Raw genomic sequence first — 143,236 nt, 5'->3', positions numbered from 1 at the left:
GCGTCTGTCACTAACGCCCCGCCTTCAGGAGTTTGAAGCACGTCACAGTCATTCAATCATTGAATCCTACTCAGAATACCACAGACAAGGTTAGACCTTCCAGATTCTCTTGAATGCCGCCATCAGTTCTTGCCTATACCACGAAGACTCTGATCTCACGGAATGGCTGGCTCGTTTGTCAGGCGAGCGCTCGGTTGTCAGGCGATCAACCATGCATCGTGTATCAGGAATCCAAGAGATATTCACCCAATCTAAGGTAGAACGAAGGTGGTTGTCAGTCACACGTTCATAGGTGAGAATGATGATGAGTGTCACGGATCATCACATTCATCAAGTTGAAGAACAAGTGATATCTTGGACAAAGAACAAGCGGAATTGAATAGAAGAACAATAGTAATTGCATTAATACTCGAGGTACAGCAGAGCTCCACACCTTAATCTATGGTGTGTAGAAACTCCACCGTTGAAAATACATAAGAACAAGGTCTAGGCATGGCCGAATGGCCAGCCTCCCAAAGAGGGTTCAATCATAAAAACATGATCAAAAGATCCTAAGATTGAAAGATTAAAATACAATAGTAAAAGGTCCTACTTATAGGGAACTAGTAGCCTAAGGATTACAAAGATGAGTAAATGACATAAAAATCCACTTCCGGGCCCACTTGGTGTGTGCTTGGGCTGAGCAATGAAGCATTTTTCGTGTAGAGACTCTTCTTGGAGTTAAACGCCAGCTTTGGTGCTAGTTTGGGCGTTTAACTCCCATTCTTGTGCCAGTTCCGGCGTTTAACGCTGGGAATTCTGAGGGTGACTTTGAACGCCGGTTTGGGCCATCAAATATTGGGCAAAGTATGGACTATCATATATTGCTGGAAAGCCCAGGATGTCTACTTTCCAACGCCGTTGAGAGCGCACCAATTGGGCTTTCGTAGCTCCAGAAAATCTACTTCGAGTGCAGGGAGGTCAGAATCCAACAGCATCTGCAGTCCTTTTCAGTCTCTGAATCAGATTTTTGCTCAGGTCCCTCAATTTCAGCCAGAAAATACCTGAAATCACAGAAAAACACACAAACTCATAGTAAAGTCTAGAAAAGTGAATTTTAACTAAAAACTAATAAAAATATACTAAAAACTAATCCAAACATACTAAAAACATACTAAAAACAATGCCAAAAAGCGTACAAATTATCCGCTCATCAAGTATAGATTTACTTTTATTGCAATCTTATTATGCTTTCCTTTTATGCCTTCCAAGTGTTTGATAAAATGCTTGGAAGGATGTCGAAGTAGATTTTAGTGCTCTTGGCTTGGGAAGGTAACTTAGAAATTCTTGAGTCACTAATATCCAAGTGATTGATAATTGGTAGCCATTGACTCTAGCTTTGATTAATTCAATTAGTGAGTGGCTAGAACTTATGGACTTGGATTGACATAGCTCATTTGACTTTTCTTTACTTGTTAGAGGATGACTTGATGGGATTGATCCTTGTAATTATCATGTTATGGTTAGTGATAAGGATAGAGATCCTTGACCACAAACCTTGCCAAGACCTCTTTTTGTCATTCGATTTCCTTTGCCATTTATATTTCGTGTCTATTATCTCAAAACCCCAAAACATACCTCATAGCCAATAACAATAACACTTTATTGCAATTCCTAGGGAGAACGACCCGAGGTTTGAATACTTCGGTTATTAATTTTAACGGTTTGTTACTTGTGACAAACAATTTTTTGTATGAAAGGATTATTGTTGGTTTAGAGATTATACTTGCAACGAGATTTCATTTGTGAAATTCTATACCATCAATTTTCCATTCATCAATAGGATTGAATGATGGTTGTGTATGATTAATTATATGTGCAATTATGTTTGATAATGAAGAGGATGATATAGAGTGTTGGAATGTGTGATATATGAAATATGATGAATATTGATGTTGAATATGATTATGATGAGTGGTGATCAATATTGATGATGATATTGGGTGTTGAATGTTGTGGTTAGTGTTAATATTGAATGGTGGTGAATGAGGTTTATCAAGAGTTAAATTATGTGAAAATTGTTAAGGTTGAGATATTGAATCATGAATCATGGATTTTTTTTTTTAATTATGGTGAAAAGATTAAGTGAAATGGGTGTTGAGTTGATTGAAGTATAATGGAATGGTAAAGTGTAGTATGTGGTAGTATTTTGTAATGAAATTGGGTATGTTTTGGTTTAGTTTGGTTATGGAATTTGGAAACTAGAGAACTTTGATATTTTTGTGTAAAACTTGATTTTTGGTAAACTTTGGCGTATCATAACTTGAGCCTCAGACATTGAAATTGAATGATTTTTTTAATTAAAGATGATTTTAAGAGCTTTAAAACGATATAAAGTTTGAAGAAAATGAAATTTTGTAAAGGAAGTTATGAACGTCGGAAATTCAGTATAAAAATCTGATTTCTGCAACTAAAAAAAATTTCACAAGTTTACGAGTGCATGCATACGCGGACACCTTCGTACGCGGACGTGCGTCTCTGCCAAGCTTTTCGTGTACGCGACACATACATGCGTACGCAGAATGGTCCAATTTTACTTGGATGCGTACGCGAAGCCTTGGCACGCGTACGCATAGTCACTTTCTTCATAGGGGTGTGCAATGCTTGCAAGGCAACTCGCTAACCTCTTAACAATTAAAGCAAGAGCCTCTTTGAATCAGAAAGCGTTGTCAACTGTGAGAAGTTATAAGTTATTTCTAACATCAAATCATAAATGCAATTGGAACTCCTGAATACCATATCTTTTTCATTTCTTGTTTATTTTTGTGCAAGTCCACATAAGCAGAGCTATGTAAAATGATATAGTTGCAAGCTTGTACTTAGTTTAGAAAATAGATCATGTGCATAATTCCATATACCTTTGAGCTTTGACCATATAGTTCAAGTTCTTCCATAGCACCATAATTAACCCCTGACTCAAGCCTGATCTGCAATCTTTTTTTGCAACGTGGAGACTCTACAAATAGTATTCCCTCCACAAGATTTTATTGGGTATATTGTAATTGATTTAAGATAATAACCAGTATTCAGGGAACCTTCTCAACACTTGCACGTGATAGTAAATCCTTTAAAAAACTAAAAATAAATATATTTGGAAATATTATATAGTTTATCTTGGAAGCGGGGACAGACCTTCGAATTGATTCCCATGGTCAATGTCATTTTGAGATGAGATGAAGGAACTTGCTACAAAATCATTAAATTTCTGTAGTTCACAAGACAAAGGGAAAACTATATTAAAACAGAAAAGAAGTGAGATTTAGATTTGTTAAGAAGTCAACAAAATCTTGACACGAAGCATAATATAAAACCAAACAGAACAAGAAATTAACAACGATTGTAGTAGCCTAGCAAGAAAACTAGTGAGCATTGGCAATTACAGAAATTACCAAAAACTAAAGGAAAAAAATCCCAAGGATACAATCAAAAATGGCGTTGAGCCCTCGCAACCTGGTCCCTATATAACAGATGCTCCTTTAAAACAACTTACCTGACCTCCAAAGCAAAGAGAAGCGGACAGAGGTGGACTGGAACAGCCGGAGGGCAATGGCCGCCGTGCAACCATGACCCTGTTGATGTTGTGAGCTTTGTTTTGATCATGCTAGGCTCTTCATGCCCTCCTTTTGTTGGCGACCAGGGTGGGCCGTCACTTTGAAGTGGTACCAACACATCGTTGTACACGACTCCACTTCGACATTATAGTTACCCAACCCGCCATTTTAGAAATTTATGTCATTGGGTTTAACTGATTGAATGGGTATTTTGTTTGCATGCGTTTCCACCGTTTCATGCCATGAACCACCGCTTTTTTTTGTAAAATACTTGATTACCGTGCACTTAATGTTAAATTAGCACGGATTAAATTTTATCTTCCTTTTCGTATGTAATTCAATGGAGTATGCAATATAGTACACTGCCTTTATTATCATTCCCTAAACAAAGCCCCTTGTGGATTGTTTTTTTTTCCTTCCCAATGGATAGTGCCATACTCTTAGTACCAGGAAAGCCTAAGCCATCAACGAAACACAGTTTCAAAGTTATAGGCATTTTCGACTCAAACTCTGACATCCCTAAGCCATATAGCTCTCCAACGCAATGAAAACTTTCATTTGGCAACAATATCTTGTTATAATTCCTTGCGTCCCACCCGCCAACCACATGACTCAGTTTATATTAACATGCCATTTCTAATTTAATTAATCAATCACAAATGCAACTATTGTTACAATACAGACCAACACATTTAGGAGGCACATTCTCACAAGCTGCATTACATAATCCATCATTTTAAATGCAAGCAATATAACCAGAACTAAAGCGTAACTCACATAACCTATGCATACGCCCCTTCGGATGTCACCTCAACAAGTAGAACGCATAGCAGCCAGCCATATTCAATCCAGCACGATGCGTAATCTCCAACAAGAACAGTTCAGCCAACTCACTCAAATTCGTAGTAGTCCTCGTGCCCCTGTCCTGCTTCCATGCTATCGTAAGCCGCGCCCGCCTCAAAACTAGGTTCTCCCCCATACTTGATTGTTGACACTTGCGAGAATTGTGTCCGCCCTTTCCATACAGTCGACACCTCTGAACACGGCAGAACTTACCCGGGAGGTGACAACTCTTCGATCGCATCCTTTGTACCTTGCCAGCAACGGGTCCCGAACAGACACCCTACTGGCCTCCTCAGCAACACCCGACCTTTGGCGATGTTTGTCCCGCAGGGACTGGCGCTCCTTTGCCAATCTTGTTTTCACATCCACGTAGTCCTCGAAGAATCGGCAAGACAAGCTTACCAGCTCCCTGCAATCATCCAGCATCGCCGCGTGCATGCTTATGTATGCCGCATCTGGGATCTCCCCAACACGTACTCCGTCGCTGTGTGCACACGGCTGCTTTGCCCTCTTTGTCCACCCTTCAAGTATTAGGCTTCTGGGGTAAGATGTCATGTTCAGATAAACCACAACCCCAACCAAGTGGACACAAGGAAGCCCAAAGGACTCCATTCGCTGACAAGAATAGCTGAATTCGTCGTCTTCCTCACCCCACGACACAGCCCATGATCTCTACTTGCAATACATTCAACCTCGAACAAAACACAAGCGCTCGTCCTCTTGGTGGACACAACTCTAACATTGCTGGCTAGCATCAGCACCTCCAGAAAACAGTTCAAAAACCTCTCTTGTATAAACCGTCACAGCGAACTGCTCAATGGCCTCGAGTTTCGTCTTTACAACAGGCTCGTCGTACGCAAACTTGTAGTGTGCCACTAGTTCTCTCCTCCTCATGAATTCCAAATAGTGTTGGAAGTGTTCAACAAACTCCCTCAGATTGTAGCCGTTGTGTATAAATTTTCCAAGCTGCATATTCAAAGCCTCGCACCTCGATGTCGTCTTTAGTCCCGCGAAGAATTTCCCCCAGATATGGGCATTAGACCATGAATGCTTCTTTGCATACATGTCCACTATCCAGGGATGATCCTCCAACATGTGGTCTGCCACGCTATCCGTCCATATTCTCTCAAATTCGTCAATCTCTAGACTCCCATGAGGCATAGACGGAATTTCCTAAGAAAATCCGGCCGTCCAACTCTAGCAGTGGCGTTCCTTAACAAATGCCAGCTACACAATCTGTGATGTACACCGGGAAAAACTGTGCTAACCGCACTCTTTATGGCGAGGTACCCGTCCGTGATGACAGACTTTGGTTATTTTCCTTTCATTGCCTCAAGAAATGACCGCAACAACCACACATAGCTTCCTTCACTCTCGTTGCTCAAGATGGCGCAGCCAAACACCACCGTCCTCTATAATGGTCCACCCCTGAGAATATTACCAAAGGGCACTTGTATTTGTTACGACCGTACATTGCATCAAAATCCAGGACATCCCCGAACACGCTGTAGTCATAAAGACTTGTATCATCGCACCAGAAGAGATTTTCCAGCCTCTTGTCAACATCCAGTGAGTACTTCTAAAACATCCCAGAATCAGTGGTCCTTAAAGTTCCCAAGAACTTCAACGCGGCCTCAGCATCTATTGCGCCAGCCCGCCTTTGCTTCTCTATCGCAGTATATATGTCCTTTATCTCGAACCCAACAATCTCGAATCCTCTTGACTGATTGGCAAAGGCGTGGAAAATTGTTGGCACCCGCAACCCAGATTTCCTCATGAAATTGATTTGGTGCAATCGCTTTCCTTGACTGCTCTGTGTGACCGCGACAGACCCCTGAACCTCACATCCAGCATGGGATGATTATGGTTATCGCAGAATTGTTCAACAAACCATTGTTCGCTGGCATCATCAACGTGGACCTTAATCCGTGCTTCACACCCGCACCGCGTGATCGGTCGAGGATCCATCTTTCTGTCTTTCCGCTGCATGTGTTTCTCGTCTCGCTCTCCTTCCCTCGAGTACACAAATATCTGCCAAATGATTTCGCCCTCTTCCCCCTGTTTTGTGCTGCGACCCACCTTGGACCTCCTGATCGAGAATACCTTGATGCGACCGTATTCGTTGTAATAGTCATAAGCTCCCTGTAGGCTTGTGAACTCTGTCGTAAGGACGTCCTTGGCTGTCAGGGAAGAAAATTCAATTGCGCCAAAGGACCCTATCTCGTCAACAATCCTCACTGCTGCTTTTGCATCTAGGTCCGCATCTGCGGCAAACGAATCCATCGCTTCTGCTTCCTCTACCGGCACGGTTTCGTCGTTCATTCCATCATCAGCATCCTGCAACAAACAACATGCGGCATGTGTGACAACAGGCGGTGGGCCATATCAACATAAACCAGTCAACAAAAACTCATAAAATGAGCAACAAACACACCTGAGATGCATGGACTCGGTCAAAATTGGATGAAAACTCATACCTAGGCTCCACAAACCCATTCGGCTGTCACAGTTTAAAAAATCGCAGTGAGCGAACAGAATATCGGCGTTATCAACCATAACTACGAACACGCAGCCATAATTCTAGACACCCTAAAATAATCAAACTAAAACTCATTCAACTGTAAGGACCAACCCTGATTTTCGGTACAAAATTTAAAAAGTAACAAATCTAATTCGTCTATGTGCCATAATAAACGGTTAAAACTGTTGGGGACACAGGGAGGCACAGCCACCCCAATTGAAATCAATTTCTGCGCATACCTCTCCCGACATTATCGGACGGTGTAAAAACCTCAGTGACACCAATAAAACGTACCTGCAAATCTCGTTGTCCTGTGTGGTCCACTTCCTTTTTTTATTGTGAACCTCGAGACAGCCAGATCTTGATCTATGCTTCCGCGCCGTTCAATCCCGCGTTCTCCTCCGTCGTGGACTGCCGTCTCCGCACAGGTCGACCAAACAAAGCTAAGCTTTACACTGAACCCAACACAGCTTTCACCTACCTATTAATAGAGTTCGAGACTTTGATTTAATACTGGATTCTCGTCTCCTCCCTCTCTTTTTCTTTTTTTTTTTAATTTCATCCCTAATCGCTACTTTTGATTATTTGTGAACTAACTCCAATCTTTTTCGAAAATTGATTTTATTACCTGGTCCATTAAAATCTTAAATATACTTTCCCCATCAAAGAAACGTCCAATAAACATTAATTAAAAAAAAAAAACAAGTTATAGAAGAAAAGCATCCAACAAAGTCAGCGAATCTTTAAGGATGAGGTCACAACAGATTTAGTCGCCTTTAACCGGTGTTGTCTCTTCCTAATAATCACCCATGTGAAAGCTAAGTGACACTTTCAACATTATAAACTTTGCTTTATGTTCATATGTGTTTGACATTACACTACTTAATACAAGCTTTTTTCACCTAAACAAAAATGATTTCTTAGCATTCAAATCAAGGGAAGAGAAAGATGATGATCCATGTGTCAAATATCCCTGTTAATAAACTAATTTTTTTATTGTTATTGTTAGGATAAAAGCATTAAAAGATAATATTATGGTTGAAAAATCAGAATGTTAGAGACAATCAGAATTAATTATTATTTGTTATTATGAGTTAAAGTATGTTGTTGAATTAGTAAACTAAAAGAATTATGTTAATAATTAAAAATAATGACAAAAAATAATAAATTTTGATGATCTTCTAATATTTCTTACCGAATTAATGTTCTTCTAAGTGCTAATCTACTAGCTTTGCCACCTCTGCTTACCAAAATAATTTAGGAATAAATAATATATTAACACTTTTCTTTTAGTAGAGATATCTTAATCTACTATCTATGATATTGTCTGAATTAATAAAATTAATAAGTATTACATCAGATTGGCCCATTAGTTATTTTAGATAAATGATATTCATTTTTTACTATAACCACTTAATTATAATAATAATGATGAAAGTACTTAATTAATCAGCTTATGGATCATCATATAAACGACCTTCATTGTTTATTTTCGGCAGCTACCACTAATCCACTATTATGAACTATGACGAGATAATTACGTCAAAGATGTATTATCTGCCATAAAAGGAACTTAGCTTTATTATTTGTTTTTTTGATCAATTATTGTGTTGGTTGCATGGAAGATCCCAAAAAGGATTATTATAGTATATACACTTTTTTACTCAATAAAATTTTTTGGTGTTTGCTACGGTACGATGATAAATTCATATGTACAGATACGTTTAAAATATGGACAAATAACAATAAGACATGTAAAATTTATTTTCTACGTCAGCATTTAATTTTTTCTTTTTTAAATATATAGTATATCACCATTTTTACTAAAATATCCTTTTAATTAAATAAAAATAAAAAATATTTATTTATTTAATTTTACAAAAAGACTTAAACATCCTTCCTTTATTTGATTAGACAAAAATATCCTTTTAAATTAATCAAATTTTAGAATTCAATTAACCCTAATTTTATATTTTCAAATAATTGAAGCAACAAAACAAAAACATATTAAAAAAACAAAAAATCAAAATTATTCTTCATCTGAGTTAAACATATTAAAAAAACAAAAAACAAATTATTCTTCGTCTGGGTTCAAAAACCCTCTCGTTCACGCCTCTAAAGATTTCAGTATTCTTCATCTTCTTCTCTCCTTTTCCCCTTTTGCTCTTGATATAGCACTGGGAATTCTTCATTGCTGCAGCCAAAGCTCCTTCCATCATCACAATCCTTATTGTGTTCTTCGAATCTTCTATCGGCGTGTTCGGCTTTTATGCTCAACTTTGATGGATCATCATCATCATCATGGAACAATGCACGGCAATTGAGTTCATCAAGTCCTAGTGTTAGGTTCCAAATTCCTTCAAGGAAAAGGCAAAGGCATCAATGAGCTTAATTAATTTCTATTTTTAAGAGTTTCATTCCCAAAGTCCTAATTTTTTCACTATGTAAATGAAGTTAACAGCAATCAATGTAAATGTCATATCTTGCATTTGATTATTGGCAATAGATTTTGGTTTTAGTTTAAGAAAGGTTCCTTTTTTGTGTTCTGTTTACCAAAAATAATTAGTCTTTGGATGCTAAATTTTGTTTATTGTTAACAACAGAAACACCATTGTGCCTGTCACAAACACAATACTAATTAGTATTTAATTATGATATTCTGCTGTTGGCTCTCTTCCAATGCATCAGTTCAAGGTAAATGAAGGAGGAGAACACAAGGAGATTAACACAGATTGTGCCATCTGTCTTGGAGAGTTCGAAGAAGGGGAGTGGTTGAAACATCTTCCAAATTGCTCCCATGGCTTCCATGTTCGGTGCGTGGACGAGTGGTAGTGGTTTCGGTCTCATTCAAGTTGTCCTCTATATAGAACCTCTCTCTCTTTTTTTAATATGTTTAATCTAGACGAAGAACAATTTTGATTTTTTGTTCTTGTAATATGTTTTTGTTTTGTTGTTTCAATTATTTGAAACTATAAAATTATGGTTAATTGAATTTTAAAATTTGATTAATTTAAAAGGATATTTTTGTCTAATCAAATAAAGGAAGGATGTTTAAGTCTTTTTGTAAAATTAAATAAATAAATATTTTTATTTTTATTTAATTAAAAAGGTATTTTAGTAAAAGTGGTGATATACTATATATTTAAAAAAGAAAAAATTAAATGCTGACGTGGAAAATAAATTTCACATGTCTTATTGTTATTTGTTCATATTTTAAACGTATCGATACGTATGAATTTATCATCGTATCGTAACAAACACCAAATTTTTTAACATAACCCGATTATAGCAACTACTTCTTCAAGAAGATTTGGATTATAGCCAGCTCCACATATATATTCATAATCGCTTGATAATTTTCATTAATTAAACTGGTTTTTAGGCTTAAGTTAGTTTAATTTAATTGAAAATATATTATATGTGTATTATTAGCTAGGCCAGTCATAGGTAAATATTTAATAATTTTGTAAACCCTAAAGGTAACTCCAATAATGGTTGTTGGAAAACACTTAACCACATGGTTTTAAATAATGTCTGTGATACATATGAGCAATATTTTAATTTGTGAATTTTTTTTTTCTTATACATATATATGATTGAGTTGTCATATTTATCATCCTTAAATAATATGTGAAATATATAGAAAAAACTGTATGTGAACTTAACATATGAGCCAAAAGAATATAATAAATCATTTATATAGTATTTCCACATGAAACTCCTTAGTCTCAAAGCTACATGGTTTATACATGTGATCCATCCTTTATAATTAGTAATTAACTAATTATCAATATATTCCCATTATATCAATCGTCATCTAATTAATTAATGAAAAATATGACACTAATTTTTATTAATCAACATTAATAATCAATTTTTTAATTATAATTTTTTTTAATGATTTAGAATTTATAATTTAATTTGGGTCTAAAGTTTTATGATTTGAAATCTAAAATATAAGATAAACAAAATAATTTTAAAAAATTAATTCATATTAATTAAAAAAAAAGGTTGAATTCCGAATATTACTACTCTTAGTTACTTGGCAAGAAGAAACAATTCATCCACTAACTAAAATTAACTACAAATATTTTTGAGTTTGAATTACAAGTCCCATTTTCCTAATATATTGGGGACATGCACACAATGGGTGAAACGCTAGATACCCACCACAATGACTTAAAATTCCAATGAGAATTTCCCCCTCCTCCAAAATTCTATTGATTCTTCATATATATTTTTTCCACTTCCTTGTGGCATATGAAGAACATGGATGGATAAATTAATTTTGGGGGAAAATATATAAACAAATTACAAAGCCTATAGGGACTACCACATCAATAATTGTTCCACAAGTTGGGCATGCCAACCTCAGATAAGTAACTCTCAGAACTACCTTCTCCTAAACTTGGTGACCCTTTTATACTATTTGTATTGTTGTTATTATTATTAGGTATGTTTCTTTCCATATTTGTGAGCTGACTCAAAACAGCTTTCAATACTTTCCTATCACATGAAAAAGGGTCTAAGCAAGAACCCAAATTGGGTGTTGTAGTAGTTCCTCCTCCACCATATAAAGTTGCATTATTGTTGTTGTTGTTGGTAGGGAATAACTTAGGCTCCATTATGTGGTTGAAAATAGGGCTTGTTTGGGTGTGAGAGAAAATGGAGAAGCAGGGCACTTGCTCATACTCATCAGCATGAAGATGGGTTTGAGGTTGTTGTTGTTGGTCAAAGCTGATGTAAGAATCCATTAATGCTGGAAGAGATGAAGAGCCTGTGTCATCATAGCAGCTTCCCATGCTATTAGGTTTGCCACCAACTTCTCTGTTCTTGTAGAACACCCTACACAACACCCAATCTTCCTGTATGGGAAAAAAAACACAAAAAAAAACACATTGAGGAAATGGGAGGAAAGAAATATGGAGTGTAATGGTGGAATAAATTAAAGTATAAACATATAGTATAGATACTAAATTTTAGTAATAGCCTTAAGGAGTATTAATATTTCTTAGATCAATAAATCTAGGAGAATTAGGTGCTTTCATATTGCTTACATATGGCATTTAATAAAAAATTCAAAGAGAATCTTAGGTCAGCTACCCCATATCTTTCTGAAGTCACATTCTAGCCAATAAGCATGTGAGACAAATTTGGTTTCGGTAGAGCTAGCAAAAACTGATTGCAAAAAGTCAAAATCCTTGAAAAGAAATTAATTACGTTATCACAAGCTAAGTTTCTTCCATGAATCATGCAATTGTGCAAAGAAAATAATACAAAATAAAATATAATAATACCGTTTGCTATTACTCTATACGTGTTATATATTATAAAGAAAATTACTTTAATGAAATAATATTTTTGTTTAAAAAATATCACTTATTTGTTTAGTTATATTTTAAATAAAAGCAATCTTTTTAATAACATATAAAAATCAAATTTTACAATTTATCATTCAATAATTAAAATAAAATATCTTCACACGATGATAATTATAAAATCTTCATTCGAGTAGCCACTTGTTATATAAATGGTAGCCGATAAAAAAATTAACCAAAAATGCGTACCACTAATGAAATAATATCATACAAAATAATTTAGACAAATGCATATAATTTAAATATTTTATTTTTGTATAAAAAACTAAATTAAAAATTAACCTTAATATACTAACCAAATCAATTAACTAATATATTAACAATTTTTTTTAAGAGTATTTTCAATTTGATAGACCAAAGAATAATTTAATACAGATTTAAATTTTATTTAAGAATTTATTATTAGACAAATTACTACATATATAAAATAAGATTCAAACTTTTAATACTTACTTAAATAATAAGTAAAATAATTACTGGAACCAATCTAAATTGATTAATGTAATAAATAATATTATATATATAATTGAATAATATCAGAGAAAAATTTTAGATAAAATTAATAACTTAAACAGAATATATAATATCAAAATATGCATGTATATATATTAAAGTGTCTTATTATTGGATAAGCTAAATCTTAATTCGGATAATGATAGAAAAATTGAATTCATTTTTGGAAAATATTAAAAAAATAAAATAAAAAATGTTGTATTTAGAAAAATAAAAGAAGAAGCAGTTACAAAGAGTAAAAAAAAAAAGAGAGAGTTGAAGTGAGGGGATACCTTAGAAGAAGTGTTGGGGGGAGGAAGAGGAGGTTCAACGCGAAACTCATGCATGACCCACTCAGTCTTACGGCCTTTGGGAGCGCGACCTTGATAGAAGACAAGAGTCTTTCGCATACCAACAAGGCTGCCCTTCCTAAGGATAGGCCTGTCCTTGCCAGTGGCCTTCCAATATCCTGATGCCGTTGCTCTGTTTGTACGCAGACCCGTTGCATACTTTCTGTCTCTCTGTGTGTAGAAGTACCACTCCTTCCCTCCCACACATGCTGTTTCTGCCCAAACCAAATTTTCCTTCCATCAATCAAAAATCCAACTTCTAATAATGCTATTTATAAAAATTTTAATATTACGTTATAAAATTACTTTTTTTAATATAAACTGATAATTATATTTTTGACAGAATTTTAACTACAAATATTTTTTTAGTTATATAAATTTTTAAACTATAAAAGTCTATTTACGTATCAGTAGAACAAACATAATAACTTTTTTTTTTCCAAGTTATTAAACCTTTAACGTAGTCTATGATGTTCGGTAAGATTGAGGAACATGTCCCGTTTGAACATAAGGTGTGAATTGAATTTTTTTTTTCTTTTTAATTTCAACTATATGAGTGGCGACTTGAATAATTTTTTACATTAACAATATTATCCTCTCTTGCTTATAATATAACCCTTTAATCAAATTCTCTTATACTTTCTCTTCTTTTGTCTTATTAGAATTGATAATATTGACTGGAACAGAAGGGAGAAAATAAATATTAAAAGTCACGCGCGCTCGTTCAGTCAATTGACTTATAATAAGACTTTCATTGTTTCATATTTATCTTTAGAAAATTACATACTTCTACATTATTATTATTATTATTATTATTATTATTATTATTATTATTATTATTATAAATGCGGGCAAATTAGTTACTATCTATATAGGTCCCATATATAACTGTAGCTTCGTGCATTGATTGGAATTGTTTCTTCGGATTATGCCCACCCTTGTCAGTTTCTTTTCATTGATGACATGCGTGTGTTAACATACAAAAACTAATTATGGTGCTTTCACAATCAAACAGTTGGTATTTTTCTCCAAAATAATATGTAAACTTGTATAAATTAAAGTAGGAACACATGGCCTATCACAAACCAAAGCATTAATGTTGACCCATCATATCATGCCCTAGAAATCTCTTTTGTCATGCTACATGAAAATTTTACTTAAGACAAGTAATACTTCTTAATTAGGAAAGTACTCACTTCAACCTATCCAATTAATAAGGATTAAAAAAGGATCTATTAAAGTCAAAAACAAGTTGCAAATTAATTTAACCGTCTTATTACTTTAACTACACTTTCCTTTTGCTTTGAAACTTCAATAATAGACTAGGTGGTGGGATACAGCTACAATAATCGTAAGACTTCATAGAGTTTAAAGTTTAAACAATTAATTAAATTATGATATGGAAGTTAATCATGCATGTTCATGAACATGCGTATGGTTGAAATGAATTAATGTTAGCACTATATGAATGAATAATGAATAATGAATCATGAAAATCACTGTCAAGCACTTTAGAATAGGACAATGGCAATGCGTCATTTCACCTAAAAAATTTTGAAGGTGATACAATACATATACATGCATTTGCCTATACCGTTTAGATGCAATTACAATATTACCCCCCATATATATGTATGATATTTTTGAACTTCCCATTCAAAGCTTCTAACCAGAAATAATTAGATTCCTTTCATTCTCGGGTGTATGAGTTTGAGCATGTGTGTACGTGTTATCCATAAAAAATTTTATAGCAAAATGATGTTTAAGTATAAAACTGAAAATTAATCACTATCATGGTGTATATGTATGGAATCTTCGGTGGACAAAATTTATTATTTCTGTTATTCAATGAAAGAAAATAAATATATTAAATTTATTTATAACTTTTATGGATTAATTTTATAGCTTAATATAAAATAGGTTATATTGATAAACCAATTAGAAGTTTTCTCTATATATAAAAAACATTTGAGTAGCTAATATGTCAATAATCAATAACCAGCTTCTAAAATTAGATATATAATCAAATAATTGTATAAATTATTGATAATATATTTAAAAAAAATCTAATTTTTGATATATAAAATATTTTAAATTATTTTATATGTGAAAATGTATTATACTTTTACTATGTGGGCAAGTAAACTTAATTAATTATATTTTCAGTTCGATCTTCATAATATTGAATATGATTGGTTGCAGCCACCTATATATCTATATCTATGTGAAAGTGGCTTGGATTGAATGAAACTTATGACTTATATGACCCGCTTGAATATGGATAGAGGCTTATGTCAACGGGTATCACATGGAGGAATATTCACTTAACGTGATTTCTTTTTTTCCCATTTCATAAAAAATGTCCTTTTGATTAAATTAATACATCAAAAGATCAGATTTATTCAAGCATAATTGCATCGAAATACATTAACTTTTGAATGTATTACTTAGTCAAAATTAAATTTAACAGTTACTTTTTTTGTTTATCTTATTATATTTAAATTATTTTTTATTTTTAAAGAATGAAAATAATAAAAATTAAATTATAAACCCTATGATTATAAAATTAAAGTTCTATTATATCATATATATCATAAAAACATTTATTCTAAAAATTTATACTGTTAGATATATATATATTCAATGCACTGTATTATTGTTGAATATAATTAGTCTAATAAATTCAATGTTAATTATTTTCTAATGAATTATTGATTTGAACAATAATCAAAGCTTGTGATGTGTTACAATTATCTAAGTCACACAGTTGGCAGGTATCATTTCCCCATCAAAGAACACACACATAATAAGTGGTCTTATAGAATTGGAATCTATTATAGCCATTCCAGTTGCTATCATTATGAACCTCACTCTCAAAGCCAAAGAAAGAAAAAGAAAACTTTATCCTTATCATCATAATTTTGAAACTATAGCACACAAGAATACAATACAGGTTGAAAGTAACAACTCTTTTGTACTTTACCAACCAAAATAGCAAACTCAAACCGATCAAACACTTTCATTATTAGTATGTATCATGTGATGGGTGTCCCTAACGAGACTCATCAAGAAAAAGAGAAAACTATAGGGAATTTTATTTCCGATTAAATAATAATAGTTTCATATGCACCCATGCCATTGCCCTCAAACTAAGTTTTTTTTTTCTTCTTTAGTTAATTTAAAAAATTAAATCCACATGAATTACATATCCAAAACACTAATTTATGAGTTTTGCATAGAAATTGATCGCTCTTTCTAAGAGAGTAGCTATTTTTATGTGAATATAATGTTAAAAATCGTTAGATAGTTCATCAATTAAATATATTCAGTCTAACATATCAAATCATCTAAAATTTCATAATATTTTTATACAAAGATCTCTTCACAAAATAGCCACTTTTTAAGAAATATGCAATCATATATATGATGAGGCAACAACAACAAGAATGACAATAATAAGAATAATTATGTATTGCTAGAGAATAATGCATGATATAAAATGGAGAGAAAATTATTAGTGACTAACCAGGAATATCCCATGGCTCACACTTGTTGAGGTCGACATCAATCATGAGAAGGGATTCATTGTGCGTGAACTTCTTCATCAAGTAATCACACACAAGCTCTTCATCTTTTGGATGAAATCTGAACCCTGGTGGAAGCCTTGCCTCTACCAAGCTTATGTTGCTCATTATTCTTTTTTCTATTTAATTTCAACAAATTAAATTAATATATAGTGAGAGCCTGCTTGCTAGGAAGAAGGGGAGAAGAGAGAAAAGAATAGGTCTGAGAGAAAGATGTTGCAAACTCCCAAGGTTTGATTGAATTATTGATGATTAGGTTTGAGAGATATTAGAAAAGGAAGAGGTGCTAAGGTGTATATATAAATGGGAGAAGGAACTCACAAGTGGCTAAGTCAACTTGTTATTAAATGCAACAATGGAGGGTAATATTGTAATTCTATAAGGAGAGAATGGGCATGATGACGTGGACAAACCAATTCCTGCCAACTTGCTGACATGTATCTATATAATTCTAGCTAGGGATCATTTGCTTCTTTTCTTTCCATCTTTTTAAACAATTTTTGTGCATTGCATTAATTTAGTATGGAGATAATGCTAAGTAAATAATTTCCAAAATAACAATAATATAAGACATTTTATCATTATTATTTTCAAATATAAAATTAAGCAAATTATATGATAATAATAATTAGAGAGTTGGCACACAAAGCCCTAGTGATGATGACATAGTCTCATTCGTTTGAATTTTGGCCATTTCTACTTTATATACCCATATCTATTATCTTCCCTATTAATTTATTATTTCTGATTCATGATTTATCTTCGTCATAAATTGATGGGTTTTTGTGCATCTGCCTGGTCTGAAAATTGTGATAAATAATCTCCATATGAAGAATTATTATTATTATTATTATTATTTAAATTAATTAGTTGTGTTCATCAAATTGGTTGTTGATAAGCTGGCATCCACAGGAATTTTCTTGAATAGCCTTTTTATTTAAAACAATAATATGTAAGTCGTTATTTATCAATTTTATGCTCGTAGGTCATATGGTGAATAATTTTTATATCTAATGGCATGGAGACAAATTAAGGAAGCGGATATATTGGCTGAAGAGTATTTTGTGCTGAAATCTGATAGGAGGACATGGGAGTTAGGTGATCAATTTCAATTCGTCAAAATAATATATTATATATTAAAAAATTGTAAAAACTAATTGGTGGGTTGATCAAAAGATTAACTTACTCATCTGCTGAAATAAGTGTCGAGAATTTCAATCTCACAATAATTTATTAAATAATAATAAATTTTAAATAAAATTTTGATCACAATAAATTAATTTTTATCTTGTCAAACTAAAAGATGCCATAAGAGATGAGAGAAAAAAAAATTGCAAAGACATATAGAGAAAATATTTAAACTCAATTTGGGTAAATAATTTAATTAAGTTTTTTCTGAAAAAATAGTTTAAATAATAAATAATTATATTAAAAATAGTTTATAAATAAATTATTTTGTGTTGGAACTTTTAGTTCTAATAAAAATACTTATTTTATAAAAATGTAAAAAAAAAGTAGTAATATTATAGAAGAAGTTATTTTTTTAATTTCTCTATAAACTCTTAAATAATTTTTTAAAAAAGTACAATTTGATTTTAAAAATTACACCAAACATTAATATTACTATTTTTATAAATCAAAAACTTAAAAAAATTATTTTTAAAACTTTTTAAACGGGTCTTTAGCCATAATTTAGCTTGAGTAATAATTGAAGTGACGGTATAAATTAATCCAACAGTTAAATAAAAGAGGTTGCTCCTCCGAAACTTCTATTTAAGCATATAGGTTAGTGAATATTAATTAGTTAATGAATTATATAATACCGCTTAATTATGAAACTGAAACCTAGAGTTTGGGCAACTCTTGGCAATGATGAGAGAGAAGTCAATCCTCGTGGTTAATTCTTTTTACCTAAATTAAACAAGACCTTCAATTTGCTGAACTATTCACTCAACAAGGAGGTTGAATTGAAGATATTTTCTTTCCATTTAAAAGTTCAAAAAGATGAAGTGAGATTTCGTGATTAGTATAAGGTTATCAAGTATAATTTTCAAAAATATTTAGAAGACACTAAAAAAAATAGTAAAAAACAATTTAAAATAAATTTATTTTATATTTTAATTATTGTTAGAATAATTAGATAATATTATCTATAATAATATGTAATTATAACTATTATATATATAAAATTATAGATATTAAGTTAAATAAAATTACTTTAAGTTATTGTTTCCACAAAATTATTTTATTTTGTAAAATTACCTTATTTTCTTTATATCTTATGAAAATTCAACAAAACGGCTAATTTTGTACAAGAATTTCTTCAATAAAATAATGGATCTTTATGTGTAAGGAATCTATTAATTAACTAACTTAACCTGGTGTATGTTTATCATCTTCCAATTTATTATATTTAAAACGTCAATGTCTTTATATTTTATATTTATTCAAAATGTTTGACTAAATTAATGTATAAATTGAATATTATTTTTAGCCCCATATTAATTTCAAATAAATGCATGACCACTTTATAAAATTTTCAATTAAAATGTTAGTCTTAATTAATTTTGTTTGATGATATAATAATATAATCATTCACGTAATTTTTTTTATTAATTTGAACTTTTAGGACAAATAATTTTATAATATTGTGTCACCTTTTATACCCATTTGCTAAAAATTACTCATGTGTTTAGAATTTTATGGAATTAAAATTAATAGATAATAAAAAACGGTGAATTAGTTTATAAATCTTACATATTTATAATATAACTAAATTCAAATTCTTCTATTTTAAAAAAAATGATTAAAATCGAAATGATTTGATGTCCTAAAATATAAAAAAATATTTTTATCAGGTATTAATGTAACTTGAACCGTTCAGATATATCGTCCAATCACTCAAGATTACCAGAACAAATTATCTCTATTATTCGAGATAATTGATAAAAAATTAATTAAACTTTTTGCAGCAATCGTTCAATTGATTGTGGTTATTAGTAATAATAAAAAATTGTGTAGTAAATAAAAAATAAAAATATAAAATTAGATTATTATATATTTTTAATCAAATCAATTCTTTATGTTACATCATTAATTTCAAACATAATAATTCATCTCCAATTTAATTCATTTAAGGTCAAATTAAATCTATTCATTTTTGTTCTAAACACATCCATGGTTACCAAGTAATTCTCGAAGAAACAGACATAGTCATTTATATAACTTTACTTAAAAAAAGAGGATAAAGATTTGATTATTAGCCAACAAAGTTATTTGGATTTTATCTTTACATTTTGTTGTTGTTGGATATTTCTGTAGTTTCATAATTAAGTATTCTTCAACACTGAATACTGTTGTCGGTGGTCTTATAACTAATTTCCTAACAATGCATTTTAAATTAATTAGATATCATCAAAAGACTTACTATAGTAAATTGTAATAAAATAAAAACAATAATGTATCAATTGAACGGATAGAGAGCATTCAAAAGCTCAACCGTTTACTTATATTAATTTATTTTTAAGAAAACAAGAACTTGCCAAATGTAAACAGTTTAGGGTAATACATGCATAAGAGCCTTTTATTTGCAGTTAAAAATCTTCTGTACGTAGAATATTGTATAGGTTAAGGAAGGAAGAATACTTATTATAATACAAAAGTTTCTTTAATTTTTCTTTTTTAATTTCCAGAATATCAGCATCTCATCAAAACTCTAAAAGGGAATGAAGCTAGTTAAAACCCCAATCAGAACAAGAACATAGAGATAAGATCTAGTTTTTGTTTTACAAATTTTTCACAGATCAGTGCATTTATATTTTAATTATTACAAAAATATTTGGATTGGTTCAATATCTAATTTCTGAAAACAAAAGTGCAAAACCTACTTTTTTTTTTTTTGTAAATATCAATTTTATCATTGCATGCATCAAAGTCATTTCCTTTTTCAGGATGAAAAAGTAAAGATCTTTAATATATATTTTTTTAAATGACGAACTAAGATATCAAAAATGACCTAAGTCCTTTGGTCGTCACTTCATTTATAAGCACCTCTTACCAATTCTGTTATTACATGTCGATCTAATACTGACTTTTAAAAATAACCGTTCCCATTATTAAGTACCACTTGATAATTGTCTCCTAAGTAAGTAAGTCACGTTTCACCAAATTTAAAAACGAAAAAGGTTAGAAATCAGTAAATTTTGTGAGTTGTTGTCATTAATTAATTATCAATAGTGATTTTAATAATATTATATTTTATCTAATAGTTAAAAATTATTTATTTATTTTTTATTAGTTAACTATTGACTAAATTTTAATAAAAATGTTAATCCATAGACTTTCTCTATAAAAACTACTTTACCATTTAGTTGAAAATAATTCAGTCAAATCTCTTCAAACACGATGATATCTACACCAATTTGGGTTTTGGACAAAAACGACAATGCACACAACAATGTTAAATTCTCTTCCACATCCCTTTGTATAGAATCTTCCTTCGATTTTGGAAACTATATAATCATTCTCCATTTATCATTATCAACATTTCTCCAGTCGATTAACAGATTTATATGCTTGCTTGCCATAATTGCTTAAGACATTATTAAATGACTATATATAAATACAAGAAAAATATTAAATACTATTGAATTTATCATCGAATTTAGCGTTGAATATTAGAAGCAAATTTAAGGAAAAATTTGACAATAAATTCATCAGATAAAAAAGTTATTGTCGAATTTTATTTTTTGATGGTAAATTTATTGGTAATATTTGAAAAAAAAATTGACACAATTATTACTGGCGGATTTATCCGCAGATAAAAGTCAACTAATGAAAAGCTGTGTTTTGGTCACACACAATGCATTACCATTGAATTTATCTGCCGATAAAGCTCACAGTAGATTTGTCCTAAATTGGAATCGCATGCTCCCTCTCCTTATTTCGAAAGACTCTCTCTCTCTCTCTCTCTCTCTCTCTCTCTCTCTCTCTCTCTCTCTCCCCCAAACCACATCCGACAGCCTCTCTGTTAACATTGGTGCCACCAACAGCTTCTAGAGACTGTATGAACTCCCTACGTCGTGTTAGCCATTCTGTCTCTGCTATTTTTGTCGCTCTTGTCACTGCTGCTGAAACCGTTGCTGATCCTTGTGTCGCCAAAACTCCCTTATTCTTCCTTTCAAGTAGGTTGTATGTCCTCCTTCTCTCTCTTTCTATTATTTTTTTGTAATTTACTTAAAAAAACTTAATGTAGTTTGTCGGTTGGTCATTGTCGCTGCCATTGCGCCGTCCGTGCTACCACTATGCCAAAAAAGTTTCTGTGCCACTGCTATTTCCGGGTAACTCATTCAAGTTAGTTTAGAGTATAGTTACATTCTAAACCCTAATTTATGGTGTATGCCTGCGTTTCTATTTTATTTTAATTTTGTTATATTTTTATTGAATTGTAGGATTTGTTTTAATTTTGTTCTTTTTTTTATTTATTCTGATTTGGATTTTAGAATTTATTCTTGGTTCATTATTTTATTTTAATTTTAGAATTTATAATTTTTGAATTTGTTATTTTTTGTTCTAATTTATTCTTAATTTTTTTTGTTCTTGATTTTTGTTATAATTTTAATCTGTTCTTGATTCTTGGTTGAGATTTTTTTACAATTTTCTAGTATTCTCCTATTATTACTTGTTGTTCTTGGTTCTTAATTTTAATTATACTTTGTCATTGCTAGAGTTTTTTCTTATAATTTTTTTGTAATATTTCTGTAGTCTGAATGTGAGAACATTAGCGAAAAGTATTATTTGTCAATAAGATGCTGATGAGACTTATAATTATTTGTATAGTTTTAATCTGTTTCTGTTTAGAATTAACATCCATGTCGGCTTGGCAGTGGAAGTTGATGTCCGTTGATGGCTGATTTTTGTTCTAGAGCAGTGGTAGCGGCTTTAGGTTTAATTCAATTCTCTGAGTTAATCTTAGCTTGTTAATTTTTTGAGTTAATTATTGTCTTATTGTTGATTGTTATTAATTTTCTGAGTTTCTTGTTGTCTAAATTAATTGTTTCTTGATTTAATTAGTTGGTTTTTGTTAATTTTTTGAGTTAATCTTAACTTGTTAATTTTTTAGTTAATTGTTGTCTTATCGTTGATTGTTGTTCATTTTTTGAGTTAATTCTTGTTAATCTTCTGAGTTAATTCTTGTTAATTTTCTGAGTTTAATGTTGTTTAAGTTAATTATTTTCTGAGTTAATTAGTTAATTGTTGTTAATTCTCTGATTTAATCTTAACTTGTTTATTTTCTAAGTTAATTATTAACTTATTCTTTATTGTTGTTAATTTTTTAAATTTATTATTATATGATTTAATTATTTTCTAAGTTAACTAGTGTTATACTTTTTGACTTATTAGTTTAGAAATTATTGAATTTAAATATTTAAAATTATATATTAAATTTTTAAACAAATTTTTAAAAAAGTTTAAAATTAAAGTTTATCGTCAGATTTACCGTAAGTTAAATCTGCTGGTAATTATTAATTTAATTATTAATTAATAATATATATACCGTCGGATTTACCGAGGAATAAATCTAACGGATGAAAAAAGTTACCGGTAGAGATTTTCGATGGTAGTTAGCAACAAACAAAAAATATTTTGATAAATAATTACTGACGAGATTTATACCGTCGAATTTTTTCTAATGATAAACCCAATGATATTTAGAAACAGTTAAACCAATCATCAATCGATTTGGTTAATCGAAAATCGATCATCCTATCAGTTCATTTCATGATAAAAATAGTTGGTACAGAATTAGTTAAAAATTGAAAAATTAATAAAAGAAATTGATTAACTAATTGTACTGTATGTACGGATGCATTTTTTAGTGGTTAATCAATTTAAAATAATAAAAAAAATCAATATAATTATATCCATCTCAATTTTGTTTGAACCTCGATTAAACTTTTTAAATATTTGAATCTTTAACTCTATCAATTTAATAACTGATTTGATTTTCAGAACCTTGCATAATAAATAAGTAATATAATTATATTTCTTTACCTCGCTTAAATTTTTGAGATAAAATTATAATAAAATTTTTATAATTTAAAAATTTAGAATTTAGTGTTTTTTATTTTAAAAAAATAATAAAATAAATAAAAAGATTATGCAAAAATTCACATGGACAAAAAAGAAAATTGTTTTATTAGCTTCACCCCCAACGACCTCATACTAATCCAAAATGACATTGGAACTCAGAAGTCGGACGAAAGAAAACTAGCAGCAAATTGGAAAGGACCTCACAAAATTGTTGAAGTTTTAGAAAAAAGTTATTACAAAGTGTCCGACCTTCAAAGACGAGAGCTCCCTAGGTTGTGGCATGCGTATAATCTAAGGAAATACTACAGCTAGAAAGTAAGCCTTGTTCAATGGTGTACACTTTTTCAACCTTAAGTTTTTTTTCTAAAAAGGATTTTTTTCTAAAAAGGAGTTTTAATGAGGCACCAAAGTAAAGGCTAAGGGTACTCAAGCCCTTAGTAAATAGGCTTATGTAAAGAAAATTTTCATTTATTTATGAAATTCTCATTTTTCTTCAAAAGGTTTCCTATTAAAACGCATTAATAATTTAAGCTAAAAAAACTGCAAAAATTATTGTTCGACCTAAAATGGTGGGAAAGATGAAGCGACGAGGTACAAATTAATGTAAGAAGTTATATAAATAACTCGTAAAAACCGACCTTAATTGTAAGGCGGAATAAAAACGAAATGTAGAAATAACTTAGCAAAGTCTGACTACACGAAGTCAGAACTCGAAAAAAGGAACCCCTATAGAAAAGCTAATTACTTAAAACTAAGCAAAAGGACAACATCAGAAAAAAATTGCTAAGGTAAAAAATCAAGTCAAGCAACTACCTTGCTTCTTAAAAAGATCTAGCTCCAGTTAGCATAAAGGTTCATTAAAGATACTTGAATACGAGAAAGTTGTTAAAAAAACTACAAAAGTATACGGAAGAACTAATAACTATTACGAAAAATGGAATCGTCTAAAGACCCACAAGTTGAGCCATCTCAAAACACAAGAAAATCACAAAGTGGAACCAAACATAGTGTTGAAGTCTTCTCCAGTCTTGACATCCTTATCCCGGACGAGAGAGGTCGGAGGATGGACCAAGACCGGGATGGCAAGGATAGGACAAGGAAGTGAAGAAGGGGCTTCAGCGTTAACAACTTCAGGCTGGACCCTGGGGTTCCGAGAAGCCTCGCCTCCCTGAGTCTTCGGGTCGGGCAGAGGCTCCTCCTCCTCATCCTCAGGAGCCAAGACGATCATGCCATCGAAGACGACGTTGTCTTGGCTTAACAAAGAGAGGTCGAGGTCGGGGGCAAGGACTTGAACTTGAGCCTTCAAATTATTGAACATTTTGTCCATCCCCTCAACCACGGACTCTTGAAGAGAAGCATATTCCTCCTTGACATTTTTCAACCCTTCTTGGAGGTCAAGCTTCTCCCCATAGACTTGGGTATAGCTCTCCTCTTTCCTCTTCTTAATCCCCTCTGCCATGGTTGCAATAGCCTCCACTATCTTTACCCGAGCCCGAGCCTTCTTCAGGCTAGAATTAAGACTAACCTTCTCCTCCTTCAACTCCTCTTTCAACCCGTTTAATCTTTCTATCTCGGCTCGGGCAACCTCAAGGGAGCTATGTGTGGCATTAAGGGGAGCCTTTTTCAACTCCTTGGACAAGGCCATGCACATCCCAACTATCCGGATCCCATTCTGGGCTATAAACTAAAGATGGTTTTGGATGACCACATCATCCATGCTGATGCGGCTGTGAGGAAGAATGTTTATTTTTGCCCCAGGCAATCCTGTCAAAGTCTTTATCATAAATACTCATACTTTCAACAGTTTTTTGCTTTTTGGAAGGCGGCTCTCATGACGAGGGAGAAGGAAGAACAACAGAACTCTATTGAAGAGGGTCAGAAGGGATTAGCTGACTTACTGAAGTTGGGATGAACTTCTTCTGAGCTGTGGGGCCAGAATCCGACTTCTTCGGGAAAGATCGAGAGGAAGTGTCCCCGGCCTCTTTATCTTGAAGACACCAGGATGCTACAGTCTTTCAAGTCTGATGTAAATATTTCATAGCAGTAGTCTTAGGGGTCATGGAATCTATAAAACAAGAATAAAAGCTCATTAGAAAAACAAAATACAACTAACAAGTCATAAAAGTTAAAGGTCAGGAGGCTACCTAGCTCGGACCAAAGCTGACCAGGCTTTCCTAAGAATCTTTTTGTGTCCAAATGAGGAGGATGGCCCTAGCACTCTTGCAACACGTCGACAAAACATTTTTCGACCTCATCTAGATTATTTATACTGTACTTAGCTATCGTGGGCTCTTCTTGCCAGTACAAGGGAAAGGAAGACTCATCATTCTCATCTAAATAGAAAGGTCAGGCACCCTCTACAGCTCAGATTTTAAAGAAATAATTCTTGAACTCATGAAAAGATTTATCAAAAATGGAGAAATTTTCTAACCTTGAACAACGCGAAAGAAAAACCAATAAGCCTTCCCTTTCAATGACTTGGGTTTAGTTAAAACAAACAAGTAAAAGAAGACCTTAGCAGAAGGTCGAACCCTAAGCTCTTGACATAGAAGTTGGAAAATTTTTAAGAAAGTCCAGGAATTCGGGTGAAGTTGATAAGGGACAACGTTGCAAACCCAAAGAATGTGTTTGACTCAAAATCAGTAAAGGGGAATAAAATGCCTAATTTTGAAAAAATGCAATCATAGGCATAAAAGAAAAGACGTTCCGACCTATCTAAGGGAGGAAAACATACCCTCTCCTCGAGATCGGGTACTACTAACTCGTAATTACACCCATCCTCTCTGTTCTCACATATTTTACGATGTCTATGGAACACCTTACAGTATTTCTTATCAACTACGGGGACACAAGAGAGGACAGAAGTATCTACCCAATTTAAGAGGCTAAGGGTAACTCTAGTCAACATATTGATAATAATAGAGTGCACTATAAAGGCTACACCTACAAATACAAAATAAAGGAGTCGTTACTAAAAGATTTGGGACGTCGTCCAAAAGAAGTCGGTCAAAAGAAAGCAACACTAAGGAATGCAGTTTCAAAAGTTTTCATATACAAAAAGCGACAAAAATGGCGCCACTACCGTCATTAGTGATACCATTAGGGGCAGTACGAATACAACCAAATAAACAACATAAACGGCTATAGTTTTAAAAAATTTCAGAAATCCTCATATGATTCAAAACGTCAAAAAGCAGTTTCAAACAATTACAGTTCTGTAAAAATGACAGAAACACAACCAAACACTTTACATCAATCTCAATCGGTAAAAATGGTTCAAAAGGATTTTCTCAGCAAAAGTAGGCATGGCAAAAATCTCTGGCGGGACGGGTATCCGCAGAGATTTACCCGCCGGGGGGGGTAGGTATGAGGGCTGATTTTACCCACGGGGACGGGGGATGGAGCCCGGTATAATAAATGGGGTGGGAGCTGGGGTAGAGTTTCCCATCCCGTGGAGACTCGTTTAATCTCAATTTATATGAAAAGACTAAAATACCCCCATATATATATATATATATATATATATATATATATATATATACACGTGACATTGAAGAAGAACCCTAGCTGTCAAAAATTCAAAGCTCCAGTGCTTCACTGCTTTAGAGAGTCTCTTCACCTCTCATCTCCTCGTCAAACCCTCAACCTCTCCTCTCCTAAACACCACCGACCGTCGACCGTCACCTCCCACCCCCTCGGTCCCTCAGCGCCACCTCCCACCCCCGAGTGGCTCAGTCGCTCACCGCACCTCTCAAGCTCACCGTCACGCTCACCTCGTCTTCTTTTTCTTGTCGCGTCGTCGCCAGTCATCGTCTTCTCCTCGTCGCGGCAGAGTAGCGTCTTCTCCTTGTCGCGTCATCACCAGTCATCATCTTCTCCTCACCGCGGCAGAGCAGCGTTTTCTCCTCGTCGTCGCATCTTTGGAATGAGCTTGGAACCACAGCTAACATAGGGTTTGAGTGCTACACAATTAATAGCATTGAAGCAGATGTTGATGTAAGGAAATTACTAAATTATATACCATACTATTTTTTTCATATTCTTGATTTATTTTAAGATTTTAACTTTTAATTTTATTCTTTTTTTTATGTAGGATTCCAACATATCAGAATCTACCATCACTACTATTACATCATGAAAAAAGGCTTGAGGATTCTACAATGTGATGAATTATACTTTGTAGTTTTTGGATATGTGATAAACCACTATTTTATGGTATATTTTGGATTGAATTGAGTAGATTTTGTCAAATTACTTAAGAATGAAAACATGCTTCCTAGGTTGTAAAATTGCTAATTTTTATTCCTCTCTTATTACCATTCGATGCCGTGATATGTTTGTCAAGTAATTTCATGGATTATAGGGTAGGAATGACATAGAGGATGAAAAGGAAGCATGCAAAAGTAGAAGAAACACAAGAATTAAAGGTTTAAGAAGTTGGTCCCGACGCGTACGCGTGGCTGATGTGTGCACGTAACCAGAAGCATCGTCCATCGACGTGTACGCGTGACTGAAGCGTACGCGTGACCTTGCACAAAGTTCGATGACACGTACACGTGATTGATGCGTACGCGTGACAAGCAATATGTTTGATACTTTGGTTGTTTTATGGATATGTTTAATATTAAATGTTTGTTGTTGTTAATGTCTTTGGAGACTATGAACATGTTAATGTCTTTGTTGGTGTTAATGTTGTTAATGTCTTTGGAGACAAGAAACATGATGTTTGATATGATTTTGTCATTTTTTTAATTTTTGTAATTTTTTGAAAATCCGCAGATATTCGTGGAGTCTCTGGTCCCCTACGGTTACGGGGTCCTCGTTATCCGTTGCGGGGACGGGACGAGGACGGGGACTGGATATGGAGGCGGGGGGCATGTCCTCGCCTCCATGGGTATCCTTGCCATGCCTAACTAAAAGTAACAACAACGACAGTGACTTAGAGCCAATCAAGAAAATCTAAGAATCAAATACAACATACCAGTATTAACGTCATTTTTTGGGGACTACTTAGAACAATCTCATGGAAACAAAACCACGAATGATCCTCGCCACACTAGCAAGACAAAACCTTCAGAGAACTCGAGATGAAAAAATCTTGGAAGCAAGAGTGATCGAAAAGTTAGAATAGAAAGAGAAGGTTCTTTATGAAGAATGGAAGAAATGGAAAAGCTTTCAGAAATGTGGAAAAGAAGAAGAAGGAGAACCAAAGCGCTTTATAAGAGAGAAGGGGCAAAAAAGTCCTCTCAAACCTCTCTTAAAGACGTGCACATATCTTAAGGAAACTTCTGCGCAAAGTTAGCCCCTTATTTAAAGGGGGGTAACGTTCAAAATTTGAAAACACGTCGAGTACTCAACTTCTAGAAAGACGGCGTACCCAACATCAAAATAAAGACTACAAATTGCTTGAGTCCGACCTCTTGAAAGCTTAGAACTCAAGGAGGGGCACTGTTCATATCCTGACCCAACAACCAAAGCCAGACCCAATAAAAATAAAAGGCCCAATCCATAAAGGAGGTCTCCAACTCATACCCGACCTTTTTGAAGAGGCCTGCCGGCATCGCAAAGGAGCCCTGTTCTGCTTGTCCAAGCAAGTAATTGCCTTTGCAAATCTCTTCCACTATTTCTATCTTTTCTAAAAAATAGGTACCAACAAATTTCTAAGATAAAGGGAACGGTTATCCATCAATAAAGATGAAACTACTCCAACAAAGGTGGTTATTGACTCTACTATAAGTACACTAACACCCCTCATGTATAATTTACGTTCTAATCTACTAAAAACTTGCAAAAAGTCCTTGTTAATTTAAGTATCGGTGTCTCTTACAGGTACCACCCCTTCATCACGAGAAACTCGGACGGCGGCACCTCGACACCAAACAAGTCGGACGCTGCCTCAGAACGATTTTGAATCTCACGTCCAGACCCAAATCAATATTTTAGGTAACTCTCGGAACAATAATGATGTTTAATTTTTCATCATCATGCATAATAGTAGGTTTTGGTAATCCTATTTTTGATTTACTTGTGTCCATTGGATTTATAATATTTTTTTAGGAAATCAATATTGTGAGATACTAATTTTAACATATTTCTTAATATATACAATATAAAAATTAAATTATTTAGGACAAACTAAATTTTATTTATTTTAGTCACAAAAAAAAATAAAATTTATTTTCTTAAGGTTTGGAAAACTTGATTTAACTCTCCTAAAATTACATGCCCAACAATGTATTTGATATATATACAACAACGATGTTAAGTATACACAATAAATTAGCTACCGAATTAATTATAATACAGAATATATATTAAGATATAAAATATATACACAATAAAAATAAATTAAATAATATATATTTATATATAAATATATAATAATTTATTTGATGATTAATTTTTAGAATGTATATAATATTTTTATATAACCAATTGTATTAACTATAAAACACAATAGTAATAAATATAAATATAAATATGAGAATGTTAACATCCTCTAAAAAAAAAATCAATATCACTTGATGAATATACAATACAAAAAAAAGTCACGAATTTCACCAAAGATTAGAGAGATTATATAATTTATCTTATTATTTATACATATTCATCATCACATCAACTTGCTCGTGTAAGCTACATTGATCCAGCTTTCTCCTACTATGCATGAAAAGAAAAAGTATTCATGATGATGGATTATAATCTATTGGAAGTGACATGCATGTTGAAAATATTGGGTATAGGTTACAATCTATCTATGGAATTATGACGAACATTTTGTATATGGCTGCCAGATGGATCGATATATATAATACAGCCACACCCACACGTGAATTATTATTTGATTGTCAATGCAACTTTTATCTCTCTCACTCTTTCATGAGTTCCAAAGTCAACGTAACGTAATTGACAATTTCCTCCTACCCTGACTTCAAATTCAATACATTAACAGAAATAGAGGAGAAAAACTGTTTCTTTTTTTTTTAATAAAAAAAGTCATCAAAAAAACAGGATTGGGGTGGTGTGTGGATATTATTATTATAACTATAGTTTGAAAATTAGACACATATGTAATGTTGATTATTTGATTGAACTTAAAATAGACTAAAAAATCGTGTGTATTTTGATATGATCATCAACATATAAAAAAAAAGAGTAGAAACTAATAATCATGCACAAATCGTACATCAAATTCAGGAAAATGAGTTTTGTGTATATATAGATATTATTATATCTCTCGCTATTAATTTTGTATCGCATACGTATCTTATTATTGAAGGGGTTTGGAACCAGTGGCGAAACTTGAAGATAAAATTGGATTGATATATATAGCGTAGGATATGACCAATTCTATTAATCAAACTCTTTGAGATAGTTCTACAGTATTTCTATAAAAATTGGGGTCATGGTTTCTTATTATCCATGAGAAGTTCTGTCACGTGATTTTAAAATTATAGGTTTAAACCAGAGAATTAATTACTGATCTAATTATTAGGTTAGTCTGTATATATTATATTCTTTGTGTATAGTTCTTTTTCAAATTTTACATTAATATAGAATGGTTGTGTACCAGATTGCAAAATTAATTTGTTTACGGGTTTATGTCTCATTATTGTATAAAAACAAGAATGAATAGTGGAGAATTGGAGAATTTGATGATGGGTTTGGCAGATGAGACCCATGTGGTAGCAAATTAAATTGACTATTAATTTCCATATCTTTATTTTTATTATTTTATTTGGTTAGGTAGTTATAGGTTCCCCATTATTTTTAGGTATTGAATTTAGGTGAAGAGGGGTCACGTGTGCCACAAAATGTCTTCATGGTAAGGTACAGTGGATTCATATTGTGGCGGCAAGTGTAGTTTTCTTGGCATTTTGGTTTTTGATTGAAGAAGAAAAAAAAAACTTTAGATATGATTGAGTTCTTTGAGCGAATGAATTTCTCAATTCAAAGTCTTAACTAACATACATCAAATTGAACTGTTTTTCATTGCAATAGTGATCATGCATGCTTGCTTATTAATGCTACATATTAATAGGATTCAGATGCACGTGTGTGATGTGAATCAAAGAATAAATGTTATGAAAACATGACAACGAATATTAAGTCAGTTTTGAGGTGCCATTTCAAGCTAATTGGAATTTCTTTTACCAGTTGATACTGTTTCTGTTACTTGTAATGTTTAATTTCTATACCCTTTATTTTAGAAATATTTTTTTTAAGTTTATGTTTTAGATTTGAAATTAAACAGGTTTATACTATTAAGTATAGACACTTCGCTGAATTGTCGTGTTTGCATGTCAGACATATTTTGAATACGATGCTACCTTCACTCGTCCAACACACGTGTCTGCTATGTCCAAACCGTGTCTTAATGAAAAATAAAAAATTCTTTTTCGGACACATTTGAACACACTTAAAAACCATAACATGTCAGCGTGTTCAGTCTTGTTCTTAACATATATTCTTAAAATAAATTAAGATATAGTATATATTATTATTTATTATAATAAAAAATATTTTAAATACTTGATATAATTAAAATAATACATTAAAAATAATTAAAAAATTAATTTATAATTTACTATTAATAAAATATTAAAATATTATTACGATTTATCTAAAAAATATTTTATATTTTATATGTATGCGTGTCCCGTGTTTTATAAAATTTTAAAATTTGTGTGTCTATATATTCTGTATCGTATCGTGTCCTGTATTCGTGTTAATGTCGGTACATCATAGGATTTATGGGACTTTTTTAATTAAGTTATGCTTAATAATTATACGAAACACATACATATTAAACAAGTGTCACAAAAAACGCAGACTTCCGTTGGAATTACTTCCGTCAAATTTATCGTAAAAAATCGCAATGAAGTTTTTTTTCTTTTTTAGTTTTATATACATAAATCAATCGTAGTAACTTATTGCCATTTATAGCCAAAGATAATTTGCATAAGTTTGTCTATAAATTGCATTGATATATAGGTAGATTTTAGTACTCCTTATAAACTTTCTAAACATTGTTGCAATTTATTAACTATTTAAAATGTGTTAAATCAACTCTCTTTAATTTTGTGCGATTTACTTGTTACTTAGTAAAAATACAATTTTGATGTGATTTTACAAAGAAAAATATTAGAGAGCTATCATAATTTATTATTTTTGTCATTAATTTTAGTCATTAACCAAATTTTTTTTAGTCTGGTCAAATAATCAAACAACATATTTTAATTTATACTTTTAAATATTGATAGTTAATTACGATAAAAAAATAATAAATTTTAATGTCCTCTAATATTCTTCTTTTACAAATAATAAAAATAAGACATTTATATAAAAAAATATTATGATAGAACAAACACATTATTAAGTAATTTTTTAGTTAATATTAGTAAAAAGAAAAACCTTATCAAATTGTGAATTCATTTCAGATTACTTAGAGGTTCGGGATTTAGATCTTAAAAGTAAAAATAATATCTCAAGGATTATTTTTGTCCCAAACTTTGGGAATAAGTTTTAAAATTGTCTCTAACATTTAAGTTGTCTTATTTAAATCTTTAACGTTTCAAAATCGACTCAATATTATTCTATTAGGGAAAGTCTTGGGGGCCAGCAGTTTTTTGAAAACTTGGCCAGCATTTAACCATCAAGAGAAAATTGAATGATCCCACACCATTGGATTTAATCTCACACCATTAAAAACATTCTTGATGGCTACTTGATGGTTAAAAAACACAAAAAATGCTGGCCCCCTAGCATTGCTCATTCTATTATTAGTAATCTGTTAATATAAGTTAGAGTGATGACGGTAAGACGCTATTAAAAGAATTTTGAAACGTTAGAGTTTTAAATAAGACGAAAAATATTAGAAACTTAAATAATACAAAAATATTAGAAACAAAAATGAAACATTATTCTTAAAAGAATGATCAAATCTAAGTAGAATATAGTGAATTTTAGTGAAATAAATTACATTATAAATTCAAGATTTTTACTCACGTTTGTAGAATAATTAGTGGATAAACTTTCAAGAAAGAAAAAAAAAAGCATGGTACATATATATAATAATAATGTATAAATTATACGTTTTTGTCTCTAATATATCGAACTTCTTTAATATTTAATTTAATTAAACTTTAGTTTTAATTTTAAAATAAATTTAATTTTATTCTTTAATAACATCAAATTTTTATGATAGATAATTATTCAATTTATTTTTTATTTTACTTTTAATAAAAAATAAATTTACTTAGATAGAAATAATGTGATTAAAATTAAAAATTAAATTTATTTAAAATAAAAATAATGTGATTAAGAGTAATTTACTTAGATGTGATTAAAAAATAATTAAATAATTATTTACTTTAAAAAATTGATATTATTGAAGGATAAAATTAAAAATTATTTTAAAATTAAAAATAGAATTTAATTTAATTAAAGATTAAAACATTTAGTACATCAAACATAAAAATATATAATTTATACTTTATTATATTATATATATATATATATGCTATTTTTCCTCTGTCATAAATTTATATTATCTATTAGTGATTTTATAAGTATTTTATGATGAGAAAAAAAGTTTTAAGAGTAAAATTTAAAAAATAAATTTATTAAAAATAAAATTAATGTAATTAAAATTTATTTATTTAGATGTAATTATAAAATAATTAAATAATTTTATTAAAAGATAAAATTAAATTATTTTAAAATTAAAAATTATATAAATTAAATATTATTAAAGAAGTTCAGTAGGTTAGGGATAAATAAAAATATGTAATTAATACTTTATTATATATATATATATATATATATAATTCTTTTTTTTCTTCTTAAAAATTTATTTGTTAGTCATTCTAAAAAAATTTTATGATAGATAAAAATTTTGAATTTGTGATACAATTTATTTCATTAAACTTTATTTTTATTTTACTTAATGTATTAATTTTTTTAAGAATAATAATATTTTATTTTTATCTTTAATATTTTTATCTTATTTAAATTTTAACATTTTAAAATTGATTTAATATTGTTTTACCATCAACTTTAATTATCAACAAGTCATTAACAACAAAATAATATTAAAATAATTTTAAAACGTTAAAAATTTCAATAAAATAATTTAAACATTACCTTTAAAATTTACTCTAAACGTTAGATAACATAAAAAAAATATATACGTTACTCTCCCATCATAAATTATCGACATCTAATAATTTTCGCGTCGTATAAACACTATGAAAAGGTGAATAATGCTTTTAGGCTTATCTATATAAGTACCCTTTTCCACCTTCTACCGTTGGTGTCAGAAAGTTTAGAACTTTTTGTATTAATAGGCAAGTAGTTTTATTAGCTTTGGTTTCTTAAGTAATTTTTTCTTTAGCAGTTCGCTACAAAAGTTTGTTTTCTTTGAAAGAATTGTTTGAATTTTGATGTACTATTTGATTATTTGACAATCAAATGTTTCTTAATTATCGGAAAAATAAATAGTTAGGTTTTAATCAAAAGCATGCATTGTCCTTGAGCAAGCTAGATAGGTTGCAAACTGATTTGCACTGTGTGAACAAACTCAACATCAACGTCTGATCAGTCTTAATTATTCCACTACCTACCATTTTGCATGCATGCCACCATTATTAAGAAGGGATCAAGTTTTTTCAAAGTAGGCCATAGCTTGTTCCATCACATTCTTTTTTGTGTATATAAAATATCCATATACTTATATATATTGGGAGCTATATCTATGGGAGAAAACTAGAAAACTGAGTTTATGAGACTAACATAAATAATTAAATTTAGGCCTTATTGTTTAAACACACTAGAAAAAAAAAATTAGCATATTCGGCAAAGACCATTAGTATAGAGAAAAATAATTATTATCTTATAAGCATATTTTGACAATCAATAACTATAAAAAAATGTTCGAATGTAATATTTTAATGTTCATTAATTGTCATAAAAAGTCTATAATATTGTTATAGATCAATAGCCCAACAAACTATAACTCAAATGATATAATCTTTTCATACTCATTTGGAGATTGCGAATTCAAATCTCCCTATCTTTGATTAAAAAAAAAACAATTATTCACGATCAATAATTGTCAACAAAAAAAGTATTTGTATATATATATACATATATTAGGGGTGTTCATGAGCCGAGTTTGATGTGACCCAAACCCGATTCAAAAAATATATAAGGTCTATTTGTTAGACCCGAACCCGACTCTAAACCCGATGAAACCTACACACTTTCGGGGCACGATTATACTGGGTAAAAACCAGGTGAAAATCGGGCCGTTAACAATACCTTCTTGTAAGCTAGCATGTGAAAATATCAAAATTTTCAAAACTCTAACCATTATTTGACATGGTGAAATTCATTTAGAAAAATATAACAAGAACCAACCATTCTCTAAAATTAAACCATAACCATAATCAATACTAATATTGTCTAATAACACCAAATATTTAAATCAATACAAATAAGTGAATAACATAATATTATGCATTAGTCTAGTTAGTCTTATGTATTTTGAACATAAAATATTAATTTATAATCTTATAATGATTAATAACACAAAATATTAAGGTTTACAATACTTAAATTCCACCTAAGAATAGTCATCATCTATATCACTAATAACACAAAATATTAATTGTGTATGATGACCGGGCTACAGGTCGAGTTTAGGTGACCCGAGCTATGATTTGGATCCAATCCGAAATAATAACTAGATATATTTTTGAAATTCGTACCCAACTCTAAACCCGATAAAATCACACCAAATTAGTCCCTAAAATATTTAGAATTGGACCGACTTTTCCGGCCGAACCGAACCATGTACACCTCTATTATATATATACATTTTAATGATCACTTCATTATTGAAAATTTCTTTGTTAACGTTTGGTTATTATTGATCGTAAAAAAAAGTGTTAATAAAAGTATTGTCCATAGAACCTTTTGGATAATTGAATAGCCGTTAAAATTAATTTTATACCCTTTTTTGTCTAACAATACTGAATATTTTATACAATTAGTAACTGTAAAAAATACCCTATCAAAATAACTAGTTTTATTGCCCATCCTAATGGCTTATTTTTCTTGTACAAATGAATTATCAGAATTAAAAAAAAATCATATTATTTTTTTTAAAATGTTAGTCATTTGTATACAACATCTTATTATTATGACGCTGGGTTGCTCCTATTATTGTTATATAAACTCACTTCTCTTACTAGATAGTAGATACCTCTTATTTGAATTCCAACTATAAGTACTTAGTTTTATATTGGTAAATTTTAATTAAGTAAATAATATATTTATTTAAAATAAACATATGTAGACATTTTCACAAATTAAACTTTTTTTAATCAATATAATGTCTATCTTACCTATTTTAAAGTAATTAATAGAACAATTATATCGTTAAAGAAATTAGTCACAAAAAAAAAATACCACATAATTTCCTGAAAAATCGAAAAGATAGATTTATAGATTCCTAATAAAGCCTTGTCTGTTTGACACAATTCATCCTTCTATAAAAGGACTTATAAATTTAATGCTACGTACTATTTTCAAAATCTCACTACTTTTTCTATGGCCTATAAATTTAATGTAATTTCTTTTCAATAATTTATTTAATTTTTTTTCTGGACTTATAAGTCTGAATCATTGCAAATGTTTTTTTGTTAAGAACCTATTTATCTTATTATGATTTTTCATTAAATTAATGAGTTCGACTAAGGAGTTAATCTTTTTGTTCAACAATATTAACTAATTTTTTTATTTTAAATTTTAAATCCAAAATTTTAAAGTTTAAACTTTAAATTCTATCTCTAAGCCTTATATCTCTGAAAATAAAAGGTTAAAAGAATAATTTTATAATAAAGAGAAAAGGTTGACTAATATTATCTATTTAAATATTAGTTCCCAATTATTTTTTTTAATTAATTAATATATTCTATGATTTTAATTTGGGCTTCTTCTGATCATCATGGAATCCAAGATATAGTTAGTGAAAGATTGCCCTACCACTAGTTAAAGTAACACGCATGCATATATTTCATGCATTTTCTGGTACTTGCTGGGAACGCTGCACCAATAATACATGAACTAAAAGAACAAATCAAAAGTTATTACCAATCATGAAAATGTGGTAGAAACTAGCTAGAATCCACTAATTACATGAAAGTAAAGCAAGAAAAAAATAAAGGGGGAATCGATTGTTATCGAAGTCAAATTAAACTTGAAACAAAGCTTAGGAATATGAGTGTTAAGCCAATCATATTAAGGCATCTGACACAAATAAAGGATCATGCTTTTGAGCCAAAAGAATCTAAAATTGATCCATTGTGTAAATCTATGGTGATATATATCTAGAATGTGACAACTAAAGGCATATATATATAGCAGTAAGTGACAAATTAAACCAAATTTCTACAATAATAATAATTACTTAGTTAAGAAGCTATTTGGAGAAGAGTCAATGCAGTATTTATGTAGCCAACCAAAGAAATGGTAATCATTAAGGATTACAACATTGAGTCTAATTTTGGAGAATAAATTAATGCACACACATTTATATAAGAAATCATAAGATTTTTGGTCATGTGTCTATATTCAATTATCCTTTTCTCGTTAAATATAGTATAGAATTTAATTTTTATAGATAACTATATTTACATTTGAGGAAAATAATAAAATTACTCCATATATAATTTTTTAATATAAATTTATTAAAAAAAAAAAACATTATATCCATTCCCATATTTAAGTATATGCTATCACATAAATACAAAAATTAATTGTTATAACTATTCAAAATATATCAAGAATACAAAACCGAATATCACTATAAAATTTTTAAATTATATGTTATATTTTCAGTAGAAATGAATAGACGAGGCTCTTAAAGGTTTGAAAAGTCTAGCCACTCACCTAGCTGATGCAACTTATAATAAATGATCAATATCCAATGTCTGCATAACATGTACGGTTAGTTTCCATTCAAACTAAAATGGTGAAATTTTTTGACTAATTTCATGCTAATGAGAGTGATGTTGTGCCTATCTGAAACCACTAAAGTGCATACATTATATAAGCTTTTTAATTAATTTTTCAAGTCTGATTAAAACAAGAGGGTATGCATCAATGCAACTGTACCTTAAGTCATTCTTCTTTTGGTTGATAGCAACAATTCGTGTCATTTTGCTAAGAAATCACCATCAAATTTGGAAGGAAGAACCATGCACTATATATGAATCTAAAAAACGACAAATTAAAGTCATTTTGATAATACCAAGTTCACGTGGCATGCCTTATTTATATAGTTTGGTGCCACGTGTAACTAATGAAGCCGCCCACAATCCAAAAGGTAACAAATTAGAAGGTTTCTGTTCATCAAAATGGTTAGACGTTTAGACTTAAAAACTTGGTGAAATGCCAAAAATATAGGGCTTACTCACACTTGCCATTCTAACATTACTACCCACCAATGACAAGGATAAAGGTTACTAGCACTCAAAATGTGACTTTTGATAGGGAAATTACACACTGCAAAACCCAAATGTGGAACAGATTAGATGTTTTTTAATTGGTTTGGAGCACTTAAACACGAATGTAACCACACATGTGGTAGTTAATCAACATGTGAAGATCAAATTCATATTTGACCGGACATTTCAGTCTTCGGAGTAGTTGGGAAAACTCTTAATTGGTATCTTGATTTATGAATAGAATATAATCCAATATACATATATTTTTATAAAGATAAGACTAAACATGGATAGAAATCAATTTAGTCTCTTCAATTTTATAGATATGGATGCATGGCCAGTTTAATTACTCTATTAAAGGACTATATTAAGTTTCACACATTTAGTGCAATGTTAGCTGTTAACTACGTACACAAATATTTTGTTAATTAGATTTGTGACAATTAGATATTGACTACCGAATGGTTAGTTCACTCGTCTACTTAAGTAAATGTCAAAGAGTTTAAATTTTGTTTTATGCATATAATAATTTATGGCTAACAACAAATTTTAAATGAGACTTTAATTTACGAAGAATTAGTCTTTAATTTATCATATTAGAAAATACTATAAAAACTAAAATTAAAAAAACAAAAATAGATTTGTGACTAAAAGACTACTTTAATTCATGGTTATAAAACTTAATAACCAAATTTAATATATTTAAACCTCATGGATCAAATTAATCGAATAAACAATACCAAAAAGAAAAAAAATAATCGGATAAAAATTTAAAGACCAAATTAAACCTTGTGTCATAATTCATCTATGCTCTAACAAATTAATTATTACGATTATTGCAATATACGAAGCAAACCAAAATATGATTACCAAAATAAAATCAATTTTGATGGCTTTTATTTTGATAGAGGGAATTGGCGAGAGACCTGTTGAATGAAACGAGAGATATACCCTTATTATTTAAGGGGTCTATGGTTGAGAGAATTATAAAGTATTTTTAGAAATATTAAAATAAAAATATTATATTTATGTTTGATTCAAGGTATAAAAATTATTTTTAGATAAGTTTAATTTTTGGGAATTAAAATTAGGGTTAATAATAGGTAGGATAGGGTAGAATTTAGACTCTACTCTAATTTTACTCACGGGTTAAAAACTTTTTTAAAATTGTATCGTATTCTACTTATGGGTTGAAAATCTCTCAACTCTAGTCCTACTCGCATCCTAAAGTTCTAAATCCTATCCTACTCGACTATATCCGCAGAAAAATAAAAAATTTTTAAACAAATATAAAATTCAACCATTCCAAATTTCATACATATTAATAAAATAAAAAATAAAAAACTAAGTTCAAATTAAAATTAAAAATAATAAAATCTTAAGGAAATCCAATATAAAATTACAAATTATATGATCATCAACTAGTTTAGTGGTTATTTCAAGTTTTTATAAGAGGAAGATTGTGAGTTCAATCCTCACTTTTTTCACTACATACATAACTTTTACATATATATTATATAATATATTAGGAATGCGAGTAGGGTAGGATAAGGTATATCCTGAACTCGTACCCTACCCTACTCGCAGGCAAACTCACACCGTACCCTACCCTACTTGCACCGGGTTGGCTAGACAACCTGTAATACCCGGTCTAACCGAAATTAATTAAATAATGAGTAAGTAGGAGCGAATATGGTTGGAAGATTTGGCAATTGGAATTTGATGATTTCAATATGATATTTGGATTCAGTGAATTTTTCCGAGTCGGAAGACATAGTTTTCTGCGTAAAAGTGCGCAGTGGAATTTTGACCGGCAGTACCAGCTGAGACCTGTCTGGTACTGCAACTGAGAAAGTTGATTATGAGTAAATAAGATTAAGAAATGAGGAATTATAATTAGGGGAGGTAGAAATATTTGAAGTGCGATTTAGAGCGCTAATGTTAAAGGTTTTGGTCCAAAATTGGGCCAACGGACAAAAATAAGTGAATTGGGCCTAAGTGGGCCCAAGATCCAACATATATAAACATTAGTTATGAGCATTTCAGCTCATTTTTACCCTAAAAGAGAGGTTGGGGCGCTGAAATAGTGAAGAGAGGAGAGAAGAGAGAAAACCTAACTCTCTTTGATCTTCAAATCACCATAACTTGAGCTACGGAGCTCCGATTGACGAGCCGTTTGCGGCCACGTGTCGCTCTTCTCATCCTCTACAATTCTATCTAAGTTTTGTGGTGAGTATTTCATTCATCTCTGCCCAGTTTTCGAAATTTCCCACTGTTACACATTTTTGGGAAGTTAGTGTTGAAATCTTGTGATTTTGGGTGTTTAGGGATACTCCAACATGGATTCTAAGTGGGTTCTATCCCTACTTCATATGGGCTGAGGTAAGAAGTGCTCAAACTCTTGTGATTTATCATCTTTATGAGCCCTAGGTTGATGTATGTATGTGATATTGGTTATGTTAGTGTATTTGGTGATTTTGATGCACAATTGGGGAGGTTGGTATTGCTTGTGGAGCTTTGGTGAGGCTTGGAGCTAAGGGTTGGTGGAGACTTCCATAGAAGAGCTCAATTGATTTGGCTACAAGAGGTACGGTTTAAGTTTCATTTAAGTACCGTGTGGTGTGATGAGAATTCCTAGGCTAGATGCCCCTAGGATTAAGTTTGGATTGTGTAAATGGTTGGTGCTAATATGCATAGTTGGTATGTAATGTGAAATTAATGATTGGATTGAGAATTGTGTGGCCTTGTATGTTTGGTGTATTGAAAATTTGATGTATTGGGTAATGAGTATTAATTTGTGGTTTATGCATTTAAATTGTGAAATTGGGCCGGAGGCCGTAAATTTTGGGCCGGAGGCCGGAAAGAGGTAAGGGAGGTAAGTTGATGTGTGCATTGTATGATGACACAAGTGATTGGATGAATTTCATATAATGAATATATGAATGATTGGGTTGGTTATTGGATAATGAGGTTTGAGGAGTTGAAGCGTGGAAATTGGTAATTTTGGGTGAAATTGTATAGATGAGGTATGTTTGATTTTGGTTGAGATATATTATGTGGTCATATATGTGAGTATGATTATTGATGCCTTGATGGTATGATAATGCATGAGAGATATGTATGTTGTGATATATGCTTGAGAAATGATTAAGGTTGATTTGGGGGTGAAACCACGTGATAGTGAGTGATATTGGTTATGAATAATGGTTGATTGGAAATAGTATTGTTGGAAATTGGGATGAGGAAGAATGTATGACATGTTGATATGTTTGTAATTTAGCCATTTGTTTGAAATGGGTAAAGATGGTTATATGGCGGTTTTGTGAATTGTGGTAAGGTGTTAATGTATGAGTTGAGGAGGCTTGATGTTAATTTTGATATATTTTGAATGGTTTCAAAAAGGGTTGAAATTGGCATGTTTTGGTTGATTTTGAAAAGAGTTGAAAATGGCTTGTTTTGAAAATGGCACTTTGTGGTTTTATATGAAAACATGGTTTTTGGGCATACTTTGACTGGATATAACTTGGACTACGGATCTCTGTTTTGTGCCAAGTCTGTTTAGAAATGAAATTGGATCCGGGATGTCCATGCCGTTCGAAGAACGGGTGAAAAACGATTTAAAATGAGGAAGTTATGTCTGTCGGAAGATTGGGGGTTGAATTTGTGAATTCTGCAGCTTTTAACTTAGAAAATTTTTAGCAGAATGACCCTCCACGCGTAGGCGCACTTGGCGCGTACGCGTCGTTCTTCAAGAAGGCACCATCCACGCGTGCGCGTGGTGTGCACGTGCGCGTCGATGCGCTGCACCCATTGCCCAGCCATTTTCCCGAGAGTTGTGCCAGAGTTGTGCCAGTCTTGTGCTTGGGGCGCAAGTGTACCCACGCGTACGCGTGGCTGACGCGTACGCGTCGTTGTCCATTTTTCAATACCGCGCGTCCGCGTGAATGGCGCGTATGCGCCGATGAGTTTTGTGGCCATCCACGCGTGCGCGTGGAGTACGCGTACGCGTGACCCTGCTTTCATGCCAAAGTTGATTTTTGAGTTCTAAAAGCCAAATCTCATACTTTTAAGCCTCCGATCTCACCCCTTATGTATTAAATCATTATGATATGCTTAGTAATGAGAAAGGAACTAGGGGATGTGGTAACTTGCGAGTGAAGCAAGGGGAAAAAGTTATGATCAATGGCGATCAACGATGATTATATGAGATATGGAGGATGATGGTAGGAGTACCGTGTATGCCATGAGCCGAAGGGCTATATTTATTGATAAATGGCTGGTTCCTGATTGGACCATGAGCCGGATGGCTGAGTTATTGCCGGGTCACGGCAAAGCCATTATTGATTATGGCTGAGAATAATTGCATACATGATTAATGAATGAATGTGTTAAATGGATAATAATGGAAGATGTTGAAATGTGATGTGTAACCCCGGGTAGTAGGCAGTGGCGTTGTCCACTTGCTCCGGGTGTGAGACGGAAAAGGATGTTTATGATAAATGGGTTTAATTATGGAGTTTTGAATGAATGTATTTGCGATACCTGGGTAGTAGTAAGGGTTGTGGTTCGTCTCACTTGCTCCAGGTTAATGTTTGAGATTTGATAACAATGAGGATTGATAATATGAATTGAGATTGAATGAATATATGTTTGAGATACCTGGACAGTAGTAAGGGTTGTGGCTCGTCCCACTTGCTCCGGGTTAATGTTTAAGATACCTGGGCAGTAGCAAGGGTTGTGGCTCGTCCCACTTGCTCCGGGTTAATGCTTAAGATACCTGGGCAGTAGCAAGGGTTGTGGTTCGTCCCACTTGCTCCAGGTCAGAGATTGTGACGCCTGGGTAGTAGCCGCAGTAGTGGTTGTTCCACTGGCTCCAGGTTGAGCTGTTAAACACCCGCCTGGGTAGTAGCCGCAGTAGTGGTTGTTCCACTGGCTCTGGGCTGAGCGGGTAGTAGCAAGGGGGTTGTAGCTCAAACCTACTTGCTCCGCAAGGGGTGTTTCTGTCCATGGTTAGCTACCAGGACGTGTCGGGTTGGCTATATAACCGACAGATGATATCATCAGCCATAGGGCAGGCATACATCATTTGCATATGTTTGAATTGTTTGGGTTTGCCTATTTGTTTTGGATTTCTATATCATATATGCTATGTTACCTGATTACATGCTACTTGTTCTACTTGTACCTTATTTGTGTATTACTTGTCTGTATTGCTTGTGTTTGTACAACTGAGAGATCCCTCATGATGGTGTTGGTGGATGTTGGAGGCTGTTCTTAATGAGATGAATTGATAATGCGATTGCATAATGATGATGATTTTTGAATGAGATCATTTGAGCCCCCTGGGTAGACGCAGTGATGTGATTTCACTAGCTCCAGGCGAGGGTATGATGTATTGATATAGAGTTGCTGAGGCAGAACAACTGGTAATGGTTTTGCTTATGATTCTGAGTCTGATTCGTGAAAGAATCAGCGAATTGGGAAACATGTGTAATATGAACTAGATTTAGTATCCCCTTACGTCAGATGCCTATTTATGGATTAGTGAGGATCTAGGCTGGATACTTGGTGAAAAGGAGTTTAGGATGCTTAGTGAGTTTTTATTGCAGTGCATTGTATTTATTTGGCACTTTTACCGTACTGGGAACCCATGGGCCCGGGGGGTTCTCATTCCGTATATATCTTGTTTTTCAGATACAGGTCCAAGTGCTCAGAAGTGAGCTGTGTAGAGACGGCGAAGATCTTTATTTTCTCTACTTTGTGTTTTGCTTAGAATCTCTCCACCTTTGTTTTGAAAAGATTATATTATGTTGAACTCTTTGGAACTTGCCTATAGAGGCTTTATTTCCTTTGGGAGAGATTAGGATGTACTGTTGTCTACTTTCATACTGTACCCTAGCCGGCCTAAACTTCGCGGGTCGCGACTAGCGGCTATTACTTATGTTATATATATCTCCGTTATCTATCTCTTAATCTCCTTTATGCCTTGTTCGTTTATCGCTTTCGCCTTCACAGTTTAACCTTTCGTTGTCGAAACGTGAGTGATACGTCTTCGCGTTTTATTTCTACTCTTTTCAGGCTTCTCGATTAATACTCCTTTCGAAATTACCTATATTTATATTAAAAATCCACCTGAGAGTCGTACCACCGTATCATTGACTTATGACTCGAGCATAAGAATTTGTTAGGGTTTACATTATGGTATCAGTTCGTCCTCGTGAGCGGGGATGGCTGCTTATGCTTCAATGCATACTCTGAGTCTGTGCCTGTGCTAGTTAGGGTATCTAACCGATCATCTAGCATGAAGTCCATAAGTGTACCTTTGGTACTTTGAAGCACTATACTTCCGATATTGAGACTGATCAACTTGATTCGATTGTTGGTGTGTATAAGAACCAGATGGCGCCCGTGGACCCGGTCGGAGACATGAGAGAGATTGTACTAGTACAGGAACCGGAAATCAACTCGAATAACCCGGCCTTATGGCGGCGTTGGAGAATATGGCTGCTATGCAGCCACTGCGGAGGCTCTTGGGCAACAGATAATGGCAATGGCAGAAGGGAAGCTCAGGGCCCGATGACTGGCAACTTTCTTAAAGGTTAATCCCTAAGTTCAAGGGCACCCGACTGAAGCTGATACTTGGTTTCAGGCCATGGAGCGAGCACTGCAAGTGCAGTTGGTGCCTGAAGAGCAGCGTGTTGAATTTGCTACCTATCTGCTCACAGGGGAGGCATCGCATTGGTGGCAAGGGGCTCGACGTCCTCCGGGATCCTATCACTTGGGATGCCTTCCAGGTGGAATTCTATAAGAAGTACTTTCCAAATTCCGCCAGGACAGCCAAGGAATTGGAGTTACTACAGTTGAAGCAAGGTGCTATGTCCGTATCTGAGTATACAATTTGAGAGCTTTAGGTTTTCCCGCATGTGTCAGGGAGTTCCGGGAGACTTCGAGGAATGGAAATGCATTAAGTTGAAGGAGGGCTCCGAAGCGACATCTTGAGTTCAGTGGGACCAATGGAGATCCGAACTTTTTCAGAGTTGGTGAAAGAGCAGAATTGCTGAAGAGTGTGTGAAAAGGAGGGTTACAGAGGAAGGAAGTCATGAGAGGGATTTGCACCAAGGGGTCGAGAGTTTAAGGATAGAGGATACATGCAACACTTTCCCCAAGGACGGAATAACTTTGCGACGAGTGAGGAGTCCCAAAGAAATGGTAAGGGAAAGCGGACATCGACTTCTTCTGATGTTTCGAGCTGTCAAAGATGTGGAAGTCATCACCCAAATAGGCCGTGCCGATTGGGATTAGGTGTATGTTATAAGTGCGGGTTATCAGGGCATGTATCAAGAAATTGCCAACAAGGAGAGAGTCAGGATGCGGGCCGATTGCAACAGTAAGATTGAGGTAATTATTATCATCAAGCTTAAAGGACAGTGCGTGATTTTATAATACCGCCTATACAGTAAAATTGGGAATGTCAAGCTTAATATTAGACTGAGAAGCAAACCGGATGGTCCGAGTAAGGAATTGCCTTAATACAAATGGATAAATGCCTATGATGTAAATGATTTTCTGTTGAGAATGATGTGTCGTGTTTGTTATGTAGTTGGTTGAATTCTAAATTTTTGGTAAAACGGATTGACCTGTGACTTTTAGTTCCTTGATTTAAATAGATAAGAAATGGTCCTAAATGATGGATTTAGAAACGTTGATTTGAAATGCTAGTCATACTAAGTTGTGGTTGGGTACTTGAGGAAATAAGTGATGGAGCTAATACTTGACGAGAAATTAAAGTGGCATAGCGGAAGCTTGCTAAAAGCGTTAGCATAGTATGGTAATAATAAGGAAAAGTGGGATATGATTAAAAATGCTTTATGCTTTGAGTACTTAAAAGTTTACTGAGCTTATACAGATACTGATTCTCGATAATTGGAATTAATTGCGACGGTGAGCCTTAATGGTTCTGAAATGGATGAGGAAATTATCATTTATGCGTAGTCGGATTTAGATGATGATTGAGTGCAAGTTGTCGTGTTCGAGAGATGGGTGCTATGATGTTTGGTCATGGTGACCTTGGATTTAGATTGAGGTTTATAATGATCGGTTTTGAAAGACGAATGTGAAAACCATTAAATTGCAATACTAATGCGGTACTGAGATTGGTTTGAGGGAACCCGTGACGGGTGGTAAACTCCAATTTTTAGGGAGGTGCTGTTGAAAATTCTCCCAAGAATTTGAAGGAGTGTTGGTTATATTTTTGAAAATGATTTTTGATCTGAGTAACTTCAACAAAAGAGATGTGTCTTGAAAGCTTTTATAGATTAGAGGAAAGCGGATTCTTAAGAATTTGTCAGCTTATTAGTCCAAACTCATTGAATTCTAAAAACGAAGAAAGCTTTGATTGATTATAGTGATGTGGGATGATGGCTATGATTAACGATGATGACAATATTATTGATGACATGATTTGAGATTTAATAGGGTGTGAGTTGATGAGACGATAAAAGTAAGGAACGAATGACCGAGATCCTCAAAGATAGAGAAATCAGAGCGCGGCAACGGAAGCGCGCAGAGTAAAAGGACCTTGGAACTGTTATGCGTTGGATATAACGGCAGACTACGCTCGCGTACTCGTAGTGATGGATGGAATTTTCGAGGGCGAAAATTTCTGTTAAGGGGGTAGAATGTAATACCCGGTCTAACCGAAATTAATTAAATAATGAGTAAGTAGGAGCGAATATGGTTGGAAGATTTGGCAATTGGAATTTGATGATTTCAATATGATATTTGGATTCAGTGAATTTTTCCGAGTCGGAAGACATAGTTTTCTGCGTAAAAGTGCGCAGTGGAATTTTGACCGGCAGTACCAGCTGAGACCTGTCTGGTACTGCAGCTGAGAAAGTTGATTATGAGTAAATAAGGTTAAGAAATGAGGAATTATAATTAGGGGAGGTAGAAATATTTGAAGTGATTTAGAGCGCTAATGTTAAAGGTTTTGGTCCAAAATTGGGCCAACGGACAAAAATAAGTGAATTGGGCCTAAATGGGCCCAACCCAACATATAAATTAGTTATGAGCATTTCAGCTCATTTTTACCCTAAAGAGAGGTTGGGGCGCTGAAATAGTGAAGAGAGAGAGAGAGAGAAAACCTAACTCTCTTTGATCACTGTACACGTTTTTGGGAAGTTTGTTGAAATCTGTGATTTTGGTGTTTAGGGATACTCCAACATGGATTCTAAGTGGGTTCTATCCCTACTTCATATGGGCTGAGGTAAGAAGTGCTCAAACCCTTGTGATTTATCATCTTTATGAGCCCTAGGTTGATGTATGTATATGATATGGTTATGTTAGTGTATTTGGTGATTTTGAGCACAATTGGAGGTTGGTATTGCTTGTGGAGCTTGGTGAGCTTGGAGCTAAGGGTTGGTGGAGACTATAGAAGAGGCTCAATTGATTTGGCTACAAGAGGTACGGTTTAAGTTTCATTTAAGTACCGTGTGGTTGATGAGAATTCCTAGGCTAGATGCCCCTAGGATTAAGTTTGGATTGTGTAAATGGTTGGTGCTAATATGCATAGTTGGTATGTAATGTGAAATTAATGATTGGATTGAGAATTGTGTTGCCTTGTATGTTTGGTGTATTGAAAATTGATGTATTGGGTAATGAGTATTAATTGTGGTTTATGCATTTAAATTGTGAAATTGGGCCGGAGGCCGTAAATTTTGGGCCGGAGGCAGGAAAGAGGTAAGGGAGGTAAGTTGATGTGTGCATTGTATGATGACACAAGTGATTGGATGAATTTCATATAATGAATATATGAATGATGGTTGTTATTGGATAATGAGGTTTGAGGAGTTGAAGCGTGGAAATTGGTAATTTGGGTGAAATTGTATAGATGAGGTATGTTGATTTTGGTTGAGATATTTATGTGGTATATGAGTATGATTATTGATGCCTTGATGGTATGATAATGCATGAGAGATATGTATTGTGATATATGCTTGAGAAATGATTAAGGTTGATTTGGGGGTGAAACCACGTGATAGTGAGTATGATATTGGTTATGAATAATGATGGTGATTGGAAATAGTATTGTTGAATTGGGATGAGGAAGTATGACAGTTGATATGTTTGTAATTTAGCCATTTGTTTGAAATGGGTAAGATGGTTATACGGTTTTGTGAATTGTGGTAAGTTAATGTATGAGTTGAGGAGGCTTGATGTTAATTTTGATATATTTTGACTGGTTTCAAAAGGGTAAATTGGCATGTTTGGTTGATTTTGAAAAGAGTTGAAAATGGCTTGTTTTGAAAATGGCACTTTGTGGTTTTATATGAAAACATGGTTTTTGGGTATACTTTGACTGGACATAACATGGACTACGGATCTCTGTTTTGTGCCAAGTCTGTTTAGAAATGAAATTGGATCCGGGATGTCCATGCCGTTCGAAGAACGGGTGAAAAACGATTTAAAATGAGGAAGTTATGTCCGTCGGAAGATTGGGGGTTGAATCTGTGAATTCTGCAGCTTTTAACTTAGAAAATTTTTAGCAGAATGACCCTCCACGCGTAGGCGCACTTGGCGCGTACGCGTCGTTCTTCAAGAAGGCACCATCCACGCGTGCGCGTGGTGTGCGCGTGCGCGTCGATGCGCTGCAACCATTGCCCAGCCATTTTCCCGAGAGTTGTGCCAGAGTTGTGCCAGTCTTGTGCTTGGGGCGCAAGTGTACCCACGCGTACGCGTGGCTGACGCGTACGCGTCATTGTCCATTTTTCAATACCGCGCGTCCGTGTGAATGGCGCGTATGCGCCGATGAGTTTTGTGGCCATCCACGCGTGTGCGTGGAGTACGCGTACGCGTGGCCCTGCTTTCATGCCAAAGTTGATTTTTGAGTTCTAAAAGCCAAATCTCATACTTTTAAGCCTCCGATCTCACCCCTTATGTATTAAAATCATTATGATATGCTTAGTAATGAGAAAGGAACTAGGGGATGTGGTAACTTGCGAGTGAAGCAAGGGGAAAAAGTTATGATCAATGGCGATCAACGATGATTATATGAGATATGGAGGATGACGGTAGGAGTACCGTGTATGCCATGAGCCGAAGGGCTATATTTATTGATAAATGGCTGGTTCCTGATTGGACCATGAGCCGGATGGCTGAGTTATTGCCGGGTCACGGCAAAGCCATTATTGATTATAGCTGAGAATAATTGCATACATGATTAATGAATGAATGTGTTAAATGGATAATAATGGAAGATGTTGAAATGTGATGTGTAACCCCGGGTAGTAGGCAGTGGCGTTGTCCACATGTGTAATATGAACTAGATTTAGTATCCCCTTACGTCAGATGCCTATTTATGGATTAGTGAGGATCTAGGCTGGATACTTGGTGAAAAGGAGTTTAGGATGCTTAGTGAGTTTTTATTGCAGTGCATTGTATTTATTTGGCACTTTTACCGTACTGGGAACCCATGGGCCCGGGGTTCTCATTCCGTATATATCTCTTGTTTTTCAGATACAGGTCCAAGTGCTCAGAAGTGAGCTGTGGTACGTCTGAGAGACGGCGAAGATCTTTATTTTCTCTACTTTGTGTTTTGCTTAGAATCTCTCCACCTTTGTTTTGAAAAGATTATATTATGTGTTGAACTCTTTTGGAACTTGCCTATAGAGGCTCTTATGTTTCCTTTGGGAGAGATTAGGATGTACTGTTGTCAACTACTTTCATACTGTACCCTAGCCGGCCTAAACTTCGCGGGTCGCGACTAGTGGCTATTACTTATGTTATATATATCTATCCGTTATCTATCTCTTAATCTCCTTTATGCCTTGTCCGTTTATCGCTTTCGGCTTCACAGTTTAACCTTTGGTTGTCGAAACGTGAGTGATACGTCTTCGCGATTTTATTTTCTACTCTTTTCAGGCTTCTCGATTAATACTCCTTTCGAAATTACCTATATTTATATATTAAAAATCCACCTGAGAGTCGTACCACCGTAATATCATTGACTTATGACTCGAGCATAAGGATTTGAATATTAGGGTGTTACACAACCCTACCTGAACGGATTGATCCGGGTTAGGTACGGTATATATTGCCAGCCCTAATTAAAATACCATCATTTTAATTTTCACCTTTTCTTGAATATATTTGATCCACATGAGAATAAAATTTGAGTAACAAAGTAAAAAGATTAAATTATCCTTACTCAACTAATCCTAATCTCCTTTTTCACTTTTCTCTCTTCCTCATTTCAAATTCAAACTAAACCCTAGTAGAAACACTTTCTCTACCCCTTCTCCAAATCTTATTGGTGTGTTTAACATGTTATGCCTTCTGTCTTTTTCCTTCACCAACTCTTTCTGTCCACTCCTATTATTGCAACCTGCTCATTGTGTGTCGTTAAACATGGAATTATACCTGCTAGATATGCTTATTGACACTGCTTTATTATGGCATTGGGGGAGCGGGTGTGTCTTTCAACTGGGTTTGTCAAGTTATTTGCCTTTACTTTCTGCTGTGTTAGGAAAAAAGGGACTGCCTTAAATAGAATGCCAGACACCAATAAAGTTATTTACTGGGATGCTATCTAACATTCTCCCTTGATCGGTTTACCTCTCATGTGCTCCTTCTGTAATCTTTTCGGTACGCAGTTCTTCTAACTCTTAAAGAATAAATAAAGAACATTTTTCTCTTACTTAATTACATATTAAATATTATTATTTATATAATACATCTCTATACAAACAATTATTTTTAAAGGAAAATTCTAGGGGGTTAGCAATTTTATTTAATTTCGGCCAGCATGTAATCCGTAGAGAGCGGTGAGTCATTTGATGAAATCTCACACCAATCTACCACCATTAAATCATCATTGATGATTATTTGATGCTGCCAATCATAAACATTGCTGGGCGCAAGCATTGTTTATTTTTAAATAATTTAATTCGTTTTCTTATTGAATAATATTTATTTACAATTATAATTTTGATGCCTGTGCTTGGCACGGGAGATAAAACTAGTTCAAACTAAACCCTAGTAGAGACACTTTCTCTACCTCTTCTCCAAATTCATGGAGGTTTCACCGGCATTGGCGCTGCTTCGCCGTCGATTCGAGTTTGCACGACTACCGCGCACGTCATTCTAGAGGAAAGATTCATTTCGATCTCTTTTTTGTTCATGTTCGTGTTCCATCATCTCGGTTCTCACCACCACGGCATGCTCACCGCCGTCACCGTGCCTTTGGTTGAATCCTTCTCATCGTGTGCTCGCGTCTGGACTCTCTCCTCTGTTTGTGATCGGCTGCTCGTACGTCCCTCGCCTTTGTGTCTGCTCGTGTCGTCGTTGCGCCTCTCTCCCCTCTCTCTCCTCGTGTCTCAGCAATAACCATCAAAGAGAGTTTAATTTATTTTTTGCAACTTTATTCATCTTTTTCAAGTACAGAATCTTCTTCTTCAACTAAAAATTTTAAACTGTTAGTACTGTAATTGGATTTTTGCTAGAATTTGTGGTTTGACAATGTTTATATTTAAATTTTTATTTTTATTTGTTATTTATTTATTTTTTATTGAACTCTATTTGTGCTATGATTTATTGATATGAGAATTTGTGTTAGGTTTAAAACATTTTGTCAAATAGTTGATTCATCGCTGTTAATTTTATTGTTGATTGATTTGTGATACTGAATAGAATATGTGGTTATATTAGATGCAAATGAAGTGTTTGAGCATAAATTCTGTATAATATTAGTCTATTTATATTGCTGTTAGTTTGCAGGATTCTTTTTTCTTTTTTGTACATTCAGGCATTTAATTCAAAGGTATAGCTGAGAGATTGGTATGTATATTATACATTATTGGATTAGTGACTTCCTTATCAATTTTCTTGTTCTGTTATAACTAGACTGGTATCTATATTGCTGATTTTTTGTTTCTATGAATGAGCTTTAAGATTGGTTATTTTTTGTTGATTGTTTTGCTTGCTGAATAAATCGAAGATTGAAAAATTTTTACTCGTAATTTTCATTACTTCGATTTTTTTGAATTAGCTCAATTTTACTGACAATGAAAAAAAAACATAGGAAATGATAGCTGAAATGTTTTTTTTTTATCTGCAATTGTTGTGCTTTTGACTGATTTGTTTATATTTGAGTTAAAAGCTTGTGTGTATTATGCATGAGCAATCATTTTGGTTTTTCAATGATTTATAGTTTTCACATTGGTGCCAAAAAATACCTCTTGGCCAAATAATCCTGTGGCATTAATTGTGTATTTGGTTCTTGTTTCTTCACACTTAAATAGGTTATTTATCTGCATAGTTGAGCGGATTGTAGCCTCTTTTGATTTTTTATTCTTTAATTTGTTGTATGAATGCATGTTGTTTTTACTTTGTCTAAAATATTTGATACATATAAACAACATTATTATTGTAAGAACTACTTTGTTTTCTTGTTACTTACAAAGGTATGTATTTTACACACGTGTGAAGTTGTGGAGCCCTCACCTAACTCTATGCAATGTTTTCCCTCAAACCTTCGAATTAAAATATTTGAACAACATTGTAACTTCTGTGTGAATGATGAAGAGTTTGTTTATTTTTGTTCTGATTTTTCTAATGGCCTCTTTTTCATACTTCAAATTGTCTTATTTGTGTTTTTTTTTTTTTATTAAACGGTAGAAAATAAAAGGAAATTCTCGACCTAATTCAAAGCAATCTAAGCATTGATGGACACCACACAAAAATGCAAAACTAATTGAATATTTGGTAGAGCTTCTAACTACTTCTTAGAAGTGTGATAATGGCACATTTAAATCTGGTTATGGAAAATATTTGAAAAAAATAATTCATCAAAAGATTTTTGGATGTGATCTTAACAACAACAACAACAAAGTCTTGTCCCACTAGGTAGGGTTGGCTACATGAATCAAACGACGTCATTGAGTTCTGTCATGTATCATGTCTACAAAGAAACTGTTTACATGTAGATCTCGTTTGACCACCTCATGGATTGTCTTCTTAGGTCTTCCTCTGTCTCTCACCCCTTGTCCATCTTCCATCTCATCCACCCTCCTGACTGTGTGTTCTGTCAGTCTTTTTCACACATGTCCAAACCACTTGAGACGCGATTCTACCATCTTTTTCACAATGGATGTTATTCCAACTCTCTCTCTTATATCCTCGTTCTTTATTTTATCCAATCGCGTATAACCACTCATCCATCTCAACATCTTCATCTCTGTCATACTCAACTTATGTTCGTGCTCCCCTTTGGCCGCCCGCACTCCATACCATAAAGCATAGCCGGTTTTATAACAGTGCGATAGAATATACCTTTAAGTTTTAAAGGTACTTTTTTGTCGCATATAAAACCAAATGCACTCCGCCATTTTGACCAACCTGCTTGGATATTATGATTTACATCCTGTTCAATCTCTCCATTATCCTGTATGATGCACCCAAGATACTTAAAACTTTTAACTTTTCGTATGATGTTTTCTCCAATCTTCACCTCTATATTAGGGTTTTCCCTTCTCAAACCGAGCTTACATTCCATATATTCTGTCTTGCTATGACTTATGCGCAGACCATACACTTTTAGAGTTTTTCTCTATAAGTCTAACTTCTTATTTAGGTCTTTTCTTGACTCTCCCATAAAGACGATATTATCAGCAAAAAGTATGCACCTTGGCACAGGCTCTTGGATGTACTCTGTGAGTACTTCCAAGACTAATGTAAAAATGTATGGACTTAAGGATGATTCCTGGTGTAATCTTATACCAATAAAAAATTTCTCTGTCACACCACCTTAAGTTTTTACACTAATTTTAGCACAATAATATTTTTGATTCATGTCATGGGGATTCAACTATTTATGTTAATTGTCGAAAATCTAATATAATCTTCTTCCTTTATCCGGGTTTAGAATCTTAATAAGATATAATTTTTTTAACATAATACTTGTTTCTTTTTTCATTTATAATTATATAGGTATGTTATAATTGTATAATTTGTTAATTAGACATTCTGATTCTATTTATTATTAGACTAAACGAAATATTGTTTTGTATATATCTATATTACTAACTTACTGCATCATGTTATGGTTAATTACAAGGTAACTAGTCACTACTATTGTGTCATGTGGTCGGCTTTTTGGTATTGGTAAATTAATTATTGGCTTCATTTTGGGTCTGACAACATAGTAACTAGAGTTTGCCCTGTAATGATTTCCATGAAACTTTAGAATGTCAGTACAATTCGGCTTAGAAAAATGTTACTCTGTATATTATATATATAGAATGGAATATAGAATATTATATTAATTACTTATCCGATAAATCCTTTGAATTAAATAAACAATTTGTTGCTTTAAACATGTAAATTTTGTTTATCTATCAAATTTTTAGAATAATAAATTATTTATAAGGAGAGAGTGTAAATACTAAATAGAAAGATAATCATTATTGCATAAGACATTAGATAGATAGGTTATTTTTCAACCGCAACTCAAGCAGTTGCTATTATGAAAGTTAAGTGCGAAGTAAATTTGAGTGATCAGTGAATGAAAATATTCAAGTAAATTTGGAAGAAATATTGAATATTATAGTATCTTATCACTCAAAATTTTACGCTTAAGTCGTAAATCAAATGTGGTGAGATGCTATAACTTCTAAAAATTAAATACATACATATATAATAAGGATGATATATCTAAGAACCTTAAAAGAAAAAGATACGATCAAAACAAATCAAAGATTTGTATCGCTCACAAAAAATGATAAGATAAAAAGTTTATACAAAAAGGTAAAAGATATATATATAAATATAGAGTTCTAACGGATAATATAATCAAGTTATAGACTTGACCTGCGAAGACAAGGCCGGCTAGAATATATAGATACAACCCAACTTAAATCAAAAGACAAAATACCAAACCTAATTCTCCAAAATCAACCTCTGGGAGGGATAAAACATGTTCTTATACAAAATCGAAGAAAAAGCTCATATATATCTATATACATAGTATAAAAAGCCCCAAAAAGATAAATCTTTGCTTCCAAGAAGCAAATCCAGCACGCTCAGCGAGGCGCGTCATGTCCTGCATCTGAAAAACAATAATATGTATGGAATGAGAACCAGAAGTTCTCAACATGGTAAAGGTGCCCACATATATAATATATAAGGTCCCAAGAAAGCCAAATGTATTTTTAGAACTCCAACTCTCAGATTATAAAACGTAAAGATTTAAAACGAAAAAAAATCATAAGTGGGGTGGTCCTCTAAGGTTCTAAACTTAACCAAAACTTTATTCTAACCCTCCATCATCTACTTTCCTCCAAAACCTCTAACTCTGGTGGAACTGCACAAACAAACAAGAAGACAATGACAAACACAATTAGAATACAAATAATGCAGATAGCACGAATAACAGTTAAGCATATTAAAGTCATATAGGCATTCCCAATTAGAGCAAAAGCAAGCAATTCAAACATATGCATATGATGCATGTCTGTTCTATGACTGATGAGTCTCATCTGTCGGTTATCAAGTCAACCCAACAAGTCCAGCTGCTAAACCCTAGATTGTCCCCCGTCGTGCATCTATCCCCAAGAGTCTATGCATAAATTTTTCTCATATATTAAAAATCTGCTCATTGGGGGTATCCTTCCCAGGAATTTATACGTACCCGGTCACCCTTACAACATAGGGTCAATAGAGTATCGAGTCTCAACTTGGAATACGTGGTGGCAAGCCACTGCTCTTTACCCAGAGAATCTCGTATCCTAAATAAAATAAGTGCAAAAGCCTCATTATCATTCATATTCATTCATAATCATTCATTTTAGCTATAACAACACATATAAATCATATATTTTAACTTTTTATACATAATTCATCATAACCCAGAGCAAGTGGGACAAACCACACTCATGCAACTACTCGAGGAGCCTCTATACTAACCAACCTAGAGCAAGTGGGGCGAAACCACAACCCTTGCGTCTACCCAGGAGGTACGTTCTCATATGCCCAAGAGAAATAAAGGAGGGGATCCTAACCTCCCACCATCTTGTTGGAAGCAATTTTACAAAACCAAGAGGAACAAAGAAGGGGATCCTCACCTTCTACCATCTCCTGGGGTCGAACTTTCAAGAAAGAGTGCTCAGATGAAACATTTATTCCTTTCTTTAATTCGTTTTATAATATATATATATAATGCAAAACTCTCACTAAACCACCCTAGTTAACCTACTCATAGTACTTTGTAATCATAAGTCACCGGCCGTAAATATTAAACAGAAATAACCTCTTTTATCCTATCGATTATACCCTTACTCATCCTAAAGCTTAAATACTAACTATCATACCTTAAAAGCAATTATAGAGGTTTGAAAAGTTATAGGAATGGTTCAAAAATTCAAAAATTCACCTTTTAGAAAATAGGAGTTCTGCGTACGTGTCACTCTATCTGCGTATGTGGAAGTGCAACTTTGGACTGTCTCGCGTACGCGTCACTGGTCCGCGTACGCGAGCCTCTCAAACAGCAAGCTCTCCCCGCGTCGCATGCCATATGGTCGCATACGCGACTTTGAAAATGGGCATCCCGCGTACTTGTCACCACTCCGCGTACACGAACTACACAGAATAGGTAAAAAGCTATTAAGTCCATAAATTCAGTTTTTTGCGCCTAACTTCTGACATTCATAACCTCTTCTACAAAACTCCAATTCCCATGCAATTTATACCATTTCAAAGCTTTTGAAATGTTCTTTAATCTGAAACAAATTTCATTCAAAACCTAAATCCGAGGTTAAAGTTATAGACTGTCGAAGTTGGTTAAAAAGAAAGCTTTACAAAATATCACCAAACCACAAGTTTTTCAAATTCTCAATTCCAAAACCCTTATTTCCTAATCAAAACAGCACCAAACATGTCCAAATTCATATCTTTTTTAACTGTTTCACAACATACCAATTATCCAATTTTAGCAATTCCAACCCAAATGATTCTTAATCAATACCACACAATTCATTATTCATCAACATACATATATCATTATCACCACTCAAAATCATCATCAATCCTCATAATCATCATCCACATCAATCATCATCTCATGCTCATAATAAATTAACTTTTTCACCAAAATTACTAAACCTTAACAAGTTCACATAATTCAATCTATCCTATGGTCAACTAACCTAAATTTTAATGCAATATTATATCTTAACTATGAGAAACCAAAACCATATCTTGGTCAATTTCTTCCTAAGTTCAAAAACACCAAAATTTAAGTTCCAAGATTCTCAATTAACTCCAATAATTCCGGCCACCAAGGGTTTGTTCCAAGAGCTCCAATTCACCAATTCAAATTCCAATTTAACATAAATTCAATCTAATTCATACAATTCACTAAATTGGCACTAGGGTACACAAAATTGGACAAACCACAAGTGTTTAAAATTTTTTTACCTTATCAATTGATGATTAGAGTATAATCCAATAATATCCAATGTTAAATTGCACCGAAACCACCAAAATCATCAAAATCACTAAAAGCTCAAACCAATTTGTTGAGAAAAAGGGAACAGAGAACTGGGAGCGAATTATAGAGAGACTTACCATTTAGGTTAAATAAAATTAAAGAGGACTCCGAGATGAGCGCGTGGTTACAAACAACTCGTCAATTAGAGTTTCGAATTGAAAATTATGGACAAATGAGTTGGGAGTGAATAGTGCTCTTCCAAGGGTTTTGCTTCCCTTCAACCCACCGTGCTTCTCACTCTCTTCAATGTTTAATGAGCTGAAAGCTCATTGTGGGTGATTAAATGGGTTGGGCTTAGGCCCAATATAGGTCCGGTTTCAATTGGTTTAGTTCGTTAGCCTAATTTTGGGTCAAAATTTTTAAAATTAGTGTCAAAATTTGTATTTTAATTATTTCTACCTCCTTAAACTGTAAATTTTTTATTTTTTAATTAATTATTAATTTATAAATTATTTATTTATTAATTTCGTGGATTTTACAAATATGAAGGTGATTTTTAAATACGTAAGCAATTGACTCTAATTCATGTACATAATTCACTTATTGTTGATTCTACTGTTGTGTACAAAAATAAATAGTCTTTTATTGAATTGTTTATTATATTTTAGGAGCCTCCAACTCTTAGTGTTTCTGTTGTTCCTGGTATTTTTACTGCTTCTAGTGTTTCTGCTGCTCTTAGTTTTTCATTTATTAGAAAAAGAAATAAAAGAAAAAGAGAGAGCAAAAGTAACGCTTAACATAGTAGCAAAATCAATTAGAAATATGAGAAAGAAGAAGTTGTGCACAGAATGAAGCTAATGGCACTGTTGAGAGATGTTCCTGATTTGGGTGTTGAAGATAAAATGAAGGCTTTCTTATCATTGTAAGGGACAATAATCTGATCGACATAATGTTCTAATTTCAACTAGAAAAATTTTTATCATTTCTGAATAAATTGATTTAAATTTTGCTATTTTTGAATTTTTATGGATTATATTAGATTATCAATTTTAAGTTCTTAACACATGTTTAAAAATGTTGAGATTTGTTTTGTATAAGTTCAAATATGAATTATGAGACGAATTAAGGATTATGAAATTTTTGAAAATTTAGATAAGTATTTTATGTTAATTTAATTGTGATATTTTTTATTAAGGATATTTTAGTAAATTTAATTGTGATAATGTTAATTTTAATTAAACATATTTGTTAACAGCGTATTTTTGTAAATTTATTATTAGAGATATTTTTGTAAATTCAAAAAAAAATTCAATGTAAAAAATAATAATATTTAATTAGATTTATATTTAATTTTTTAAGAAAAATAAAAAAATTTGATATTAGGGATATTTTTGAAAAAAAATAAATTTTTTATCTAAAAATGATTATATTAAATTTATCTTAAAATATATTTATATGTAAATTTTTTATGTATTTATTAAGTTTAGTCATTAATTTTTTTTAATTTGAATAAGTAAGGGTAATTTTGATATATTATATAATATAACCAAAAAATTTAAATCTAATCAAACAAAAAATTATTCATTTCCATAAATATTATACAAGATTTTAAAGTATTAGATTTTGTAAACCAAATATAGAAATGTTACATGCCAAGTAACCTCATTCTTAGACATTGTATATTTTTAAGAATGAAAACTAATATTGAGATTTACTTTTTAAATGAGATAAATATAATAAAAAAATATTTATAAAAAATAATTATTTATTTAAATAAATAGGATCGGACTACTTATATATTAAACAGAAATGAGAGGACTACTTTTTTTAATAGACTTTAACTCTTTTTTTTTTTTGACCTGATCAAAATTCTATAAACAACTAATATTTAAACTAAACACATCCTAAAAATATACTACATGGAGAAAAGGAAAACAGATTCAAATATTTTTGAGAAATCCAAGCCAAAAAAAACTATATAAGTAGGTGTTAGAGTGAAAGCCAAACGATGAAGTCTAAAAATGAGCAGAGTATGCTAACATAAAAGTATTTTGTATATTTATCAAAGCGGAGAAGAATTCGGTGGAATTTAAAATTACGTACATGACATATTTTTAAAAATTTTGTTAGATAAACAATAATTTTGTAAATAATATAAATAATAAATTTTAAAATTAATTTAATAAAATAAAAATATACGGCATTTCAAATTATCTATCTAAATTTTAATATTAAGATAATTATCTTATATATCTATTATTTACATTATTTAATATTTTTATTATCTACCTATATTTTTTTATTTTTAAATATAATAGCCAATAGTAACTGTGGTTATCTAATATCTACTTCAAAGTTGAACCATCAACCATCTAATCGGTGGAAAAATATGAAAGCCTAGTAGGAATATACCCCATGCCATACGGCAATTAACAATTCCCCAGTGCGTAGATTCTACTTTAGCATACCTACTTACACACGTCTTAGCATCATTTTTGTAATCGTAATTAAGTTATAAGACGCATAATCACGTCAACACTATTACACGACAAAATCTTTCATTCTTATCAACTTTACTTGATAAAATTATTTCTTCTAATTGCCACTTAATCGTTAAATAAATGTCTTGTTTGAAATTTGTCATGTGTCGGCAAAGAAATACACGGTGCGAGGAACCATTGAAGGGGTTAAATATTATAGTAACCGAATAATGCAAATTACGTTGGCCAATAAACTCTATAAGCTTGCATTATTTAGGTCAGTCTCCCAAATAACTACTAAGGAGTTTGGACTATCCTGTTTCTGCCAGTACGTGTATCTAAACTCTTATCTCAATCCCTAGAACTTGTTTTGTGTCTTTATACAATGACAAATCTAAAAAATTTTGATAGTAAAAATAAAATATATATGATAATTTTTATAATAAAAATATTATATTTATATAAAAAAATTAGTTATTAAATTTATATATAAATATATATTATTTAATTTATTTTTAATATGTATTTTATATAAGTAATTATTTTTTATGTATATATAACATAATTATTGGTACAATTATATTTTGTTATTATAAAATATGATTAATTTTTAAAATATCTAATTACAAATTAAAAAATTAAAATAGTAGTTTAAATAATAACATATAATTTAGAATTTTATTTTTTTATATTTTAAAAAGATTGAATAATTTTTCATCGATAATATAATTAAAATATCTCTTTTTTTATATATATGTTGTTAAACAATTATTTAAAAACATTTAAAACCCACCTTTTATACAATAGCTCTAATTTTAATGATATTTATAGTTGAAAAAGTTCATTCAATTAGTGTAATCGTTATGAAAAAAAATTAAAACTAATTTGAAAAGGAAAAAAATACTAATGGATAGATAATATTCTTTCAAGTCGATTTGTAAGAAAGAATACCAATGCCATTTAAATTTGAGAATTTATAATTATAATGCATATCTAATATAAAAATTTTTAAATTGACTATCAAATGTCAAATATTGAATAAAAAATTATTATAGAATCAAATTTAATAATTTAATGGGGATAAATAAATATTATTATGATGTACTATTCAAAAAAATTTCAAATTGTAGTTGGGGCGCTTACTCCCACTGCAATATAATTAGATCCGTCCCTACTGTCTTATAAATTTCTATTTCAGATGTTCAAATAATAATTGAAAATCAAGTTAATTTAAAACCACAAGTCAAATCTCAGCATATTTTCTCCTCCCCTGCTTCACTTTCTCTTCGTGTGTTATTTCATTATAATTTGTGTTAGTTTTTTTGAATTTCTGTGTTGATTTTAAAAAATTTTGTATATTGTTTTCGCAGAATGTTTATATTAATTCTAAATTTTTGTTGTGTTGAGTTGAATTTTCTTTTAAAAATAACCTTTTTGGAACTTAAAGACTTGGTCACACAAATTTGTTTACCTGATCATATAAATGGTTGAAAATGAAGCAGCCACTTTGTTCTCTCAAATTCTAAGCTTACCTTCTGAAAAGCATATAGATCTTACATTGTCACGTACAGGAAATTTTGATTAGCGAATGATAAAAAAAAAACGACAGAAACAAGAACAGAATATTCGCTCAAATTATAAAACATGCTCAGAACAAGTGTCAACCACAATAATAACTCGTCATATTCTTCAAGTTCCCATGAATCTTGTAATTGGTAACATGAAGGACCATGAGACTTGCTGTAATGTCAACCAACTTCCTTAGCGATCCATGTCCCAAAAAGGCAAAAAATCCATAAAGATAGATTATAGCCATTTTAATTATTTTTAGCTGGGAATTTCTTGGTAGAATCAAGATTGGATACCATTCTAGCAACCTTGGTGAATATTTTCCGGAATTCGGCAAAACAATGAAGTTCCAGAGATAATTTGGGAATTGAACAGTATTCTATTCATAATTCGTATTCCACAATTGCACAAACATTGAAAGGGGGTGTGTCAGCTCAGTGGAATAAAACCACTAGCATAACAAACTAATCTGTTTAATCTCTAGGATTACTAGCTACTACTTGGTAAGGGGCAGCAATCAATACATGCTTATCAACAAGAATAACAACATGGAAGCCCATCTTGTACAATGAGTAACAGACATCTGCAGATTCTTTCTCTTTTACAATGTTTTTGACTAGTTAATATGGGAAACCATAAAATAAAAAAGTCCGGTCTAGTACAAAGCATCTCACGTTAAGCCACGTCCAGAGGGTGTGTAATGTAGGCAGTTTAATCTGATATAAGTATCCATGGCTGAATCCATAACCTGAACCCATGACTTTATATCACATAGAGACAATTCAACCATTGATCCAAGGGTACCCTTCAAACCACAAAATTCAAAATAGCTTTAAAATATAGGAAATGTACCATCTCATTCCAGGTAGTCACCTCTCTTGTGAATTTCTAAGGACTATCTCTCAGAAGGATGCACCAATAAACAAATGAAGCTAAGCCCGACAAATCATAAATGTCTACAAATACGGTAACAAGATCTTTCATGGAAGAAGCATACAAAGAAGAGCAAAATATCTGGAATGGTCGAAGTGTGTTATTGTGACTCTACTATCATTTCATTCATAAACCTTTAAGTTAAAAGGATATTTGGACTGAAGAGTGAAGACACTTGTTTAAGCTCAAGTATAGGATATTTGGATTAGCAAGTGATAAAATGACCAACAGAAGAGAACACAATTATAGAATGCTGATAACAAAATCTGCTAGATAACTCAACAAGCAGTGAATTCTTCCTATTCGAAAAATAAAAGAGAATCAGTGAATTCCAGCAAAATCCTCTTGAGCATCAAAAAATATTTAATGCTTTACTTTCTTTGCCATATCTGCTCCATTCCACTGAACTAACCCGCGTTTCTTCGTCTCTCGCTTGACATTACTCAACCCACTCAAAGCCCCATTTTTCACTTGATCTCCTTTCTTCATCTTCAAACTCACCAAGTCACGACCGTTATCATTATCCGCATGCTCAAAATCATCACTACCTAACTCATCTTTGCTATGATCCTCGCCAAGGTCACTATCCATATACCTCCCCTTTTTCTTCTTCCTCTTCTTCTTCAATTCCTCCTTCTCCATAGCCTCTCCTTCACTGTCTCCTCCCTCAATCCTCAACCTCACATCCGGAACAGCCTGATAAACCGGCAGTGCCAGCGACTCCAACAGCTTCACATGAAACGACCTCACATTCTTCCACTTCCTCGGCACAGCATCCACAATTCCCTCAATTGCGGCGGTCACATTCGCCACGACCTCCTCCCTCGCCATCGCCACCTTAGCGACCCTGACAACGCAACAAGTCCCATTCCCAACAGAAAACAACGCCGAGGAATACGCCTTATCAACCTGCTCCTTCCAATTCCCCTTCTTCAAATCCAAGGGCACCGGAACCTTCTTCTTCTTCAAGAATTGCTTCCCCAACAGCCTCGGAAGAAGAGGAACCACCCTCCTATCCGCGAAGAACAAGTCGTATGAGTCGCATAGCTTCCGCTTTGCCTCAAATGGCTTGTAATCGGAGGCGAGCTTCGAGAGCTTGAGGACCTTCGAAACGGCGACCTTCTCAGCCTGGATCTTAGATTGGGCTTGGGCCTTCGTGAGGCCCGATTTGGGCCTGTCGTCGACGATGAGGCAGGTTTCAGAGGAAGGGGAGATGAGCGTATAGGGTAGAGGAATCTTGAGTGGGGTTACGTTAGTGTGATCCTTTTGGGGTATCTTCTTGAGGGTGAGTACGAGGTAGATAAATTCCTCGTCGTTGTCGAAGAGTTTTTGGGGTTTGGCGGTGGAATTGGATTTGCGCCATTTGAAGAGTGCGTCGATTGCTTTCTGAATGGTTTCGGTTGATACCATGCTTTGAGTTGGAGGGTTTGCCGGAGAAGCCATTGATGGCGGAACAGTGAGAATTGGGGTTTAAACCTGCACAAGAGGGGTGGAGAAGGGTTTTTGTTTTCACTAGGGTTTTTTGAACAAGAAGAGGTGGAATTCTGGAATATTAAAAGAACCTGAACGACGTCGTTTTGATTTGTGAACGTATACTTAAACTCGAATCAAATAGGTTAACGTACTGTTGTAAAATAAAAGATATATAAAATAAAAATGTATAAATAGAAGACTCTAATATTAAAATAATTAGCTCAATAATAATTTATATATATATATAATAATATTATATGTTGTAATATATATATAGAGAAAGGAGTATAAAAAGTAAATAAAAAGAGAATTGCATAAGTATATATATATAAAGATAGAAAGGAATATAAAAAGTAAAGAGAGATAGAATAGCATTTGCTTTTGTTTTATTATTATTTTTTTCTTGTGTATAATACTCAGAGGCGAGTAGCTTTTCAAGATCATATTAAATAGTAGTCATCCTTGAGAAACTACACCTTATAGAAAATGGGCATCCACGTAAGGTGTGATAGTATCCTTATCACAACACTCCATTTTGGATGACCATTTAGGATTATTGCCTCGTTAAAAGAAAAACCCAGTGGAAAAAAACCTTAGTGAAGGAAAAAGAGTACAATATCCTTTAGTGATGCGGACTGCCTCATTAAAAACCTTGTCAAGAAAAACCCAAAGGGAAAAAACCTGACCAAGGAAAAAAGAGTACAGTCTCCCCCTCTTGCCGACATCATTTAATGTCTTGAAAACGACGCATTCCAATCTCATGTACCAATCTTTCAAAGGAAGATTTTGGGAGTGACTTTGTAAATAAATCTGCCAGATTGTCACTTGAGCGGATCTGTTGGACATCAATTGTCCCTTGATTTTGAAGATCATGAGTGAAGAAGAATTTGGGAGAAATATGCTTTGTTCTATCACCTTTGATGTATCCACCCTTAAGTTGAGCAATGCATGCTGTATTATCTTCAAACAGGACAGTTGGAGATATCTTATGATCAATCAGTCCACATGATAACAGAATATATTGAATCAGACTCCTCAGCCAAAAACACTCGCGACTAGCTTCATGAATTGCTAGTATTTCAGCATGATTAGAGGAGGTTGCTGCTATAGTCTGTTTCGTGGACCTCCATGATATAGCTGTACCCCCATATGTAAACAAGTATCCTGTTTGAGATCTCCCTTTATGTGGATCAGACAAGTATCCGACATCTGCATAGCCAACTAGTTGTGACTTGGATCCATAGGGATAAAACAACCCCATATCAATCGTTCCATGAAGATATCGAAAGATCTGTTTGATTCCACTCCAATGTCTTCTGGTTGGAGAGGAACTATATTGATGAGCGGATAATTTATACGCTTTTTTGCATTGTTTTTAGTATGATTTAGTTAGTTTTTAGTATATTTTTTATTAGTTTTTAGTCAAAATTCACTTTTCTGGACTTTACTATGAGTTTGTGTGTTTTTCTGTGATTTCAGGTATTTTCTGGCTGAAATTGAGGGTCCTGAGCAAAAATCTGATTTAGAGACTGAAAAGGACTGCAGATGCTGTTGGATTCTGACCTCCCTGCACTCGAAGTAGATTTTCTGGAGCTACAAAAGCCCAATTGGCGCGCTCTCAATGGCGTTGGAAAGTAGACATCCTGGGCTTTCCAGCAATGTATAATAGTCCATACTTTGCTTGAGATTTGATGGCCCAAACCGGCGTTGCAAATCAGCTTCAGAATTCCCAGCGTTTAACGCTGGAACTGGCATAGAAATTGGAGTTAAACGCCCAAACTGGCATAAAAGCTGGCGTTTAACTCCAGAAAGAGTCTCTACACGAAAATGCTTCAATGCTCAGCCCAAGCACACACCAAGTGGGCCCGGAAGTGGATTTTTCTGTCATTTACTCATTTCTGTAAACCTTAGGTCACTAGTTCACTATTAATAGGATCTTTTGACATTGTATCTGTACCTGATGACACTTTACACGTTTCTTTGTGTAACTTCCATGGCATGAGTCTCTAAACCCCATGGTTGGGGGTGAGGAGCTCTGCTGTGTCTTGATGGATTGATGCAATTACTACTGTTTCTTATTCAATCGTGCTTGCTTCCGTTCTAAGATATCACTTGTTCTTAACCCGGATGAATGTGATGATCCGTGACACTCATCATATTCTCAACTATGAACGCGTACCTGACAACCACCTCCGTTCTACTTTAGATTGAGTAGATATCTCTTGGATTTCTTAATCAGAATCTTCGTGGTATAAGCTAGAACTGATGGCAGCATTCAAGAGAATCCGGAAGGTCTAAACCTTGTCTGTGGTATTCTGAGTAGGATTCAATGATTGAATGACTGTGACGAGCTTCAAACTCCTGAGGGCGGGGCGTTAGTGACAGACACAAAAGAATCATTGGATTCTATTCCGGCCTGATTGAGAACCGACAGATGGATAGCCGTGCCGTGACAGGGTGCGTTGAACATTTCCACTGAGAGGATGGGAGGTAGCCACTGACAACGGTGAAACCCTTGCATACAGCTTGCCATGGAAGGAGTCTTGCGTGCTTGAAGAAGGAGACAGTAGGAAAGCAGAGATTCAGAAGATGAAGCATCTCCAAAACCTCAACCTGTTCCCCATTACTGCAAAACAAGTACTTATTTCATGATCTTTTGCTTTTCACAATCAACCCTGATAATTATTGATATCCTGACTAAGATTTACAAGATAACCATAGCTTGCTTCAAGCCGACAATCTCCGTGGGATCGACCCTTACTCATGTAAGGTATTACTTGGACGACCCAGTGCACTTGCTGGTTAGTTGTGCGGGGTTGCAAAAGTGTGATTGCAATTTCGTGCACCAAGTTTTTGGCGCCGTTGCTGGGGATTGTTCGAGTTTGGACAACTGACGGCTTATCTTGTTGCTTAGATTAGGACTGTTTTATTTTTGTTGGTTTAGAGTCTTTTAGTTGAGTCTAGTTTCATATTTTAAGTTTGGTGTCAATTGCATGCTTTTGCTTTTCTTTTAATTTTCGAATTTGCATGTCCCTAGTCCCTTTTTGATCCTTAAAAATTCTAAGTTTGGTGTCCTCTTTGTGTTTTTCCCTTAAAAATTTTCGAAAATTAGTATTTGATTTTCTAAAAATTTTAAGTTTGGTGTCATTTTGTTATTTTTCTCTCTCCTCATTTCAAAAATCAAATCTTTTTCAAAATCTTTCTAATTGACTAATTGATTCAGTTTTCAATTTGCTTTGATCTTATTTTCTTTTAGTTTTCGAAATTTGATTTTATTTTCCATTTATTTTATTTTATTATTTTCGGTCAAAAAAAAAATAATAATAATATTTATCTACTTGCAATCCATATCATATTCCCTTTATCCATCATGGACCTAAGTGGAATTGAGCAGTCCAGAAGGACTCTGGGGTCATATGCTAACCCCATTACAGCTGCATATGGGAGTAGCATCTGTACACCTCCCATCAAAGCAAGCAGCTTTGAGCTAAATCCTCAACTCATTATCATAGTGCAGCAAAATTGCCAGTATTCCGGTCTTCCACAGGAAGAACCTACTGAGTTTCTGGCACAGTTCTTACAAATTGCTGACACAGTACGTGATAAAGAGGTGGATCAGGATGTCTACAAACTATTACTGTTTCCATTTGCTGTAAAAGATCAAGCTAAGAGGGGGTTGAATAACCAACCTACAGCAAGCATAAAGACATGGAAACAGTTTTCAGACAAATTCCTGAATCACTTCTACCCTCCAAGGAGGATGACACAGCTAAGGCTGGACATCCAAGCCTTTAAACAAGAGGATAATGAATTCCTTTATAATACCTGGGAGAGGTACAGAGGTATGCTAAGAAAATTCCCCTCTGAAATGTTTTCAGAGTGGGTGCAGTTAGACATCTTCTACTATGGGCTTACAGAAAAGGCTCAGATGTCTTTAGACCACTCAGCTGGTGGATCTATACACATGAGGAAGACAATTGAAGAGGCTCAAGAGCTTATAGACACTGTTGCTAGAAATTAATATTTGTATTCTAGCAATGAGTTCTCTCCAAAAGAGGAAGTCCTGGCAGTAGCCACTGATCCTAATCCTCAAGAACAGATGATAGAGCTTAATCAACAATTACACCTGATGACAAAATAGTTAGCAGAATTTAAAGAGATGCTCCATGAAACTAAAATTGCTAACAAGAACATAGAACTGCAGTTGAATCAAGCAAAACAGCAGATATCTAAACAGATAACAGAAGAATGTCAAGCAGTTCAACTGAGGAGTGGGAAGACATTGAATAACACTGCTCAAAGCAGCAAAAAGCCAAATAAGGAACAATTGACAGAGGATAACCAAACCACTGTCTAAAATCCCTCTGAGGACAGCAAGAGCCCAGAGAGGAGTACTGTTGGCGTTCAAACGCCAGAAAGGGGAGGAAAACTGGCGTTAAACGCCCATTCCCTACCCAGTTCTGGCGTTCAAACGCCAGAAAAGGGAGAGAAGTTGGCGTTAAACGCCCAATCTTCACCCATTCCTGGCGTTCAGACGTCAAGGGAGGATCAGACACCTGAGAGTGCTGACAGTAATCCCTCCAAAAAGGCTTCTTCAACCACTTCTGTGAGGAATAAACCTGCAGCAACTAAGGTTGAAGAATATAAAGCCAAGATGCCTTATCCTCAGAAACTCCGCCAAGCGGAACAGGATAAGCAATTTGTCCGCTTTGCAGACTATCTAAGGACTCTTGAAATAAAGATTCCGTTTGCAGAGGCACTTGAGCAAATACCTTCTTATGCTAAGTTCATGAAAGAGATCTTAAGTCATAAGAAGGATTGGAGAGAAACTGAAAAAGTGTTTCTCACTGAAGAATGCAGTGCAGTCATTCTGAAAAGCTTACCAGAAAAGCTTCAAGATCCAGGGAGCTTTATGATACCATGCACATTAGAAGGTGCCTGCACCAAGACAGCCCTATGTGATCTTGGAGCAAGCATCAATCTAATACCTGCATCCACTATCAGAAAGCTTGGGTTGACTGAAGAAGTCAAACCAACCCGGATATGCCTCCAACTTGCTGATGGCTCCATTAAATATCCATCAGGCATAATTGAGGACATGATTGTCAAGGTTGGGCCATTTGCCTTTCCAACTGACTTTGTGGTGCTGGAAATGGAGCAGCACAAGAGTGCAACTCTCATTCTAGGAAGACCTTTCCTAGCAACTGGGCGAACTCTCATTGATGTACAAAAAGGGAAAGTAACCCTGAGAGTCAATGAGAATGAGTTCAAGTTGAATGCTGTAAAAGCTATGCAGCATCCAGACACACCAAATGACTGCATGGGCGCTGACATTATTGACTCTTTGGTGGAAGAGATCAATATGACTGAAAGCCTAGAATCAGAGCTTGAGGACATCTTCAAGGATGCTCAACCTGATCAAGAAGAACCACAGGAAACAAAGGAATTTTCGAAAATTCCTCAGGAGGAGGATAAACCTCCCAAACTTAAACTCAAACCACTACCACCATCCCTGAAGTATGCATTTCTGGGAGAGGGTGACACTTTTCCAGTGATTATAAGCTCTGCTTTAAATCCACAGGAAGAGGAAGCACTGATTCAAGTGCTAAGGACACACAAGACAGCTCTTGGGTGGTCCATAAGTGATCTTAAGGGCATTAGCCCAGCTAGATGCATGCACAAGATCCTGTTGGAGGATAATGCCAAACCAGTGGTCCAACCACAGAGGAGGCTAAATCCAGCCATGAAGGAGGTGGTGCAGAAAGAGGTCACTAAATTACTAGAGGCTGGGATTATTTATCCTATTTCTGATAGCCCCTGGGTGAGCCCTGTACAAGTTGTCCCCAAAAAGGGAGGCATGACAGTGGTTCATAATGAAAAAAATGAACTGGTTCCTACAAGAACAGTCACAGGGTGGCGTATGTGTATTGACTACAGAAGGCTCAATACAGCCACCAGAAAGGATCATTTTTCTTTACCATTCATAGACCAAATGCTAGAAAGACTAGCTGGTCATGATTATTACTGCTTTTTGGATGGCTATTCAGGTTACAACCAAATTGCAGTAGATCCTCAAGACCAAGAGAAAACAGCATTTACTTGCCCTTCTGGCGTGTTTGCCTACAGGAGGATGCCTTTTGGTCTGTGTAATGCTCCTGCAACCTTTCAGAGATGCATGTTATCCATCTTCTCTGATATGGTGGAGAAATTCCTGGAAGTCTTCATGGATGACTTCTTAGTATATGGAGACTCATTCAGCTCCTGTCTTGACCACCTAGCACTTGTCCTGAAAAGGTGCTAAGAGACTAACCTGGTTTTAAACTGGGAGAAATGTCACTTTATGGTGACTGAGGGAATTGTCCTTGGGCACAAAATTTCAAGCAGGGGAATAGAGGTGGATAAGGCAAAGGTAGAGGTAATTGAAAAATTACCACCACCTACCAATGTTAAGGCAATCAGAAGCTTTCTGGGGCATGCAGGATTCTATAGAAGGTTTATAAAGGATTTTTCGAAAATTGCAAAACCTTTGAGCAACCTGCTAGCTGCTGACACACCATTTGTATTTGACACACAGTGTCTGCAGGCATTTGAGACCCTGAAAGCCAAGCTGGTCACAGCACCAGTCATCTCTGCACCAGACTGGACATTGCCATTTGAACTAATGTGTGATGCCAGTGACCATGCCATTGGTGCAGTGTTGAGACAGAGGCATAACAAGCTTCTGCACGTCATTTATTATGCCAGCTGTGTTCTAAATGATGCACAGAAGAATTACACAACCACAGAAAAAGAGTTACTTGCAGTGGTCTATGCCATTGACAAGTTTAGATCCTATCTAGTGGGATCCAAAGTGATTATGTACACTGACCATGCTGCTCTTAAATACTTACTCACAAAGCAGGATTCAAAACCCAGGCTTATAAGATGGGTGTTGCTTCTGCAAGAGTTTGATATAGAAATAAGAGACAGAAAAGGGACAGAGAACCAAGTAGCCGATCATCTGTCCCGAATAGAACCAGTAGCTGGGGCGTCCCTCCCTTCTACTGAGATCTCTGAGACTTTCCCAGATGAGCAACTCTTTGCCATTCAGGAAGCTCCATGGTTTGCAGATATTGCAAATTATAAAGCTGTGAGGTTCATACCCCAGGAGTACAGCAGAGTGCAAAGAAAGAAATTAATTTCAGATGCTAAGTACTACATATGGGATGAGCCGTATCTCTTTAAGAGATGTGCAGACGAAATGATCCGCAGATGTGTACCCAGAGAAGAAGCACAAAGGATCCTATGGCACTACCATGGATCACAGTATGGAGGACATTTTGGAAGTGAGCGAACAGCCACTAAAGTCCTCCAATGTGGCTTCTACTGGCCTACTCTCTATAGAGATGCCCGAGAGTTTGTGCGTAACTGTGACAGTTGCCAAAGAGCTGGTAACTTGCCTCACGGATATGCCATGCCTCAACAGGGGATATTAGAGATTGAATTGTTTGACGTATGGGGGATTGACTTCATGGGTCCATTCCCACCATCATACTCAAACACTTACATTCTGGTGGCAGTGGACTATGTGTCTAAGTGGGTGGAAGCAATTGCTACACCCACTAATGATACCAAAACCGTGCTGAAATTCCTCCAGAAACACATCTTCAGCAGGTTTGGTGTTCCCAGAGTACTAATCAGTGACGGGGGCACTCATTTCTGCAATAAACAGCTATACTCTGCTATGGTCAGATATGGAATTAGCCACAAAGTGGCAACTCCGTATCACCCACAGACAAATGGGCAAGCTGAAGTCTCTAACAGAGAGCTAAAAAGAATCCTAGAACGGACTGTGATAGCCCGAAGAAAGGATTGGGCAAAGAGTTTGGATGATGCTCTGTGGGCATACAGAACAGCATTCAAGACTCCTATAGGAACCTCTCCATACCAACTGGTGTATGGGAAGGCCTGTCATCTGCCCGTGGAACTGGAACATAAAGCCTACTGGGAAACCAGGTTCCTAAACATGAATGCTCAATTAGCTGGTGAAAAAAGATTGCTCCAACTAAATAAGCTAGAGGAGTTCAGACTCAATGCCTTTGAAAATGCAAAAATTTATAAGGAAAAGGCAAAGAAGTGGCATGACAAGAAGTTGTCATCCAGAGTCTTTGAGCAAGGACAAAAAGTTTTGCTATTCAACTCTAGGCTCAGATTGTTCCCAGGAAAGCTTAAATCTCGTTGGAGAGGTCCGTATGTGATTACAGGAGTATCACCATATGGATATGTTGAGCTCCAGGATGCTGAGTCTGACAAAAAGTTCATTGTTAATGGACAGAGGATCAAGCATTATCTTGAAAACAATTTTGAGCAAGAATGCTCAAAACTGAGACTTGAGTGATTCTCAGTGAAGGTCTAGCTAAAGACAGTAAAGAAGCGCTTGCTGGAAGGCAACCCAGTCATTAGCAGGTTATATGTTTTGTTTCTACAAGGGCAAATATCAAAAATGAAGGAATTCACAGAGTTACAGAAGGATTCGGTGCAAAAAGCAGAGAAAAAGAGCTTACTGGCGAAAAAACGCCAGTAAGGGGTACTTTGGGCGTTAAACGCCAGAATGGGCACCATTCTGGGCGTTTAACGCCAGTAAAGGTGCCATTTTGGGCGTTAAACGCCAGAATAGGCACCATTCTGGGCGTTTAACGCCAGGTGTGCAGCATCCTGGGCGTTTAGCAAAAACGCCCAGTGACAAAGGGGATTCTGGCGTTTAACGCCAGCCAGGGCACCTGGCTGGGCGTTAAACGCCCATAATGGCTAGCAAATGGGCGTTAAACGCCAGAATGGATGCCATTCTGGGCGTTTAACGCCAGAAAGGTGGGGGACCAAGATTTTGCTTTCCGATCAAATTTTTTTCAAACTTTCCTTTTTTTACCCATACTTTTCTACATAAACACACTTCAACCTTTCATCATTCACCTTCAAATCTTCAAAAATCAAAATCATTCTTCAAATCTCTCTCAAATCAATCTCAAATCTTGTTCAAAAACTCACCCTTTTCTCAAATTCTCTCCATATTTTCTCAAATCTCCTTCCAATTTTTTTCAAAAGCTCCTTCCCCCCCCCCTATAAAAGCACGTTCGGCCTCCTTATTCCCCCACACCATTCGAATTTGCTCTTCTCTTCTCTCTCTCTTCTTTCCTTTCTTTTGCTTGAGGACAAGCAAACCTCTAAGTTTGGTGTGCTTTTCCGTGATCACTAAGCCAAGACTCATCAAGATCATGGCTCCTAAAGGAAAACAAACCAATGTAAGAGGAAAGAAAGAGAATAATCCAAAGAATCTTTGGAATCAAGAGAAGTTCTTAACCAAAGAACATGAAGACCATTATCACAAAATAATGGGTCTGAGGTCAGTGATCCCGGAAGTTAAATTTGATCTGAAAGAAGATGAATATCCGGGGATCCAAGAGAAAATTCGAAACAGGGGATGGGAAGTTCTAACCAACCCTGAGATAAAGGTTGGAAGAAATATGGTTCAGGAATTCTACTCAAATCTGTGGCTGACAGATAAGCAGAGAATGACTGGAACTGCTTTCCATACTTATAGAACCATGGTCAGAGGGAAAGTTATCTACTTCCATCTGGACAAAATAAGAGAAATCTTCAAATTGCCTCAACTGCAAGATGATCCTGAATCCTTTAATAGGAGAATGGTGAGAGCAGATAAAGGGTTGGATCAAGTTCTAGAGGACATATGCCTCCCTGGAACTAAGTGGATAACCAATTCAAAGGGTGTCCCAAACCAACTCAAGAGGGGAGACCTCAAACCAATTGCAAGAGGTTGGCTAGACTTTATTGGGCGTTCCATATTGCCCACTAGCAACCGTTCTGAGGTCACTATCAAGAGAGCAGTGATGATTCATTGCATCATGCTTGGAAAAGAAGTGGAGGTTCATCATCTGATTGCTTGTGAGATCTACACAATTGCAAATAAGAATTCCACTGAAGCCAAACTGGCCTACCCAAGCTTGATCTCCTTGCTCTGTAAAGAGGCTGGGGTAAAGATGGGAGTAGATGAATTCATACCCATTGAACATCCAATCACCAAGAAGTCAATGGAAGGACAAATGCAAGACAACTCTATCAAAAAGAGGGCGCAGGAGTTCCTCCCTGAATTTCCTGAAATTGGCTACTGGGCCAGCCTAGAAGCATCTATCACCAAGTTGCAAGAAACTATGGAGCAACTTAAGGAAGAACAGCAGAATCAGAACTGCATGCTCTGCAAATTGCTGAAGGAACAAGAGAAGCAGGGGCGTGAACTTCAAGAACTGAAACGCCAAAAATTCTCCCCTCAATTTGAGGGAGCATCCACTTCTCAAAATCAAGGTTGTTGAGTCCTAACTCTGTGAAAACCTCTATCATTAGGAGCCTATTTAAATTTTTGTTTTCTATTTTTTTCTATTCTCATCTTATATCTATTTTTTGAGTCTTGTTCTTAATTCATAATTAATAAAATTTAAAATTCATGTCTTAAAGTTATGAATGTCCTATGAATCCATCACCTCTCTTAAATGAAAAATGCTTTAATCACAAAAGAACAAGAAATACAGGATTTCGAATTTATCTTTGAAACTAGTTGAATTAGTTTGATGTGGTGACAATACTTTTTGTTTTCCGAATGAATGCATGAACAGTGCATATGTCTTTTGAATTTGTTGTTTTGAGAATGTTAAAATTGTTGGCTCTTGAAAGAATGAGGAAAAAGAGAACTGTTATTGAAGATCTGAAAAATCATCAAATTGATTCTTGAAGCAAGAAAAAGTAGTGATTCAAAAAAAAACGAAAAAAAAAGAAGAGAGAAGAAATAGAAAGAAAAAGAAAGAAAGAAATAAAGTTGTGATCCAAGGCAAAAAGAGTGTGCTTAAGAACCCTGGACACCTCTAATTGGGGACTCTAGCAAAGCTGGGTCATAATCTGAAAAGGTTCACCCAAGTAAGTGTCTGTGGCATGAATGTATCCGGTGGTAATACTGGAAGACAGAGTGCTTTGGGCCACAGCCAAGACTCATACACTAGCTATGTTCAAGAATCATTATACTTAACTAGGAGAATCAATAACACTATCTGAGTTCTGAGTTCCTAAAGATGCCAATCATTCTGAACTTCAAAGGATAAAGTGAGATGCCAAAACTGTTCGGAAGCAAAAAGCTACTAGTCCCGCTCATCTAATTGGAGCTGAGTTTCCTTGATATTTTGGAGTCTATAGTATATTCTCTTCTTTTTATCCTACTTTGATTTTCAGTTGCTTGGGGACAAGCAACAATTTAAGTTTGGTGTTGTGATGAGCGGATAATTTATACGCTTTTTGGCATTGTTTTTAGTATGTTTTTAGTATGATTTAGTTAGTTTTTAGTATATTTTTTATTAGTTTTTAGTCAAAATTCACTTTTCTGGACTTTACTATGAGTTTGTGTGTTTTTCTGTGATTTCAGGTATTTTCTGGCTGAAATTGAGGGTCCTGAGCAAAAATCTGATTTAGAGACTGAAAAGGACTGCAGATGCTGTTGGATTCTGACCTCCCTGCACTCGAAGTGGATTTTCTGGAGCTACAAAATCCCAATTGGCGCGCTCTCAATGGCGTTGGAAAGTAGACATCCTGGGCTTTCCAGCAATGTATAATAGTCCATACTTTGCCCGAGATTTGATGGCCCAAACCGGCGTTGCAAATCAGCTTCAGAATTCCCAGCGTTTAACGCTGGAACTGGCATAGAAATTGGAGTTAAACGCCCAAACTGGCATAAAAGCTGACGTTTAACTCCGAAAGAGTCTCTACACGAAAATGCTTCAATGCTCAGCCCAAGCACACACCAAGTGGGCCCGGAAGTGGATTTTTCTGTCATTTACTCATTTCTGTAAACCTTAGGTCACTAGTTCACTATTAATAGGATCTTTTGACATTGTATCTGTACCTGATGACACTTTACACGTTTCTTTGTGTACCTTCCACGGCATGAGTCTCTAAACCCCATGGTTGGGGGTGAGGAGCTCTGCTGTGTCTTGATGGATTAATGCAATTACTACTGTTTCTTATTCAATCATGCTTGCTTCCGTTCTAAGATATCACTTGTTCTTAACCCGGATGAATGTGATGATCCATGACACTCATCATATTCTCAACTATGAACGCGTGCCTGACAACCACCTCCGTTCTACTTTAGATTGAGTAGATATCTCTTGGATTCCTTAATCAGAATCTTTGTGGTATAAGCTAGAACTGATGGCAGCATTCAAGAGAATCCGGAAGGTCTAAACCTTGTCTGTGGTATTCTGAGTAGGATTCAATGATTGAATGACTGTGACGAGCTTCAAACTCCTGAGGGCGGGGCGTTAGTGACAGACACAAAAGAATCATTGGATTCTATTCCGGCCTGATTGAGAACCGACAGATGGATAGCCGTGCCGTGACAGGGTGCGTTGAACATTTCCACTGAGAGGATGGGAGGTAGCCACTGACAACGGTGAAACCCTTGCATACAGCTTGCCATGGAAGGAGTCTTGCGTGCTTGAAGAAGGAGACAGTAGGAAAGCAGAGATTCAGAAGATGAAGCATCTCCAAAACCTCAACCTGTTCCCCATTACTGCAAAACAAGTACTTATTTCATGATCTTTTGCTTTTCACAATCAACCCTGATAATTATTGATATCCTGACTAAGATTTACAAGATAACCATAGCTTGCTTCAAGCCGACAATCTCCGTGGGATCGACCCTTACTCACGTAAGGTATTACTTGGACGACCCAGTGCACTTGCTGGTTAGTTGTGCGGGGTTGCAAAAGTGTGATTGCAATTTCGTGCACCATATATCTTGCTAGTAAATTCACCGCGAATGATATGTCACGTCGCGTATTATTAGCAAGATACATTAACGCTCCAATTGCACTAAGATATGATACTTCAAGACCAAGGATATCTTCATTCTCTTCTTTAGGACGAAATTGATCTTTTTTCACATTCAAAGATCTTACGATCATTGGGGTACTCAAAGGATGTGACTTATCCATATAAAATCTCTTCAATATCTTCTCTGTGTATGTCGCTTGATGAATAAAGATCCCATTCTTTGTATGCTCGATCTGCAGGCCGAGATAAAATTTAGTCTTTCCAATATCTTTCATCTCAAACTCTTCTTTCAGAGTTTTTATAATCGTTGGAATCTCTTCAGGAGTTCCAATGATATTTAAATCATCAACGTACACAGCAATTATAATGAATCCAGATACAGATTTCTTTATGAAAACACATGGACAGATATCATCATTCTTGAATCCATTTTTGGACAGATACTCAGTAAGACGATTATACCACATTCGTCCAGATTGCTTCAGACCATATAAAGATCTTTGCAATTTGACTGAGTATAACCCTTGCGAATATTCATTGGATGGTTTAGATATCTTTAGTCCTTTAGGGACTTTCATATAGATATCCCGATCTAATGAGCCGTATAAGTAGGCTGTTACCACATCCATTAAATGCATATGCAATTTATGATATGCAGATAAACTGACCAAATAACGCAATGTTATCGCATCCACTACAGGGGAATACGTTTTTTCATAATCTATACCGGTCCTTTGTGAAAAATCTTGTGCCACAAGTCGGGCTTTATAGCGCACAACTTCATTTTTCTCATTTCGTTTTCTCACAAATACCCACTTATATCCAACAGGTTTTACATCTTCAGGTGTACGGACTACAGGTCCAAAGACTTCACGTTTTGCAAGTGAGTCTAATTCAGCCTTCATGGCTTCTTTCCATTTTGGCCAATCATTCCTTTGTCGACATTCTTCGACTGATCTTGGCTCAAGATCCTTACTTTTATGCATGATATCTAATGCCACATTATATGCAAATATTTCATTGACAATTGTCTTATTTCGGTCCCATTTCTCTCCTGTAAAGACATAATTTATCGAGATCTCGTCATTTTCAAATTTTCAGGTACCTGAACGTCTTTTGGCGTTATATCAGAATTTTGGACAACTGCAGGTGTCTCTACTATATCTTTTTCAACAGGAATATTATTTATCTCTTTTCTCTTTCGAGGATTTTTGTCTTTGGAACCGACAGGCCTGCCACGCTTCTGGCGTGAATTTGCTTCTGTGGCTACTTGTCCTACTGGGACATCAATTCAAATTGGGGCATTTTTCGCTGGTATATAAGATTTAGTTATCCTCTTTGTATCGGAAAATGCATCAGGCAAATCATTTGCTATTCTTTGCAAATGTATAATCTTTTGAACTTCCAGTTCACATTGCCCTAATCGAGGATCAAAATGCATCAATGATGATGCATTCCAATTAAGCTCTTTTTCAGGAAGCTTATTATTTCCCCCTAATGTTGGAAATTTTGATTCATCAAAATGACAATCCGCAAACCGGGCTTTAAATACATCTCCAGTTTGTATCTCAAAATACCTCACTATAGAGGGAGAATCATATCCAACATATATTCCCAATTTTCTTTGGGGTCCCATTTTGGTGCGATTAGGTGGTGCAATGGGAACATATATCGCACACCCAAATATTCTTAAATGGAAAACATTTTGCTGCCGGCCAAAAGCTAATTGCATAGGAGATAATTGATGATAACTCATTGGCCTCAAACGAATAAGTGCTGCGGCATGTAAAATAGCATGCCCCCAAATCGAGATTGGGAGATTTGTTCTCATAAGCAAGGGTCTAGCAATTAATTGGAGGCGCTTAATAAGTGATTCTGCTAACTCATTTTGTGTGTGAACATAAGCTACTGGATGTTCAACACTTATTCCATTAGCCATATAATAAGCATCAAAAGCTTGGGAAGTAAATTCACCAGCATTATCAAGACGAATTGCTTTGATTGGATTTTCTGGAAATTGTGCTTTTAATCGAATAATTTGAGCCAATAATCTCGCAAACGCCAGGTTGCGAGAAGATAATAAGCACACATGTGACCATCTCAAAGATGCGTCTATTAGAACCATAAAATATCTAAAAGATCCACATGGTGGATGAATAGGTCCACATATATCACCTTGAATCCTTTCTAGGAATTCAGGGGACTCAAATCTAATCTTTACTGGTGATGGCCTTAGAATTAACTTTCCTTGAGAACATGCAGCACAACAAAATTCACTAGTTTTAAGAATCTTCTGGTTCTTTAGTGAATGTCCATAAGAGTTTTCAATAATTCTCCTCATCATGGTTGTTCCCGGATGACCCAATCAGTCGTGCCAAGTTATAAATTCATTTGGGCTTGTAAACTTCTGGTTTACAGTGGCATGTGATTCAATTGCACTAATCTTGGTATAATACAACCCAGATGAAAGTGGGGGTAATTTTCTAATATAACTTTTTTATTTGAATCATGAGTTGTGATACATAAATACTCATGATTTTCCTCATTCATAGTCTCAATATGATATCCATTTCGGCGAATATCTTTGAAGCTCAACAAGTTTCTTCGAGACTTGGTAGACAACAATGCATTATTTATTATAAATTTTGTTCCTCCAGGAAACAAAATTATAGCTCTTCCGGAGCCTTCTATCACATTGTCTAAGCCAATAATAGTATTAACATATTCCTCTTTTGGCACAAGATGGGTAAAATATATATATCACTTTTGAGAATAGTGTGTGAACTTGCACTATCCGCAAGGCATACATCTTAATTACATATCCTTGCCATTCTCTTCAAAAAACAAATAATAATAAAATGAGTAGTATGCACTGTTAAATTGAATACTTGATCAGAATTATTCTTCTAAGAAACACTGTACATAAAATAATGTCATATACTAAAATTTTATTTTAAATTTGACACATTTAATAATTTCAAAATTCATAAACATTAATATTTCATTATTTATGTACATCACATTTGAAACTTAAATACATAGAAAATAAAACTTAACAATAAGTTCTTTACATTATTTATTTACATAGATACTTCACAATCCCACATATTAAACTATTCCATCATTGATCAAATGACCAATATTTCCTTCAGGATCCTCAAAGAAATCAGATACATCATAATGAGTGGTGGAGTTCTTAGCATTATTTGAAACAAAATTTGTTTCCTTTCCTTTGTCATCCTTTTTCAAAGATGCCTGGTAAAGATCGACTAAGTACCTTTGGGTACGAGACCAATGGCCCTTTCCACCACATCGGAAACACTTATCCTCTGTTAATTTATTCTGCCCGATATTCCTTTCTTTATCCCACTTCTGGTGAGATCCTCTCTTTTGAACATAATTCTTTTTCCTTCCATAATTTTTCTTGTTATTAAAAGCTTTCCATTTACCTCTTCTGAGGTAATGATTTGCCGCATTTACTTCAGGAAATGGGGCGGCGCCAGCTGGGTGCGCTTCATGATTTTTCAATAACAACTCATTGTTGCGTTCGGTAACAAGAAGGCAAGAAATTAACTCAGAATATTTTTTAAACCCTTTCTCTCGATACTGCTGCTGCAGGAGCACATTCGAGGCATGGAAGGTTGAGAAAGTTTTCTCCAACATATCATGATCAGTTATTTTTTCCCCACACAATTTCATTCGTGAGGTGATTTGAAACATTGCGGAATTATATTCATTTATAGATTTAAAATCTTGTAAACACAAATGCGTCCATTCATATCGGGCTTGAGGAAGTATCACCGTTTTCTAATGATTATACCTTTCTTCAAGGTCTTTCCAAAGATCTGCAGGATCTTTTAATGTGAGATATTCATTTTTCAATCCTTCGTCAAGATGACGACGGAGAAAAATCATGGCTTTGGCTTTATCCTTATGGGATGCATTATTTTCAGCCTTAATGGTATCTCCAAGATCCATTGAATCAAGATGGATTTCAGCATCTAGTATCCATGATAAATAATTATTTTCAGATATATCAAGAGCATTGAATTCAAGATGAGAGAGCTTCAACATAATGAAAATTTGTTACCTGAGTCTTCCTAAAAATTTGATCAGAGTCTCATGCTGATAACGTGTTGTAAAATAAAAGATATATAAAATAAAGATGTATAAATAGAAGACTCTAGTATTAAAATAATTAGCTCAATAATAATTTATATATATATAATAATAATAATAATAATAAATAATAATATTATATGTTGTAATATATATATATATATATATATATATATATATATATATATATATATATATATATATATATATATATATATATATATATATATATAGAAAGGAGTATAAAAAGTAAATAGAGAGAGAATTGCATAAGTATATATATAAAGATAGAAAGGAATATAAAAAGTAAAGAGAGATAGAATAGCATTTGCTTTTGTTTTATTATTGTTTTTCACTTGTGTATAATACTCAGATGCTTAAGCCTATTTATATATATGTACATGAGTAGCTTTTCAAGATCATATTAAATAATAGTCATCCTTGAGAAACTACACCTTATGGAAAATGGGCATCCACGTAAGGTGTGATAGTATCCTTATCACAACACTTACGTACACACTATTGAGTATTTGACTATACACACGAATTTATCGATGCACATGGAGAAGGGCCGAAGGGGATTTAGCTACCTTCTAACTTTTTGAATAAATGAGCCAACTTAAGAGGTAATATCCAAATCAGCATCCGAAAGATTCAAACGCTGATATTTTGGTATTTCACTATTGTTATTGATAAAATGGTCCTTAAAAGATTTTAAAATTTGACAAGCGTGCCCTTAACCTCGCCGGAGCAAATTTCCGGCAAGCACAATACCGATGTGGCTACCGTGTTTTGGTGACTTGGCAAACCACCCCCAAAGTTCCCTCCCCTTCCCTTTTCCTCTCTGTCGCAGCCCCCATTCCCATCGTAGTCTTCGCCGCATCACAACCCCCTTCCCAACGTACACTTTCTCTTCCTCCCTCAACACCACCATTCATAGCAACAACAATTTTAACATCAACAGCAATAACAACCTCCACCACTTTTCTTCTCCAATGCATACTACCCCTCCCTTCCTTAACCCCACTACTCGCAATAACAATAGCCTTAATATCAATAGCAACAATAATCTCCACCACTTCCCCTTCTCCAACGCACACTCTCCTCTCCCTCCCTCAACACCACCATTCACAGCAACAACAACCTCAACATCAATAGAGTTGCCCCAAATTATGAATTGTCCCAAATTTTTAGGTTAAATTATCATTCAAAAAGATTAATAACAATAGAATTCAGAGAAAATAAACAAATTCATATACAATAATCAAAATAAAATAAAATAAAAACTTAATACAGACACCACCAAAGCAATAATAGAAGAAGAACACCAGAGGGGGCACGACACGATGGAGCCAAGATGGAACCCAGACAGAGGAGGCATGGCAACGATTGGGTGCTAGCAGCAAGCAGATACAAGCAGTGAAGGCGACAGCGGTAAAGGCGCACAGACAACACAATGCCACGAAAGAGATAGACGACATCGGCGGACGCAGAAGACCCGACGACGAGATGGCTACAGTGCGGTGGCGATAACACTGGCTCTGTAAGATTAAGAAGGTTGAGCTCCACTGCTGTTTTGGGGGAGAGTGAGTTGAGAGTGTGAGACACTGTGTTGGAAAGGAGATTAGAATTCAAAGGGGTAAGGAAAGGGGATTAGGGTTCAGAAAGGGGGAAGATTTTTGCCATGTCATCAAAATGTAGTGGCCATGTCAACACTGTGCTTGGCGAAGATGTGCTCTGACGAACTCGTGGGTACGCTTGTCAAATTTTAAAATCTTTTAAGGATCATTTTGTAAATAACAATAGTGAGATACCAAAATGTCAACGTTTGAATCTTTCGAGTACTAATTTGGTTATTACCTCGTCAACTTAAATATCATTTTTGTTTCTAAAATTTTAGAAAAAAAATTATTATTTCTAACATTCAATTTTATAAATTTATTTTTTATATTTTAAATATGTTTCAATCACCCTTAAAGGTTTACGTCATTATAATTTTTTAAAATCTAAATCATATTAAAAATGTATTATTTCCAAATAATTATTACTAAATAATACAATACACATTTTATATATTGTTCATGTTTATTGTTAATTTTTCCTTTGGTATAACAATTTGATCAAGGTGAGACTTTGCAGGGACAGTGGAAGATAAAAGAGAGGTAGTATAATTGGAAATGTCCCACAATTATTTTTCAATTTTCTATCTGAAAGATTGGAAGCTATTTTTCTACCAAAAATAAAAAAGAAAAAAAGAAAAAGAAAAGATTAAAATAGTACCTAAAACAAAAAATCGTCCAAAACCTTTCCTCAGAGTATAAAGCTTTCAAACATGCAATAGAATATGAAGTATTTCTAGACGCTTAATCATCGTGCTGGTAATGACAAGATCATCAATAGACACAATCGGATACATGCATCATCTTAGAGTATGATTGTTAAATGCAAAGAGCTTCAGTTTCTCATCCAATATACGAAACTCTTACACCACAATGTAGATTCAAACTGTTTAACCACATTAGTAAATCAACCAAACTAAAGTTCCTACACAAATAGAGACAGATTCTTGTGGACTGAAAAAATGAAGTGGCCAGCTTGACTCCGAAATCGGAACAGGCCAAACTGTTAAACAATGGAGAATCAATCTAGCCAAATTGTTAAACAATGGAGAATCAATTAAACTAAGCTCGAATAGGCTACCTGACACCAGATGCAAGGCTAAAAAGACACCTCTATAGGTTGCTTCATTTAGACTCCTCACTCGGAATTATCTTCAAACTATAGCTTCATACAGATCTTGGCTATGTAGTCCCAAACAAAAATACAAGAGGACATGGGGTTGATATTGCGAGAAACATGATTTCACAACCTGGCTTTCAAGAGATATGGTAACAGAAGTACTAGAGAGCACATCAAGCAAAATCTCCTGTTGCACAATTGCACCTTGAATATGGAAGGAGGAAGGAGGAAGGAGGAAGGAGTTGCTTATTTCTCAAATCAAGGATATATGGAATCATCTTCATGGAATACCTTCCACAAGTAAAACTTTAATTTTAATTTTATTCCACTTCATTCACCCCACTCCATTTATCATTAGGTACCCAAACACAGTCATAGGGCCTACAATTATGCACACGAAACACATTAAGCATTTCAACATTTCATCAAAGGTAGGCTTCATCTTTGCACACAAGATTACTGTTCTTTCTAATCCTCAAAAAAGAAACTTAAAGAAATGGGTACTTATAGTTATAGAAATGATTTGTGACAGACAAAACCAAAAATAGCTGAAGCAATTACTAATCATATCATATGTACTTGCAGTAAAATCCTACATGAGAACATGTCTAAGAACAGTTTCTTACATAAGACTTGCTCAACATAAGTTCCTCTAAAAGCAATTGAACAGAAGATCAAAAGATGTAACATTTGTTATTTAAGCCAATCCTCACAAACAAATCAGAACACCACAACATGTTAAAGTACAAGTGTATAGAAGATTTCATGCTAACATTCTCAGAAAACAGAGTAAAACCTGATCTATGCTTCACTTCCACCTGCAGGGCCAACAAGAACGCCTTGAGCAGTGCCTTCCTTCCTACCCGATTCATCCTTCACCTCTGCATCAGCCTTCCTTATCCTGATTTTATATTTAGCCTCAAACTCAACAATCTCCTTTTTCTTCTTTTCCAATGCTTCATTGAGCCTGCTAATAACTTCTTCAAGTCCCTCTTTGTTGCGCAGCACCGCAGGCAAGACCTCCTTCACAGTCCTCTCGACCAGAACACCCCCAATCATTCGATAGCATCGCCTAGAGGGATCGAGCGGCTGAATGGCATTAACTACCAGCGAGTGCTCGCTAACTTCCATTTCCAGCTCGGTGATTTTCGAGTGAATTTGGTTGAGTTCAGACCTCATTGCCGCATATATATTCGCAACTGCTTGTTCATTAACTGGCTCCCTGTGATCACTACCTTCAGCTTTACCAGCCATAGTTCTAGACATATGTAAAAGAACAAAAATAAAAAATCTCAACAGGTTAAAGAAACAAGAATGCCTTAAGAAACTAATCAAGATTAATTAACAGCATTTTCAAACAATAAATAGCATTTACCAAACTGAGAAAATGACACTCGTAGTAATTTCTCTAGATTCAATCACAAACTAAATTTAAAAATAAAAAATGAGAGAGAGAGAGAGAGAGAGAGAGAAAACTGACACAGTAGTGAGAATGTGATCTGTAAGCAGAAGCAAGCTACTAGAAATTATGAAAGTTAAAATGCATAAAATGAAAGCATTCAGTTACTTGTTTTTAATCCGTACGTGCCCCGAAAGAAGAAGATGATACAGCCGTGAATAGTTGAGAATTCGTCGCCGCAGATGGAGAAGAAGCTAACGCCACCGGTGGGAATACAATCTGCGTCGCCGGAGATTACGGTGCTGAGAACAGAAGATGAAAGGGTCAAAGATATATTGGGAGAATAAGAGAAGAGAAGGAATTGAGAGAAAATAGAAAACCTAACAGTGGTCTGCGTGCAGCCGAGCAGCCGAGCAGCGGAGCAGGTAAGTGGGGACTGGAGTAGTCTGTGCTTGTGTTCCGTTTGAGCCTTTTGGGCCGTCTGGGCCTTTTGGGCCATTTGGACCTATGTTCCACTTTAGGCATTTGGCCCAATTTGTATGTAGTGTCCTAAAATGACCCAATGGATTTTATTCAATTTGCAGCAAATTCACAAAGAAAGAGGAGCATTGTTCTTAATTGGTGTCCATAGCATTTGGATGCAAAGAAACAAGTTGATATTTGCAGAACAAAATCACTGGCCAGAAAGTACACCAAAAAAAGTAATCACTCACCAGAAGCTCCTGCTTGTGAGTCCCACGCCGATGGGTGGAGTACCTCGCCGCACAAGCACCGGCCACGACGGCAACCACGGGATCAACCGCGCCTCCTTCAGGGAGCCAAAGCAATGCCGCCTGAAAGTTTCAAGGTGAACGTCGACGCCACATTGGAGCGAATCCGGAGTTGGCACCGTATCGATCACGACGGCATCATTGCGGAAGCTTGTGCCTGCATTTTGGGGCTTGATTTTGCTCTCCACTGTGGATTTTGGAATATAGTCGTGGAGATAGATAGTATCATTGTTGTTAATGCACTGCGGGCCACGCACACTCAAGATCACATATTTGGACTTTTAATTTCTAATTGTAAGGTTATTTTACAATGTTTTATATCTTATCACATTTCTCATTTCAAGAGAGGGAATGTCTTTGGTGGGGAAAGTATCTTTTGAATCTTAATGGACCAAGTAGAAATATTCTCAATGTGTGGTTAGATCAATTCTATATATAAATTTTCTATAATGTTACATATGACCCAATACTTACTCTAATTGCAAACCAGTATATTGTGTGGTTTGGTTGGACCGATGACATTATGACAGGTTTTTTTTTTTTTTTTGAAAAAAATGTTGATGTTAAACATGACTATAGCTTTTCAATTGGCTGTTTTTGCATTAATTACTACTTCATCAATTTTATTGATTAGTGTATCGGTTGTATTTGCTTCTCCTGATGGTTGGTCAAGTAACAATTGGCTGAATCCCGTGAAACCATTTCATAGAAGTTTATTGATATCCTCTTTTTTTAAAGTAATTAGACTTAAATTGATACCGACTCCTCAGAATTTGGTGACTTCAACTCCACCAACAACTACTTTTGAATCTTTTTTCGGATTACATCCATTATCTCAAAACGTAAAGATTTATTGTCTAAAAATTGATTTTTCTTTATTTTATCATATTGTTTTTTCCTATTTTTTTTTTTTTTAAAGGGGGAGGGGGTTGCTAACTCAATGGTAGAGTACTCGGCTTTTAAGTGCGACTCCATTTTTTACACATTTTTATGAAGCAATTGTTTCGTCTCAATATTGGACCATAAAAAAATTTAATATTAAAAAATAATTGTGTTTAGACTTGTTACATATAAATTTATATTTACCCTTTATTTTTATTTTACAACAAAAGATATACTATTAATATTTTGTATATTTAGTTAACAAAACATATATATTCATTAAACAATATGTGAGTAGTAAAAATATGTATATAAATTCGGTATCAATCAGAATAAACACACAATATAATTTTTATCAAAATATTTTATAATTATAAACAAAATAAAATATAACACAAATTATTGATAAAATAAAAAAGTATTTTCTTTGTTTTTACAAAACTAATAAAAAAATTAGTCAAACAAAAAATCAATAAAAATTGTGGAGCATTCAGATTATGAGTGAAAATTCTCCAAATCATCATCCAATATTATACCAATTATACTGTTTAATATCTAACTCCTAACAAAAATAAATATTGAAATTATTATTATTATTATTATTATTATTATTATTATTATTAAAAATTGTTTTTATATTATTATTATTATTGCGCAAGTTAGCATGTTTTTTTTTTTCTAATCATGGCCAAACAGGCCCGGGTCAAATATAACCCTCCCAATTTACAACTGGAAAGAAACCCCAACGCAATCTTCTTCGCAGTGCCGTGCCGTCTTCCTCATCAGCCACGCCGTCCCCTCCGGTCTAGGATGGTAGTAAGCAGCATCTATAGAGATCAATTTATAATTGTAAGAACTAGAAATATCTGCTGCAATGGAAGATCATAATCTCCAGAAAGCTTGTGAATTGATATGTTTAGCTTTGACATATGGTAAATAACTGTTAGAATATATTAGGATTACAGCAAAAATATTTGATCGAAGAGTATCAAAATCTGTTGCAAGCCAATACACAAAAAATGGTACTATTATAACACAATTAATAGCATTGAAGATTAAAGACTTTTTTGTGAGCTAAATTCAGGTAAAACGAGAATTCTTTAATCAAAGAGTGACATTCCAAAATCTTCGTCTTCCTCTTTCTCGACCTTCTCTTCTTTCTTCTCGGCAGCAGGGGCGGCGGCGCTCTCTGCGGCAGCACCACCAGCAGGAGCAGCAGCAACAGCACCACCTCCAACGAAGACTGCACCACCCACAACCACTTGGAAAACAGCAGAGGAGGGAGAAACGAAAGAGAAAGAGGACTGAACGGCGCCGGAGGAATCAGCGGCGCGAGCGGCATTGACGAGCTTGCGTTGAAGGTCGTAGGTGGAGGAGGCGGAGTCCTCGATGTCGCCGGAGTGCTGCTTCACAGTCCACTCGGCGCCGGATTTGCGGAGAACGAATGTGAATACTTCCATGACTGATGGCTGATGGCTTCTGTGTGTGTTTCTAACAATAACAAATTATATTTTCTCCAAATTTACCTCACATGTTACTTTTTATATTTGTGAACCGATCTCATAATTTTTTATTAATTTCTTTGATTACCTAGTCCATCAAAGTCCAGAAGATACTTTCCCCACCTAAGAAAGCTCCTTCAAGAGAAATGCGCTCTTAGCCTCTTACAAGACAAAATACTCTGCGGCTAAAAGAAATACCATCAGATATCAGTAATCAGGCTGCTATGCATATTTTGAAAATCCCACTTTAATAATATACAACCGTTTCCTCAAAAAATATATATATCAAAACAGCACTTAAAACCTGGCTAAGCTCTTGTCCAAAAAATAAAAAAGAATTTGGTTAGGCTAAATGTATCTCAAATTTAATTTAATAACAAAAGTATCTTATTCAGTTCGAAAGAAAAAAAATGCTTCCTTTTTTTAATGATTCAGTTTCTTTTTACAAAATAAAAATATAGTTTATGATAATCTTCAAGAATTTAAAAGTATCAGTAGTGTTTTAGTAGAGTAGTTTAGTCTCAACTATCATTGTTTGCTAATATGTTCTGTTAAATGATACATTATAATAAGGAATAATAAAGATGTCATATGTGTTGACCAATTAAAACTAAGAATTATCATTATAGATTATCAGCGTACAAATTAATATAACAGGTTAAAACTATAAGCAAACATCACATGTCAATACTATAGATTATATCTTTTAAAAATATATAAGATAATCGAGTATTCAGATTGGATTCGTTTCAGCAAGATTGAATTCCATATCTAGTCCAAAAGAGAATGGTTTAATCGAGTTTTATCTTACCCGTTGAGTACTAGAATCGATTATATTAGATTGATTCGTTTTAATCTATTAATCAGATTATTCGCACTCACTTACACCTAGGATGACAATGGGTATTCATGGGAAGGGAATCTTTTCTTTCATTCCCATTTAGAAAATTGCTCCCGTCCCCACCCTATTCCGTCATTGATCCTCGTTTATTTCTCTCACAGAGAAGGTGAATACCTATGAGTATCTGTAGATATTAAACTTAAAAAAAAAAAAGTTCAATCATGATCAATTCAACTAAAAAGTATCAAATCCAATTCAAACCCATTCAATATTACTAAATCCAGTTCAACATTATTCAACTAAATATCCAACATATAAACTAAAATAAAACAAAATTAAAAAATTTTCAACATAACAACATAACAAATCTTAGTCAATAATTATAACTAGATGCTAGTACTCCCTTCGTGTAATGATACAAATTTAAATATTATGCACATCATTAATTTATTTTTAAAGATCTATTAACAACAAAACAGTCCATACATAAAAAAAAAAAAAAACAGCTAACTCAATCATCAATTCATCGGTTCAGAAAATTATAAATCTATTAACAACAACAAAGCAGTTCATACATAAAAAAAACAACAATCTCAATCATCAATTCATTAATTCAAAAATTACTTAAATACTTTTAGCGCCATAATTGTCATCTTGTCTAAACAGTTAAGACAATGTGACATACTAATGTATTATGTTAAGGGAGGTAAAATACAGATATGCTATTAAGATAATGATGGTTTACTAACTCTTGAAAATTTAAAATGTCCTACAAAATATAATCAATAAACTATATGATATTATAATGGATATAATGCAATGACTTTTTTTAAAAAAATAAGATAAATAAAAAGAGAAGTTAAACGAAAAAGAGTAGCAACATCAGAGCATAAGGCAGAAATTATATAGAAAATGCAAAGAATGTGGTCATTGTTTTTAACATGATAATTGACTAATTCATGACTGTGATGTCTTGGCTATCTGAAACTATGGAAAAGGCTTTGAAGTCATCTCAGTTGGATAACAAACCTTACTTTGAGTTGTTCTACCATTTGTTGATGGCAACATTAGTATCATTTTTCTTAGAAGAATTCTGTTATTTACTTATTTCTGCTTATCCATTCCCATACTTAATTGTCAGTATTTATCCATTATTCTATCCAATGATTAAAAAAATGTATATTAACATAATAATATGACAAGTCGTTCATATTAACATATTGGTGAATGCTATGGTGCCTAAAATATGATGCATATTTACTAAAAAAGAGTTAAAAATTAATATTTAATTTAAAAGATATAAAAATAAATAATTTTTAAAAATTCAAAACTTACTACAAAAAGAAAGTTAAGCAAAATTTAGACACCAAATCATAGGCACCGTAGAATTGGTCTATCATATTAACATATTGGAAGGTTATCAGGTGTATCGAGAACATCGGTGTTCCAGTTGTTTTAACCGTTGATCTTAATTATAAAAAATATATATATAATATATATTAATTGAAATCAACGGTTAAAACAACTGGAACACCGATGTTCTCCGGTACATCTGATAATTTTCCTAACATATTAACATACTTAATAATGTGACAAAACAGCCACATACTAAAGGCATCAATAGTTTTGTTCATTAGTGACAAGTCGTTCAAACTTTGAACTTAGCGCAATTAATGTCAAAAACACGTCTTTTCCAAAATTACCACCAATGTTGACAAAGAAAAGCTTATCGCCTCTGAAAAATGTTCAGACATTTCAATTTTGAAATGCACGCGTGTATAAGAACAAATTTGACTGGTTAGCTATTGGAGCATCATGGTTCATGATAAAGAAGAATTGATGACACAAGTACTAGACAGAATCACGGAATGACTGAATTAAGATAAATTGATTAACTGGAGAAATATGGAGTTATCTACTTCAATTATCAACTATGTTTCGGTTTTCAATCAAGCAGCTTCTATAGACCAATTTACATTAATATATCATATCATTTATCAAATAAGTGGATATAATAGGTCTATTTAGGTATATATCCCATGGCAGAAAATCTCATTCTCAGCCATGATATATATACAGTCTGTACTAGGCTATTTAATCACGTCTTATGTTACAAGCATTTTTGTATTACACTATTAACTGTACTTATTTTACGTACAACATTGATTTAAGAACGATTCTGGTATGTCTACATCTTTTATAATAAATATTGTTTTAACATCAGCATTTTTTTAACAATTACATAAAAACTATTAATTAAAAAATTATTTAAATATACAATTAATTAATAATAGTTATATTTTTATGCGAATGTCAAGAATTTCAATATATGAATAATGTTTTTCATTTAAGAATTATGAATGATAAACGAGACTATACGTCGTTTCACGCTGAATACGTCCCTCCCTCAACGTTTCAATAACATATTGTCTCCCTCCTCTTTAAACACGAAACAAACACAACACAGAATGAGGTTTCTTTTTCTCCCTCCCTCAATCTCCAATGGCGCATGTGCGATTGCATTAACCGCACCGATTTCAGTGGAAGACTTTGGCTCTGGAGCATCGCTGTTTTCCTCTCCTTCATACACAAAGTTGGAAAGCCTGGTTTCTCTGAAAGAGGTAAGCCAAAAATGAAAAAAAATGTGGTTCCTCTGTTTTTTGATATTGTTGTTAATCTAATATTCACAAAAGTTCAGGCCGTTTTTTTCGATTGTAATTAGTGGGTATGAACACCTCTGTTCTGTTCTCTGTACTAGGGTTTGATCACTACTGGCTTTCGTAGTGGTTTGGCAAAGAAAATTGTAGAGTAGGAGTGTTTCTTGTGTTTTGATGATATGAAAACGTGTTCTTTATGTGTTACGGTTTACTGCTCTTAGTGGAGGAGTTTTCAAACCGTTAATGTGTTTCAGGACAATGACTCTGATCAATAAATTTGTTAAACAGAGTTTGCATGATCACAGTAGAAGTAAAGATCTTTTGAGAGTTGAAATTTTTTTGTAACTCATATAATGGATTCTGAATTTGACTGATTTACCTAATTGCCTTTCTTTGTATTGGGTTGTTTTAGTTAAACTGAATATAATATGTGATGCTGTTTAGTTAAACTGAATGTGTGATCATAATGGATTCTTGCATACATATGTTAGAAGCATATAAAGTAAGTTTTGCAATTGCTAATGAAGTTAACTTAGCTATTGGAATAGTCAAGTTGTTTGATGAATTTTGGTCTGGACTAGTGGATTAGTTGTGGGAAAGGGTATGTAAATTTGAATGGTTTGATCCATGAAGATTGAAGTTAGTGTCTAGAGAACTGCTATCCTTAGTTAAACCAAAATAATGTTCTTGATTTCACACTTTCTCTGCATAGCTGGATCTGATTTCTTGATGTGACATCAGTAATGTTTATTCATTTCTTATTAGTGGACAATAATTGATTATTCTATACTTTCATATTTCCAATCTATTACTAGTAGTGATGTCTGATTTCAAACAATGGGTGTGATCAATGAATTTTTTTTTAAATATTGGCAGATGGGTGATCCGTTAATTACCATTATATTTCACCATGGAGGGTCGTTTATCACAGAGGCTGATGGGAGTATGTGTTACAACGGTGGAGAGACTTGCGAGTTGCCGGACATTAATACAGACACGCTGGATGTATTCTTCGTCCGAAACTATCACAAGAAAATTGGGTATGACAAGGTTAGCCAAACTTGGTGGCTAGTGCCTAATCGGCCTATGCAAACTGGTTTAAGAGCAATAGCAGATGATAAGGAGCTGATGGAGATGTGTTACCTAGCTCAGCAGAACAAGGGGGTTATTCATGTGTACTACGAACATGGAGTATCTGAGCCTGTGTATATTGAGGAAGCAGAACCAGTGGTTTCTGGCAAGGAGCTGATGCTGATACCAACTATTATCCCCATCCCAAAACCCACCACCAATGCCACAGCTGAACCAATTTCCAACATAACACCATGCAATCCAACTTCTGAACCAAAGAATACTACTGAATCCACAAAACCAAAGGAGCCACTTACCTCATTGGCTGCTGGTAACCGAAACAAAGCAGAAAAAATTTTCCCCCAACCCACTTCAAGTCTTGGACCTAAGCCCAATCCACCACCAAAAACAATGGCCCAACCCAGTAAAAGCAAGCCCAAAATCCCACAAAAAATGCCCCAACCCACTGCAATTCCAAAACTTTGGTCCAAAGAAAAAGAAATCAAGAAGGCTAAACCAAAGAGAGGCTGTAAGAATGTAAAAATAGCAGCAGCATGTGGAAGGAGGCCATTGATAAGAGCTGCTGCTACTGGGCATATTGCAAGAACAACTGGTAAAGGAAAACAGCACAAGACAGCCTTTGTTGCTTTGTCTAGTTCATAGGGATCCTTAGACAGCCATGACAGTGATGATAGTGCAGAGGATGAAGCATATAGGCCAGGTGGTGATGAAGTATCCAGTGAAGAAGACTTGCCTCCGGATAGGTCAGCAGCAAAGAGTAATGTGAAATTGAGAAGTAGGCTAGGGAAGAAACTTACAAAAGGAAAGAAGTCTGTTATGGTTGAAGATGATGGTCCTGTTTGTGCAGACTCAGATTCTGAGGATGATGAAATCATTTTTGGACCGATTCCTAAGTTTGGATCATCAGTTGCTCCTTATCATGATGTGCAGGATGATGCTTATAATGATTCTGATGGTGGAGACTCATGGCACTCGGAAGAAATGAAGACTCCTCCAAACTCCGAGGATGAGTTGGAGGAAGTTGATTCAGATGATGTATTCCCTGCATTTAGAGAAGGGGGGAGGTTTGGAGAACTTAGGCTAGAGGTTGGAATGACTTTCACTACAAAAATGGAGTTCAAAGAGGCTGTGCGTGAGTATTCCATACAAGAGGGTAGAAGGATTTTGTTTAAGAAGAACAATAACGTGAGGATGAGAGCTGTGTGTAAGGATGAGAGTTGCGGTTGGCTTGTGTATGCCTCTAATAATACTAAGAACAATTACTGGCAGATCAAGACATTCATGGATGACCATACTTGTGCAAGAGATACCAAAAACAGACTAGCTAATAGAAAGTGGCTAGCTTGCAAATTGATGAAGAAGCTTAAAAAATATCCGAATCTGAGACACTCCGAGGCTGCCCAATATTTTAAGACTAAATGTGATCTGGAACTAAACAAGTCTTCACTGACCAAGGCCTTAGGAGATGCTAGATCTGTTGTGTACGGTGATGCAGCTGCCCAATATGGCATGGTGAGGGATTATGGGCTGACACTACTGAAGAGCAATCCAGGATCCACTGTCACAATTGGGGTTATACCTCAGCCTAACCCTGATGATGATCCAATTTTTGAGAAGATGTATGTTTGTTTGGAGGGATGTAAAAAAGGATTTCTGGCTGGTTGCAGACCCCTCGTAGGCTTGGATGGAGCTTTTCTGAAGATCCGGCATGGTGGTTAGATATTGTCTGCAATTGGCCAAGATGTAAACAACTATATATATATATATATATATATATATATATATATATATATATATATATATATATATATATATATATATATATATATATATGTTATTGCCTATGCAGTTGTCCCTGTTGAGAATACTAAAAACTGGAGATGATTCTTAGAATTACTTCATCAAGACTTGGGGGATTATAAGAAGAACAAGCTGTGTTTTATCTCAGATATGCAGAAGGTATGCAATATTTATAGGTTGTCACTTAAAATGATGTTTATACACTTGATTGCTGATTATATATGCTGAATTAATCTATTGTGACTTAAAATGATGTTTATACACTGGTTGTGACTTAATAGTTCTTAGTTATAACAAGTCACTGGTTGTTACTTATTAGTTACCTATTGGGTGTGTTTCAACATGATGATTATATACTGGGCTGTTGTCTATAAATGCTGAATTAATCTATTGTGACTTATTTATACCGTGGTTGTGACTTAAGAGTTCTAAGCTATTTAGTGTCAATCTATCTATTGTAGTTACCTATATGATGTTAATACACTGGGCTACTGTCTATATATGCAAGAATTAATCCTGGACTGATTATATGTTGCATAATGTTCTGTCAATTTATTGTTACTCATTTATCCTGTTCTGCATAATGTTCTGTAACAGTGCTGTGTAGGGACTAGTTTGATGTCACTTACATAAGTGTATGGACTAGTTTGATGTCACTTGAACAAGTCTAGGAACTATTTTGATGTCACTTATATAAGTGTATGGACAATTTTGCTGCCCAAAAATAATTATCTGACCCCTTCTTTGGTATCTGAAACAGGGCCTTATAAATGCAGTTAAGGAGGTTTTTCAGATGTCCATCACAGATTCTGTGTTTGGCATCTGTGGAAGAACTTCAATAAGCAATGGAAGGATCTCCAGTTTAGAGGGCTACTTTGGGATTGTGCAAGGTGTACTAGCCAAGATGGCTTCCTTGATATCATCAAAAAGATTGAAAGGGTTAATAAGGAAGCCTGGGAGTATTTGAACAAGTGGCCTAGAGACTCTTGGAGCCGGGCATTCTTTAGTAATGCACCTAAAATAGATAACATCTGCAACAATGCCTGTGAAGTCTTCAACTCCAGGATCAAAGATGCTAGAGCTAAGCCTATTATCACACTCTTGGAAGAAGTCAGAATGTATGCAATGAGGTTGATAGCTAGGAACAAGGTGAAGCTGAATTCGAACACTGGAGTTATACCTCCTATACAGCGCAGCAGGTTAGAAAAGATACGGAAGGAATCAAAAAATTGGGTCCCGATGTGGTCTGGTGACGCAGATTATGAGAAGTTCGAAGTAAATGGCTGGCCGACCAACATGGTTGTGGACTTGGGGAAGAGGCTCTGCACATGTGGTTTCTGGCAATTGAGTGGTAATATTTTTTAAATTCATTGTTTTAGTCTTATTATCATTATCAACCTTTGTTGTAGGCTTACTGTTGTTGTCTTCGTTGTTGTGTGAATGCTGTTTAGGGATGCCATGTGTGCATGCGTGTGCTGCACTGGCAAGGGCTGGTAAGAGACCGGAGGACTATTGTCATCAGTGGTTGACCATGGAAGCATATAATAACACATATGCCTTCCATATCAATCCAATTCCAGGTCAAGCACTATGGGAAAAGTCACCATATAACAGACCACAAGCACCAAAATTTAGAAACAAGCCCGGACCACTTAAGAAAAAAAGAAGAAAAGATGCAGATGAGAAGCCAAGTGGGAGTAAGAAGTTGAAGACGAAGATGAAAAGAATATATAAAAAAGGTCAATGTCGTTGTTGTGGCGAAGCAGAACACACCAGAAGGAACTGTCCAAAGAGAGCTGTTGCCGAAGAGGCTGCCACTGCACAACCCACTGCTGCTAATGGTGGTGAAGGTCAGGCCAACTCTGCTGCCCCTGTCACAGAAGCCCCAACCGAATTCAATCTTGACCAAAGTCAACCACCCTTGGAAGCAACTGATGACTCTCAACAGGTTTACGAGCTTATATGATTTTAAATTTATGATACTCACAACCTCACCTAGTTTACTAACTATGTTACATTTTTTGGATGATAGGTTCTACCCTCACCTGTTAGGCCGCCAAAGCTTCCTCTAAAAAGAAAGTTAGCCAAGCATTGTGAAAAATCAGCTTCAGGAAGTAGCAATCCACCAATAACCACCCCACCTGCTGCTACTCCAACAAAAAGTAGTCATACAACAAGGAATCCCCCACCTAACCCTATACAAGGTACAATACAGGGAACTGTTACAAGACTTGCAAATTTTATGAAGTTTGTGCCCAACCCTGGATTCAAGGCACCCAGACACAAAAAATGAAGATTATGATGATTATGTTTAGGGAAAGCAAGCTATTTTTTTGTATCTATTTTGCTGATGTTGTTTACAATGCCTAAAACATTGTCCCAGTGTTGGAAATTTTAGTATTTGAATTTTATCAGGTCAATATGTCAACAACTTTGATATACTTGGTGTTTTGGCTCTATAATGCCTTTTTTGAATCAAACATTACCAATATGAATTATGAATTATGCCTTTATTGAATTGAGTTTTCCCAGCCTTTTGTTTATATATTATCCTCTGTTACAGACTTAGTTCAAACCTGTCCATTTCTATTTCATTGAAAAGAAGTTCAGAAACAGAAGTATGCATATAATCAAACACTTTAATTTCCATTTCTTTCAAACAAAAGGATAGGAACAAGTACATGAACAAGGAATGCATATAACATGCATGTCATTTGTTTTTTGCTAGATACAGTTGACCCTGCTGTCTATCCAGCTTTAATACAAGAACACTAATTACAATCAGCAGCATGAACACAAACATCAAAATTTTTCCCATTTTTAGAACTCTAATTTCAGCTTTTAATTTACCAAATTTCCAAGCCATCTTCATCTTCCATTCTTCATCATCAAATGAATGTCTTGTCCTATCATCACATGGCATAGCATCTTCCAAAATTTTATCAACCCACAAAAACAATCCACACCATTTCTTACCCACAGTCTGCACATCAAAGAAAATTTAATCAGCAAAATTTATATCCATAAATACAGCAATCAACAACAATAATACTTACATTGTAGTTTGGGCAACCCAGGAACGGTCTCCCTGGATTAGAATCCATCCCTAACCACCGCAGCACCGGCAGACACACACCATTCTGACAAACAAGCTTCTCTGTTTCTGTTCATTCTCCTCATGATGCTTCCAAATGATCGTAGGTTGTTCTAGCTCCCAGCTGCATTGCTCGTGCTAGCCATAACCGTCGGGCTTTAGAGAGGGAGAAGAGAACACAGCACCGACGAGAAGAGAGCAGAGTGAACAATGTGGCCTTCAAATTTGGGGATTAGGGTTTTAACTTCACCTGAGGGACCAAATTGAGTCGGAAGAGTTTACTCTGCCACATCAGCTAGCCGTTGTGAGTTCCTCGTGTCACCAACGCTGCCAGCTAAGCTTTCCTGTTGCGCCAGGTGTCCAGAAATTGCCGAAAGGACAACTTTGAGTCCCGGAGTGCAAGTTCGGGATGATTCTGAGAAACTTTTAAGTTCAGGGACTACTATAAGGCTCGAGTGCAACTTCAGAGACTACATTGAGACTTATCGGTCGATAATCTCGTCATGATTATGTCATGGGAAACATTACTGTAAAGATTTGTTTTGTACAGATTAAGTTTTTGTGGTTAAAAATAATTACATGTGTATATCAACAGTGGCACTAGTATTATTAAATAATAATTTTTATGGTTTAAAATGAATATCTTTATTCTCTATATGAATTTACATCTGTATACTATAATTGGCTTTATGTCATTACATAGTTGCTTGTATTAAATGATTATTACACTTAATTGCTTGTAAATATTTCTACTGCCTGTCAATCTAAATAATTTATGGGTATACGTGGTTAGGAGAATTATAAATAATTTTTAGAAATTTTAAGATAAAAATATCATATTTCTATGTTTAGTTCAAAGTTTGAAAAGCTAATCCCAAGCAAGTTTGATTTCAGAGAATTAAAATAATATCATTTCAATTTCTACCTTCTCCCTAAATATATTTGATTCCTATGAGAATGAAATCTGAATAATAAAATAATACTTGAACCACACACACCCTAAAGGTATCTGAGAAGAATGGCAATGTATTATTCATACAAGAAAAAAAAAATGTAAATATATTAAGATTCAAACCACATAACAATTCTTACAAATAAACCAGCTGAAAAGTTGTTACAAGGGAAGCAAATGGGATTGAGCAATGGAAGTACCATTTTGGCACTATTTCATCCTCTTAACTGAGGTTGAGAAGTTCTACAGAAATCACAAGTCCGTTCGGCAGCGAAGTGTTGATGAAGCAATACTAGTACGGTATATCATTTACAACAAAACCTTATTCTACTAGTACTCTCTATGGTTTATGTGAATGAAAAATATCTAATAAAGAACAACTAGTACAACATTTTTAATTTTCAGTATAAATCTCAAAAACCTTTTTGATGCCAGTCAGTAAGCTTGCTTCATGTTCATGCTTCCTTACCTTTAATAAAAGCTGCAAAAGAGAAATGCAGCAATAGCCAATAGATCAAAACAAGGATATAAGGATAACTGTGGTTGAATAACAGGACCAGAAGACACACACTTAGTAACAAGCAATTGCGCAGAGACAGAAGCTATTTACCTTTCAATAACAGGAGGATCTTAAATGTTTGTCAGTCTTTTTTGCAATTACGGCCACATTTCTTGGAGATATCATTGGGTCAAAAATGGGTAACAAGTAGGCTTCCACTGTGCTATCTTGCTCTTGAAGAAACAGTAGTCTGTCAAGCAGAATCAGAGTTTCCAAAAGAGGTCCAAGAGAAGCCCTGAGTGACCAAAAGGGTCCTATAAGGTCCTGCACATAATTGCTACATTAAGTACTTTGCAGTTCTCTCATGTTTGGATTATGGCATAAAAAATAACTAAATCAGAAGACTATAACTGATTTGGTAAAATTTTTTGGAGACCTATACTTTAAAAGCATAAGCACCTAAACTAACTTTGTTTTGGCAAATAAAAAAAAATCACATTTAGCTTTAAAAATTTTGCGTTTGGAAGCACCTATGAAATACTTTTCAAAATTAGCTTATACTTTTTAAGCTAAAAAACCTAATATAGCCTTATATATTGATGAATATTTATATTTATTTTTGCAGTTCATTACATTTATATCTTTTAAAGTCATTTTAAATGTTAAAAATAATTTTACTAAACACAAGTTTTATAGTTTGTATTTATTGAAAGTCACTTATTTTTATTTATCAAACATAGTTACTACAACTTTTGGAAACTATCTTTGAAATGCTAGCTTTAATAAGCTATTTTTGAAAAGTCAAAACTTTATCAAACTAGGCCTATGAAAATTTTCATGCTTTTCTTGTAAAACTAGCTAACATTGAAAAGCAGTTAAAACAACTTTTATAAAGTTTGCCGAAAAATGATTTCCATTATAATCAAATTGTGATGCCATCCTTCTAAAAGCACAATATAAAAAATAAATAGCATTTATGTATTTGGCAAAAAAAAAAATTGCAACTTAGAATAACTAAACAATATTCAGTCTGTCCAAATGCGATTTTTATTTCATGCCAAATATTTCATAGATTCCATTTATTGTCCTAATAAATCCAACTTTAATGATAAGATAATCCAATTAATCATACTTCTTAGACGACTGGAAACATGGAAAACAACGTGGGGGCTGGATTCATGATTTCATCTCCTGCATGCCCTATTAATCCAACTAAAGCTCCACCCAACCCAACCAACTGTTTGGCACTAACAAATCTCGTTCACACATGAAAGTTGAATGCTTACAATCCCAAGGACCTGTTTGGACTTTGGAGCTTAAACAAACTAAATGATGCCGATGTCAATATAAATAGAATATGCAAATTTAGTCATCAAACTAAGCAAGTAATAAATGAATAAGAATAACTCTTGCATCCTGTTTTTAATGAAAATTAATATTTATAATATTGAATTAACAAAATTAATAATATAATAACCCCACTGGAAGGTAAAGAAAAAATGTAGTCTGTGTTTGTGAACAAAATTATGAAGGGGAAGGGTGGGAAGGAAAAGGGTGAAGACTGAAGAGTACTTCACTATAAAATTCCTTCTCTTCCCTCCGTTCTGCAAAATTAAACCCAAGCACCCTTCATGGCAAAGAAATAATAACTTTCTAGACAAAGTAATAAAACTAAGATCTACAGACCTTATAACCACAGACATTTGAACTTTTAAATAATGGAAGAAATTGAAAGTGACGTACCAAAAATGGTTCTGCTTCCTTCCATATGCCTTTAAGGTTTACATCATTTGAAAGCTTAATACCAAGATGAGACAATCCAGAGTGGCAGAAGTTCTCAAAATGTAAAAATGTGTCGCGGGATTTAGTCCCTCCACACCCAGCTTGTACTTCTATTGGAGGGGCCAAAATCTCGTCTGTAACACATTGAGAAAGGCTAAGCATGTACATCAGTGAATCCAACACCACCGCACATCACCAAACAATCACAAGGTACTTTAAAATGTGTCAAATATACTCTCATTATCAACTTTTTAAGTGTCTACTAACTACTATTGTAACTGCAAGATAGTTTTTCACCAAGGTTTTCTAGATTCACAGAGAGATGAATATCAAATATGGGTAACATGTATAATAACAAACAAAAAGGTCTCCTACAAAATGATAAAAGACAAGAATTGGACAAGAATAAACAAAACAAAGATTTCCAATTTTTTGCATATCCATTCGAGAAATCTAACTAAAATAGCCATTATCTTGCCAATAGCCATAAAGTAGCCAAGAAGATTACTTCATCCCCTAGTTTGAGATCATAACTTCCCATCTCTTTTCATCTCAAGTTCCTTGTTCGTCCAACTATTCATTGGGTGGAAAGTTGACAGAAAAAATGGATTTTCAACAATAACAGCCATAAACTCTCAAAAGAGATTGATTCAAATACCGGTTTCAGATTCCGTGGAAACTACAGGCAGAAAATCTTGCCTCAGGAGACCAGTACTTCCTTTAAGATGCAGATGGGACTCTGCAGATCTCCTTTGATGTCTCCGGCGCAGAGCCTTCCCTTTACGGCCAATTGAAGGAGTGTTCATTGTGAAATCTGGATAATATTTACAAAGAACCTGCCATCACAAATATACATAGAGATGTTATATCTACGTACAAGAGAAGAATGCATCGTTAAATGAATATCTTTGTCTCTTGATCAGAAATGGATATTACACATCATACATATATGTAGTGTAGAAAATACTCAGTCCGTCCTGGAAAAGAAGAAAAGCACTCTGTCTCCGTATGTTACCGATTTCACTTTAATTATTTGTCACTTCCTATTTGACAAATACAGACTCAATCACAAGATAGCCCCCATTCAATAAAAACAAAATAGTACTTCTTAACTGGATTTTGTGTCTACTTTTTTCCTAAATGCTTTCAACATCTAACCTTAATGTCACCTTCCATCCAATCTACTTCTTAAGACTTTTACTGAACTTCTCCATACATGACAAAATTAAATTGCCCAAGGAAAGATTTTACCATCTTTTCCTCAATAGATCTTCCTATATTATGAAATGTGTACCACTCATCCAAAAGACATCCGGAAAGTAACACATAAATTAGATGACAAGACTAAGTGATAATTCAATACCATTTGAAATGCGGCACGAAAAGCATGCAACTCAAAGTTATGAATTCCGGCATGCATATCCAAGCTCCTCCATCTATCTGCACTCTAGCAAGATAAAATGCAGTAGGTGTGGTATGTTTCTCACATGAACTTAAAGTAAAAACTTAAAAGGATAAAGAAAATAGTAAATTCATAGAATTCGCCTGCAGAAAAATGACAGGAGCACAATTTTCTGTTTAGGAAGACAACGCTTATATGATTCTAAATGACCTACAACACACTTTGGTACTCCTCAGCTTAAACCATTGTTTATTCAGTTAGTCATGCATCATTATATTCCTAAATTTTAATTTGTATTGTTTTACTTGAATCATGCACTGAATTTGTGCAAGAACCTGCCTGCAGAAAGAAAAGCAGAGCCACTTCCTCATTAGGGTATGTAACTATTTTTCACAAATATGGTTATTAATCAAATAAGCTAAATGGTCTACGTTATCCATAATTATGGTCTTTATCTAATAATACCTTACATATCAATGAAATAAGTAGTGTAACACTAATTGAACAATATTCAATAACTGCACTGCATGTTCAAGATAGTGAAAGGAGAAAAGCATTAGGAGATTTCTATGCCTTTAAATGGCATCAAAACTTACAAGCCTGACTGAAGAAAGGTGTCACAATTAGCAAAACATTAGTCATTTTCTCATAACTCTGTTTCACCCTCCCTTTAGTAAGCTAGTATATAAAAAGGTGAAGAGGGAACCAAAAATATCACTTACCTGACAAGCAAGATCACGCGCATTTTTTGCAAGTGATAAACCCGCAGATCTTACAGCATGACTCATTGGAAACCCAAATTCAGATTCACCATCCTTAGCACTTCCTTCAGACAATAAATTGTAACAGCAACCAAGACTAACAACAGCTTTAACATCTTGGCACTCTATGAAAGTCCTAACAAAAAAAAGAATTTGGATGAGTTACAACTTTGCAGAATGTAAATTGTAGATTATATAATATATAATAAAAGTAACACACACAAACAATGGCAATGATATAAAACAGGCTTCTCAACTTTACATGGAGAAAAATCAATGGTCACAGCGAAGAAAAGGTGGTGCTTTGATGTATGGACAAAAATTGAAATGGATCAGATATTAGTCAACTATCAGATATCTTGTTTGGACAGAAGTCCTGAAGTTGTGAGTTTTAAAGAAATTATAAATCATTTGAGTGGTAGGATTTTCTTGATTATATTTTAAAATTATTCAGGGATTGGAATGTTTGCTTCACTGACTTCTTTTATTGTCTCCCTTGTAACGTACTCTCTACCTTTCTTTCTGAAAATTATTGTTTAATCTAAAAAGAGATTCAAGGATAGTAAGAGGAAGAAACAAAGCAACTTATCCAAATTTCGGAACTAACTTCAGCATAGTCACTGAAAGGTCACCACAGGCATGAAGCCCAGCAAGAACAGTCGAAGGTTTTCTCTTTGCATTACCGGACCAACATATTTTCCCTTGATCTTTGTTTTGGTTCCCCATTGATGTGGATTGCAAAGCATCATCTACAGGCAAAGATGCTTCAACCAAAGTTTTCAATGTATCAATTGACAATACATGACATGTGATTGTCTTTGGAACATTCAAACTCCACATGCCTGATCTAGAGCAAAAAGAAAGTAAACACATAAATGAATTTTCATAAAAACAACAGCAACAACAATAATTAATGATAATAGTATCGGTAGATATTAAAATAATAATATGGACAACTTTGACCACCTATTGAGACATCGTCAAATGCAAATCATCCTCCCAAACACAAATATTGACATATTCACATCACTTTTTTCCCCTAAACTTGTATATTTGTCCTGTGATATCCAATGGTTATGGTTGGAATTCCTAGCATGCTTATTTTACTTCATTCTGTTCCTTATCATACATTTGCCATTTTGTACAACCTCAAGGATCTCATAGGTACCCCAAAATATAAGTGAACATTGCAGTAAATAAGGAGAACATACCCAGATTTTAACATCTGTGACACATAATGCTTTTTAATTCGTTCTGCACGTGCATCAGTAACACTTCCATGATGAGAACATGCATCAATCGCAATGACAGGATGCTGATATTGAAAGGCAAGCACTTGTGCAAGATAACCCTATAAATAGAGCATAAAACAAACAATTTCCTCATTGGTATTGATGGAACTAATGGAAACAACAAAGTAGTGAATCACAGATTTGCAATTTTGAAAACGAGGGATTGCAAATGACAAAGAAGTAAATTATCATACCACAATCATCAATAGAGGAAGGCACAACATTGAGGCAACTAGCTCTTAAGGACTCAAAAGAAGATAAGTTCTAACCAGAGTACCATACCATGTCCGTCAACTTGCCTAGGATCAGTATCATCATCATCAACAACCACCACCACCTTTTCCCAATAGATGGATTAACTAAGTGGATTAGACAAAGCGAAAGTATCCCATCATAAATCATGCCTATATTTTGGTCATTACACTAAAAAATCTTTAGTAACAATTTCATGTTAGTTTTTACAGGTCTCCCTCTATCTCTTGTTATTGGACTAACTTCCATGTAACATCCTAACCTTGTGCAAGCTTTTACAGACCATATCCACCCATGCACAAACCACTGAAGTTAAATTCAACTGTCTTTTCTAAGTGCTACCCAAATTCCCAAAGCCTTGTCCCACCTGCGTTCAGCATCATGCATGTAAAAAATGTAAGCAAGAGTACATGAGCCACACCTGACCAGCACCAACATCAATAACAGCATCAGCTCTAACATTATTGGCGACTGTGCTTACAACAGCCGAAAGTATTTCTACCTGCACAAATTAAACTCTATTTACCTGATACATTTTAAGCCAATAAATCTTTTGCTGAAAATGAAAGTGAAATGTATATTCAAAACTTTCTTATTAAAGCATTTGGTTCAGGGGAACAACTTGCGGAATAAAGAAAGCAATACAAGAGCGTGATAAACGTTGACTTACTTCATGTTTTTTCTTCACGTTCATGCCTTGAGCAAGAACAGTGTTAAGTGAAGTAATATACAGACCAGGTAATGCCTGCAAGTATAAAACATTTAAAACTGCGAATTCAAAATCCTTCAAGCAGCCATTCGGCTTGGACACAGAAAGTATATTAATTCTTCAAATGACTTTTCTTATTATGTTCTGAAAAAACTTTCCAAGATTATTTTGAACTTAAACAAATTGCCATGGAGCACAACAAGAGCTGTTTGCTTTGTCTTCTATTTTTATTTTAAGTTGATATCGTCATTATTAATTACAAAATTGCTAGCTTGTTTTGATCTAGTTTCCTGTTTTAAGCATTTTTTTAAGGAAATAGAGAAAACAAGATTTATTATTTTATTTTTATCTATTTCCTTCAAAAAAATAATGGAAAAGAAATACATAATTTAAACGTAGCATTATTTTCAGCATATCAGTGAGAACTAATGAACATAAAATTGAAATTGAAAACAAACCAACATTCCCGAAAGGCCTAAATCTGGTGTTACTAAATCCAATGAACAAACAAAAATATCAAAAGATAATCAACATGACTTAGGATTGATATAACCAAAACACCTGAAAGATTAATGCTACTTGTTACCAAGTTTCTATCAGCTCATAAATAAAGGGACAAAAACAAAATCAATATCAAACTACCCTAACAGAGATTATTTCACATTAAAAACTACCCAAGAGTCCAAGCAAAAAGTTATTCAAATGCCATCCTTGGATTTTGTTGCATGTGATATTAATTATTAGTAAGCAATAACGAAATAGAATGTATAAACCTTGTTTAGAAAGGGTAAAGGTGAACATACTGTGTTTACATCTACTTGTTCTTGACAAAGTGCTAAAGCCCTTAACTTTAGGATGAATTGCTTCAAAGAAACTGGCCAGTGGTCCTGCCAGAAAATTTTTTCATTAGAGAGAAATATTGGTAAACAAGCAGAACATTGGCACACAAAACTAAATGAAATAAAGAAAGATGACAATAAATGAAAACCACTGTAAGAATTATAAAACACAAAATGCATAAATAACAACAACTAAACATACAATTAAGTAAAATGGTGGCAGAAATTAAAGACTTAATTTAGCATATAAAAACCTGAGCTTTCCAAATAGGATTAGAAGGAATTTATTCAAATTCGGCAAGCAAGGAGGTAGACTTTTTTCCAAGAGTAAACACAAGAAGGATTCCAAAAGGAAGAAAGCACAAAAGGATGTTATCATTCAGAAAGAACTCAGACAGAAAAATCACCACTCCATGAATCCTTCTAGAGTTCTAGGACTGGAATCAAGAAACATCATAAAGACCTGGAAACCAGAGGCTAAAGTAAAGCGCGCACACACAAGAAGATGAACTTGCCATCAAGAATAAAAACGCACAGAGACTCTGGTAGGAAATAGGAATAATTTGAGCAAGTATATAGCAAGAAGAGAGGAAAGAACCAGAATAGGACAACTCAATTGACTTAGTTGGGTGGTAAAAATGGTTAGGGAAGACCAAAAGAGTAGAGGAAACGCTTGTAAAAAACAGAGGGACAGAGTTAATTAGGAGTATTTTGTGACGGCATTTTAGAAGTTGGAGTTATGGAGAGAAGTTTGAGTTATGGAGAGAAGCTTTAGAAGTGTATGGTCTGCGCATAAGCCGTAGCAAGACGGAATATATGGAATGTAAGTTCAGTCTGAGAAGGGAAAACCCCAATATAGAGGTGAAGATTGGAGAAAATATCCTAGAAAAAGTTAAAAGTTTTAAGTATCTTGGGTGCATCATACAGGATAATGGAGAGATTGAACAGGATGTAAATCATAGGATCCAAGCAAGTTGGTCAAAATGGCAGAGTGCATCTGGTTTTATATGCGATAAAAAAGTGCCTTTAAAACTTAAAGGTAAATTCTATCGCACCGCTATAAGACCGGCTATGCTGTATGGTACGGAGTGTTGGGCGGCTAAAGGGGAGCACGAACATAAGCTGAGTGTGGCAGAGATGAAGATGTTGAGATGGATGAGTGGTCATACGCGATTGGATAAAATAAGGAATGAAGATATAAGGGAGAGAGTTGGAGTAGCACCCATTGTGGAAAAGATGGTTGAATCGCGTCTCAGGTGGTTTGGACATGTGAGAAGAAGACCGATAGAACATCCAGTCAGGAGGGTGGATGAGATGGAAGATGGACAAAAGGCGAAAGGCAGAGGAAGACCTAAGAAGACTATCCACGAGGTGGTCAAACGAGATCTACATGTAAACGGTCTCTCTGTAGACATAATACATGACAAAGCACAATGGCGTCGTTTGATTCATATAGCCGACCCCACTTAGTGGGACAAAGCTTTGTTGTTGTTTGTTTGTTTGTTTGTTTGTTTTATTTTAGAGGGTGTCTCCCAGCAGAGAGAAATCCACTTTGGTATCACCTAGGATTCTTGATATATTGTGAAGGAATTCCCAATTCAATACACCTATCTTCTACATTTACTGTGCTCTTTTGTATGAATCACGCACACACACTCCCAACAGAGCATGACCACCGCGGCACAATTAAGTATCTATGAAAATCATATAAAACAATGCCAAAATCTCACAAGCTGAACATCTAATAATACCACACTACAGAAAGAAATCTACAGAACCAGCAGCAATTCAAGCATTTTCAACCACCGCAGAGCGGCACTTGGTTGTCACTCAACCCTAGCTTACATATCACACTAGATATTTAGATCCCATGGCCTAACTCAGCTGAGCAAAGTTAAGTTAACCTTAAAGCTGGCAAAATCTGTTGAATCAAACACCTATCACTAAAAAAAAAGCACGGATTTTTTTTCTATTATAAATAAAAAAATAAAATCCAAAAAAGCACCCTTGCTTCCTCAATGCATCAAAGGATACCTAAAGACCAAAAAATAAAAAAAAAAAGGATTCCTTAACGCCTATTTACCTGCGTTATAAGCTAGGACATTAAGCCTTCAAATCCAAAGGGATAACTCCACCAAAAGCAAAAAATGCCGCATAACTCCCATTCAATTATTCTAGTGCAATTATCTATTTATCCTACAACTTGAACCCTAACCCCAGCTAAAAATAGAAAATTCAATTTGAAAAAAATCAAAATAAATGAGGAATGTAAGTATGTAACCAAAAAAATAACCTGCACCACTCCAGATGGTATCAAGAGAAGATTCTGAACAGGTTCTCTGCGGAGACAATCCATCCATTCCTTGTCAACATTCTCCCACAGCCTATCCTGAAATTTAACCATACCAAGTTAGCCCTAATTTTGAAAAAAAAAAAAAATATTTCTTTTCCCTTTCTCGAAAGAAACTGTTAGTGGTGACTGCACCGTGAAGAAATTGACGACGTGGGCATTAATTAAAGAGTTGAACGGGGCGATGAAGTCGACGATGGCGTTGATCCATGAGAGGGTGTTGCTCGCTGTGTCGCATGAATATTGCGTACCACAACACTCTACAGCTGCAGCATCAGCCATAGCTGCAAGCATGTGCCAAGCGAACGCCGTCTCGTTTCTGTTCGTTTTTTTTTTCTTTTTCTTTTTGGGTTACTAAATTTTTATTAATTAATAACTAATAATAATTTTAAGGAAAAAAGACAAATAGGTCTTGACTTTTCAAATTTTTGACAAATACATCTCTGACAAAATTTAAATACAAAAAGGTCTCTGACTTTAACAAACAGAGGACAATTTAGTCCTTCCATCTATTTGTCTCTCATACACCTAACGGAACTGGCTGACGTGGCTGAAACGGTGTACAGATATCCGTTACGGTGCCACATTGGAAGGGGAAAAAAGTTCGAAGGACAAATAAGTCATTGACGTCATTTTACAAATAAAGTTTGAAGAACAAATAGGTCCTTGAGAATTTTTTTTTTCAAAATTAATAAACTCATTTCCTAAATTCTCTCATCTACCTCTCTCTATTTTCATATTTCTCTCTACTATTTTTACTCTATATATAATTATATTTTATATTAGTAATTTGACAAATCAAAATATGTCATTCGATATTTTTTTACAATTAAAATATTTTAAATGTAAAATTATACACATTAAATTATTTTAAATTTTAGATAACGAATGTTAAAATTAATTACTAATAAAAAATTAGACTTTTTCATATAAAAATAATAACTAAAAATCTTATTATTTAATTTTTTATCTGCAGATATCTTGGTCTTCTTAGTCAGAAACTTTTGTCAACTTACGACTTTTTTGTAAAAGTAGTTTGATTTTATAAATCTTTTGTGTCATGCATAATTTATATTGTTAGAACAAAGTGAACTATAATTTAAAAAAAAAATATATTCTCGTAATGTTATTATGCATAAATATACTAGTTCTAATATAATATACAAATGCACTAATGCTAACTTAATACATGAATGATGCATAAATGAACTAATGCTAACTTGATGCATAAATGAACTGATGCTAACTAATGCCACTGGTATGATGAAAACTGAACTAATGCAATTTAACAAATTCTAATACAATTAAAACTAAACTAATGCAATTTAAGAAAAAGAGTAGAAACATAACAAGCTCAATTTCTACAATTTTAATACAAATAATTTAAATTGTAGAATAAAACAAGTTAACTAGATTTCAAAATACAAGCATAATTTTATCAGAAATTATTTTTAATATGGAAAGAAAATTGGTGTTTTGATTGAATATTGACATTTGAAGTGTATTACAGTATTGTGGAAATTATTCAACACGCCCCCACGTGTTGGCTAAGATGCTGCCACGTGTTCAACACGCCCCCCACGTGTTGGCCAGAATGATGCCACGTGTTCACCACGCCCTCCACGTGTTGACTTCCCACAAAAAAAATCCATCCATCTATAATTACACCACATTCTCCCATTTTCAACAAAAACACCAATATTTTTTCCATACAAAAAAAAATTAGCCTAATTTTATAAACTAAATTCTCATAATAGAAGCATAATAGAAGTATAATGAAAAAAAATTCTCAAGGACCTATTTGTCCTTCGAACTTTATTTGTAAAATGACGTCAAGGACTTATTTGTCCTTCGAACTTTTTTCCCCTTCCAACGTGGCACTGTAACGGACACCTGTACACCGTTTCAGCCACGTCAGCCAGTTTCGTTAGGTGTATGAGAGGCAAATAGTCAGGGACTTTTTTGTATTTAAATTTTGTCAGGGATGTATTTGTCAAAAGTTTAAAAAGTCAGGGACCTATCTGTCTTTTTTCCTAATTTTAAAATAAAGAGTAAAGTGAGTAAGTGACGGGTAGGGGTGTTTTCGGTGCGATTTGGATCTGTTTTGAGTCAAAAACTCATTCGATCCGAATACTAATTTTATTTACGGTGCAATTTGGATTGGATATTTTTTTAAAAAAAACTGATCCGATCCGATCCAATTTCAAGCGGTTTGGATTGGATTGGATTTGCGGTTATATAAATTAAAAAAATTAAATACATATAACAAGTCTCAACATCAAATTTTAAGTAATCAACAATGACATAACAAGTATCAACAATATCTTAAAAAGCCAATAATAACATAACAATATAAATAAAAGTATAGGTTAGTTAAAATAAATAAATAAATAACATTTTGAACATAAACTATTTATTAAATAATAATAATATATGAATAATATAAAAATATATAAAAAAATTAAATATGTTATAAGTATAATTATAAATATAATAATAAAATAATAATATTATAGCGCATTGTGCGGTTTGGATTGGATTGGATCGATTATGAAAATTAGATCTAAAATCTGATCCGATTCAGCGGTTTGCAAAAAAATATAATCCAATCAAATTCGAATTAGTGCGGTTTTAATCGGTTTTCGATTTGAATTGGATTGGGTGAACGGTTCAATTTGGATTGGTTTGGATTTGAACACTCCTAGTGACCGATTAGATTCTCGAAGATGTTGATCTTAGACTAGTTAATCTTTAAAAAAAATACTAATTAGGTCCTCTAAGATAATAAATGGTAGACATGTATGTCCTTCTGTCAGTCAATAATGCAAAATGAAACGAAATTATGCATGTATTTCGTTATTTACAGTGGTGCATATCTCATTACTATCACATAAGCAGGAAAACAATATAATTTTGAACAGTAAAATATGTATTATCTTTTGAGTTTTCATATATCCATTATCAACTGTTCTCTATTTATCATAATTTCCATTAAAAACAAGTGAAATTTTGCTCCAAAAGTTATTATCTACATGACTATCTTTCATAAATAGACACGTCAGAGTAATTAACAGTATATATAGGAAAAAAGACAGATAGGTCCCTAACATTTTAAATTTTTGACAAATACATCCCTGACAAAATTTAAATACAAAAAGGTCATCGACTTTAACAAATGGAGAACAATTTAGTCCTTCCGTCTATTTGCCTCTCATACACCAAACAGAACTGGCTGACGTGGCTAAAACGGTGTCCAGGTGTCCGTTACGGTGCCACGCTGAAAGGGGAATAAAGTTCGAAGGACAAATAAGTCATTGACGTCATTTTGCAAATAAAGTTCGAAAGACAAATAAGTCCTTGAGAATTTAGTTCATTATGCTTCTATATGTATCATATATTACTATCTAATTTAATAATCAAATGTGTCACATGACACTCTTATTAAAATTGAGAGAAAATATTTTTTTTTCAAAATTAATAAACTCCTTTCCTAAATTCTCTCATCTACCTCTCTCCATTTTTCTATTTCTCTCTATTATTTTTACTCTATATATAATTATATTTTATACTAGTAATTTGACAAATCAAAATATATCATCCGATATTTTTTTACAATTAAAATATTTTAAATGTAAAAGTATACACATTAAATTATTTTAAATTTTAGATAATGAATGCTAAAATTAATTATTAATAAAAAATTAGACTTTTTCATATAAAAATAATAACTAAAAATCTTATTATTTAATTTTTTATCTGTAGATATCTTGGTCTTCTTAGTCAGAGACTTTTGTCAACTTACGACTTTTTTGTAAAAGTAGTTTGATTTTATAAATCTTTTGTGCCATGCATAATTTATACCGTTAAAACAAAGTGAACTATAATTTAAAAAAAAAATATTCTCGTAATGTTATTATGGATAAAAATACTAGTTCTAATATAATACACAAATACACTAATGATAACTTAATACATGAATGATGCACAAATGAACTAATGCTAACTTGATACATAAATGAACTAATGCTAACTAATAACACTGGTATGATGAAAACTGAACTAATGCAATTTAACAAATTCTAATATAATTCACAAATGCACTAAAACAATGCAATTTAAGAAAAAAAGTAGAAAGAGAATAAGCCTAATTTCTACAATTTTAATACAAATAATTTAAATTGCAGAATACAACAAGTTAACTAGATTTCAAAATACAAGCATAATTTTATAAACTAAATTCTTATAATAGAAGTATAATGAACTAAATTCTCAAGGACCTATTTGTCCTTCGAATTTTATTTGCAAAATGACGTCAAGGACTTATTTGTCCTTTGAACTTTATTCTCCTTCCAGCGTGGCACCGTAACGGACATCTGGATACCGTTTTAGCCACGTCAGCCAGTTCCGTTTGGTGTATGAGAGGCAAATAGACGGAAGGACTAAATTGTCCTCCGTTTGTTAAAGTCGGGAACTTTTTTGTATTTAAATTTTGTCAGGGATGTATTTGTCAAAAATTTAAAAAGTCAGTGACCTATCTGTCTTTTTTTCGTATATATATTAGTTGATGAATTGATAAAAGGACATTATGTATCCACCATTTGCTATCCTAGATAATCAAATTGGTATTTTTTTCTCTAAGAACTAATTAGTCCCAAATTGTAATCTTCAGAGACCTAATTGTCACTCTACTCCAAAAATAAATAATGACTGATAGGATTAGGAGGGAACGCTGGGCTGAACTGAAAGAGAAACAGGCTCTCTGTGTTTGATTGTCTCTGTTGCTAGTAAATTGACAATTATCTAGATTCATCACATTTATTCACGGATTCACTTTACTATTTTGCTAGCTTTTCTTTCTTTATTTCATTTTTTAGGACTTTTCTCCTAAGATTCATGGATTTTTTTAGAGTAAACTACCATTTTTACCCACAAAAATTTTAAATGCTGACAAATTTACCCACAAAAAAAGAAATTATCATTTGTACCCATAAAACATGAGTTCCATATAACAAAATTATCCAAATGTTAAAAAATCATTTTAAAACCCCAAATTACCCCTTTCCTAACCCTAATCTCAACCCCCTTCTTCCAAATCTCATCCATTCATTTATTCTTTTTAGAAATTTCATCACCTCCTTCATCAACACCACCACCATCTCCACTGCCACCAACCGTCAACCTCACTTTTCTCTTTCTCCACAGCCATAAACAACAATGATAGTGATGATCCTTTGCTGATTGTAACCTTTGCTTCCTACAACTGCTCATCTGCTCTACGCCTTGCGTTCTTCTCCTCTTCTATCACAAACATGCCGCCACTCATTCCTCTTCTCAACCACCTCCACTTCGATGACCACCACTCTTTCACTATCTCCTACCTCACTGCTAAGTACGGTTTCTTCCATGAAAACGCTCTCAGAGCACACAAGCGCGTTCTCTTTGACACCCCATCAAACCAGATTTCGTCATCTCTTCTTCAAAGTCCACGCTTTCTCACTCTCTCAAATCACCACCATCATGTGCAAAATTCCTGTGTTATTCACATGCGACCCCACCAAAGTGATCTTACCAAAATTTCAATTTTCAGCATCCAAATGTGCTTCTCCTTCCGACATTATATTGAAAGTAATGGAGGAAGGGTGGTGATGGTAATGGTGGTAATAGTATTGATAGGATTTGGGATTGGAGTAGAAGTGATGATGAGAAGTAAAATTAAAAGTTAGAGTGAAGTTGTTGTTGTTTATGGCTGTGACAGTGGAGAAGGAGGAAGATAAGGCTGACGGTTGGTGACGGTGGCGGTGATGATGGTGTTGGTGAAGATGGTGGTAAAATTGATGAAAAGAATAAAGAGATTATTGAAATTTGCTGAAAGGGGTATTGAGATTAGGGTTAGGAAAAGAGTAATTTAGGATTTTTAGGTTATTTTTCAACGTTTGGATAATTTTGTTATATAGAACTCATGTTTTATGGGTACAAATGGTAATTTCTTTTTTGTGGATAAATTTGTCAGTGTATAAAACTTTCGTGAATAAAAATGGTAGTTTACTCATTTTTTATTTAAATTAAATAAATATAATATTTACGAAAATAAATAATAAGTGAAGTAATTACAAAAATCATACTCGTTCATATTTCACATGCTAAGGGGTTTTTAAAAAATGAGTATATCTTGAATATTCTGTGATAGAGATAGAGTGATTGCCAGTCATATTTCAGATACATCGTGATAAGAACATGCGTTGATATTGGATACTGAACATCTGAGATAAATGCAATTACATGCAATTGTTTTGGATGAGGGCTTCAAGATATAATCATTTTAATTGGAACGTTTCAATTAATATGGGAGATAGACAATTTTAATGAGCAATTTTAACTCAAATCACGTAATTTGAAACTGCCCATTTAAACACGTCATTTAAAATGAGATGGTTTTTAGAAAAATAATTTGATGACAGTTTTAAATTACGTAATTTGATTGCTATGTTTTAAATGGACAATTTTAAATTACGCAGTTTTAAAATACGTCACTTGAGATAAAATCGTCTATCTTCCATATTAATTTTGCAGTATTCATAAATAACTAGTACAACAATATAAGTATATTTGTTTTAATTGAATTAAATTAAATTATTAATTTCAACTAGAATCATCTAAATTTTAAATGAAATATTTTTATAATTTTAATTTATTTAATTTATTTCAATAAAAAATATACCTATTCATTATTTATCAAAATACCTTTTTTATAAAAAAATTAATTTCTAATTAATTTATTATTTATTATAAATAAAAATTTTAAAAAATATTCTCAAAATATTCGTTAGAAAAATTTGAATCCACCGAAAATAGGCAAACAGTGGGATACGATTACGAAGCATTAATGGTGATTTCACATAATCGAAGACCATCACATATGCTTTTTTCCCTCGCCCCATTCAGCGACCCATGAGTTTTAACTTTTAACAATCTAATCATTAGGACCAGTTTCATTTGTATCATGAGTTCTTAACTAAAATCTCGGACGCTGAGAGAGAAATTACGGAGTTGCTCTTATCTCAAGTGCTGAGACCCCATCATTTTTTGAGCAAATGCTGAGTATTCGATATCAGCACTTATGCATATCACGGGTGCACCCAAGCTGTGATTCACCGTCACCCTATCACATAACGGGATCACGGCATCTGAGATACTCCCTGTTTATGCCCAGGCCCAATACTATGGTCCAGGCCCAAGTAAGCTAAAAAAGGCCCAATCCAAAGGTTGGCCTTTACCACTTACCCGACCTCCTCAAAGAAGTCGGGTTCGATATCAGCTGGCAGATAACACTTATTCAAATAAGTAACAGCCCCCTAAAATCTCTCATCCACTTCTAGAAGAGATATTTCAACAACCTTAAGATAAAGGGACAGTTATCCACCTTCAGAAGTGGAACTACTCCAATGGTGGTTATTGGATCATCACCTATAAATACACTGATACACTCAGGTAAAGCAAAGTTCCAATACTCTCAAAACCTGTTTACCCCCTTGCTAACTTAGGCATTGAAGTGTCTTTGCAGGTACCACCCCCATTTTGCCAAATACTCACAACTTGGACGGCGGTTTCCAGACGCAAACCAAGTCAGAAACCACCTCCTTCTAGCGTTCGGGCCTTCCATCCAAGCCCAATCCGTCTATTTTAGGTTACCCTCGTAACGTTGGAGCCGTTGCCAGGGACCTGGGAGATCAATCCATAATGGCGGATGACCAGAACGAGGACGGACATACTGCATCAGAACCTAAGTAAGAGCATCAAGATGCAGTCAATAATGACAAAGACATAATATCTCTGTAAGGAGTGGATAGACAACATAGAGAAGGTCCCTCAGGCATGCAAGACCCAAAAAGAATCTCTTCTAAAGTGCACAAACCAGAGAAAGAGGGACAACCTCACTCTGCCGATCTCATGGGGCTACTACACGGCCACCAAGGACGGCTAGAATAGCTGGAGCAAGAACTGGAATGACGCGCGAAAAGCAAAGAGAAACCTAAGGAGAGAAGCTTAATGACGAAAAGAGCTTGAAGAAAAGCTCTTAAGACTAGAATCTCACCTCTGAAATAGGAATTCTCACGCTGACCGAGAAGACACCCCATTAGGGGGAGAAGACCCATTCAGTGAAGACATCATGAGGGAAAAAGTTCCAAGGAACTTCAAAAGCTATGACATGGATTTGTACGACGGTACTACCGACCCAAAGCATCACCTGAGCAACTTCAAAAGTCGGATGTATCTAGTCGACGCCTCTTATGCTACCCGCTGCAAAGCCTTTCCAACAACTTTGACAAAGACGGCGATGAAGTGGTTCGATAGCCCCCCCAAGGTCGGTCACCAGCTTCGACGACCTCTCGCGTAAGTTCCTTAAGCAGTTTTCAATTCAGAAGGACAAAGTCAAGCACGCGCCTAGTCTCCTGGGAGTAAAACAGGAGATCCGAGAAACTCTGAAAGACTACATGGAAAGATTCAATAAGGCGTGCTTAGAAATTCAAGACTTGCCTACAGAAGCAGTGATCATGGGCTTAGTAAATGGACTCTGAGAAGGCCCCTTCTCTCAGTCCATCTCTAAAAGGCATCTGACTTCTTTGAGCAATGTACAAGAAAGAGCAGAAAAGTACATCAATATGGAAGAAAATGCCAGACTGCAAGAACCGAGCTGGCGATCCGGGCACCCTAACTCGTCAAAGGAAAAGGAGAGGGAGCCCAAGAAGAAATAAGAAGTCGGGTCTGAAAGGCCCAGAAGATATCATTCTTACACTCCCCTACGAGTTTTCCTAGTCGATATTTACAGGAAAATTTGCCACACTGAAAAGTTACCTCCCCCCGGCCTATCAAGAACAAGAAGGGGGGAGTCGTAGCGAATATTGTGAATTATCATAAATTATATGGGCACTCTACCAATAATTGTTACGACTTAAAAAATATAATAGAGAAGCTAGTCAGGGAAGGTTGGCTTGACAGATATCTCATAGAAAGGTTGGACAATCATGGAAAGAGGAAGCGAGATGAGGAAGATAGGAGAGATCCACCACCACAAACCCCAGAACGACATATACATATGATCTCGGAAGTGTTTGCTGGTGGAGAACTCACCAAATCATCTCGTAAAAGATATCTGAAGGAAGTTTACCAAGTCAGGAGTGAACTACCCGACCTTTCAACCATCTCTTTCACCAAAGAAGACGGGCAGAGTATTGCTCCAGGACATGACAATCCGGTGGTGATTACCATGATCCTCACCAACGCCCATCTACACAGAACTCTGGTGGATCAGGGAAGCTCAGCATACATCCTGTTCAAACCAGCGTTTGATAAGTTGGGATTGGACGAAACGGAGTTTAGGGTATACCCTGACACCCATTACGGATTGGGGGATACACCAATAAAACCACTGGGATTCATACTCCTACATACCACTTTTGGAAAGGGAATGAAATCCAAAACTCTAAGCATCGACTTCATTATCGTCGATGTGGGCTTGGCCTATAATGCCTTGATAGGTAGAACGACCCTAAATTGGCTTGGAGCAGTGGTATCTACCCTCAATCTTTGCATGAAATTCCCAACACCAGAGGGAATTGCAACCATCAGGGGAGATCAGAAGCTGGCGAGAAAGTGTTACAATGAAAGCCTAAACCTGAAGGGTAAAGGCAAGGAGGTGAACATCATTGAGCTCGGAGGCATCCGAGTTAAGGAAGAGTTGTGCCCACAGCCCAAAGGAAAGACTGAAGAAGTTCAGATCGAGCAAGACGACGGGAAAAATACTAACATAGGAGCCAATCTAAAAGGAGATTTGAAGTAGAAGTTGATAAGGCTCTTACTAGAAAATTCTGACCTCTTCGCTTGGAAAGCTTCCGACATGGCTGGGATAGATCCCGAGCTCATGACGCATAAGTTGCGGTGTACCCAGGATCTCGACCTGTTCAACAGAGAAGACGAAAGCTCGGCCCTAAACGGGCTCAAGTGGTCGAAGAACAAATACAAGCCCTTTTGGAGGCCGACTTTATCAGAGAAGTCAAGTATCCGGCCTGGCTGGCAAACGTGGTGCTAGTCAAGAAGCAGAATGGCAAGTGGAGGATGTGTGTCGACTACACCGACTTGAACAAAGTTTGTCCAAAAGACCCATATCCTCTTCCAAATATTGATACCCTGGTAGACTCCAGCTCAGGATATCAATACTTGTCATTCATGGATGCATACTCAGGATATAACCGAATCGCAATGTACAGGCCGGATCAGGAAAAGTCATCTTTCATCATGCCTAGAGTAAATTACTGCTACATGGTCATGCCCTTCGGGTTAAAGAATGCATGAGCCACATACCAAAGACTGATGAACAAGGTGTTTGCACCTAACCTTGGAAGTTTAATGGAGGTATATATGGACAACATGTTAATAAAAACCAAGGATGAGGCCAACCTCCTGACTGGCCTCTCACAAGTCTTTAGCACTATAAGGGCGCATGGGATGAGATTAAATCCCGCAAAGTGCACCTTTGTAGTGGAGGCTGATAAATTTCTAGGATTTATGCTAACTCAAAGGGGGATTGAAGCTAACCCCGATAAGTGTAGAATAGTCCTGGAAATGAAGAGCCCGACCTATTTATGGGAAGTTCAGCAGCTAAACGACCAACTTGCAGCTCTTTCCAAGTTTTTGGCAGGATCAGTATTGAGATCCTTACCACTTTTTTTTTTTACTAAGAAAAGGATGCCAGTTCAAATGGAGTTCCAGGAGTTCAAAAGGTTTTTGAGCCAACCTCCCGTTCTGACTCGACCTAAAATCGAGGAAGAGTTCATCCTGTAATTGTCTGTAGCCGAAAAGGCTGTGGCGTCTGGTGGACGAAATTGTGATCACATGTTCTTTATACTTTGATGAGTTTACTCTTAGGGCACTGTTTATTTTCACAACTCCATTCAACTAGCCAGCAAGTGTACTGGGTCGTCCAAGTAATAAACCTTACGTGAGTAAGGGTCGAATCCACAGAGATTGTTGGTATGAAGCAAGCTATGGTCACCTTGTAGATCTCAGTCAGGCGGATTAAACATTATTTATGGGTTCGAAAGTTAATAATAAAATAGAAATAATAAAAGGGATAGAATACTTATGTAGATTCATTGGTTGGAATTTCAGATAAGCATATGGAGATGCTGCATGGCTCAGGGACGCCTGCTTTTCCACTGCTTCTACTCAATCCTTCTTACTCCTTTCCATGGCAAGCTGTGTATAGGGGTTCACCATCAGCGGTGGCTACTTTCAATCCTCTCGGGAAAATATCCTATGCGGCTGTCACTCGCACAGCTAATCATCTGGAGGCATCACCCATGGTTGATGGCTACATCCCATCCTCGCAGTGAAAACTAATGCTCACGCACTCTGTCACAGTACGGCTAATCACCGGTTGGTTCCCGCTCCTACTGGAATAGAATCCCTTGATTCTTTTGCGTCTGTCACTAACGCCCAGCAGGTTGCAAGTTTGAAGCACGTCACAGTCATTCATTACCGGAATCCTACTCGGAATACCACAGACAAGGTGAGACTTTCCGGATCCTCATAAATGCCGCCATCTATCTAGCTTATACCACGAAGATTCTGTTGGGGAATCTAAGAGATACACATTCAAGCTCTGTTGCATGTAGAACGGAAGTGGTTGTCAATCACGCGCGTTCATAAGTGAGAATGATAATGAGGGTTATCTAACTCATCACATTCATCATGTTCTTGGGTACGAATGAATATCTTGGAATAAGAATAAGATAGAGACCGAATAAAAGAAAATAGAACTTCATTAATACTTGAGGTACAGCAGAGCTCCACACCCTTAATCTATGGTGTGCAGAAACTCCACCGTTGAAAATACATAAGTGAAAGAGGTTCAGGCATGGCCGAATGGCCAGCCCCCTAAAACGTGATCAATAGCCTCTTAGGATGAGGAATAAAACAAAACTGAGACCAAAGATGTCTAATACAATAGATAAATGTCCTATATATACTAGACTAGCTACTAGGGTTTACATGAGTAAGTAATTGATGCATAAATCCACTTCCGGGGCCCACTTGGTGTGTGTTTGGGCTGAGCTTGATTAATCCACGATCTGAGGCTTCTCTTGGAGTTGAACTTTGAGTTATGACGTGTTTTGGGCGTTCAACTCCGGATCATGACGTTTTTCTGGCGTTTAACTCCAGACAGCAGCATGTACTTGGCGTTCAACGCCAAGTTACGTCGTCAATCTTCGAATAAAGTATGGACTATTATATATTGCTGGAAAGCCCTGGATGTCTACTTTCCAACGCCGTTGAGAGCGCGCCAATTGGAGTTCTGTAGCTCCAGAAAATCCATTTCGAGTGCAGGGAGGTCAGAATCCAACAGCATCAGCAGTCCTTTTGTCAGCCTTTTTCAGAGTTTTGCTCAATTCCCTCAATTTCAGTCAGAATTTACCTGAAATCACAGAAAAACACACAAACTCATAGTAAAGTCCAGAAATGTGAATTTAACATAAAAACTAAGAAAAACATCCCTAAAAGTAGCTTGAACTTACTAAAAACTACCTAAAAATAATGCCAAAAAGCGTATAAATTATCCGCTCATCACAACACCAAACTTAAATTGTTGCTTGTCCCCAAGCAACTGAAAATCAAATAGGATAAAAGAAGAGAATATACTATAAATTCCAGAATATCAATGAATATTAATTATAATTAGATGAGCGGGACTTGTAGCTTTTTGCTTCTGAACAGTTTTGGCATCTCACTTTTTCCTTTGAAATTCAGAGTGATTGGCATCTCTAGGAACTTAGAATTTCGGATAGTGTTATTGACTTTCTTAGTTAAGCATGTTGATTCTTGAACACAGCTACTTATGAGTCTTGGCCGTGGCCCTAAGCACTTTGTTTTCCAGTATTACCACCGGATACATAAATGCCACAGACACATAACTGGGTGAACCTTTTCAGATTGTGACTTAGCTTTGCTAAAGTCCCCAGTTAGTGGTGTCCAGAGCTCTTAAGCACACTCTTTTGCCTTGGATCACGACTTTAACCACTCAGTCTCAAGCTTTTCACTTGGACCTTCATGACACAAGCACATGGTTAGGGACAGCTTGGTTTAGCCGCTTAGGCCTGGATTTTATTTCCTTGGGCCCTCCTATCCATTGATGCTCAAAGCCTTGGATCCTTTTTACCCTTGCCTTTTGGTTTTAAGGGCTATTGGCTTTTTCTACTGTTCCTTTTTTTTTCACTGCTTTTTCTTGCTTCAAGAATCAATTTCATGAATTTTTCAGATCATCAATAACATTTCTCTTTGTTCATCATTCTTTCAAGAGCCAACAATTTTTAACACTCATAAACAACAATATCAAAAGACATATGCACTGTTCAATCATTCATTCAGAAAACAACAAGCATTGTCACCACATCAATATAATTAAACTAAATTCAATAATAATTTCAAAAATTATGTACTTCTTGTTCTTTTGAATTAAAACATTTTTCTTTTAAGAGAGGTGAAGGATTAATGGAATTTATTTATAGCTTTAAGGCATGGTTACACTAATGATCATGAAATAAAGACACAAAACATAGATAAACATACTAATTAAAAACCGAAAACAAAAAGAAATAAAGAACAAGGAATGAATCCACCTTTAGTGGCGTCTTCTTCTTGAAGGACCAATGATGTTCTTCAACTCTTCTATGTCCCTTCCTTGCCTTTGTTGCTCCTTCCTCATTGCTCTTTGATCTTCTCTTATTTCTTGGAGAATGATGGAGTGTTCATGATGTTCCACCCTTAGTTGTTCAACATTATGGCTCAAATCTTCTAAGGAGGTGTTGAGTTGCTCCCAATAGTTGTTGGGAGGAAAGTGCATTCCTTGAGGCATTTGTTGATGATGAACTTCCTCATGTTCTTCTTGAGGACCGTGAGGAACTTCTCTTGATTGCTCCATCCTTTTCTTGGTGATGGGCTTGTCTTCTTCAATGGAGACATCTCCATCTATGATAACTCCAGCTGAGTAACATAGATGGCAAATAAGGTGAGGGAAGGCTAGCCGTGCCATGTGTGAAGGCTTGTCAGCTATTTTGTAGAGTTCATTGGAGATGACTTCATGAACTTCCACTTCCTCTCCAATCATGATGCTATGAATCATGATGGCCCGATCCACAGTAACTTCAGATCGGTTGCTTGTAGGGATGATGGATCTTTGGATGAACTCCAACCATCCTCTAGCTACAGGCTTGAGGTCCAGTCTTCTTAGTTGGACTGGCTTGCCTTTGGAGTCTATTCTCCATTGTGCGCCTTCCACACAAATGTCCCTAAGGACTTGGTCCAACCTTTGATTAAAGTTGACCCTTCTTGTGTAGGGGCGTTCATCACCTTGCATCATGGGTAAGTGAAACGCCAACCTCACATTTTCCGGACTAAAATCCAAGTATTTCCCCCTAACCATTGTGAGATAATTCTTTGGGCTTGGGTTCATACCTTGGTCATGGTTCCTAGTGATCCATGCATTGGCATAGAACTCTTGAACCATTAATATTCTGACTTGTTGCATGGGGTTGGTTATGACTTCCCACCCTCTTCTTTGGATCTCATGTCGGATTTCCGGATACTCATTCTTTTTGAGCTTGAAAGGGACCTCAGGGATCACCTTCTTCTTTGCCACAACATCATAGAAGTGGTCTTGATGGCTCTTGGAAATGAATCTTTCCATCTCCCATGACTCGGATGTGGAAGCTTTTGCTTTCCCTTTCCCTTTTCTTGAGGAAACTCCGGCCTTAGGTGCCATTGGTAATGGAAAAACAAAAAAAGCTTATGCTTTTACCACACCAAACTTAAAATTTGCTCGTTCTCGAGCAAGAAAGAAAAGAAGAGTAGAAGAAGAAGAAGAGAATGGTAGAGAGGGGAAAGGTAGGTTCGGCTATGTGGGAGAAGAAGGGGTTATTGTTGTGTGAAAATGAAGAAGAATGGAAGTGTATTTATAGGGAGAGGGAGGGTGGGAGTTCGGCCATTTTGGGTGGGAATGGGTGGGAAATTGAATTTGAATTTTATGAGGGTAGGTGGGGTTTATGGGGAAGAGGAGGTTGATGTGAATGGTGAATGGGTTACTTAGGAAGAGGAGTTGAGGTGATTGGTGATGGGTGTTGGGAAGGGTGACATGGAGAATGAGATTTGGATTAGGAGAGTGTGATTAGGATTAAAAGAAATGTGGTAGGTGGGGATCCTGTGGGGTCCACAGATCCTGAGGTGAGGATCCTGTGGGGTCCACAGATCCTGAGGTGAAAACAAATACTATTCCTTCACCATATAGGCATGTAACATGCCTTCATGCAATATTCTGGCGTTCAAACGCCCATTGATGCACGTTCTGGGCGTTCAACGCCCATGTAATGCATGTTTCTGGCGTTGAACGCCAGTTTCATGCTTGTTTCTGGCGTTCAGCGCCAGTTTGTCCTCTCTGTGCACCATCCTGGCGTTTAACGCCAGGTTGTTGCTTGTTTTGGGCGTTCAACGCCAGAATGGTGCTCTGTTCTGGCGTTGAATGCCAGACAGATGCATCTTACTGGAGTTGAATGCCAGTCTGCGCTACCTTCAGGGTGAAAAATTTTTTTCTTCTGTTTTTGACTCTGTTTTTAATTTTTTTTGAATTTTTTCGTGACTCCTCATGATCATGTACCTAATAAAACACAAAAATAACAAAGAAACAAAATAAAGTAAAATTAGATAAAAAAAATTGGGTTGCCTCCCAACAAGCGCTTCTTTAATGTCAATAGCTTGACAGTGGCTCTCATGGAGCCACAAAGTGATCAGGTCAATGTTGTGGAGTCCCAACACCAAACTTAGAGTTTGGATATGGGGTTTGAACACCAAACTTAGAGTTTGGTTGTGGCCTCACAACACCAAACTTAGAGTTTGACTGTGTGGGCTCTTCTTGACTCTGAACTGAGAGAAGCTCTTCATGCTTACTCTCTTTTGTCACAGAGGGATGGCCATGTGCTTGAAACACAAGGTAGTCCCCATTCAATTGAAGGACTAACTCACCTCTGTTGACATCTATCACAGCTCCTGCTGTGGCTAGGAAAGGTCTTCCTAGGATGATGCATTCATCATCTTCCTTCCTAGTGTCTAGGATTATGAAATCAGTAGGGATGTAAAGGCCTTCAACCCTTACTAGCACGTCCTCTACTATTCCATAAGCTTGTCTCATGGACTTGTCTGCCAGTTGTAATGAGAACAAGGCAGGTTGTACCTCAATGATCCCCAGCTTCTCCATTACAGAGAGTGGCATAAGATTTATCCCTGACCCAAGATCACATAGAGCTTTTTCAAAGCTCATGGTGCCAATGGTGCAAGGTATTAGGAACTTGCCAGGATCTTGTTTCTTTTGAGGTAGAGTTCTCTGAATCCAAGTGTCTAGCTCACTAATGAGCAAGGGAGGTTCACTTTCCCAAGTCTCATTACCAAACAGCTTGGCATTCAGTTTCATGATAGCTCCTAAGTATTGAGCAACTTGCTCTCCAGTCACATCTTCATTCTCTTCAGAGGATGAATATTCTTCAGAGCTCATGAATGGCAGAAGGAGATTTAAAGGAATCTCTATGGTCTCTGTGTGAGCCTCAGATTCCTCAGGATCCTCAATAGGAAACTCCTTCTTGCTTGAGGAACGTCCCAGGAGGTTCTTCTCACTAGGATTTTCGTCCTCCTCCTCCTTTATGTATTCGGCCATATTGACTATGTCAATGGCCTTGCACTCTCCCTTTGGATTTTCTTCTGTATTGCTTGGGAGAATACTGGGAGGAGTTTCAATAACTTTCTTACTCAGCTGGCCCACTTGTGCCTCCAGATTTCTAATGGAGGATCTTGTTTCATTCATGAAACTGAAAGTGGCCTTTGACAGATCAGAGACTATATTGGCTAAATTAGAGGTGTTTTGTTCAGAATTTTCTGTCTGTTGCTGAGAAGATGATGGATATGGCTTGCTATTGCCTAGCCTATTACGTCCACCATTGTTAAAACCTTGTTGAGGTTTTTGTTGATCCTTCCAGGAGAAATTTGGATGATTTCTCCATGATGAGTTATAGGTGTTCCCATAAGGTTCACCTAAGTAATTAACCTCTGCCATGGCTGGGTTCTCAGGATCATAAGCTTCTTCAGAAGCTGCCTCTCTAGTACTGTTGGATGCATGTTGCAATCCATTCAGATTTTGAGAGATCATGTTGACCTGTTGAGTCAACACTTTGTTCTGAGCCAATATGGCATTCAGAGCATCAATTTCAAGAACTCCTTTCTTCTGAGGTACCCCATTGTTCACGGAATTCCTCTCAGAAGTATACATGAACTGGTTGTTTGCAACCATGTCAATGAGTTCTTGAGCCTCTCCAGGCGTTTTCTTCAGGTGAATAGATCCACCTGCAGAATGATCCAATGACATTTTCGAACATTCAGAGAGACCATAATAGAATATATCTAATATGGTCCATTCTGAAAACATGTCAGATGGACACCTTTTGGTCAACTGCTTGTATCTTTCCCAGGCTTCATAGAGGGATTCACCATCTTTTTGTTTGAAGGTTTGAACATCCACTCTCAGCTTGCTCAGCTTTTGAGGATGAAAGAATTTATCCAAAAAGGCAGTGACAAGCTTATCCCATGAGTCCAGGCTATCCTTGGGTTGTGAATCCAACCATACTCTAGCTCTGTCTCTTACAGCAAAAGGGAAAAGCATGAGTCTGTAGACTTCAGGATCAACTCCATTCGTCTTTACAGTCTCACAGATCTGCAAGAACTCAGTTAAAAACTGATAAGGATCTTCAGATGGAAGTCCATAAAACTTGCAGTTTTGTTGCATTAAAGCAACTAGTTGAGGCTTAAGCTCAAAGTTATTGGCTCCAATGGCAGGAATAGAGATGCTTCTTCCATCAAACTTGGACGTTGGCTTTGTGAAGTCACCAAGCATTCTCCTTTCATTATTATTATTATTTCCGTCTGCCATCTCTTTCTCTTGTTCGAAAATTTCTAGAAGGTTTCTTCTGGATTGTTGCAATTTAGCTTCTCTTAATTTTCTCTTCAGAGTTCTTTCAGGTTCTGGATCAATTTCAACAAGAGTGCCTTTATCCTTGTTCCTGCTCATATGAAAGAGAAGAAAACAAGAAAAGAAGAGGAATCCTCTATGTCACAGTATAGAGATTCCTTTATGTTAGTAGAAAAAGAAAGGGGTAGAAGAATGAAGAATGGATTCGGATTTTTGGATGAAGAGAGGTGAAGAGAAGTGTTAGTAATTAAATAATTAAATAGAAGAAGAAAAGAGAAGGGAGAATTCGAAAATAATTTTGAAAAAGAGTTAGTAATTTTCGAAAATTAAAGATAAATGTAATTAAAACATGAAACAATTAATTAATTAAAAAGAATTTTTGAAAAAGAGAGAGATATTTTCGAAAATAGAAGAGGGAGAAGTAGTTAGGTGGTTTTGAAAAAGATAAGAAACAAACAAGAAGTTAGTTAGTTGATTGAAAAAGATTTGAAATCAAATTTGAAAAAGATAAGAAGGTAATAAGTTAGATAAGATATTTTGAAATCAAATTTTGAAAAAGATAAAATTTTTGAAAAAGATCAAATAAAAGATAAAAAAAGATTTAATTCAAAAATTTTGAAATTATTTACTTCACTAACAATAAACTACAAGATAAGATTCTAGAACTTAAAGATTGAACCTTTCTTAACAAGAAAGTAACAAACTTCAAATTTTTGAACCAATCACATTAATTATTAGTGAATTTTCGAAAATTAGATATAAAAGATAAGAAAAAGATTTTGAAAATAATTTGAAGAAGATTTTTGAAATTTTTCGAAAAAATAAAAAAAATTGAAAAAGATATGATTTTTGAAAAAGATTTTGAAAAGATAAGATTTTTAAAATTGAAATTTTGACTTGACTAGTAAGAAATAACTAATTTTGAAAATTTTTGACCAAGTCAACCCAAAATTTCGAAAATTTGGAGGGAAATAAGGAAAAGATATATTTTTTATTTTTGAATTTTTAATTATGTGAGAGAAAAACAACAAAAATACTCAATGCATAAAATTTTTAGATCAAAACAATGAATGCATGCAAGAATGCTATGAATGTCAAGATGAACACCAAGAACACTTTGAAGATCATGATGAACATCAAGAACATAATTTTGAAAAAAAAAATTTTGATGCAAAGAAAACATGCAAGACACCAAACTTAGAAATCTTTAATGCATGGAAAATATGAATGCAAAAATGCACATGAAAAACAAGAAACAACATAAAACAAAAAATCATCAAGATCAAACAAGAGGACTTATCAAGAACAACTTGAAGATCATGAAGAACACTATGAATGTATGGATTTTCGAAAAAATGCAAGAAAAATTTTAAAAGCATGCAATTGACACCAAACTTAAAAATTGACTCAAGACTCAAACAAGAAACACAAAATATTTTTGATTTTTATTATTTTCTAAATATTTTTGGATTTTTATTAATTATTTTCGAAAATAAAGTTTTGAAAAACGAAAAATAAAAGAAAAATTTTGAAAAAGATTTTTGAAAAGAAAATTACCTAATCTGAGCAACAAGATGAACCGTCAGTTGTCCATACTCGAACAATCCCCGGCAACGACGCCAAAAACTTGGTGGACGAAATTGTGATCACATGTTCTTTATACTTTGATGAGTTTACTCTTAGGGCACTGTTTATTTTCACAACTCCGTTCAACTAGCCAGCAAGTGTACTGGGTCGTCCAAGTAATAAACCTTACGTGAGTAAGGGTCGAATCCACAGAGATTGTTGGTATGAAGCAAGCTATGGTCACCTTGTAGATCTCAGTCAGGCGGATTAAACATTATTTATGGGTTCGAAAGTTAATAATAAAATAGAAATAATAAAAGGGATAGAATACTTATGTAGATTCATTGGTTGGAATTTCAGATAAGCATATGGAGATGCTGCATGGCTCAGGGACGCCTGCTTTCCCACTGCTTCTACTCAATCCTTCTTACTCCTTTCCATGGCAAGCTGTGTATAGGGGTTCACCATCAGCGGTGGCTACTTTCAATCCTCTCGGGAAAATATCCTATGCGGCTGTCACTCGCACAGCTAATCATCTGGAGGCATCACCCATGGTTGATGGCTACATCCCATCCTCGCAGTGAAAACTAATGCTCACGCACTCTGTCACAGTACGGCTAATCACCGGTTGGTTCCCGCTCCTACTGGAATAGAATCCCTTGATTCTTTTGCGTCTGTCACTAACGCCCAGCAGGTTGCAAGTTTGAAGCACGTCATAGTCATTCATTACCGGAATCCTACTCGGAATACCACAGACAAGGTGAGACTTTCCGGATTCCCAGGATCCTACTCGGAATACCACAGACAAGGTGAGACTTTCCGGATCCTCATAAATGCCGCCATCTATCTAGCTTATACCACGAAGATTCTGTTGGGGAATCTAAGAGATACACATTCAAGCTCTGTTGCATGTAGAACGGAAGTGGTTGTCAATCACGCGCGTTCATAAGTGAGAATGATAATGAGGGTTATCTAACTCATCACATTCATCATGTTCTTGGGTACGAATGAATATCTTGGAATAAGAATAAGATAGAGACCGAATAAAAGAAAATAGAACTTCATTAATACTTGAGGTACAGCAGAGCTCCACACCCTTAATCTATGGTGTGCAGAAACTCCACCGTTGAAAATACATAAGTGAAAGAGGTTCAGGCATGGCCGAATGGCCAGCCCCCTAAAACGTGATCAATAGCCTCTTAGGATGAGGAATAAAACAAAACTGAGACCAAAGATGTCTAATACAATAGATAAATGTCCTATATATACTAGACTAGCTACTAGGGTTTACATGAGTAAGTAATTGATGCATAAATCCACTTCCGGGGCCCACTTGGTGTGTGTTTGGGCTGAGCTTGATTAATCCACGAGCTGAGGCTTCTCTTGGAGTTGAACTTTGAGTTATGACGTGTTTTGGGCGTTCAACTCCGGATCATGACGTTTTTCTGGCGTTTAACTCCAGACAGCAGCATGTACTTGGCGTTCAACGCCAAGTTACGTCGTCAATCTTCGAATAAAGTATGGACTATTATATATTGCTGGAAAGCCCTGGATGTCTACTTTCCAACGCCGTTGAGAGCGCGCCAATTGGAGTTCTGTAGCTCCAGAAAATCCATTTCGAGTGCAGGGAGGTCAGAATCCAACAGCATCAGCAGTCCTTTTGTCAGCCTTTTTCAGAGTTTTGCTCAATTCCCTCAATTTCAGTCAGAATTTACCTGAAATCACAGAAAAATACACAAACTCATAGTAAAGTCCAGAAATGTGAATTTAACATAAAAACTAAGGAAAACATCCCTAAAAGTAGCTTGAACTTACTAAAAACTACCTAAAAACAATGCCAAAAAGCGTATAAATTATCCGCTCATCAGCGTCAGCACTGATACGGGAGAATGAGGTCGGGCAGCATCCTGTATACTTCACTAGCAAGGTTTTGCAAGGTCCTGAGTTAAGATACCAAAAACTCGAGAAGTTTGCGTATGCCTTAATAGTGGCATCTTGAAGGCTACGACATTATTTTTAAGCTCGTACAATAAAAGTTCGAACGAACCAGCCCATGAAGCAAATTCTTCTAAAAACAGATATCGCGGGAAAAATGGTTCAATGGGCTATAGAACTATCCAAGTTCGACCTAAAGTATGAAACTCGGTTAGCGGTTAAAGCTCAGTGCCTGACCTACTTCATGGCGGAATACGCGGGGGATCAAGACGCCTCCACAACTTGGGAGTTGTATGTCGACTGCTCTTCCAATAAAGTCGGAAGCGGTGTAGGCATAATACTGGTCAACCAAGAAGGAACCCAAATAGAATTCTTCCTGAAATTTGAATTCTCGGCCTCCAACAATCAGGCAGAATATGATGCCTTGATTACCGGGTTGAAGCTAGCAGAAGAAGTCGGTGCAACCAAAGTAGTGGATTTCAGTGACTCTCAAGTGGTGACTTCTCAAATCAATGGAGAGTATCAGGCTAAAAACCCAAATATGAAAAGGTACTTAGACAAAACTTTGGAGTACCTTAGGCGATTCTCAAAGACCGAGGTCAGACATATAACTTGGGATCTTAACAGCAGAGCAGACGCCCTCTCAAAGTTAGCAAGTACCAAGCTAGGAAGAAATAACAGAAACCTGATCCAGGAAACTCTCCAAGGGCCCTCTGTCACGAAAATAGAAGCTAAACAAGATCTCCTAGAGGTGTCCGACTTAGACCTCGGGTGGATGACCATATTAATCGAATACATAAAATTCAACATCCTACCTAAGGAGGAAAAAAAGCCAAGAAAATCTGGAGGGAGGCACAAAGTTACACCTTGGTGAAAAATATTCTTTATAGAAGACGAATATCCACACCATTACTAAAGTGCGTCCCGACCTCAAACACGACAGAAGTTTTGGAAGAGGTGCACAATGGTATCTGCGAAAACCATCTCGGAGCAAGGTCTTTAGCCAGGAAAGTTGTCCGAGCCGGGTTTTACTGGCTGACCTTGCAGAAGGATGCTACCAAATTCGTGAATAAATGTCAGCCATGCCAAATGCATGCTAAATTTTATGTCACTTTCCCGGAAGAACTTATAAGCATAACTTCTCCATGACCTTTTGCAAAAATGGGGATTAGACTTACTCGGACCTTTTTCCCAAGCACCTGGACAAGTAAAATACCTCATAGTGGAAGTGGACTACTTCACGAAGTGGATCAAAGCAGAACTCTTAGCCACCATCACAGCTCAGGAAAGTCGGAAGTTCCTCTATAAGAATATCATTACCAGATATGGCATTTCCTATTCTATCACCACGGATAATAGTACCCAGTTCACCGACTCTACATTCAAAAACTTGGTAGCCAGTATGAATATGAAGCACCAGTTCACCTCGGTTGAACACCCACAAGCAAGGGCAAGCTGAGGTAGCCAATAAAGTCATACTGGCAGGATTGAAGAAAAGACTTCAAGATGCAAATGGGGCTTAGGTCGAGGAGCTCCCTCAAGTGTTGTGGGGCTATAGAACCACACCTCAATCAGCTACTAGAGAAACACCCTTCCGACTTGCTTATGGCATAGAAGCCATGATACCTGTTGAAGTCAACGAGCAAAGTCCAAAGGTGAGGTTCTATACTGAGGTCGGCAATCTTAGGGCACATAGAGAAGAACTCGAACTACTCCCGAAAGTCCGAGAACAGATCCAGATAAGGGAAGCAGCACTAAAGCAAAGGATGACGAACATATACAATAAGAAAGTCATTCGTAGAAGCTCCACCTCAGATGACTTGGTCTTGATTAGGAACAACATTGGCGTAAACAAGTCAGTTGAAGGAAAGCTCACTGCCAATTGGAAGGGGCCATATAGGATAATTGAAATACTCCAAAAAAGGTATTACAAAGTATCCGACCTGGATGGTACCGAGCTCCCTAGGTCGTGGCATGCCTGCAACATGAGGAGATACTATAGCTAGAAGCGAACTCCACTTTCTGATGTACTCTTTTTTCCAACTTCATGGTGTTTTCCCAAATAAGGGTTTTCCTAAAAGGGGTTTTAACGAGGCATCAAAGTGGAGACTAAGGGTTAAAAGTTGAAAATCCCTTAGTAGCTAAAGCAACTTTTTGTAAAAGTTATCTCCATCAATCAATAAGCATTTATTTTATCTCTTCATAATTCCATTAGTATTATTATTCTACAAAACGCCCTGATTTAAGCTAAAAAAAGCGTGAAAATCCTTTGACCGACCTGAATGGTTGGCGAGATGAAACGGCGAGGTACAAGTCGATGTAAAGAGGGTGTAAAGAGGTTGTAAAAGACGATCATGATAACTCGGAAATAATATCGCTAACGACTAACAAGTCAGAGAGCCCGAGAAAAAAAATGCATCGCAAAAATAACCTAAGTTATGAAAACAGTTTAATAAACAAAATTGAATGTGTAAAATCGAAATAATAGAACACAAAAGAGATAAAAAAATCCGCCAAGAATAGAAATGAAGGTTTTCTCAAAATCACACTGCAAAAAGTTTTTTCAAAAAGTTTTGGACGATAGTGAAATTATCTAACTTAGATGAAAAAATTCCTTTATAAACTGAGAAGCTCAAAAACAACAAAAGATTTTTCACAAAAAGCCTTATAAAGTTAAAAGATCATTTTACAAAAAATTATTTTCCGTCAAGCATAAAAAACATACATAATCAAAATGTTTTGTTAAAAGGCCCTTATCCAAAAAAGGGACCAGCAAAATAGATAATTTTTGTTAATGACACTATTAAGGGTCAAATGTCAGGAACCACCATATTAAACAAACATATAAAAATAAATTATTCAAAAAAGACCCACAAGTCGGGCACTAGTAGCTGGAAATCACTAGAAACCAAGAAGAGGATTGGAATCATTGGCAGGAGTGGAAATCGGGTCTGTTGCAGGAGTCGGAAGGGTTTGAGGGATCTCTTCGGTGGCAGAAGTCAGAGCTTTAGAAGAGCTTAGCAGAAATCCTTCCTGTTGCTCCACCTCATGAGGAGGAGACTCAACAATACGCTGCCCATGAGTCTTCAGCTCAAAATTGGTTTCAGGATGAGGAGAAGAGAGAATCACCACATCGATGACGACCTTGTCGGAATGGAGAGGTGAAAGGTCCATGTCAGGAGTGATAACTCCGACTTGTTCCTTGAACACCGTGAAAGAATCCTCCAGGTCCTGATAAGCCTCCTGATTCAACTCTAGCTACTTCTATAGATCAATATTCTAAAAAAAAAAAGCCTAACATAATTCTACTCCGCCTTCTCCTTCAACCCTTCAGCCAATGCACATTGGGCCATTAACTTTTTCTCCCTATCCTGGAACCGAGCGAGCTCCTCATTCAGCCAGGAATTCTCCTCTTGCAGCCTCTTCTCTTCTTCCTGATACAGGACAATCCTCCTCTGAAGGTCCTCGATGGATTTTTGAAAAGAACTCAAGAAAGTTTTGTCGAGTATATCAAGAAGGGCAGTACAGACCCCAGCCGTCCGAATTTTTCCTCTTCGCCTTTGCACCTTTTGATAAGTAGCACTTTATCCGCTTTTCACCATTTTTGAAAAAAGAATAAAAGTCAATCAGCTTACAAATTGAAGGAAAGCACATTGCAAATCGAAACTCGTTAAAAATAGCCACAAAGAAACAAAAATTACCTAGCTTAGTTTGGACGAAACTCGGAGAGCTAACAAGGAATTTTTTAGTATCCAGGTTTGGAGCTCACCTACAGGCCTCTCGAAAAACTCCAACAATGGCCTTTTCTACCTCATCCAAATCATTCAGGCTGTATTTCTCAACGGGGGAGGCCTCTGACCAATACAGAGGAAATCGGGGCTGGCTGTTCTCATTCAAGAAAAAAGAATGATGGCCTTCTACAGCCTGGACCTTGAAGAAAAAGTTTTTGAAGTCGTGAAAAGACTCATCAAAGATGGAAAAAAACTTTCTGACCTTGAATAGCCCAGAAAGGCACCGACTGCTCTTTGTTTTGTTTATTGGAAGCACTGAAAGGTTTAGTCAAGTAGAAGAGATAGAAAAATATTTTTAAAGAGGTCGGAAAATCAAGCTCTTGGCTGACAATTTGGTAGATCCTCATAAAATCCCAAGAATTGAGATAAAGCTGGGTAGGGGCAACTCGGCAGTGAGACAAAACTTCCATTTCAAAATCAGAAAAAGGAAGGGAAACTCCTAAACAGGTGAAAAGGCAGTCGTACATAAAGAAAAAATGAGAATCAGAATCAGCAATCCTCCCACAGCAAACCCGGTCCTTAGGATCTTGGGCCACTAAATCATACTTGTGCTCGTCAGCCTCAAGATTACAAATCCTATGATGGGTACGAAGCTTGGTTATGAAGTCAGTATCCACTAGAGGTTTCTCAATAAGTACAGAATCATCTACCCATCTCAAGAGGGTCTCAAGGATTCGGGAAGATATTTTTTCAGCAATAAGGGAGTGTATATAAAAGTAATAAAACCTACAAAGAAAAATAAAATCATAAAAAAACAGGGCCCCAAAAACAAGACAGTTTCTTCCAAGGCAAATAAGGAAACAATCACTAGGTGGCAAAAGAGGCGATTTTTGAAAAATAAACAGGCAAAAATTCTAAAACTTTGCAAAGGAACGACAAAGGCATAAAACTTTCCTCAAACACATAAGTGCATCAAGCAGAAATAAAGAAAGCACTACATAAATGACGAGGGAAGATAAAAAAGAACCAACCTTTTATGTAGAATCGAAGAGAAATAGTCACGGCAAAAGAAAGCAACGAAGCACCCGAGAACAGAAGACCAAAAGGAGTTTTTGAGTGAAAAAGTGAGAGAGTAGGAAAGAAACTTGGAAGAGAAGACGAAAGAAAACAAAGAAAGAAGAGGGAAAAGTATTTATAACAGACCAGGGGAATAACAGTAAAATGACGCAGTCATTAAAGAGACGCGCCGTTACCGATGTAACTTCCCCCAAGTGTAAATGCGAAATCCCAAACGGACGCGATATTTGATTAGATGCGACGCTTAAAAAATTCAAAATCACATCGGTTTTAAGCTAAAATCACATCATTTTCCGACTTGAATGGACCCGGGTTTAATTAATACTTAAATCCAACTCATACCTAAGAGATCGGACTCGAGTAGGGACAATGTTCATGCCCTGACCCAATACTATGGTCAAAGCCCAAGTATGCTAAAAAAGGCCCAATCCAAAGGTTGGCCTTTACCACCTACCCGACCTCCTCAAAGAAGTCGGGTTCGACATGAGCTAGCAGATAACGCTTATTCAAATAAGTAACTGTCCTCTAAAATCTCTCATTCACTTCTAGAAGAGATATCTCAACAACCCTAAAATAAAAGGATGGTTATCCACCTTCAGAAGTAGAACTACTCCAACGGTGGTTATTGGATCATCACCTATAAATACACTGATACACTCAGGTAAAGTAAAGTTTCAATACTCTCAAAACCTGTTTACCCCCTTGCTAACTTAGGCATCAGAGTGTCTTTGCAGGTACCACCCCCCATTTTGTCAAATACTCACAACTTGGACGGCGATTCCCAAACGCAAACCAAGTTGGTAACCACCTCCTTGTAACGTTCGGCCTTCCATCCAAGCCCAATCCATCTATTTTAGGTTACCCTCGTAACACTCCCATTTTGTGATTACCCCCTAAATATCCGAGATGTGTTCCAAAATACATTTTTGTAATTACATCATTATTTCTTCATTTCGTAAATATTATATTTATTTAATTTAAATAAAAAAAATCCAAGATTCATTCGTCCAACAATTAAAAAGAATATAAACTTTATATCAATATATATATATATATGGTAAAAATTCATGTGCAGTCAACTTCGCGTAAAGTTGATAATTGAGAGTCGTTAGATGAAAATTTAGGCAAATCATTCAAATTATTTAACGGCTCTTAGTTATCAACTTCACATAAAGTTGACTGCACGTGAGTTCACACAGACACACACACACACACACACACATATATAAGCTACAAGTTTGCAACTTTAGAGTACATTTGGTTTGCGTTTTCATTTTCAGTATTTTCTGATTTTTTACATTTTGTGAAGAAAAAAGTAAAAACAGTGAAAACAATAAAATTCTATTTTCTATTTTTACCTCCTATTTTCATTTTTTTTCACAATATTCAAAAAATAGAAAATACTGAAAATAAAAATAAAAAATAAAAATGCAAAATAAATGCACCCTTAGTGAGTAAATTATAAAAATTATGCTTAAAATATTTAAATGTTAATGAATATATTAGGGTTAAATATAGTTTTGGTCCTTAAGGTTGAGATTGAAAATTTTTTATCCCCAACTTTTTTTTTGCATTTAAATTTGTCCCTAAGATTCAACCTTGTTTTAAAATTATCATTTTTATTTAAATCTTAAATTTATGGACAAAATTATCCCTAACAAAAGAATTATAAAATTAAAAAAAATAGAGAAAGAGAGAAAAGCAAAAAAGCTCAGCTATGGTCACCACCACCACCACCAACGCTTAAAAAATTGTTGTTTTAAATGCAACATCAGATTCTTCAAATCCAACATCAACATCAAAAAATTTAGACATTTTAAAAAAATGAAAATTTCAGAGCGATGAGTGCGCTGCGACTGACACCAAAGAGGAGGGTGACAACGACAGAGAGGATGCCCTACGATGCGAGAGGCGAGGCGAGGGTTCGGCAAGATGAGGGCGGCCGTAAATCTCGACGGCGGCGGAGGAGTCCTCGATGGTGCAATCGAAGAAGATCTCAGAGGAAAATGGGCAGAAGGAGTGGATTTCGGTGAAAGTGATGAATGTAAGAGGAGATGACGAAGGTCCAACAGGGGCGGGCGGGAGCGATGGCAGTGAAGAAAGCGACGAGGAGGCCGAGGACGACGATGATCTAGAGGAGGTGGGCTACGAGAGAGAAAGAGGGAAATTGGAAGAAAGAAATTGAAAGGAGAATAATGTACTGATGAAGAGGAAGCTGTAGATGAAGGGTATTTTGGTCTAAAGGATTATTTTAAAATCAAGTTGCACTCTAGGGACGACTTTGAATGTAAAAAAATGTTGGGAACGAATAAAATTTCCAACCTTAATCTTAAGGATCAAAATTGTATTTAACCCAATATATTATTTTAAAAGATTAAGAAGATAAGCACATTTAAACAATTTCAAAAACATAATAAAAAATAATACTAAGTAACCAATTTTTTTAATCAATATTAGTCGACCAAAAAAATTATTTTATAATAAAATAATAAATAAAATATAAATAAAAACACTAAAATATAATTATAATCCAATATAAATTTAAAAATATCATCCAAATTAAAAATACTATATAAATCACAATGTTATGATCTCATTCAAATACAAACTCAAATCAAATAATAATAAAAAAAACAAACATAAAATGTCAACATCCAAATTTTAATCATCAAAATCTGCCATAAACCACAATGTAATTGATACTAATGCTGCATGCCATTAATTCTGCTAGTGATGCAAATATTACGTATCTAGCACTAATATTTTGCCAAAGGTGAAAGTATATGCAAAAAGAAATAGGAAGGAGGCTGCAGATGATTGCATACATTTTCTTTTGTATTTGGATGCCAGGTCTCTTCATGGTTTAACAAAACATTGATTCAGAGGTTAGACGAGACAATATCAAGTATTCACTATATTACAATTGTTCAACATAGTCCAATCATATTACAAAAGCTAAAATAAAGATCAAATTTGCATTACTAGTCACTCATGTCAGCCATTGGTTTTGGACGTCATGAACACCCTTCCAAACCAGCATGTTTAGCACAACTTTATGAAACATCCAAACAAGATTAGATACAAGACTCACAGAAATAATCAAGCAATTCAAAATGAAATCTAAACCAACATCTTACATGTGGAAAACAAATGCTAAAATTCAATGACAAGAGGAAACACAACATGCAACCAGACACACCAGACGGACGCAAAAAGAAGATGCAGCTTAAGTATTCATCAAAATTATTCAATTACAATACAATCCAATTACAATATCATACTAAGCCACTCCAACTTAGTAATCTCTACAGTCAAAATTATTCAACAATTATTCAATAATTATTCAATCCAGTAACAACAGCAAGGTTCTCAGATTAATTAACAATAATTATTCAAAATTATTCAATAATTATTCAACCGAGTAACAACAGCAAGATTCACAGATTAATTAACAACAATTATTCAACCTAGTAACAACAGCAAGGTTCACAGATTAACTAACAACAATTATTCAACAATTATTGTTACAAAAAAAATACCTAGGACTAGAAGCTAGAACAAAGCAAAATAGATCAACAGACTGAGCAAGACAGTGACTTACATAGTGGAACAGAGCTGGCGTCGGCGGGACAATGGCTGCGTGACGGAGGCAGGAGGCGAGACCATCGATGGTGGTTTCGAAGCTCAAACGGTGGCTGCACGATGGAGGGGAAGGAAGTTGCGATGGTGGCTTCGAAGCTCGAAGTTGCGATGGCAGCGGTATTAGGCCGATGGCTGGATGGAAGTGAGGGATTAAGGGAGGAGCTGGACGACGATGAGAGGTGTAACACCTTACCACACAGAGCCTTACACTTAAGTCGTAAAGCAGAGGTGGCGAGGTATTATGACCTCTAAAGAATTTTATAACGAGGAGCCTTAAAAAAAAGCTAAGAAAAAAAGAAAAAAAAAACAGAAAATCGTGTCACACCCGTATAAATAAGCGTAAAACAGAATGAGTAAGATCAAAAGAAGCCTGAAAATAATATATATATATATATATATATATATATATATATATATATATCAGAGTTCCAAAACACATATATCAAACTCCAGACTCGACCTGTGAAGCTAAGGCCGGCCAGAGCATTTATATATATATATAACCCAAAATAAAACTCAAATTATAGAATAAACACATGTTTCTCCAAGTTAACCTCTAAGAAGGACAAACATAAAATATATACAGAAAAGAATCTATATACATATATACATAGCATAAATATAAAATACAGCATCCCAAAATAACCAAACTTCGCTCGCACAAGAAACTTCAGACACTCAGTGAGGTGCCTCTCGACCTGCATCTGAAAAACAACAGAAATATGCATGAAATGACAACCGGGTGTTCTCAGTATGGTAAAGGTGCCCGCATAATTAATATAAAAGGTCCTGGGAAAGCTAGAGGCATTCCTTGAACTTCGACACTCAGATTTCAGCTTAAAGGTCAAACTAAACCAGAAATTAAGTAAGTTATCTAAGGTATTCAAGTTCTAAATCTAACTTTAACCTAACAGTTCACTTTCTGTCTCCTCCAACCCTCCGAATCACCGGTGGAACAACCTCCCTCACACCTCTGCAAAGTGGAGTTTCTCAAAAAATATACACATACAATTCAAGTAAGAAAAACACAGACAGATGTGCAATTACGACAAATAGAATAAGTAGCAAATAAGCATAGTTAAGCAATTAAGCAAACCAAAACAATGCACACCCAAGAAAAACATACAAATGCACATGATGTATGCCTGTCCTATGGCTGATGAGTCTCATCCGTCGGTTATATAGCCAACCCGATATGTCCTGGTTGTTAACCATTGGACAGTCCTTCTGTGCGCGTATCCCCAAACTCAAAATAATATCAAAAGAGTCAAACTCCAAGCTCAAATATAATATTCTATGGAGTCAAACTCCAAGCTCAATAATATTCCATAAAGTCAAACTCCAAGCTCAATAATATAATATTCAAAATCCATATATATATGCATGCCCATGGGGGAACCCGGGGAGTTAAAGTGCCTGATCACATCTTGCGACAGAGGGTCAATAACTAGTTTCAATGTCATCATCATTCATAAAAAATTCATACTCAAAACTTAATTCATTCTTTTTTAAATAAATCAAACTCAAAATCAAATCATAAAATCCTTAAACCCAAATCCTTCTAAATAACCACTTCAAACAGAACCTCCAATTTTTCATAAAATCTTCGACAACATCTCCTCTAAAACTCAAACTTTTGCCACCCCTCAAGGGTCCCAACCACCAAACCAAATTCCTCTCGATCATTCAAATCATTTCCAATATCAAATTATTTCAAAATCAAATCAATTCCAATATTAAATCTTTTCCAAAAACTAACCAACTCCAATAGTAAACTGCTTACAAAATTGAATCACACATCACATACCATATACACAATCCATCAATAATTCATTTAGTTCATTCCTATTTTAAGGTCTTCTAGCCTAAGTTTTCACTTGACATTAAACATTAACTACGAGAAACCAAAATCATACATTGGCCGATTCCTCCCTAAGCTTGGAACACCTCAAAAACCTTTCCTTTCACAAGCTACAAGCTTTCAAATGTCAATTTCTCAAGCTTAATCACTTGGATTTTGTTCCAAACCACCCAATTGAACTCTAAATCAACAAGAACACAATCTAATTCATACAATATCACTATAATCATTATAGAATTCACTAACTTAATTATTCATAAGGATTCAACAGTTTCTTACCTTACCCATAGATTAATTGGACAAAACCCAATGATTTTTTGCTGGTAGAGTTCACCTAAACCATCAAAATCATTTAATTTCTCAACACCCAAACTCAAAAATCTCAAAATTAAGGAGAAGAAGATTTGTGTAATAAATGCAACTTTCTTACCACTTTGTTCAGATATAATTGAAGAGAGTTTCAAGATGAATACGTAGCCACTGACAGCTCGTCAATCGGAGCTCCAGATTGAAAGTTATGGACGACGGAAGTTAACAGTGGTGAGGGTAGGGATTTTACGCTAATTTCTCTCTTCTCCAACTTTTTTGTAGTGTGAAGCAGATGAAGCTCCTTCACAGTGTTTAATAGGTTGGGCCTTGGACCCAGTTTAGGCCCGGTCTAACCAGTTCAATCCGTTGGTCCGTTTTTGGGTCAAAATCTTTAAAATTAGTGTCAAAATTCGTATTTTTAATATATTTGTACTCCTCTAAATTATAAAAATTGATTTTCCTAATTTCTTTGAATAATAATTAATTTATTAGCTAATTATTTATTAATTTTGTGGGGTTTACATCCTACCCACTTAGTTAAGAATTTTGCCCGCAAAATTCATATTCAATTACATGAAAATAGGTGCGGGTAGTCTTTTCTCATTTCTAACTCAAGTTCCCAAGTGTGTTTCTCAATTCCAGCTCAACTACAAGCAACTTTTACTAATGAGACTTCCTTTTCTCGTAATCGCTTGATACTAGTATCGTCAATTCAAACTGGAGTCACTTGAAGTGTCACATCCTCTTTCAATTGAACTAATTTAGGTTCTAAAATGTGGCTAGCATCAGAAGTGTATTTCCGAAGCTACGACACGTGAAACACGTCGTGCAAGTTTGAAAGATGCAGTGGTAGAGCTATCCGATACGCCACCGGCCCGATTCTCTTCAAGATCTGAAATGGACCGATATAACGAGGATTCAATTTCTTTCCTTTGATCGCTCTACCCACTCCTGCTGTTAGAGTAACTCTTAGGAATACATGATCTCCTTCATCAAATTCTAACGATTTTCGTCTCTAATTGGCGTAGCTCTTTTGGAGACTCTAAGCAGTAAGCATTCTGCTTTGGATTTTCTTAATCTGTTTGGCAGTTTCAGCTACTAACTTAGGCCCTAACAAACTTGTTTTCCCAATTTCATACCAGCATAGCAGAGATTGG

At 35.0% G+C, this 143,236-nt stretch overlaps 6 protein-coding genes across 14 annotated transcripts; all 6 read right to left on the bottom strand.

Moving 5' to 3' along the window:
• Positions 1-6,206: 6,206 nt before the first annotated feature.
• Positions 6,207-7,205, bottom strand: LOC130940003 (putative protein FAR1-RELATED SEQUENCE 10). The gene is made up of 3 exons (XM_057868060.1): positions 7,194-7,205; positions 6,868-6,933; positions 6,207-6,770 (listed from the first exon to the last, which is right to left on the bottom strand). Exons 1-3 carry the CDS (start codon positions 7,203-7,205, stop codon positions 6,207-6,209), a joined length of 642 nt encoding a protein of 213 aa, XP_057724043.1.
• A 3,760-nt stretch (positions 7,206-10,965) lies between these two features.
• Positions 10,966-17,010, bottom strand: LOC130941404 (NAC domain-containing protein 21/22-like). Its single transcript, XM_057869892.1, has 3 exons — positions 16,701-17,010; positions 13,118-13,389; positions 10,966-11,819 (listed from the first exon to the last, which is right to left on the bottom strand). The coding sequence occupies exons 1-3, from the start codon at positions 16,864-16,866 to the stop codon at positions 11,292-11,294; spliced, it is 966 nt and encodes a 321-aa protein (XP_057725875.1). The 5' UTR covers positions 16,867-17,010; the 3' UTR covers positions 10,966-11,291.
• A 46,234-nt stretch (positions 17,011-63,244) lies between these two features.
• Positions 63,245-65,373, bottom strand: LOC130940609 (uncharacterized). Its single transcript, XM_057868807.1, has one exon. It carries the CDS (start codon positions 65,265-65,267, stop codon positions 64,188-64,190), a length of 1,080 nt encoding a protein of 359 aa, XP_057724790.1. The 5' UTR covers positions 65,268-65,373; the 3' UTR covers positions 63,245-64,187.
• Positions 65,374-84,578: 19,205 nt separating this feature from the next.
• Positions 84,579-87,448, bottom strand: LOC130942245 (prefoldin subunit 2-like). Of its 6 annotated transcripts, none has more exons than XM_057870962.1 (4): positions 87,138-87,448; positions 86,610-86,973; positions 85,822-86,283; positions 84,579-85,406 (listed from the first exon to the last, which is right to left on the bottom strand). In XM_057870962.1, the coding sequence occupies exons 2-3, from the start codon at positions 86,921-86,923 to the stop codon at positions 85,827-85,829; spliced, it is 771 nt and encodes a 256-aa protein (XP_057726945.1). In that variant the 5' UTR covers positions 86,924-86,973; positions 87,138-87,448; the 3' UTR covers positions 84,579-85,406; positions 85,822-85,826. The 6 variants fall into 6 exon arrangements, with proteins under 6 accessions (XP_057726945.1, XP_057726947.1, XP_057726946.1 ...); XM_057870964.1 differs by lacking the exon at positions 84,579-85,406 and having other exon boundaries at positions 85,669-86,283; positions 86,610-86,726; positions 86,805-86,973; positions 87,138-87,447; XM_057870963.1 differs by lacking the exon at positions 84,579-85,406 and having other exon boundaries at positions 85,669-86,283; positions 86,610-86,726; positions 86,810-86,973; positions 87,138-87,447.
• A 1,708-nt stretch (positions 87,449-89,156) lies between these two features.
• On the bottom strand, positions 89,157-89,540 carry LOC130940272 (60S acidic ribosomal protein P3-like). Its single transcript, XM_057868376.1, has one exon. The coding sequence runs from the start codon at positions 89,534-89,536 to the stop codon at positions 89,177-89,179; it is 360 nt and encodes a 119-aa protein (XP_057724359.1). The 5' UTR covers positions 89,537-89,540; the 3' UTR covers positions 89,157-89,176.
• A 10,563-nt stretch (positions 89,541-100,103) lies between these two features.
• LOC130941273 (uncharacterized) lies at positions 100,104-110,227 on the bottom strand. Of its 4 annotated transcripts, XR_009070607.1 has the most exons (14): positions 110,036-110,227; positions 109,844-109,939; positions 107,515-107,598; positions 106,673-106,747; positions 106,424-106,504; positions 105,670-105,809; positions 105,066-105,305; positions 104,420-104,594; positions 103,659-103,742; positions 102,954-103,131; positions 102,257-102,429; positions 101,646-101,838; positions 100,625-100,837; positions 100,104-100,495 (listed from the first exon to the last, which is right to left on the bottom strand). XR_009070607.1 is itself a non-coding variant. In XM_057869711.1 (13 exons), the coding sequence occupies exons 1-12, from the start codon at positions 110,192-110,194 to the stop codon at positions 100,628-100,630; spliced, it is 1,695 nt and encodes a 564-aa protein (XP_057725694.1). In that variant the 5' UTR covers positions 110,195-110,227; the 3' UTR covers positions 100,117-100,495; positions 100,625-100,627. The 4 variants fall into 4 exon arrangements, 1 of the variants encoding a protein (XP_057725694.1); XR_009070606.1 differs by lacking the exon at positions 101,646-101,838 and having other exon boundaries at positions 100,112-100,495; positions 100,625-100,827; XM_057869711.1 differs by lacking the exon at positions 101,646-101,838 and having other exon boundaries at positions 100,117-100,495.
• Between the last annotated feature and the right edge of the window lie 33,009 nt (positions 110,228-143,236).

This window comes from Arachis stenosperma, chromosome 7, assembly GCF_014773155.1.
Source record: "Arachis stenosperma cultivar V10309 chromosome 7, arast.V10309.gnm1.PFL2, whole genome shotgun sequence".
In the NCBI taxonomy this organism is placed as follows: domain Eukaryota; kingdom Viridiplantae; phylum Streptophyta; class Magnoliopsida; order Fabales; family Fabaceae; genus Arachis; species Arachis stenosperma.
Note: the sequence above shows the minus strand (reverse complement) of the source record. Positions and strands in the feature narration are given on the sequence as shown.

What these genes read in the sequence shown, in the direction of transcription:
- LOC130940003 (XM_057868060.1), bottom strand. An exon ending in ACCGAGTCCATGCATCTCAG is followed by an intron (nt 6,771 to 6,867) that starts GTGTGTTTGTTG and finishes TGTTTGTTGCAG; the next exon opens with GATGCTGATGATGGAATGAA.
- LOC130941404 (XM_057869892.1), bottom strand. Translation starts at nt 16,866, where the DNA reads ATGAGCAACATAAGCTTGGTAGAGGCAAGGCTTCCACCAGGGTTCAGA. An exon ending in TGAGCCATGGGATATTCCTG is followed by an intron (nt 13,390 to 16,700) that starts GTTAGTCACTAA and finishes TGGTTTGGGCAG; the next exon opens with AAACAGCATGTGTGGGAGGG. An exon ending in CCCCCAACACTTCTTCTAAG is followed by an intron (nt 11,820 to 13,117) that starts GTATCCCCTCAC and finishes TTTCCCATACAG; the next exon opens with GAAGATTGGGTGTTGTGTAG.
- LOC130940609 (XM_057868807.1), bottom strand. Translation starts at nt 65,267, where the DNA reads ATGGCTTCTCCGGCAAACCCTCCAACTCAAAGCATGGTATCAACCGAA.
- LOC130942245 (XM_057870962.1), bottom strand. Translation starts at nt 86,923, where the DNA reads ATGGCCCAAAAGGCCCAGACGGCCCAAAAGGCTCAAACGGAACACAAG. An exon ending in ATCTTCTTCTTTCGGGGCAC is followed by an intron (nt 86,284 to 86,609) that starts GTACGGATTAAA and finishes ACATATGTCTAG; the next exon opens with AACTATGGCTGGTAAAGCTG.
- LOC130940272 (XM_057868376.1), bottom strand. Translation starts at nt 89,536, where the DNA reads ATGGAAGTATTCACATTCGTTCTCCGCAAATCCGGCGCCGAGTGGACT.
- LOC130941273 (XM_057869711.1), bottom strand. Translation starts at nt 110,194, where the DNA reads ATGCTTGCAGCTATGGCTGATGCTGCAGCTGTAGAGTGTTGTGGTACG. An exon ending in CGCGTGATCTTGCTTGTCAG is followed by an intron (nt 103,743 to 104,419) that starts GTAAGTGATATT and finishes TTATCTTGCTAG; the next exon opens with AGTGCAGATAGATGGAGGAG. An exon ending in AGGAAGCAGAACCATTTTTG is followed by an intron (nt 100,838 to 102,256) that starts GTACGTCACTTT and finishes AATTATGTGCAG; the next exon opens with GACCTTATAGGACCCTTTTG.